Genomic DNA, 140,060 nt, shown 5'->3' on the forward strand with positions numbered 1-140,060 from the left:
CTGAAGGGCCAGAAGAGTTAGGGGTGCAGAAGAGCAGTCCGGGAAGGGACCACCTGGGAAACAGGAAGAGCAACACCAGAAGTAAGGGAAAAGGGAGATGGGAGAGGGAATTCACAAGTCCAGTTCATACCTCCTCCCCAGTGGCTGTTTGTAGAGGCTGTGGGAAGGAGGAGAAAAGGCTGCCTTGGACTGAGTCATAGGCATCAATGACCAACCAAGACACTCTCAAACCAAAAAGTCTCTTTATTGATCGATACCATACATGACTCAAATGGCCCAAAAAAAAAAAAAAAAAAAAAAAAAAAGGCATTACAGTTGGGGTGGGACATCCATCTTCCCTACCCCTTCCCTCAGCTCCTGACACAACACCCTTCCAATAGTGGCAGCTGGAGTGGAGGAAACAGGATGTGCGGGGCCCCAAATCCAGAAGGAAGAGTGGGGAGAGGTGGTGCTAACTCTTCTGGAACTGGCCACAGGAGAAGGCAGCGAAGCCAGAGCTGGGCCCAGATGCGTGGGACCCTGCTCTTGGCCTCACCCTGGGCCTGGAGCCTCCACACATCCATCCAATTGTGAGACAGAGCTGAGGATCCTGGCTGCCTCCCCTGTCCTTCTGTGAAGAAGGGGAGGGAGGAGATATTGGGAGATGAAGAGCCTTTACTTCAGCTGGAGGACAAAAGCCTATTGCTCCCTGGTGGGCTTAGAGCTGGGGACACCCTCAGTGGTTCCTACCCCTCTGAAGGGCAGGGGAGGACTAGATATGCAGTTTGAGGAGGTGGGAAAGGAGAGTACTGGAGAGTAGATGAACCCCCTCCTCTACCCTGATGCCTGCCCAACTGAGACAAAACAAAAAACACAGTAACAAACAAGGCTGTTCCCTTCCCTCCACACTCCCAAGGGAGGGAGCCTCCCCCTCCCCCCATGCAGACAGCTGCTCTAGTGGAGGGCTTCTGAAGAATATACACACCGTGGAGGGAGGGGGTGGGGGCTGGGAGAGAGGGTCACAAGCACTAGGAGGGCAGGCCAGAGTCCTAGAGGAGGGAGACAGAGACAACAGCAGGGGCTTGTCACACAGGTGAGGCCATCAATGGCCCCCTGCCCCATGGCATGCCTTCCCCACTCGTCACCCCAGAGGAGAAGGGAAGAGAGATGGCAAAGTGTCTCCTTGGTCTGAAGCTCTCAAACTGTTATCAAATGGTAATGCATAGCCCCCTTCCTCCACATGGGCTCTAAGCTCCCCATCTGCCAGGCGAAGGGAGGTAGCTGGACCTTTAATAAGGGGAAGAGGGGGGACAGGAGTGATTTTTTTTTTTAAACTTAACATTTTTAATAATATTATTTTTTAAAAAACTTGGAGCTGGGATAGGTGGCAGAAGGGAAGAGTCCAGAGCTTTACCCCTCTACTACCAGCCACCTAAAGGGAAGGTTTGGGGAAGGGGCATTCAACCAAGCCCCACGACTTTAAGTCCCTAAGGGCTGTGGGTGTAGACAACCCTGGGCTTGAAGGGGGTGGAGTCAGGAGGACGGGGGTACCCAGAACCTGGGGTGAGGATAGAGGCAAATGCCCTGGGCAGGGGGTTGGGGGGGTGGTCAGGACATTTCTCAGAGGCCCAGGGTCCACGGAGGCATCCACATGAGGGCCCCCTTCCCCCAAAAGGCTCTGCAGAGGCCAGCCCCAGCCCAGGGCCACTGGGGGACAAATCTTGGCACCTGCCCCCAGTGAGTCCAGTTCCTCCCTGAAGCGGGTGGATGAGGCTGCCCATTTCAGATGCTCAGTCTCTTCATTCTGTCTTCTGCTCCCTGGGGCTGCGAGGGGTGGGGCAGGCAGGCAGAGCGCTGGGTGGCTGTGGTGGGGCCTTTACTGGGAGGCCTGTGATGTGGGGTTCTCCGATTTGCTCTCTTGGCTGGATGGAGGCTTGCTGTTCCAGGGGCTGTTGGCGCCCAGGGCAGGGGAGTTGTTAAAGCTGTCCTCGTCGTCAATGCCGTTGGCCGCGTCAAACTGGGTGTTCTCCAGCCGGGTGATGAGCCTCTCGTCCTCGTCCCCGAACTCCCCGCCCATCAGGGTGGGCTCCCCCACCACCATCACATCCTGAGAGTGGCGGAGGTCCCCAAACATAATCGGGGCAGGGGCTCGCCCAGCCCAGGGCAGCAGATTCCCCCAGAGCCCCAATACCCACCCAGGAAACTCAACCCCCATCCACCCACTCATATCCCAGTTTACAACCCCATCTCCTCTGACACTCTCAGCCCCTGGAATACTTCCAATACTTCCCACTGAAAGACTGCAAAGCATCACAGCCTTTAACCCACATCCACTGGATTCTGGGAGAAGTCAATCTACTCCACCAGCTCCCTAATCCATCTCTCCAACATTTTAGGGGGCTCCTAAACTTCTGTCCACATGTGAGAGGGAGCAGATCAAAAACACCAGTGGAGGGGACTGTGTGCACGTGCATGTGTGTATGCTGGATTCACACGCATTTAAGTCTGTGTGTCCTTCTGTCAGCATGTGTCTCTCTGGTGGTCTGTGTGCCCCTAAACTGTTTATCCTTTATGTCCAGACGTCCCCATGGCTGTGTCCATCCCTTTGTGTTCTATGTTGCTATGTCTGAGTCTATGTGATCACAGCCATGCATAAGACTGACAAGGACTCTTAGACAGGAGTTTGTCCCCCTTGGGAAAAACTGTCTTGTCTTTGCTTCTACGTGTGCTAGTGAGCTCAGGGTGGGACAAGGTCAAGAGTCAGGGGTCAGCAGTGGGGCAGCCCAGAAGAGAGAAGAAAGCCGAGATGCTTACAGGTACCTGGCTGGAGAGGGCGAAGGTGCTGGCTGGGCTTTTCTTCTTGCTGTTGCTGTTGTTGGTGTTGCCGCCCCCTGAGCTCATGGTGCTGCCCCCGGACATCTTCCGTTTCCGCCGTTTGCTGGGCTGCTGCCGTGCAGGCTCCGCTGTGCCGGGGAAAGGAGACTCAGGTAGGGTAGGGCCTGGGGCTCCCTGTTCCCCAATCTGGCTCCTAAGGAGCCTGAGCCTACCCTGATCCCAATCTTCCAGACCCAGGAGCAAGGAAAGGGCTGCGTGAGGAGTTAAGAGATACAGCCTTGGGGAGCAGCATCACATCCTGGAAAGAGCAGGTACAGGTGCAAGGCACTCACCGGGGGGCGCTACCATGCGCTGCCACTTCTGGAAGAGGCAGGTCTTGAGGCAATCGCGGGGGCTGAGGCTGTAGGTCTTGTGGCGGGACATAAGCTCCTGCATGGGCTCGAGTATCACACAGAGCTGGGGGGAGACCAGTTGGTGGCTTGTCAGGGGACAGGCGTGAAGCAGAGACCAAATGGGATGGGGCAGAAACCAGGTGATCAGAGACTCACTCGGAGGTAGTTGAGAGTGGAATTGGACAGCCCACACCGGGTGATGTTTTTGGAGAGCTGATCTAACATCTGGGGGTCCTGGGCCTGGGAAAAGAAAGGTAAGAATACTAGCACCTGCTTACCTGCCCAGTCACCTGAGCCTTGTGACACCCCGGACAGAGAAGGAGCTACTATATAAAAATTCACTTCTCAGATGGATAAATTTCAACCCTGTCTAGGGCCACGGCAGGAAACACAGCAGACCGGGTTCCACCCTTTCTGCTGCCCACCCGCCCCCTGGTGTCTTAGGTCCTGCCTATAACTCACATGCATGGCAAGGATGCTCCGAGGGATAAGCTCTCGGTGCTGCCGGATGCTGAAGTGCCACGTCTTTATCCGCATCATGTCGTCAAACATAAACTCCAGGTACAACCGGCCCTCCACACATACCTGGAAACAAGCTTGTCACAAGTCTGCCCACCTCCCCACTCACCCAAAAGTATACTTGTTCCCATTTCCTCATGAGTCTCCCATTGCACACACTCCTGCCACCTGAACATAAATTTGGGTGTGCACAGCTGACACAGACCATCTCCTCACATACCTGCCAATCCAGTCCATACACACACATGCACAGCAGAAATGCTTAATAGATCCTTGTCCTCTCCTCATGTAGCCAGTAAAACACTCGTCTACTATATGCCCCATGAGGACAGGCTTGTGTTCACTTGTGTCCCGCTGTGACCCAAAAATACTGTCACCTACAAACTCAATACATGTCTGCAGAAAACTGCAGCATGCCTGCTTGCCCTGCGTATCTTGCCACTTCCCTGAGGAATAGCCAAGTACATTTTGGGGAGCCAGTAGAGGAATCAAACTTAGGTCCTTCAGTGTTTCACATCCAACTGGGTGCTGACCTGGGTGAACATGGGTTTGCCGTGCTGGGTCACCATGCTGCCCTGGTCGCAGTCAAGGGAAACGAAGTTGCTGTGGAATGCCTCCTTGGGATGCTTAAGCACGTAGTAGAGCTCTGTAGCACCCCCCTCAAAGATGCTGCGGAAGTAGCGCGGGATCAGGGTCCGGCCAATGGCTGTAGAGATGGGACAAACTCTTCAGAATAGAAGGCTCTCAGAGGTGGTCAGGCAGATAACATCCCTGTCAGGACAGATCCCCTGGGACAAACACCCAGCCCCACATCTTTGGACACAGGAGGTGTATACTTTTATAGCAGAGCTGGCAGGACCCCCAGAGGCCACTCACTGTATCTCTTTGGTCCATCCTCCAGGCAGAAAGTGATGGTTAACATGGCATCATCCTCAAAGAACTCAGTTGTGAAAGCATCCCACCAGAGATTGTCACACTCCTAAGGAACACAGGGAGGGGTGCGTGGATCAGCAGACATGGCACAGGGATGCCCAGATGGCCTTCTCCCTTCCAGCTCCTTCCCCCTGGCTATACTATACCTCTGTCCAGTTTTGAAGCCGTTTGTTAAGCTCGAATATTCTGTAGTCAGTTTGGTTGCCATATGGTGTGTGCCTCCTGGGGGAAGTGAAGAAGGGAGGTCAGTAGGAGCAGACCCTCCCCCCCCCAACCTCTGCCTTCACCTCTGTAAAGTACAGAACCAACCTCCCCACTGGACTCCACTTACCCGATCCCAGGCTCCAAGTATGTAGGCGGGTACATGGGAGTTGGGCTGTAAAAGGGAAAAGGCTATGAGAATGGGTAGAAGACAGGAATTATTTGGGGGTGTCACTCCATCCCCCTTTCAGACAGGATGCCATATGGGGAAGTGACAGGAGGTAGAAAAGAAACTCACCCCACATCCCGATCTAGCATGGTGCCGGGATGGAACGGGGGGAAGGCGTTGCCGTTCGGGGGCTCCTTCGGTGAGTACAGCTTGAATGACTTTGAGGAACAACCTAGAAGGGAAACAAAGATGGGGTTCCCCGAGTCCCTCTTGGGAGTGCTCCTGGAAGGCTGTTAAGACTGTATGCACAGGAACTGGTCTTCTAGAGCACCCGAGTACACTGTGAAAGGGAGATTACCCCAGAGAGCACCTATCCCACCTTCTAAATCTGGCTCCAATTTTGTTTTACAAACTAGAAGTTCTCAGTCCTAATACTCAAGAGCCTATTTCTTCATGTGGCTGAGCCCTGGACGACAGAATTGAAAATGGGAAGAAATGTCAATAACCATAGGATGAATATACAAACATCAGAGTCTAAAATTTTGATAAACTCCCTTTTCATCTACATTATTTTGTGTAATCATTACCACAACCTTGTGCAGCAGCAGAAGTGCCTCTAACATTCCCATTTTACAAATGAGCCTAATAAAAGCTCAAAGGAACTTGCCGAGTTGCTAACTGGCAGAACCAGGACTTGAGCCTATTCTTCTGAGTCCCATATCCTATGGTAGTTCTACCCCACTACTGGACTCTGGAGACCAAGCTGGGAGAGGGTGAAGGGGGATTTTGCCAACTCCCTGCTCCTTCTCCAACCCCCAGGGTCTCAGGAGGGCAGGGGATAAAACGATAAGGCGGGGGGTGCCTGCTGGGTGCCGCCCACTAGATAACCAGTTGGGCCTTCTGCCTCTCCCACCAACGGCCACTCCCTTATCAGCCCAGCCCCTCCCCCACACCTACCATGGTCCAGTATTGTCTACAAACCTGAAACCCAAAGCCTCAACCCCTTTTCTTTCCTTAGACTTGCAGTGGAGGTAGATGGGCCTCCAATGGATCCCACTCTCCTCACAAACAGAGAAGAAGCCACCCCTGGGAAGGAACCCAGGTTTCAGGAGCTCAGTTTGGAGGCAAGTGGTAACTGGACAGGGTCTCTGCTGGTGTTTAGCTATGCCTGTGCACAGGTGTCCCCACTCCACCTCACCTGCAGCACAGAGTTTCCTGCTCTACCACTACCTGACTGGAAGAAGTGTTATATTCATAGTTGGGTGCCAGCCAGGGCCCCCTGAAATGCCATTTTCCCCCTCCCCACCAGACAGGAGGAGAAAGTGAAGCGAAGTCCTAGCCACTGCTGCTTCCTCATGTCCCACAAACTTGACTGCATTTGGAAGGGTGGCTGAATTGGCTGTATCTGAGCCCCCTCTCTAATTCTGATACAAAAATCTATTCTGTTTCTTGGGAGAGACAAAGGAAGACCCTGTGCCAACATGTGCCATGTAATTCTCTCCCCTGGGTCCCCTCCTCACAACATGGGCCAAAGGAGGGTCCCAGAGGGGCCTACCCTACACGGTCCCCAAAGGTGCCAAAACTCAGAGCCTGTGTGTACCTGCACACGCATGTGTCTCATCCTGCCTAGCAGGCTTCCACCCTCAGCTCGCCCCAACATGCCTACCAAGGGCTGGAACCCAGCAGCCCCAGGCAGGATCAGGGTGCCTGCAACAGGCCCTCGCCCCACACTTGAGCTCTCAGGTGTTACACGCACAACACACAGCCTTCACAAGCCAGTCAGAACTGAGTGAGCAGCATATGTCCTCGGGAAAGAGACAGTCCCACCCAGTCCCAAGTCCCCGCCACTCCACAGACAGATAAGGCCACGTAAGAAGTCAAAGCTCACGTTGCCCACCAGAAGCCATGCCTGGGCAACACACCCAACAGTCTAGATTAGGAGACCTGGCCCTCATCCTCTACCTAGGCCCTCCTTTTCCCAAAACCATTACTGCCCTGCTCCTTGGTTTCAGGCCCACTCTGAGTGTCACTTCAAGATCCTGGAGAGATGAGAGGCAAGACACCAGGGCTCCTCTCTAACTCTGGGAAAAGTTTCAGAGATTCAGTTTCTCACTAGAGAAATGACAGGCACATTGCCTGGGGCTGGGTAACAGTTCTGCAGAGCTAAAGCCCAAAGCTCAGGGGCCTCTATTTACACGTCCAGTGAATGGACACAAATAAAACTCAGCATCTCTCTAGAGCCACAGCAACTCCCAGTAGCCCCAGCACAGGGCTTGGGAGTGAGAAGAGGAGGGGAGGGAACATCACCCAGACCATCTGTTCCTGTTGCTGCCTGTCGCCGGAGCAGGGGTAGAGGTAGCCACGTGGGGGTGGGGGTGAGGGGATGGAGTCAGGCAGAACCCTGGCTCCCATCTCTTGCAACCTGGGAGCCTTTAGGGAGGGGGAGAGAGAGAAAGAGCCCAGAACTAGTAAAGTTTTCTCTGAATGGAAGCGGCATCCTGTGGCCTTAGGGGGGCATCTCCAGCTGGGCATTTCCATGGTAACCGGGCAGGCCTCCTCCCTTTGGGGGCTGACCATAGGTCAGCAGGATCGAGAGCTCTGGCCTGTGAGCTGGGGCACCTCTCTCCCAGGCCTGGACCAGACCCAGGACTTCCACCCACCCCCAACAGGCTTGCAGAGTGCCCAGACTTACCTGGGAGAACTGAGGGGACCAGGAGAGGTGCAGGGGGCAGCTGGGAGCCCAAGAGGGGCCCTGGCTGGGGTGAGGCCTGAGGGGGGCCAACTTCAGCCACTCATGTCCCGAGTGGGACGGGCAGGCCTGGCTGGGAGCTCCACTCCGCGGGCTGCACAAAGACTCTCACGCACGGCCTCAGCCCGCCCCGCGGCGGCCACAGCCCCGGGGGAAAGTTACAATGGCCACTGGGCCAGGGACCCGGGGCCAGGGGGCCGGCCTGGGGGGCGGGGGGCCGCGGGGAGTCCGGAGCCTTCTTTGTTTGCAAGGTTTCCCTCAACAATGGCTGCTCCGCTCTTTCCTCCTCCTCCTCCTCGGCTCTCCCCGCCTATGCCTCTGCCTCTGCCTCCAAGCAGCCCGCCCGCCCTCCCCAGGCCAGCAGGCCCCTCCGGCGGGGCACCAGCAGAGGCAGGGCCCGGCACTCACACTCACTCACACTCGCACCGCACACGCACAGACACACGCAGCACCCGCCGGCTCCCTTCCTTCTCTCCCTTTCTCTCCCTCCCTCCCCGCTCGCTCTCCCCGAGCCGCTCTCAGAATGAGGCCCCAGGGCGGGCGGAGGGTGGAGCTGCCCCCACCGGCCCCGCCCCCCTCCCTGCGAGGCAGGAGGAAGAGGGAGGGAGCGAGCGAGCGAGGCAGGCAGGGAGGACCGCTGAGAAAAACAAAAGAGAGACAGACTGGGAGAGACAGGGAACGGGACGGAGAGACGGAGATGGAGCAGACTGGGTCCCGAGAGGCCTGGATGGAGGGGAGGCCTGCTGGGACCGGGAACAGGAATGCCGCCCTCCAGCCCCAAGCAGGGGTGCTCAGGGGCGAGCTGGGGAGCCAAAGCCACAGGCAAGGATGGAGGAGGGCACTCTCCTCTCTGGAGATTCCCAGTATCTTCTAACAGCCTCCTCCCAAACATCCCCCATATCTCTCTTCCACTCCTCAGTGATCTTTCAGGTTGGAGGCTGGCCTGGGCAGCCACTCTTGGCTGGTGAAATCCCACAGCACCTGGGGGGAGGCTGCAGGGGGTTATTTTTGACAGAGACACACTCAGACTTCAGCCTGTAAACACTGATTGGAGAGAGGGGAACACTCCAGGTTCCTTGCCCCCACCCCAACCCAGCCAAGTTCCAAATAGATCTGCCTTCGCAGAGGGAGGCCCCTTTCCCCTACCCAACATCATCACCACCACCATACCAGAGACATGTGGGTGCAGTGGAAAGGGGCTCTGTTAAGAGCCAAGGAAGGCAAACTTGCCCATTTAAGGGTCCCCAGAAGGGGTCCAGTCTGCTGCTGAATCCTCTCCCTACGCCCCAGGGACAAAAAAGTTATATGGTTGCCAGGGTAGGACCTGTTCTCCAAAGCAAGGGGGGAATCCCAAGAGACAGACAGACAGACAGACAGACACACACACACACCCAGTATGTGTGTGTGTGTGGGGGGGCAGTAAGGACCTCTTACTACTTTGCAATTTGATTCTCAGCTTTCTATTTCCTAACCCACAAGCATATTAACACACAGTCCCACAACAGGATTTCTCATGGCGTACACACCAGTTGACTGTGCAGTAACAATATTATTGCACCTGGCTCTGTGAACATCCTCCATACATAAACAACCCATCTCACTTTCACATAAATCAGTACCTGATATACACTTCAACCATGATATACTTCAAACTCCAAATAAACCCAAACCTAAGAGACACACACACACATAATCTATGTCAGACACTGACTTCCAAACACACTGGGGCTTGTGACACGCATGCCCCCACCCCCAAGACACACCCCAAAATTGCATCATACCTCCTGAACCTTTGACAGACTGCTACACACACCCTGACCATTTGCTACCCAGGGACTAACCCTACCCTCTTTGAAATTTGCACACCATGCTCCCTCATGGCCTGGCCATATGATACACTCTGGCTTTCATAAACATACTGAAAACTATACAATTCAGCCAGAATGCCTACCATCATAGTGCCTACCACCAGGACTTGAGATACTTGCCCTGATTCCCAAATTTACAGCCCAACTCTAGGATAACTACATTCCTCCCCCTCTGACAGGACAATTGTCATTTGTTTCATGCCTTTAAATTTTCCGAAATGCATTCACAAGGGAGTACCTTAAGAGAGTCTAATAGCACCCAGGGTCAAATATTATCCTAATGTGGACAGATTACAGTGAGACAGGAGGGCCGAGGCTGGAACCCTGGTTCTAATCCCACTCACACAAGCCCAGCTATGGGGCACTGCAGCCATCCCTACTGCCTGCCCCCTCCAAGTGGTCACTCCAGGCCCCAAATGACTGTCTCCTCAGGGACAGGACATGCTGTGTGCTCTGGTTTCTGCCTCCAGTTCAGAGCTCAGAATCCCCACCCAGTCTGCCTCTTCAAATTTCAGGGAGAAGGGCCCCTAGACTCTGGCATATCATTCAAAACAGGCCCTCTCCTAGTTCCCCTTCTCTAGCAAGTCTGTTCCTCTCTGGGTTCTGACTTAATTCTCCCATTTGCACAGGGGCAGAAGAGGTCCAACGGAAGAGAGCAACTCAGAGTTAGAAGCCTCTAAAATTGGTGGGGGGTAGGGTGGGGAGAAAGCTGGGAGCAGCAAAGACTGACAAAGGTGAGGAGGGAGGGAAGGGCCAGAGCACCCCTTCTGGAGGGGGTAATTCTGAAGGACAGCAGCCTGCCCCAGCCCACAGGATAAGGTACCAGCACTGCCCCCTGCCCGGGCCCCTGGGGCTCCCTGACCCAGGCCTCCAGTGTGCCTGCCCCCCTTCCTTTGTCTGTGCCCGGCCTCCCGTTGGCCTGGCGCTCTGCCATCCTCCTCTCCTGGCTCCCAGCCGCCACCACTGCTGCCTCCTCCCCTCCCCCAGCTCCTCCCAGCCTTAACCCTTCTGAGCCACATGCTGCCCCAGACAGGCCCTGGCCCCCTCAGCAACCTGCCCTGCCCAGGGAGATGCCCCTTAGCAGAGGCTCTCCCTGCTCCTGACCAAAGCCCCAGAAGCTACTCCGCACCCCAGGAGCACTGTAGGAGCTAGATGTGTGTCTGTGTGTGTATCTTGTAGTGTTTCCTTCCGCGTGTGCATGTGTGTGGGTCTGCGTGTGCTCTGGCTTCCCTCAGTCACATGTGTGGGGCATGTGCTGTCTCTGCTGGGCTGGGGGAGGAGGAGCTGGGAGACAGCAGAGCACAAAGGAGAGACTCAGACAAGCAGGCAGGCAGCGGGCAGGCCGCCTGCCAGGGCGCCTGGGCCCCCACCCCAGGGCTGCTCAGGTTGGGGGCGATGGTCTTTGGGCCTGGGACTGTACATGCTGCCACAATGTCCCTGAGTTCAACCATGTGCTCACACACACCCATGCAAGCCTGGTGCCCTCCCTTACCCCAACTCCTACCATTTCTCACCCCCAGGACACTCATGCCCCTCCCCAAGTGGTTCTCCTTGAAGACTAACCTCCAACCATGGTTTATGTCATTAATCATAAGACTTCCTTACATTCAAGAAAAAGATTTCCCACTCTTGGCCATCTTAGGCCCCCTCTCCTCCAACCGATCACTAGACACACAAAACGAACATACCATTTAGGGCACTGACTGAAGTTGTCCCCCCTCACACACACAGATCCTCATCTGTCCCCATGCTGCTCCCAGAGAGGCTGAGAGGGAAACTTTCTTCCTTCTCCTACTGGACCACACACCCAACTTCAAAACCATCTACCTCTAGTTTGACAACTTCTAGACTCACCTCCTGCCCACTATTTGTAGGAACTAACGATCAACATTTAAGACTCAGCCCTTTAGCTGTGCATCCCTTTAGGATGATGATGGACAATCAAGGCCATGGGATGGACTCCAGAGAATGGATGGGTCTGAACAGGGTACTCAGCATGGGACAACTGAAATACACACAGGAACATGTGTGATAGGAGAAGTTGATAGGAGGAGCAGTGATGGGGCCAGACAGGATTCCAGCTTGGCAGGCTCTTCCCCCTACCTCCTCTCCCCTACCCTCTGCAGCAGGAGCCAGGGGTTCCCACACTCGGATATTCCAGGATCCTCCGGCTCTACCAGCCCTCCCTCTGGGCCCCATGCCCCTTAAACGTCAGCCTCAGCAGGCACTTTAAGTGTGTGCCCAGCCCAGCCCAGCTTTGGCCTGGGTCACATGATTTTCAAGGAAGCTTCCGCACAGGCAGCTTCCCTTGGGGATTGTGTTGGAGGGGGAGGGGGGCTTCAGTTGTAGGGTATGGGCCTCCCAGAGAACAGGGCATGTGAATGGGCAAAGGATCCAAACCAGGCTAGATTCAGGAATATCTGACTTTCAAAAGAAAGCTAATTCCTGCCTGGGACAAGATGGGCTTCTGCAGATAATTCAAGAACCCAGAGTCCTGGGGACGGGTAGAAACGATGTTCTGAGGCCCTCTGAAGACTCCCTCTCCATTCACATGGCCCCTCTCCTTCCTCCTGGCAGTAGATAAGTCTTCCTCTTCCCCAGGAAAGAACTCAGACCCCAGCTGTCACTGGCAAGAGTTGATGTGTCTGGGGGGAGGCAGGAATCTGAACCTAAGTCCTCTCTTTGGGGTCAAGCATCGCTTCCCTCAACTCAACCCTCACAAGTCACTCTATTTCCTAGCTTGCCTGGGGCTGCCACATTCCCCCTCCCACTAGGGCAGAGATGCCAGGCCCAAGGGCCCAATTATCTGCGCCGCCCCCCCCTCCGGACCTCCGGTCTCTCAGGAGGGCCAACCGCCCCTGGCAACAGGCAGGATAATTTGGAGAGGGGCAAAATGGTCCCCACTCAATCCCTCCCTGCAAACAAGAGGCCTCAGAAACAGTCTGGAGGGAGGTGTCACAAAATGTTAGAGGGAATAGGCAGCAGGAAAGGTGGGGGGGCAACCCAAACCAGCCAATCACAACTCTATGATGACCTGAGGGGGGGGTCAAAAGTCCAGGCTCACTTCTGATTGGCTGACACCCTGGAATTCTGGGAATTTCAGCCCCCCCCAACCCTCCCTAATTAACCTCCCCCCCAAAAAAAAAAAAAAAAAAAACCACACACAACCTACCCCCAGCACCCTTTACCCGTGCCTCTGGGCTGCTGCGCATTTACACAGTTGGTGAAAACCCTCCCCCAACTGAGGCCTCACAGCCCCCGACCACAGCCATGCCTTCGACGTCCCCCACACAAGTTCTCACCAAACAAGGATTGAGGGATCTGCAGGGAGGGTTCGGGAGGGAGGGGCCGGGAGGCCGCGCGCCTCACTCACCAGGACAGGCACAGCCCACTGACATCTTCACATCGCCCGCCGCTGGGGGCCCAGCCGAGTCACGGTGCCCGCCCCGCGCGGGGACAGGCCGGGCATGAGCCGCCGCCGCCGCCCGCGGTCCCCGCTGCCCTCGCCGCCGGCCCGGCCCGGCCTCGGCCCGGTGCGGGCGGCCCCTGGCTGCAGCGAGGAGCCTGTCAGGCGCGGAGCAGACAGGAAGGAAGCCAGGCAGGAAGGCGAGCTGCTTCTGCGTGTGTGCGCACGGGTGTGCGTCCCCGGAGTGTGTGTCCGTGTGTGCGCGTGTGCGTGTGCGTGTGCGTGTCTGTGCGCTCCCGCCGCCCTCCCTGCCGCCAACGCCGCCGCCGCCGCTCGGCCCCTCTCGCTCTCGCGCTCCTTCTCGTTCTCGCTCTCGCTCTCCCTCTCGTAGGTGCCCGCTCTCCAGTCCTAACCGGGCTGGGCCGGGCTTTATTAATATGCTAATTGCCTGCTAGTGGGAGGGGAGAGCCGTGTCAAAGTGACCCGGGCGAGGGCGCAGCGAGCTGCGACGAGCGTGCGCCGCGCGGCGGGCTGGCGGCGAGGGGCCGGTGGCGCACCGGGCTCGGCGTGCATGTGACGCAGCTTTTAAAAAAGGAGACCGAGGCAGAGACCCCGGAGAGGGCAGGCGAGGGGGAGGGAGAGGAGGAGAAGCCTCAAGCAGGGTGTTCGTCCTCCGGGCGCCGCCGAGTTGGGAGCGTAGAGGAGCTGGAGCGGGAGCCAGGACTGGGGGAGGCGGAGCCAGGGTGGGCTGTGAGGTGTAGCTCTCTCCACCCCCGGCCGAGCTCAGGGAGGGAAACCGGAGTGCCAATCCCCCAGTCCAGGCTCTCTGCTGAAACCCCAGTCTTAATCTGGACGGCCCTGGTTATGCGCCCCCATCACAACGTGGGTGGGGAAAGCAGTATTATCTTAATTCGAGTAGCAACCCCTGAATTTATCTACCCCCCCCCCACCTAAATTAACTACCCCTACCTTGCCTGCTAAACCAGTTGGGACTGGAGCTAAAGGGTTAATTAGGTGAGGTCCCGGCCCCCTCCCTCGCCTAATTGCCTGATATCTGTGTTTTGCTGGTAAGAGGAGGGCAGCGGAATGAGCGTCAGGTTGGACTGGGGAAGGGGAGTCCGCAGGCCGTCCTCTACCCTTGCAGACTCTGACTCATCAGTCAAGATGCTCTCCTCCCTTCCCCCCTTTCTCCATCCAGTCTCAGCTTCCCTCCCGCCCCAACTTCTCCTGGAAGCCGCTTTCCTTTTGAGGGCCTCGGAGACTGGGGAGGACAGGAAGCAGACCCTCCATTGCCCCCTGCCCACAGGAGCTGGGGCCTCTGCTGGAGGGGGTGGGATGATGTGGATGGTCACCGTGAGGAACACTCCTTCCCCAGGGAGGAGCCTCCCAACCTTCAGGCACTCCTCAAGGATTCCCCAACACAGCCTGGAGTGGGGGTGGGGGGGCCTCCATCTCCACCCCTTCCCAAAAGCCCAGCCTTAGCTGCCTCATAAACAGGAAATACCTATTAGCTGGGAGGAGGGAGGGGAGGGGAGCCGTCTGGAAGAGAGAGTTGGCCCCCTCCCTTCTGGGAGGGGGTCCCCAGCTGCTAGCTTCTTTTTCCTTAAGCTTCATAGTGAGTTCCAGCAGTAGATGCTGGGGACCTGGGCGGTGTCCCCTTCCTAGGCTTCTGGCTCGGACTGGGCGGTGGGTCCTCCTTCCTTTTGTTACTTAGATGGGGATTGATAGTGAGGGTTCCCTCACCCCTGCCCAGAGTCCGCACAGCTGGTTTGACTGGCTGGGGGAGGGTTACAGATGTGGAGGCTTAAGTGTTTATGAGACCCCTTAGCTTTTGCTGAGGGAGCAGGAAGTGAAGCTAAGGGCAGATGCAGAGTCTTAGGGATGAAAAGAGAACCAACCAGGAGATGGGTATCCCCTGCCCTGTGCTTAGGAGAGGGTGGGGGAAGGGAGCTGTTAGTGCAGCCTCTCACTAACTCCAGCATTCCATCCACATTGGATTCCCCCACCCCTAGCTTTCCCTATCTCCACCCTCTGGAGGGCAAAGTGTGTGGGGGGTGGGGGGACGGGGGGAGGGTTGCAGATAGAAGCCTGCAAAGGGATGTGACTGAAGCTATCCACACTTACACAATTATTCCCTTGGCAGCATCCCTTGTCTGTGTCCACCTCCTCCCCACATTCCCCAGGGCAGAGAGTCAGCACTACAGGCAGTAAAGGGAACCTAAAGCAATATAACCTTAGCCTGGAATTTTGGATACGTCACTTGGAATTCCAGCTTTACCCCTCACTAGAAAATTACTTGGTTTCCGTGGCTTGGTGAGAATCAAATGAGACAGTGTATGCCCAGTCATCTAGCCCAATACCAGTCATGTAGTCAGTACTCGATATACATTAGCTCCTTTCTGCTTTCTTTGAGGTTATCTGTTATTTGAAAAGTTTCAGAAGTGGGCTGGATTGTGTTGACCCCTTTCACTTCCTCTGTGTTAGTCAATCAGTCGTGTCCAACTCTTTGCAACCCAATGGACTGTAGCATACCAGGCTCCTCTGTCCCTGGGATTTTCCAGGCAAGAATACTGGAGTGGGTAGCCATTCCCTTCTCCAGGGATCTTCCTGACCGAGCGATTGAACCTAGGTCTCCTGCTTTGCAGATTCTTTATCCTCTGAGCCACCAGGGATGGATGCACACAATCCTGTAACCACTCACCCCTAAGGCTACTCATTCCAAACAACTAGCTTGGCCAGATTCCATGGTTATCACCAATCACCTGAGTGGACAAAGGGGCTTATATCCCGCCCTATAGGGGACTTTGCCTCCTCTGAACCTAAAGTTCCCTTCTAGACTACACAGGTGGAAGGCAGAAGGCAGAGAAGAAGAAAAACAGCATTTGTTGAGCTTACACTATGTGCCAGGTACTGTGCTAGGTGTTTCACACCTGAAATCTCATTTACCTTTCATGATGACCTTTGGAAGAAAGTGGTGTTCCATTAAACAAGCAAGAAAACAGATTCAGAAAGGTTAATAAATTCAAACTTTCTGTAAAACATTCTTCTCCCTCTTCTTTGCCTACTAACTAGTTAATGTCTCCTTTGAACCTCAGTTATATTTTCACCTCCTCTGGGAAGTTACCACTCTCAACTCCCATTCCAGCTGATCTATTGGTCCTGTTTCTTTTAAGAAAATATCTCAATACTGTTGAATGGATGATTAAGTAGTTTCATCTCCTTGAGGAACCATGCTGAGGGAGGTTAAGTAACTTGCCTCAGGTCATACACCTAACAAGTACTTGACCCAGTGCTCTTTTCTGCTTTACTTCTAGTTTGGACCAGACCTGGGGAAGAAGAGGGAAACATCATTGGAGCATCTCTGGAAATTGTGTTGCAAAGATGAGAGGAGAACCCACAGATGCCTGGCAGATAGCCCTGGTAGGAAGGCAGTGAGTCTATGTGGAAGGCCCTTAATGACAAGGTCCTTGAGGGTGGCAGGCTTAGCTGATTTGGATGGATGGATTTGAGCACCCAGTATTTTCTTTTTTTGAGGTGAAATCACATGACATAAATTAACCATTTTAAAGTGAATTATTCAGGGACTTCCCTGGTAGTCCCGTGGTTAAGACTCTGTGCTTCCACTGCAGGGGGCACAAGTTCCATCTTTGGTCCAGGAATTGAGATTCCACATATGGCATGGCAAAAAAAAAAATATAATAATAATAATAATAATAAATAATTCAGTGGCATGCCAGTATTTTTATTTTTCCATCTTTATATTTAAAAAATTCTATTTATTTATTGGTTGTGCTGGGCATTTGTTGCTGTGAGGGCTTTTCTTTAGATGTAGTGAGTGGGGCTACTCTCTAGTTGAGGTGCACGGTCTTATTGTGGTAACTTCTCTTGTTGTAGAGCGGGAGCTCTAGGACACAAAATGGGTAGTTGCGACTTCCGGGCTCTAGAGCACAGGCTCACTGGTTGTGGCACATGGCTTAGTTGCTCTGGGGCATGTGGGATACTCCTGGATCAAGGATCAAACCCTTGTTTCCTGCATTGGCAGGGGAATTCTTTACCATTGTGCCACCAGGGAGGCCCACCAGTATTTTTTAATACCAGTCATTAGTGCAAGATGGACTCGACATGGGGATGAAGCAAAGTGGGAGGTGCTCAGAAGAGGTGAGGTGGTAAGAAATGAAGGGATGAGTCCCACAGACAGGCAAATAGCAGAAGCAGTGGGCTAGACTGGCCTTAGGACAAGTGAGTTCCTGGCTTCTTGCAGTTTCTAGAACCAGTCCCATCCATCTCCTTTTCCTGACCTTATCTTAGCCTTGTCTGTTTTCTCCCATATTTCTTTTACCCCTGAAACTCCCTCAAATACTCATTTGCATTGCTCTTTTTTGGGGTTGTGCTGGGCAGGCTTTTTTCTAATTGCTGTGAGCCGGGTCTACTCTCTAGTTGCAATATGTGGACTTCTCACTGGGTTGACTTCTCTTGTTGTAGAGCGTGGGCCTTAGGGTGCCCAGACTTCAGTAGTTGTGTTCCCAGGCTGTAGAGCATAGGCTTGATAGTTGTGGCGCATGGGCTTAGTTGCTCTGCAGCGTGTGGAATCTTCCCAGATCAGGGATTGAACCCGTGTGTCTCCTGCATTGACGGGCAGATTCTTTACCACTGAGACACCAGGGAAGCCCCAACATTCCTCTTTCTTTCAAGGGTGAATCTGCTTTTTCCATCAAGATGGTAATGATACATCTTATTGATGTCTCTGTCCCCAGCACCTAACAAGGTGCCTATAGCCTGATATGTGTCATATAATATTTATCAAATGATTATAAGAATTCTGATAGGATTTGTCTTTCCCAGCTCCAACACTTGACTCCTTCCCTTCTTGTCCATTTACCATCACCGTGACCATTTACCACTACCATCTCTTTCTCTGCTAAAGCAGTTACTTAAAGTATATGAAAGTCTTAGGAAATCTGTTAAATATGTAGAAGGCCCCATCCTCCTTAGCAGGAAACCTTACCCCTGGAGGAAAGGGATCTATGAATCTGAATTTTAAAGAGGTGCCTCAAGTGGTTCTTATGCATGCCAATATTTGGGAATACTTCCTTCAGAAAGGGCTCCTACCCCTTCAGAGGATTCTCACCAAAAGGGTTGAAACCTATTCATTCATCTCTCCTTCCATAAGCAACTGCTTAGTACAGTGGAGGATAGGCTGTTAGGAACAGAGGAACCAAAGAAAACATGATGTGCAACTACTCACTGTGCCCCTGGGCATATTGTTTAACCCTCTCTTAGCCTCAACTTCTTCCTCAGCAGAATGGGGACAATAATATCCCTACTTTAAAAAAATTCTCCTAGGGATATTCCAAGGAGACAGCAAGCTGAGGACTGTAAACCATTCCTCACAGGTGGGTTGTTTGGGTCTAAAAATAAAGCACTAAAAGGGATATTGCCTGAAAGTTTGCATCTCCCTGGAAGAGTAACTATAAACCAGGCATATTAATTATCTACTACTATGCAACAAGATACCCTGAACTTTAGCATCTTAGAATAACGGTATTTGTTGTCTACAACTTCAGTATTCTTGGGCTTCCCTTGTGGCTCAGCTGATAAAGAATCCACCTGCAATGTGGGAGACCTGGATTCAATCCCTGGGTTGGGAGGATCCTCTGGAGAAGGAAATGGCTACCCACTCTCTAGTATTGAATTCATGGACAGAGGAGCCTTGTGGGCTACAGTCCATGGGTTTGCAAAGAGTTGGACGTAACTGACACTTCTACTGGAAGTAATATATCATCACTTCTTCCTTATATTATTGGTCACACAGACCAATTCTGGTACAGTTATGGGAGAGAACTACATAAAAGTATGAATAAGGATTTCACCCTCTGGTTCAGTGGCTAAGACTCGGTGCTCCCAGTGCAGAAGGCCTGGGTTCAGTCCCCAGTCAGGGATCTAGATCCCTCATGCAGCAAAAAAAAAAAAAAAAAAAAACCAAAAAAAAACCGGCATCCCACAAGATCCAGTGCAGCCAAATAAATTAAAAAAAAAAAAAAAAAAGTGTGAAAGACAGGAGACAAGATTATTGGAAATCATCCTGGGGGTTTTCAATGAGACCAGGTCTGGTGCTCAGTGTTATAGGTCTGGAGGTTCAATTTAGGAAGTAAATCAGAATTCATCAGGTTCAGGAGACTGACTCACACAAATTAAATACACATGAAGCATTATCTTGGTATTACTCTGTCTCTTTTCTAGAACTCCTTAGTTAAACTAGTTTTCCTTTTGAACACAAAAAAATGTGTTCTCACTTGAGAGCCCATGCACTGACTTTTCTTCTTATCACGGAATGCTCTTTGAATGGCTAGGTCTTTCTTGTGGTTCATGTCTTACTTCAAATATGTTCTCTTCCTTACCTGATCATACCATGTTAAAAAAAAAATGCCCCCTCTTATCTTTCACACTCTCCATCCCATTTATTTAATTCTCTCTCTCTCTTTTTGGCTGCATGCTCGACCTACAGGATCTTAGTTCACAATTAGGGATCGAACCTGTGCCCCCTGCATGGGGAGCATGGAGTCTAAATCACTGGACCACCAGGGAAGTCCCATCCAATTTATTTTCTGACAGAACTTATGGCGCTCTGAGACTATTTTGACTCTTCATTTACTTGGAGATTGTCTCCCCACTAGAATGTGAGCTTTGTTAGGGAGGCTGCTTTTCATGTGTGTTGGTCTGTTTTGTCATTCCTGTATCTCCAGTGCCTAAAACAGTGCCTGGCACATAGTAGGCATTCAGTAAAACCAGAATGCTGACTTGTTAATTCACATTGAGAAATAGATGTTATGTGAACGCGGCATTTTGTCTCACTTGATCAACACACTTTATCTCCATAGAAAATGATACAGGAAGTCAATTATTATACTCAGATGAGTCTTTATTGAACATAGAGTCAGGCAAAGATGGAATTGGGCACCCAGTGTTTGATCGCCAGTGTCTCTGAGGTCTTCCTTCCTGGCCCTTAGGCCAGGAGACTAGTAGCCTGCCAAGGAGACTAGTAGCCACAACACCCCTGTCTAGGTGGTACTGGAGAGATACATTCTTATCTTTTTTAGTATATTCCATGTATACACCCTATGTAGGTAAATATTGTTTTATCAGATGCTAAATAAAGCAAAAAGGGCACAACTTTCTGCTTTTTAAAAAAACATTAATCTTCCCAAAGCCTAATCATCATAATATTGATCATAATTAGTGCCCAAATCACCAGCATTTACAGAGCATCTATTAGAGGATGTTTCTTCCAAAGAGGAAGAATTGTGCACCCTTTATTAGTTCTTATTAATTTCTTATTGGCAAATTATTTCCAAGTTTATTGGAAATAAACTTTATTGTTGCCAGAACAGATTCACTTCACTCAAAAGAGTAATAAGAAACTAACTGAAAGGAAGTTGTATGAGTCTTTCCAGGCTTCCATAACAGGACACCACAGACTAAGTGGCTTAAAGAATAGAAATTTATTTTCTCATAGCTCTAGAAGTTGGAAGTTCAAGATCAGTCAGCTGGCAAGGTTGGTTTCTAGTGAGACCTCTTTCCCTGGCTTTCAGGTGTCTCTTTCTCTTCTGACACTGGACCTAGTGGATTAGACCCCCCACCTTTATGACATCATTTACCCTTAATTACCTTCTTAAAGGCTCTGTCCGCAAATATATTGGGTGTGAAGCCCTTCAACATAAATTTTGCCCATGGTGGTGGAGGGAACAATGCATATAATTCAGGCCATAATGAGAGACCCTCTCCTCTCATGAGTTTTTTTCTGGGAATGTATATTATTTTTTAGTTTTAAAATATTTTGGCTGAACCATGTGGCATGTGGGATCTGTTTCCCAGCCAACCAGGGATAGAACCGGTGTCCCCAGCAGTGGAAGCGTGGAGTCCCAACCACTGGACTGCCAGAGAACTACCTGGGAATGTGTATTAATACAACCTTCCTAAAGGGCAATTTGACAATGTCCAAACTATACCCAGTTGTAGATGTGACTGGTGATAGAAGCAAGGTCCGATGCTGTAAAGAGCAATATTGCATAGGAACGTGGAATGTTAGGTCCATGAATCAGGGCAAATTGAAAGTGGTCAAACAGGAGATGGCAAGAGTGAACGTCAACATTCTAGGAATCAACAAACTAAAATGGACTGGAATGGGTGAATTTAACTCAGATGACCATTATATCTACTACTGTGGGCAGGAATCCCTTAGAAGAAATGGAGTAGCCGTCATGGTCAACAAAAGGGTCCGAAATGTACTACTTGGATGCAATCCCCAAAACGACAGAATGATCTCTGTTCATTTCCAAGGCAAACCATTCAATATCACGGTAATCCAAGCCTATGCCCCAACCAGTAACGCTGAAGAAGCTGAAGTTGAACGATTCTATGAAGACCTACAAGACCTTTTAGAACTAACACCCAAAAAAGATGTCCTTTTCATTACAGGGGACTGGAATGCAAAAGTAGGAAGTCAAGAAACACCTGGAGTAACAGGCACATTTGGCCTTGGAGTACAGAATGAAGCAGGGCAAAGACTAATAGAGTTTTGCCAAGAAAATGCACTGGTCATAGCAAACACCCTCTTCCAACAACACAAGAGAAGACTCTACACATGGACATCACCAGATGGTCAACCCTGAAATCAGATTGATTATATTCTTTGCAGCCAAAGATGGAGAAGCTCTAATACAGTCAGTTAAAACAAGACCGGGAGCTGACTGTGGCTCAGATAATGAACTCCTTATTGACAAATTCAGACTTAAATTGAAGAAAGTAGGGAAAACCACTAGACCATTCAGGTATGACCTAAATCAAATCCCTTATGATTATACAGTGGAAGTGAGAAATAGATTTAAGGGCCTAGATCTGATAGACAGAGTGCCTGATGAACTATGGATGGAGGTTTGTGACATTGTACAGAAGACAGGGATCAATACCATCCCCAAGAAAAAGAAATGCAAAACAAGCAAAATGGCTGTCTGAGGAGGCCTTACAAATAGCTGTGAAAAGAAGAGAAGTGAAAAGCAAAGGAGAAAAGGAAAGATATAAGCATCTGACTGCAGAGTTGCAAAGAATAGCAAGAAGAGATAAGAAAGCCTTCCTCAGCGATCAATGCAAAGAAATAGAGGAAAACAACAGAAAGGGAAAGACTAGAGATCTCTTCAAGAAAATTAGAGATACCAAGAGAATATTTCATGCAAAGATGGGCTCGATAAAGGATCGAAATGGTATGGTTCTAACAGAAGCAGAAGATATTAAGAAGAGGTGGCAAGAATACACAGAAGAACTGTACAAAAGAGATCTCCATGATCCAGATAATCATGATGGTGTGATCACTCACCTAGAGCCAGATTCCTGGAATGTGAAGTCAAGTGGGCCTTAGCAAGCATCACTACGAACAAAGCTAGTGGAGGTGATGGAATTCCAGTGGAGCTATTTCAAATCCTGAAAGATGATGCTGTGAAAGTGCTGCACTCAATATGCCAGCAAATTTGGAAAACTCAGCAGTGGCCACAGGACTGGAAAAGGTCAGTTTTCATTCCAATCCCAAAGAAAGGCAATGCCAAAGAATGCTCAAACTACCGCACAATTGCACTCATCTCACACGCTAGTAAAGTAATGCTCAAAATTCTCCAAGCCAGGCTTCAGCAATACATGAACCGCGAACTTCCTGATGTTCAAGCTGGTTTTAGAAAAGGCAGAGGAACCAGAGATCAAATTGCCAACATCCGCTGGATCATAGAAAAAGCAAGAGGGTTCCAGAATAACATCTATTTCTGCTTTATTGACTATGCCAAAGCCTTTGACTGTGTCGATCACAATAAACTGTGGAAAATTCTGAAAGAGAATACCAGACCACCTGACCTGCCTCTTGAGAAACCTATATGCAGGTCAGGAAGCAACAGTTAGAACTGGACATGGAACAACAGACTGGTTCCAAATAGGAAAGGGAGAACATCAAGGCTGTATACTGTCACCCTGCTTATTTAACTTCTATGCAGAGTATATCATGAGAAACGCTGGGCTGGAAGAAACACAAGCTGGAATCAAGATTGCCGGGAGAAATATCAATAACCTCAGATATGCAGATGACATCGCCCTTATGGTAGAAGGTGAGAGGAACTAAAAAGCCTCTTGATGAAAGTGAAAGAGGAGAGTGAAAAAGTTGGCTTAAAGCTCAACATTCAGAAAACTAAGATCATGGCATCCAGTCCCATCACTTCATGGTAAATAGATGGGGAAACAGTGGAAACAGTGTCAGACTTTATTTTTGGGGGCTCCAAAATCACTGCAGATGGTGACTGCAGCCATGAAATTAAAAGACACTTACTCCTTGGAAGGAAAGTTATGACCAACCTAGATTGCATATTCGAAAGCAGAGATATTACTTTGCCAACAAAGGTCCGTCTAGTCAAGGCTATGGTTTTTCCATTGGTCATGTATGGCTGTGAAAGTTGGACTGTGAAGAAAGCTGAGTGCCGAAGAATTGATGCTTTTGAACTGTGGTGTTGGAGAAGGCTCTTGAGAGTCCCTTGGACTGCAAGGAGATCCAACCAGTCCATCCTAAAGGAGATCAGTCCTGGGTGTTCATTGGAAGGACTGATGCTGAAGCTGAAACTCCAATACTATGGCCACCTCATGCGAAGAGTTGACTCATTGGAAAAGACCCTGATGCTGGGAGGGATTGGGGGGCGGGAGGAGAAGGGGACGACCGAGGATGAGATGGCTGGATGGCATCACTGACTCGACGGACGTGAGTTTTTGGTGGACTCCGGGAGTTGGTGATGGACAGGGAGGCCTGGCATGCTGCGATTCATGGGGTGCAAAGAGTTGGACATGACTGAGCGACTGAACTGATGTTAACTGACTTTTCAAATGTATATACATATATACGGGGCTTCCTTGGTGGCTCAGATGGTAAAGAATCTGCCTGTAATGCAGGAGACCTGGATTCCATCCCTGGGTCAGGAAGATCCCCTGTAGAAGGGAATGGCTACCCACTCCAGTTTTCTTGCCTGAAGAATTCCATGGACAGAGGAGCCTGGCAGCTATAGTCTATGGGATCACAAAGAGTCAGACACCACTGAGCAACTAACACTTTTACACACATATATAGCCTTTAACTTAGCAAACTTCTTTCAAGGAAACTATTTCACAGAAAGAGTGTGCAAAAAATAAAAAAGGTGGGGGGAGAATTCCCCAGCAGTCCAGTGGTTAGGACTTGCAGCTTTTACTGCTAGGCTGGGTTCCATCCCTGGTCAGTGAACTAAGATACCATGGCAGAAAAGAAGGAAAGATATATGTATAAGAATATCCACTGTAACTTAATTTGTAATAGTGAAAAACTAGGAATCACAAATAAAATTTAAATAATGGTAATTATATTAAATTATATATTCATTGCAGGTGGATTCTTTACCAGCTGAGCCACAAAGGAAGCCCATATATTCATTTAAATAATGATATATTCATTTAATGGAACTGGTACTCAGATCTCAGTAAATATTGGTTAATGAATTGATTAAAAATTGGAAAAAATATACAACTGATTTTTGAAAATAATTTATTCCTCCATTTCCCATGTTTAGAAGTCCTTAAGATCCCTCAGTTTGTTCTGGAACAAACTATGGACTAAAATATTATCCCTAACACTTCTTTTTAGGGAAAACCCTTAGGGGAGTTTCCTGGTGGTCAGGTGGTTCCAGTGATTAGGACTCTTAAGTTCTCACTGTGGGAGGGCCCAGCTTCAGTCCCTGGTTGGAGAACTAAAATCCCCCAAGCCACTCAGCATGGCCAAAACCAAACCAAACTAGAACAAACCCCTTTTATTTAGAGAGGCTGAAATGATTATATGCTAATTAGAACAGCTAGGTTGTATAAAAAATAACTTGAAAATTCCTTTTTGGTGTTCTCCAAGAGTTAGATTTCATTATACAGGTTTTGTTTTTTCTTCAGGCCTGGAAAAAAATATACAACTAATTTTTAACAAATAATTTATTCCTCCCTTTCCCACGTTTAGAAGTCCTTATGATCCATCCCTCAGTTCCTTCTGGAACAAACTTTTCTCTTCTCCAGCCAGCCCCAGTGGGTTCACCTTTACAAACTCTGGGACTAGGACAGAAAGTAATGCTTGAATGTTTCTTCACTATGACCTATACATTTTTATATTTACAGAAAGTTTGGCTGAATATATCCCAAAGGTGACAAGGTTTAAATCTGGGGATTGGAATTTGTAGGCCAAGTATCTTACTTAAACAGTTTTGTACTCTGAAATGAATTTTAAACTTCTGTAATACAAAACTTAAAAAAGAAAAATAGGAAAACAATATGAAGGAGATTCTAAATGCCAAATGAGTAAATAATAGAGATAATTATGGACTGTAGAAATTCAGGGAGGGCTCGAGTTTGGCTGGGATGACCAAAAAGGCTTTCCAGGATAAAACAGAGCATCAAAGATGTTTTGAGGCTCAAGTTTTCCACAGAGAAAAACAAAAGCAGGAGAATGATTGTTGTGTTTGGACGACAACAAGATAATCTGCAATAGCAGGCATTAAATTTGGCAATGAGGCGCCAGCGTGGGTCTCTGAGTATCTCAGAACCGACGATAATGTGTTTTAAGATTAAATTTGTGCCTGGCGTGCTGCAGTCCATGGGGTCGCAAAGAGTCGGATAAGACTGGGCAACTGAACAAAATTAAACTTAAATTACTCTGCCGCAGTGTAGCAGGTGAGATTTAGCTCTTGGAGTGCGGGTGCCCACGAGGGGGTGCTATTTCAAAACACAGGCCCACTTGGACTAAGGCAAAAGCAACGAGCAGCAGGTAAAACGTCAAAGAGGGCGCTTCGACAGTTGGGCAGATTAAAAAAATAAAAAGATGAGCAAAAGGTAAATATCTCCTTCGCGCTCCGAAACTAGGTCCTCAAGCGCAACACAAAATCATGCATTACCGAATGCCTGTACCACGTGCCCCTCAGGCTGTGTTGAATGCGACTACTACTCCCAGGCTCCCTCGCGAGGCCAGTGCCGTCTTCCCGGGTGCAAATCGATATCACCGCTCAGTCTTCTGGGATTCGTAGTCTTGCATGGTCTCCCGGGAGTTGTAGTTCCCTTCCGACAATCGGCTGGGCGAGGCGGCGCCGGCGATTAGAGCTGCGCTGGGTGTTCAGGGGCCAAGATGGCGGCGCGCCGGGGACGGAGAGACGGAATCGCGCCGCCTGCGAGTGGGGGCCCTGGCCCCGACCCTGGCGGTGGAGTGCGCAGCAGCGGTTGGGGGAGTCGGAGCCAAGCACCATATGGCACCATGGGCGCTGTGAGTGGCGGGGAGCAGGTGAGAGACTAGCGGGCGGCCCGCGGCTGGCTGCAAAGCGGCGTGTGCCGGGCGGTGACACGTGGACGCCACAGGAAAGGGAAGAAGCGTTCGGGAGTCGATGCCGGGTGGCTGCGCGAGACAGGTTGGACCGAGCGGGTCTGGGTCGTTTGCTGGGGATATGCTGGCAGAAGCAGGGTCCTTATGGCCATTGCTCCGGAACGCTGGAGGGGCAGAGCCGGCTGTCGGAAACCTGGCGCATGTGTGTGGGGGTGATCAGGCATTCAGACTTGAGTAATAGAGTAAGACCTTCCTCTTAAGGATGCTGAGTGGGGGGTGCTTCTAGCCCCGCGCCGCAGTGCCTTTTCGGAGCCACGTGGGGTGGGGGGAGTGATTTTCCCGGGAGAACTTGTCTGCTTCCCCTCCCCCTCTAGGCGGCCCCGGCACCCACGTGGGTTGGGCCGGGGGCGGGGGGGCCGCGGGTCCACGTGGGGGCGGGGAGGGAATGTCCACGTGGCTCCCGCTCCAGGCTACCCGGCACCTGGTTTCGGCGCTGGAGCCGCACTGCCGGGAACTGGGTGTGTCTCAGCCGGTCCCGCCATCTCCGATCGGCGCAGGGGGCCCCTGACTGGGAAGGAAGGTTGGGGCTGCTGGAATCAACTTTGCTCAGAACCTTGAAGGAGTTTTTTCCTTCTGCTTTGGCCCGCTTCGCCTCTCTACGACGGATGGTGAAGGACTTTCCAAATGTGCGTGCAGTCCTGCTGATGGCGGAGCGTGTTGGGAAGGGTAGAGGGCTGAGGTTGAAGGGCTGTGGAGTGAGCTAGTGGCCGCTTCTGTCCGACCGGCTTGGGGTGACTTATGAGTCACAGGCGCTGGCGTTTTGTTTGCTTGTAGTCCTGCCTCCTAATTCAAGGGGTATGGGAGGTATCAAAATTTACATGGGGCAGGCTTAGGTAAAGAAAGGGAATCCTCTCTTCCTCGCTTTTCTCCTCCAACATCTCTGGAGAAGGCAGCTAAGGCCTGTTCCTGTGAATTGATATATAAATTGAGATGGTTTTTGTTTTAAGCTTTTCTGGGATTTTTTCTGGGGATGACAAAAGTTGGAGGCGATTTGAAAACTATTCAACACTAGTTGAACGTTTATTGAGTGGGGGGAAATTCTGTCATAATCTCTTTTTCTTGCTCTTCAGTTATTCTTACTTTAAAGTGTTATCGTCCTACTCCTCAACAGGGCTTCTTAAAAGTTCCCACCCAGAGTGGAGGTGGGCAAGACTTAGTTTGGACTGTTATCTCTCTTAAGCAATTAAGCTGAGTCCTTGAAATCCTTTTTTTTTTTTTCGGTTTCTAGGTGGGAGTTGGGCTGCAGGCTGTCGGGTAATATCAGTTTTAGCAGAGCAATTCAGGCCTTGGAGGGGGAAGATGGCTTCTGGGGCTCTAACTTGGAAGCTGCCCACCTCCTCTTCTCTTATTTTCTCAGAGGCCACATGCTGTGGGGCTGGTGCTGACCACCCCAACCCTTTGGGGGAGAGGCAGGAAGGATCCATGATCCAACTGTAATCCAAGTTAGGTTGTTGTTTGGAATTGGAGAAGGTCTCACAGAGAGATTGTTCACCACAAATACACACACAGATGAGTATGTGGAAGCTAGTCCAGTTAGCCAGGTATTGAGATTCCATTATGTTCAAACATGGGATATTGTGGTAAATCACACATGGCCCCTGTCCTCCAGGATCCTATGTCTTTATCATGTTAGACAATAAATGATGATGAGTGAGACAAAAGGAAAGTGCAGCATATTATATAATCAGCAGTAGTAATTTACCTTGCAGGGTCTGGGAAGAGACATTTTAAAGTGAGACTATGGGGGAAGGGGAAGGAGGAGCTTTTCTCAGAGGGAATAGTGGGTTAAGGCCTTGAGGGGGAAGAGAACATGGCTTATTGGAGAAACCTGTATGGCTGGTGTGGCCAGAGAGAGTGGTTAAGAGAAGACACCCCGGAGGAGTCTGGGGGGGATACCAGGGCCACGGTAATCCATTTAAGGGCTTAACCCTAATGCTGAGAGCAGGGAAATACCCTTGGAGGGGACTAGGGAGGGTCTCAAGAGGTGATCACGTGTATTTTCAAGTTTGTAGCTGATTTTGAACCCTGCAAGAACAGGCTGACTGTGGGAAAACCAGTTGGGGGGGTTATTAAAGTTAGAGATGCTGGTGGCTAACACTCTTAGCCTGGGCTTAGCCCCTCCATGATCCTTGGTACTCTGGGAGCTGTGCTGTTTGGGGGTTGGGGGGAGGGATGAGTGAGGTCAGATGAAGAGGGGGTTCTCTGACTGGGTTTCCAGTACCTGTCAGATGGAAGTGGTGATGAGTGGTTCATAAAGCTGGGGCATCATCTTGGGATTCCAGCCTAATGGCTGGGTCAGGTAGGTGGCAAGGCAAGTTGAGGTGCAGCCTTTTTGCGCACCTAGAAGTGTTTGCTGAGGCAGGTGCTCTTCAGGTGCTATTTGTAATTATAGGGTTGTGAAGGCCTGGGAGGAGCGAGTGCCTAAAACCTGCCACCTTTCTCTTCATCTTTAGGAGGCCTGGCCTCCTAAAGTGTCCCAGGTATCCTCTCCTCTCATTGGGCATTGTGACTCTTTGGCTTGATTGGGAAGGTGCATCACACCTGTTGCTTTTTTTTCTTTTGGAAGAGTTTCCCTTTGTTGCAAGAGGAGAGGGGAGACTGGCTTGTCCATGTTTGTTCCTCTTCTCCGGCCTTTGCATCATCTGTAGTTTCTTCTAGGGGAGATACCTCTACCTCTGGCCTCCCCAGCCCTTCCAGGCACTTCTAGCCCTGCCCACACCCACACTCTTTGACAGGCCTGGGCGGGCGGCTCCCTGCCTGACAAGGCTGAAGATGTTGCTCCTTCTCAAGGAAGAGATGGGGTGGGGCTTGCCCGTCCACAGAATCAAGTTTTCTCTTCTTTTGCTCTGACTGGGCAGAGAAGAGACTTTTCCCTTGCAACTACCTTTGAGAGGTTGGGTGGCACACTATAGTGCCTTCAGCACAGAAATTGGAAATAAATGTGACTATCACTCATGGTGGTTGAGACTGGGATTTGAGCTAAGCAGAGAACAGAGGTGTAAGTGGGATTTGAGGGAGGTAAGCTGGTTGTCGCTGGAATCGCCAGCTCCCTGACCTCCTGCCCTTTGGTGTGTTCCTCAAAATGTCTGTCTTCATCATTGCCGGCAGATGACTCTTCTGAACAATCTTGGTCTTTTTTATCTTTTTACTCCCCAATTTATCAATTTCATGGGCTCCGAGTATATCTAGATGGAGTCTAAACTTTTTTTTGCCCAGCAAGTCCAGAGGCGTGGCTGTAGTGGGGTTCCTGCTGAGTCCAAGGCCACTGGCGGAGGGCTGGGCACCTGGTTTACAGAGTGTGTCAATAGCTGCTCAGGGGGCCTTTCTAACCTTATCCTTTTTTGCCCCAGGCGCTGCTGCACGAGGAGGGTGATGATTCTGGCTTTGTCAGTCTGTCTCGGCTGGGCCCCTGTTTGAGGGACAAGGACCTGGAGATGGAGGAGTTGATACTGCAGGATGGGGCGCTGCTGGGGACCATGCACAGCTATATGGATGCCTCCCTCATCTCCCTCATTGAAGATTTTGGTAGCCTTGGAGAGGTGAGCTGGGGCTGTGACTTCCAGAACCTTGGTTCCCAGGTACTCAACTTGAGTCCTTGAAGTGTTTTTTTATTTCTAGGTGAGACTTGGGCTGTGTCCCATGTAAAAGTATGCCCTGGCAGACTTGATATAGTCCACAGCCTTTCTCCCTGCCTGGGCCCCTGACTTACATGTCCAGAGGGTTCTAATCTTTGTCTTGAATCCAGTTCCAGCTTATTCAAGGGCTGTCTACTGAGCATCCCACATCTTAACTGAGGGTGGAGAGGGTATGAAACAAACTCAAGACTCAATTTTGACAGGTCTCTGTTGATACTAGAGAGGTAGTAGATGGTAGTAAATGAGAGTGGAACCCATGCCCCCTGGTACTCTTGTCTCTTTCTGGCAAATTGAGCTGAATTGAGCCCAGGAGAGGGATTCTCCTGGCATCTAGTCCTTCTCAGTGGCTTGGTTAGGATGGTGGTGGTACCTTCCTATTATCTTTCCTGAACAGAGCAGATTATCTCTGGAGGACCAGAATGAAGTGTCACTACTCACAGCTCTGACGGAGATCTTGGACAATGCAGATTCTGAGAACCTATCTCCATTTGACAGCATTCCTGACTCGGAGCTGCTCGTGTCACCTCGGGAGGGCTCCTCTGTAAGTGTGGGACATGGGGAAGAGGTGTGTTGGTGTTGCAAAGGTTAGAACCACATCCGTGGGCCTACTCATAAAGTTCTGAAACACAGACTCATCTCAGGTCTTCTTCTCCCTTTTAGCTGCACAGGTTGCTCAGCCTCTCTCGGACACCCCCAGAACGTGACCTCATCACCGCAACTGACCCACTGGGGCCCAGCACAGGCAGTAGTAGAGTAAGTGGGGTAAGCCTGCCCTAGGGAGCCTCATAGACTCCGGCGGGGAGGAATATGTGGGGACAGGCCTGGAAGAATATATTCCTGGAGAAAATGCCTATGTCTTGTTTTCTGTCCTGTAGGTTGAGATGGCGCTCGCAGATCCCCCTTGGGACTTCTCTCCACCTTCCTTCTTGGAGACCTCCTCCCCTAAGCTTCCTAGTTGGAGACCCCCAAGGTCAAGAACCCGCTGGGGCCAGTCCCCTCCTCCCCAGCAGCGTAGTGATGGGGAGGAAGAGGAGGAGCTGGCTGGCTTCAGCAGCGAGATGCTTGCTGGGGAGCTTAACAACTCTGTGAGCAGCATCCCAGACTTCCCCATGCACTTAGCCTGTCCTGAGGAGGAAGAGAAAACAGCAGCAGCAGCAGAGATGGCAGTACAGGCAGCTGGAGACGAGAGCATCTCCTCCTTGAGTGAGCTGGTGCGGGCCATGCACCCGTACTGCCTGCCCAACCTCACCCACCTGACGGCGCTCGAGGATGAGCTTCAGGAGCAGCCAGATGACTTGACACTGCCTGAGGATTGTGTGGTGTTGGAGATTGTGGGTCAGGCGGCCACAGCTGGCAATGACCTGGAGATCCCAGTTGTGGTGCGACAGATCCCTGCTGGCCCCCAGCCTGTGCTCCTGGATGACACACTAGAGGTCAGTCCAGCCTTGCAGCTGCTCATGCCACCACTAGAGGTGGAGACAGAGGTTGCTGTTCCCAAGGAAACCCTCTGCCCTAAGGATGAGGGTTTGTCACTGGACTCAAAGGAAAAGTTGGAGTCAGCCTCCATGTTGGAGCCCAGGGAGGTCATGGAGGCAGTGGCGCCCAATGGGCCTCAGAACCCACCAGCCAACACAATGCTAAGTTCCCAGAGGGCTCGAAAGGGCAGGAGGAAGAAGAGCAAGGAGCAGCCAGCTGCCTGTGCAGAGGGCTACACCAGGAGGCTGAGGTCGGCCTCTCGTGGGCAGTCTACAGCTGTTCCAGAGGTGACCTCTCAAGGAGGCAGCCTGCCTCAGGAGGACCTTCAAAGAGAGGTTGGGCCTCTCCATGGTAGAGGGAAGCCCCGGGCTTGGGCTCGGGCCTGGGCAGCTGCCTTGGAGAAGCCCAGCTCTGCGAACTTGGAGAGCAGTACTGAGCAAGCTAGTCCTGCTAAAGAAGATCCTGTAGACCTCTGCCCCAGCCTGGTTGACCCTATCCAAGCCAACCCTGTTTCAACGCATCTCTCACTGGTTGACTCTGCTCAAGCTGACCCCATGCCACTTGACTCTGTTGAAGCTGATTCCACTGTAGTTGACCCTGGTCCCACTGTGACTGACACTGAACCTGCTGACCCTGTGCTAACTAACCTTGCTTCAGTGAACTCAGAGCTGGTTGACCCTCTCCCAGCTGATGCAGTCCTGGCTGACTCAGCAGCAGCTGACCCTGCAGTGGTTGTTCCCATCTCAGACGACTTGTCTCCAGTTGACCCTGTCCTGGTCAAGTCAGTACAAGTTGACTCTGTTCCCAGTGACCTGTCTCCAGTTGACCCTGTACTAGTTAAGTCTAGGCCAACTGATCCCAGACGTGGTGCAGTATCATCAGCCCAGAGGAATCCAGGTGGCCAGCTCCTCCTGGAATCAGAGTCCTCAGAGCCCCCAAAGGCCAACAGTCCTGAAGTCAGGGAGGTTGTAGGTCCTCTGAAGGGAGAAACTGGTACCAGTACCACAACCCAGGAAGTCAGGCCTCGGCCTCTTAGCCTATCTGAGTACCGGCGACGAAGGCAGCAGCGCCAGCCAGAGGCCGAAGAGAGGACCCCTCAGCCTCCTGCTGGGAAGTGGCCCAGCCTCCCAGAAACTCCCACAGGGCTGGCAGACATCCCTTGTCTTGTCATCCCTCCAGCCCCAGCCAAGAAGACAGCTCCGCAGAGAAGTCCTGAGGCTCCTCCTGAGGCTTGCTTTGGGTCTGTGGGCCCCAGCCCTGCCTCTCCTAGTCCTGAGCCACCTGTGAGCAAACCTGTGGCCTCAGCTCCTACTGAGCAGGTGCCGTCCCAAGAGAAACTGCTGCCAGCAAGACTGCCACCTCCTGCTGTGCAGCCCGTGCCCCCCACAATGCCCACTGCTCTGCCTTTTCCAACGGGTGGGCTGGGCATGACTCCTGTGCTGCCCCTTCCCACAAATGGGCAAGCTGTGCCCAATCTGCCTCCACCACCCTTGCAGCCTCCTAATGTTCCGATGTCTCTGGGGCCAGTGCCACCTGATCCCTATACTCACTATGCCCCTGTGCCACCCTGGCCTTGTTATCCTCCTGTGTCCCCTTCTGGCTATCCTTGCCTGCCCCCCCCACCAACGGTGCCCCTAGTGTCTGGTACTCCAGGTGCCTATGCTGTGCCCCCCACTTGCAATGTGCCTTGGGTACCTCCTCCTGCCCCAGTCCCACCGTATAATTCCAACTGTACCTACGGGCCCTTGGGATGGGGCCCAGGGCTGCAACACCCTCCATTCTGGCCTGCTGTTCCCCCACCTCCTTTGCCACTAACCTCAGTTGGAAGAGTTGTTCCCCCACCCAAGGTGGAGCCTGGTGGCATCCCAGCTGGCTCTCCTGAAAGTGTGCCAGCTGTGCCGATGGCTCCTCCCCTCAGTCTTGGGGCAGCTGGCCAGGGAGCTACACGGACAGAGCCCACCAAGGTGGAGGTCAAGCCAGTGCCTGCATCTCCCCATCTGAAACACAAGGCGTCCTCCCCAGTGCACAGCCCTCGGATCAAGGCTCCACCGTGTGTGTCTGCTGAGAATGTGGCTATTGAGGAGCCTGCATCAGAGAGGCTAAAGCCTGAGCCACAGGAGACAAGGCCCAAGGAGAAACCACCCTCTCCTGTTGCCAAGGCTGTTCCCACACCGGCACCAAGGCAGGGTGCTACCACCAAACTGCCTGCTGTCCACCCAGCCCGTCTAAGGAAACTGTCCTTTCTACCTACCCCTCGTACCCAGGGTCCTGAGGCTGTGGTGCAGGCTTTCATCAGTGAGATTGGTGAGTGCCACACAGTTCAGTTGGTGTGAAGAATGGCGTGAGAATTTTGTGAGGAGTGTCCTCCATAAAACAGGATAAGCCTCGATGGGGCTGACCTTTGTTAGAATCCTTGAGAGAGAGAAGTCTGGTTGGTTTGATTCTCTTTCTCAGGGAGTGTTGCTCCCCTGGTTTACTTACCACAGTGGGCAGGGGGCGCATAAGGAGAAAAGCGAGGTGTTTTGGAACTTTTGGGACCTGTGTGCTCGGTGGATAGGGGCAGGTTTCCAATCCTGTGTTGTGTGCTTCCACAGGAATTGAGGCGTCGGACCTGTCCAGTCTGCTGGAGCAATTTGAGAAATCAGAAGGTGAGGAAACCCTTTCTGTTGATGTTTCTTTTGGGCCCAGCCCTGTAGTTGCTTAAACTGGGAGGAGGGAAAAGGGGAGTCTCTGCCACTAGAGTGGCCCCCTAATTGGAATGGGAAGACAATTCCATTGATGCAATCCAAGCCAGAGAGAGGGTACAGCATGACAAGAACTATAAAGAGTGGATGGATGGGGAGATCCAAGTGAATTTGGGACATTTTTCTAGAGGGAAGTAGTTCTCCAGCTGAGCCTTGGAAGACAGGAATTCAGAAAGCCTGCATGTGGTGAATAAAGGCAGAGGTGCAGGGAAGGTCACATATGGTGTATTTGAAAGGCAGTGGCTAGTTTAGCTTCTCAGTATAAGTGTAGATCTAGGTGCTGCGGAGGATACTGTGTCGTGTTCTCAAGGAGCTTATCATCTAACTGGGGAGAGGAATCTGCAGAAATGACTCCTGAATTGACAATAGGTATCTGTAGTACAAGGCAAAGTACAAGTGAAGATCAAGAGTAGCTTATAAGACTAGCAAGTTAATCGGGTGGATTATATAGAACCTGGAATGCTAGATTAGGAGTTGGGACTCGGTCTCTGATTCGGTGGAGTGTGTGCTTGTTCTTAAGCAGAAGAGACATAATTAAAAATAGTTGTTGGGTACCCACTGGAGGAGAATGGATTTCTTTGGGGAGACCCCAGTGGAGTACGTAGACAAAATGGATTTTCCTCCTTTGCGTCTTAAAGCCAGCGGTTCTGTGCCTCCTCAGTATGGAACGTCTGGTTGGGCTTTTAACTAGTATGGTTTCTTTGCAGCCAAAAAGGAGTGCCCTCCCCCGGCTCCTGCTGACAGCCTGGCTGTAGGAAACTCAGGGTAAGTATGGGGATGTGAGTAAGTTACCCTACAGCTGTTGGTCAGCAGCCGGCCGGCGCTCCAGGACTGTCAACTGGATGCCTCTGTTAAGGGACATTTAGTCAGCTCTAAAGTCTTTCCCTGCTCCCCACCCCCGGCTCAGCCCATCACTACTGAGCATTGTCTTGGGTGATACATAGGAGGATATATATGAACCATCCTCTGGCTGATTCCAGTCTGGGGTTTCAAATGGTGATGCCTTTTATGTTCTGAGTTGTGTTTTGGGGGGTTTCTTTCCTTTATTTAACAGGCTTTAAGGTTGCTCAAAACACTGCTGATGGTGTAAGAAAAAAATGGGGGAGGATGTTCATGGCTAGGGCTCCCTGACTCCTTGGAGGACACAGGTATCCTGGACCTCCTTGTTCCCCATTCTTCCAGTACCAAGAGGCCTTTTTTTTTCCTTCATGTTTATGATACCCCATCCTCTTCTGCCAAGCATATTTTCCTCCATACTGATTTTGGGTTGGTTTGAGCCGGGCACAAGAGGCTCCTGGCTTGGAAGAGGTGGGGGGTATCAAGGTCATAGCCAGCCTGCCTCCAGAAATTGGACAGAGCTGAGATCCAACTTACATAAAGTTCAGTCACTAAAACCCTTTTTGTGCTGGAGGAGAATGATTGGGACAGTTTGTGCCCCCTGTTCCTCTCTGCACGTCCCCCTTTCCTGTTGCTTCATGAGGAAAGCAGCTGTTGAGGAGGCAATGAACCAGGCTTTCCCTTTTCCCCCCGCCAGCAGCGTTGACACTCCCCAGGAGAAGAGGCCCCTAGACCGGTTACAAGCCCCAGAACTGGCCAACGTGGCAGGTGGGTTCAGGGTGGGGAACTCTGCCTTTGATTAGTTTATGCAGCAAATGTTTGTAGAGCCCTCTCTGCAGCAAGTGTGTGTAGGTGTTGGGGATATGGAAATCTGATCGTCGTCCTTGAGGTTCTCACAGTCCAGGGGGCAGATGTGTAAACAGATGAGCACGTCGAGTATCAGAGGTTGTGTGTCAAAGAAACCCGTTTGGTTTATAGTGGGGTCTGAAGAGGGACTATCAGAACAGGGTTATACAGAAGGTAATCCTCAAATCAGAGGCTTGAGAAAATCACTGACATCAGGGGCATTTGAGGTTGTTGGAACAGCTTGAGTGAACTGAAGAAACAGAGCCAGCCTGGTATCGGTATGTTTTGGGAAATGATGAGTGGTTCGTTTTGGCTGGAGTGTAGTGGCTGATCAGGGTGGTGGGCAGAGCTCAGAAGAGAAAGCTGGAGTGTTAAGTAGGAGGCCAGGTTATGGGAACTTGGCCATGTTAAGCTGGTTGGACTTTATATTGTACGTTGAAGAAGAAATTGAAAAAGTCTTACCAGTTTGGTTTAGAGTGCTTCCTCCAGCGGGAATGTAGAAGACAGGTGGACAGGTGTGATGCCCAAGGTAGAAGTTTATTAGATGATCACATGAGTTCAGGGAAAATGCAGCCTGGAAGTCAGTCAGTGCCAGGGGCAAGGGGTGAGTCTAAGAATGAAGAGGTGGAACAGACACCTGGCCACCAGCTGGGTTTGGGCAATGAGAGGTTCAGGAGGACTGTAGCCAGTTGGGTTTCTGTTGCTGGTCTCCAAGATGGGGAGCAGCAGTTGTAACAGTGGGAGAAGTTGGGCTGCTGATCAGTGTTGGTACACTTTGTGAAATGAAGTGGGGTTCTCTGGAGCCTGTATACACAGTGTGTAGAAGTGTAGAATCAGATCTCATCCTGCTATCTCCATCCTCCCTCCCCTCACAGGGCTCACCCCTCCAGCTACCCCTCCCCATCAGTTATGGAAGCCCCTGGCTGCTGTCTCTCTGCTGGCCAAAGCCAAATCTCCTAAGTCCACCGCCCAGGAGGGAACCCTGAAGCCTGAAGGAGTTACAGAGGCCAAACATCCAGCTGCAGCCTGCCTCCACGAAGGGGTCCGTGGCCCTAGTCCAGTCCACGTGGGCTCTGGGGACCATGACTATTGTGTTCGGAGCAGGACCCCCCCAAAAAAGACGCCTGCCCTAGGCATTCCAGAGGTGGGCTCCCGATGGAACGTCAAACGCCATCAGGATATCACCATCAAGCCTGTCTTGTCCCTGGGCTCAGTCACCTCTGTGCCTGCAGGCACAGCTGCCTCCCAGAAGCCACTTGATCACAGGACTAGCAGAGAGCAGGCAGATCCCCAAACTCCTTGCCTTGCCCCGTCTGCCTTGCTGTCCCCTGAGGCCTCACCCTGCCGGAATGACACGAACACTAGGACTCTCCCTGATCCCTCAGCCAAGCAGCAGTCAGTGCGCTGTTATCGAAAAGCCTGCAGGTCAGCCAGCCCCCCAAGCCGGGGCTGGCAAGGCCGCCGTGGCCGCAGCAGCCGTTCTGTCAGCTCTGGGTCCACCCGGACCAGCGAAGCATCTTCCTCCTCATCCTCATCGTCGTCTTCCTCATCCCGATCCCGGTCCCGGTCCCTCTCCCCCCCACACAAGAGGTGGCGAAGGTGAGCTCTGATGGCCTGTTAGGTTCTCTCCGCTTTGGAAGTTCTCTCCTCTGGCTTACTCTGAAAGCTTTTGCACATTGAGTTTGATGAACTTTCAGGCACAAAGGCTTTTCTATTTCTGTCTTTGGCTTTTGTCTTCTTCCCTTTTCCTGGATTTGAAGGAGGCAAGCTGTGAAAAGATAGCTTCTGTCCCCTGTTGGAGATTGGGATATCTCTGAGATCTCCTGCTTCCTAGAGACCTGCCTTGAGAGAGACCGTTAGGGTTTGGTCTTGACCACGTTGATTCCTTTGCACTGTATCAGTCCTTATTTCTTGTATTTTTCCGGTAGATGTGGGATGGTGGGCCTAGTGGGTTGTTAATGGCAAATAATCCTTCCTTTAATCATCTGTTGAGGAAAGAGTCTGGTGTCCTTTGGGTGTCACTGTGGCCTCATCTACTTTTGGGGAATACCTTTTTCTCTATAATAGACCCAAATTTTTCCACTTCATCAGTGAAGAATTCTTGGTTTTTGGTGGTGAAGCTTATCTTCAGGTATGTCGTCTATTACAAATCTAGCACAGTCACCTCCCCTTAATGCTATAATCATAGTACTCCTGTGAGACATGAGGGGAACAGGATTCCAGAGACATGGGCCTGCCTGCCCTCCCACCTCTCCCTTACACCCGCCACCCCTCGGCTTGTTGTAGTACCTAGGGCCCAGCACTTTATCTCTGAGTATTATTTTTATTCTTTCTGACTTGTTAGATATGCTTCTATTTTTAATTGCATAATTGACAATAAATAAGATCAATGCCCAGATGCTCTAGAACATGTAAAGTTCACGAGGTTCTCAGTTTGCTTTTCTTCTGCACCTCCTCTGCTTTTCTCTGCCTTTGGTCCTGAGCTTCCTGACAGGGAGGCAGGGCTGGGGCCAAGGTGAGGTAAACGGATGATGCCTCCACTCCTCCCATCATTTCTGTGTGATCTTTTGTTCTCTAGGTCCAGTTGCAGTTCTTCTGGACGTTCCCGAAGATGCTCTTCCTCTTCCTCCTCCTCATCTTCCTCCTCATCTTCCTCATCCTCATCATCTAGTTCCCGAAGCCGTTCCCGCTCTCCATCTCCTCGCCGGAGAAGTGACAGGAGGCGGCGGTGAGCATGTTTTCAGGGAGTTGGTGCATCTGGGGTGCAAGAGCCTAAGAGTTGAGACTTGAGCTGTCTAATGTCTAGGGGGCTGATAGCACCTTTTTCTCTTGGCAGGTACAGTTCTTATCGTTCACATGACCATTACCAAAGGCAGAGAGTTCTGCAGAAGGAGCGTGCAATAGTGAGTAGAGGAACAGGTCCCAGGAGGAGAGGGCTTGTGCCTGAGCCATGACATGAGCTCACAGAGCCATCTGCAGCTATGGCTTCGGCTCATGGTGTGTCAATTTTCCTTGACCCAACATAGGAAGAGAGAAGAGTGGTCTTCATTGGGAAGATACCTGGCCGCATGACTCGGTCAGAGCTGAAACAGAGGTTCTCTGTTTTTGGGGAGATTGAGGAGTGCACCATCCACTTCCGTGTCCAAGGGTGAGGTTGGGCCCTGTGGTCAGGATGTCCTTCCTGTCCCATTATCTGTCTCAGTGCTTTGTCTTTCCTGAATGCTCCGGTGTGCTGGGCAGTGTAGGACACCTTCATCTCTACAATCAGAGGGTTGGCCATGTGGGGAATGAGAAGAACCTCCCCAGTCCCTGTACCCTGGGGAGCTGTCTCTTCTCCACAGCATGTGCCCAAATAGCCATCTCAGCTTCTGTCTCACCCTCCCCTCCAGTGACAACTATGGCTTCGTCACTTATCGCTATGCCGAGGAGGCATTTGCAGCCATCGAGAGCGGCCACAAGCTGAGGCAGGCGGATGAACAGCCCTTTGATCTCTGCTTTGGGGGCCGCAGGCAGTTCTGCAAGAGAAGCTATTCTGATCTTGGTGAGTGGAGGGAGGCCCTGAGCCTTTGGTATACTCCATCTCCTCCCTGGAAGAATCCCCAGCCTTTTGAGACGGGGGTTAGTAAGGCAGACTTGTCTTCCTCTGACACATGAAGGGCTTAAAGGGTGGGATAAGAGGAGAAATGGGGGCTCTTCTGTCTTTTGAATTAAAATTCAGGAGATTTTACCTCCATCCATTATAGATATGAGAAGTAGCTGGCCATTTGAGACCCTGTGGTTGGGAGGTGTACTCAAAGAGACCTTGATGTTTGTCTCTCTCTACCTTTGTAGACTCCAACCGGGAAGACTTTGACCCTGCTCCTGTAAAGAGCAAATTTGATTCTCTTGACTTTGACACATTGTTGAAACAGGCCCAGAAGAACCTCAGGAGGTAACCCTGGGCCCTTCTCCCCCATCCCCTTTTCTTTGGAGGTGCCCAACCTCCTCCATTCCCCTCCCCCAGTCTAGGGGAGAGAGCTGCTAGCGAGGAGATGACTGTTTTCTAAAGAAATGGAAAAAAAGTGAAATAAAAATGTAATACATCAGATTTTAAGTGGTATTTGTTTTTTATAGTAGGCTTTGAAACACATTAACTTGCATTCCTATGTAAGATGGATGGGGTTGAGGCAGACTAATAAACATGAACTAGAGAGACCTGCCAAGTGCTGTTGTGCTTTTTTCTATGGTGCTGGTGCCAGAGAAGTCGCGTTTCCTCTCTGACCCCAACAGAGACATTCCTACTTTCATTTGATTCCTAGGACCCCTCTTCGGTTAGGTGCAGAATCCTATTGGACTTGAAACTGCTCTTCAAGAGTCTTGTAGGTGAAATCAGTCATCTAGGGCAGTGCTTCTCAGACTTTGAAAGGGTAGCTAAATCTGGAGATCTTTTAAAAATGTGGATTCTGAGTTATGGGATGGGCCTTGAGATTCTGCATTTCCAACAAGCGTGGTGCTATTGGTCTGGGAAGGAATTTGAATATCAGGGACCCAGAGCAAGTTCACACCTGTTGTAAATAAAGGTTTTTGAAACTGAGGCTTGTGTGTACCATAGCTTGAGCACAATGCTTGGCATTCAGCAGGTGCTCAGATGTTTAAAGAATGCATGCAGGTGAATAGACCTTTAGGAAAGAGTGACATATAGGAATTATATCAAGGACAGGGGAATGCCTATTTTGAGAAAGGCAAAGAAGTGTATCCTTTGAGAAAGTGAACCCTTACCTCCCTGAGGGGCATGAAGAAGTAGTCTAGGGCTAGTAGACAGGATTGTAGGGATTGCTATCTGCTAATGTGAACTTAAATACGGAGAACTTGAAATTAACTTGACAGCCCTGGGCATTGATAAATTTGAGTACTCATGACAAAGAGGCAGTTGGGTTTTCTAGTTCTTCCACGGGGAGGATTCATAGTGTGGACTGTGACCCAGGAAGTAGAAGGGTTATTTTCAGGATTATCCGTTTGAAGAGATTGCTGCTGTCGCTCAGGTTTATTGCACATCCCCTTTTTCTCTTCATGAAGCTGTGTAAATAAGGGAGGGTAGAGTTGTCTCATGGGCAAGTCAAGACTGAGGTGGACAGTTTTGAAGATCAATACCTCACCACTACCGCAGATAATCTGAAGGGCCCTCGGTAATGGAGTTGGGAGTGCAGAGGTTGGGGTGGTATTTTGAGAAAGGGCCTTCCAGGGTGTTGAAGTGAAGATGGAGAAGAGTGGGAATCCACTGGCAGCGCGAATAGTGGACGGTGGGATATGTGACCAAGTTTAGAAAATTCAAGGTCAGCTGAGGCCCGCCGACCCACGCCTTACTCTGATATCTGAATGCTAGGGGCGCGGGTAACCGCTGCACTGAGAAAGGTGGTTCCAGCAGGAAGGCAAGGCGCGGGAAGTCCGAAGCTTTCCCGCCACCACCAAGGGCGTGACCTCTGACGTCAGGGCTCCGCCTTCACAAAGCAGAACGGCGGGCTCCGCCCTTCCAAGATGGCGACACTCGTGGGACCGGAAAGCGTCCATGGATTTCGCCTTTACCCTGTCTCCGAGAGTGCCCCCGCCCCTTCCGGCGTGTCCCGCGCAGCGCGAGGACGTTGCGCGGGTCCTCCCCTAGCCCGCCTCTTCCGGTTTCTTGAGTCGTGTGCGTCCGCGACGGTAGTGACGCGTATTACCCGGAGGATGGCGGACGCCGACTTACGCCGCGTGGTTCCCAGCGACCTGTATCCCCTCGTGCTCGGCTTTCTGCGAGATAACCAGCTCTCGAGCGTGGCCAATAAATTCGTCAAGGCAACAGGCGCTGTGAGTCCGGGGCTTGGATCATGGGCTGGGGTGGGATCACCACAGGGCTGCGGGCCCTGGCATGCTTAGGTCTGCAGGTAGGGAGGTGTGCGGGGTCCGCCAGACTAATGACTGCCAGGTCTTTGTGCCGAGCTCTCGGCGGTTGGCGGAAAGCCTGGAGTCTTGGCATCACTTCCACGAGGTCTGACTACTTAGCGTTGAGTCTTGCTTTTTTCTGGTGAGAGGTGAGGCGGTGGCAGCGTGGGACCCTCGTGGCCTAGGTCACTTAGCTAGCAGAGTGCGACCGGGCGGGAGCGCCTTGTCCCACCGGAGGCATTAGAGGCTCCTGGTAGTGCCAAGCGTGACTTGAGTTTAACTCTCAAACGAATTTACCCAGGACTCAAATAGAACTACTTTAGAAATAATGAAAACTGAAAAAAAGTGAAAGTGTTAGTCGCTGAGTCGTGTCCGACTCTGCAGTCCCATGGAGAAGCCCACCAGGGTCCTCTGTCCATGGAATTCTCCAGGAGAGAATCCTGGAGTGGGTAGCCTTTCCTTACTCCGGGACATCTTCCAGACCCAGAGCTCTAATCGGGTCTCCCTCATGCGGGCAGATTCTTTACTGTCTGAGCCACGGGGAAGCCGTTAATGAAAGCTGGGATTTTTGTTACTAAAGAAAAAAATGAACGAGAGTAGAAGCAGGGTTGAGCATCAAGCAGTTGTGGAATCTCTGACTTCCTGCATCAGACAAGTGTAGGTTTGGGAACAGTCTCTGCCACTTTAAAAGTGTATGATCCAGGCAGCTTGCTTAATCTCTTTGAATCTGTTTCTACTTCTATGAGCATGTCGTCATTCACTTTATAGGATTTTTGTGAGTTTTAATAACATGATATATGCCAAGTGGCAATACCAGTGCCTGGTGCTCAGAAAGCATCAATGAGTGGAAGTTGTTATCTTGGTTATGGTACCTTAGGATGTTCTAAAAACAAGTAAAAGGAAGATGACCAGGAATATGAAATGTTTGGAATCTCTATCTCAAAGAGAGCAGACAAGACTGCACAAGAAAACACCTTGAAGATAGAGTGGAGTGGTGAGGTAGTCCTTAAAAGTGAAAGTGTTAGTCGCTCAGTGGTATATGACTCTTTGTGAGTCCATGGACTCTAGCCCGCCAGGCTCCTCTGTCCGTGGGATTCTCCAGGCAAGAATACCGGAGTGGGTTGCCATTCCCTTCTCCAGGGGATCTTTCCAACCCAGGGATCAAACCTGAGTCTCCTGCATTGCAGGCATATTCTTCACCATCTGAGCCACCAGGGAAGCTCATATGGTAGTCCTTAGTGGTCTTAGTCTTGATTAAGAAGATAAGCTTGTTTTTTGTGGTAGAATCAGGTTACACAAGTTATAAGTCAGATCAGCCTCAAAGGGCTTCCTTAAGCTGAGACAGCCTGCCACATGTGATCTGATAGAGCTGCTTTCATATTGGAACTGTTTTGCATTAACTGTTAGAGGCTGCAGAGAGTGTTTCCACATCCGGCTAGATGGAATTGGGCCTTTCAAAAGAATCAGAAATCTTTTTTATGTGACAAAAGCTAATCTTTGTGGAGGGCATACTAAGGGCCAGATGCTAAGCCCCTTATGTGCATTATCTCATTCTCTCAACAACTTAGTGCTTTATAGTGTTATCTGTCTTACAGGGAAGAAAAACAGTATTAGATCAAGTGATTTACTCAGGGTCACACATTACTAACCGGCAGAAGTAAGTTTCACACTTCATCTAACTTTGAGCCTGTACTCTTGTATATACTGTAATGCCTTGCCATTTTTTTTGAACACCAACTCATAATTCATAAGCGGTGTAATTAACAGCTGAATGCAGTTCTGCACTGAATAATTAGCATGCTGCTGCTGCTAAGTCGCTTCAGTCCTGTCCGACTCTGTGCGACCCCAGAGACGGCAGCCCACCAGGCTCCCCTGTCCCTGGGATTCTCCAGGCAAGAACACTGGAGTGGGTTGCCATTTCCTTCTCCAGTGCATGAAAGTGAAAAGTGAAAGTGAAGCTGCTCAGTTGTGTCCTGCTTACTCTTCGAGACCCCACGGACTACAGCCCACCAGGTTCCTCTGTCCATGGGACTTTCCAGGCAAGAGTACTGGAGTGGGGTGCCATTGCCTTTTCCTGAATAATTAGCATAGATTTTTACTAATTTTCTCTTGATGGTTGATTTCCAGTGGTTTGGAATTATAAACCAGGTTGCAGCAAACATCTTCTCGTGTAGGTGTTTGTTTCATGGGTAAGGATAAATTCCTGGATAGTACACTGCTGGAATAAAGCAGTGTTTTTAAGGGAATGCATGTTTTTAAAGGCTTTGATAAATAGGATTGACAGGCAGGGGAATAGATGATGCCAGAAACTACAGGAATAACCCAACTTTTTGCTACCAAAAATTTGGAAATACATAAATAGAATATTTTTCTCCTAATTTATGCAAGTAGGAGAAACCTTCAGAGATGTAACATTTGTATCAGATAGAGCAGACAAAATAAGTGACTTTTAATGAGAGAGTAACACAAAATTTGAACTCCCATAGAATAACCAGGATAAAACTTTCTTACCCTGCTTTCTCTCTCTTTTCTCTTATAGACCCAGCAGGATGCCAACGCCTCTTCCCTCTTGGATATCTATAGTTTCTGGCTCAAGTAAGTCTTCTCTTTGCCAATGTGGCAGTTTTCTCCCCGTGAGTAGGCTGGGTTGTATTCTTTGGTTTGAGAAGGTCCTGTTCCCCAGAAGTTAGCTTAATCTGCCTCAGCAGGTCCACCAAGGCTCCAAAGCGGAAATTACAGGCAAATGGACCAGTGGCTAAGAAGACTTCATCCAGTGACAGCAGTGACGACAGCAGTGAGGAGGAAAACCAGGAGCCTCCAGCTAAGAAAGCTGGTAAGGCCCAGCAGGGAGTTGTGGTTCCAGGAAGAGGATTTGTAGTCTCCCCGTACTAAATGGCTGATTCTTACCGAGACCCATATTTTTGTTCAGCTGTACCTGCCAAGCAGGCCAGTCTGCTTCAGCATCCTGGAAAGGCTGCAGTCAAAGCATCCGAGAGCAGCAGCAGCAGCAGTGAAGAATCCAGTGATGAGGAGGAGGAAGAAGACAGAAAGAAAAAGCCTGTTGAGGTGCAGCTTTGGGGAGGAAAGGAATTGCTTAAGGGATTGGAAAGAAGAAACCTAAAATCTTGGCTTTTAGCCTGGTGGTGCTGGTTATAAACAGCAGATTATGACGAGGTCTTCCAGAGAGGTTGTAGAAATATGAGGTTTGGAAAGGATTTTGTAAGGTAAAAGTTGAACCCTGAATCTGTAGGAAATTCAGTCCATTCTGCATCCCTGACAGTATTGGGTTTCTCTGGGACACTGTCACAGGACTCCAAGAGTAAAAGATGTTTTGTGGACAGGTGCAGGGAGCTCTAAACAGGGAATGTCAGGGACAAGGCCTAAAAAAGGGAGCACCTAGGGAGCTTGCTTTTGTACCTTAAGATGTCCTTTGGGTGCCCTAAAACTCTTGCTGATTCCCCTGGCTTTTCTTACAGAAGGGAGTTAAGCCGCAGGCCAAGACAGTCAAAGCTCCTCCTAAGAAGGCCGAGAGCTCTGATTCCGATTCTGACTCAAGCTCAGAGGACGAGTCACCAAAGAACCAGAAGCCAAAGACAACACCTGTGGCAGTGAAAACTCAGGCTAAAGCCCCAGCCAAACCAGGTATTTTTGTTCCCAAGAGGCTAGGCTGGGGACCAGGTTGCTCTGGGGACTGGTGTGAAAATTCCTTATTCACCACAGGGATGAAATGGCACTGGTTGTTGAACTAGAGGTATGGACTGGTGTCATTTTTTTTTAAATTAGGGACTAGTAACTACAGAAATGGCTTCCCTGGTGGCCCAGACAGTAAAGAATCTGCCTGCAATACAGGAGACCCAGGTTCGATACCTGGGTCATAAAGATCCACTGGAGAAGGGAATAGCTACTCACTCCAGTAGACTTGCCTGAAGAATCCCCATGGATAGAGGAGCCTGGTGGGCTACAGTCCATGGGGTTGCAAAGAGTCAGACATGTCTGAGCAGCAACTAACACTTTCACTTTTTTCAACTATAGAAATAGTGGGCAATGAGGGAAAACATGTTTAAAAGACTTCAGAGGGCATATTCAAATGATTTGCATCATAAAGTTTTTTGGAAGACAAGTTTATTTCTGAACTTGGGCAGGAAATTTATCCTTTGATAATACCACAGTAAACCACAGCCTTCTCCTTTATGCTTGCTGCAAAGGCAAGGCAAGAGAATTGACAGTGAAGAGCCTAAGCTACTCCTTCTTGTAAAAGAGCTCCATTTTGCAAAGGTACCGGGCAAACAGACTTAGACTTTGGATATTGCCTAAACTTGCCCCACTGTGCGTGAGCCAATCAGCCCTTAAGTTAAACCTCCTGACTTTAAGTTCAAGAATTTGTGATTTACCTTGAAAGTAATGAGTTACATTTGTGATTTACCTTGGAAGTAATGATTTACCGTGGAAATGGGAACCAGTCAGAACCCAACACCTAACCCTTCCACAGAAGGTAACCAATTAGGCGTCTCCCAACCCGGAAACTTCCGTTTTTCGAATTTTTCGCGCGAGAATACCCTATATAAGCAATATAACCCAGAGTTCGGGGCTCCTCTCCTTAGCCGCTGCGTTGGTAATGGTGGGAGCCCCAGCTCAAGCTTGGTAATAAAAACTCTCTTGCTTTTGCATCGGATATCGGCTCCCTGGTGGTCATTGGGAGATTTCGCGACTTGGGCATAACAACAGACTCCTAAGTTCCAAGCTAATAGGAGGAGGCTTTTATAGCCTTTTAATATCTTGATACTCCTTTCTTTTGATGTTCATTAGTTCATGTCTTTTTTTTTTTTTTTTTTTTTAAGAAATACTTATTTTATTTATTTGGCTGCACCATATCTTAGTTGGTGCATGTGGGATCTAGTTCCCTGACCTGGGATCAAACCCCCAGCTCCTTACATTGGGAGCATGGAATCTTAGCCACTGGACCACCAGGGAAGTCCCAGTTCATGTCTGTTTAAAAAATATTTTTCTTTCTTTATTTCCGGGTGTACTAGATCTTTGCTGTGTATGGGCTTTCTGTAGTTGAGGTGAATGGAGGCTGCTCCCTCGTGGTGGTGTACAGGCTTCTTACTCTGGTGGCTTCTCTTGTTGCAGAGCACAGGCTGTAGAGTATTGGGGCTTCAGTTGTGTGGGCTCAGTAGTTGTGGCACCCAGGATTAGTTGTCCCAGGGGATATGAGATCTTCCCAGAACAGGGATTGAACCTGTGTCTCCTGCATTGGTAGGTGGGTTTTTTGTTTGTTTGTTTGTTTACCACAGAGCCATGAGGGAAGGCTGGCAGGTGTATTCTTAGCCACTGGACCACCAGGGAAGTCCAGCTCATGTCTGTTTTCAACGAGAATACAATTAACCTGTCTTACAGTTTGTTGAAACAATACATATGTATGTCAGAGTGGTTGGCTGTAAAAACTTGAGCCCAGAATACCCATCTGAAGGGTATTCACACCTTCAGAATACCCATCTGAAGGGTATTCACACCCACCTTATGGTATTTCAGACAGCCAGCTAGCTTAGTCTTCTTTCTCTTACACTTGTTCTTGGGACTTATGTAAGAATTCTTCCTTTCTTAGTACCTTCATGAAGTCCCAACAGTAAGGTGAAATGTATACTCCTTTTGAATTTTATAGTCAAAGTATATCCATCTTCTAGTGGCTTGCCAGCAAAGATCAATCCTTACTAGTCACGAAGAATTCTTTTTTATCCTGGATTTTGGCTCTTCATTTTCTGTTGTAGCTGAGGGTTTGACCTCAAGAGTGATGGTCATTCTCAGGATCTTCATGAAAATCTGCATTTTGGCGGCAGTGCCGCTGAAGGTGGCGGGTCCGGAAATTGTCTTTATACTCATGTTATTTCTATTTTCTTAGGTACATCACCTCGGCCAGCACCTAAAGTCGCCAATGGCAAAGCAGCTAGTAGCAGCAGTGGCAGCAGCAGCAGCAGTGATGATGACTCAGAGGAGGAAAAGGCAGTAGCCATCTCTAAGAAGGTATAGGCCTTAATTTCTACCAGGGAAGAGGGGACAAGGGGGTGGAAGTCCTCCATTTCCTGGCAGGATTGGTTGGGTCAGCATTTTCCTGTAGTAATTGATTTTCTCTGTGTGATGCAGACCATACCTAAAAAGCAAGTTGTGGCTAAGGCCCCAGTGAAAATGGCTGCCACACCTGCCCAAAAGAGTTCCAGCAGTGAGGACTCCTCCAGTGAGGAGGAGGAAGAGGAGCAGAAGAAAAAGCCCATGAAGAAAAAACCAGGTGACTGGACACGGGGAGTCAAGCTACCACTGACGAGGGCCCAAAGGCAGGAGGACCTCTGCAGTCACCACGTGGACCTTGGCCTGACAGCTGGCCTGTCCCAGAGAAAGGAGAAAGCCAAAAGTTGCCTTTTGTAACTCAGAAATGGCATGTCATCGTCCCTGCCCTAGTCTGTTAGGAGTGAGTCACTAATCTGAGCCCACCCTCAAGGGAAAGGGAATTAAGCTCCATTTCTAGAAGGAAGCGGTATCAAAAGATTTGTGTACATATTTTCTCACACTGTCCCTTTTAAACAGGTCCCTATAGCTCAGTCCCCCCGCCTTCTGTTCCCCCACCCAAGAAGTCCCTGGGAACTCAGGCCCCCAAGAAAGCTGCAGAGAAGCAGCAGACTGTGGAGAGCAGCGACGAGTCTGGTGAGTCATCTCCTGTGTTGGGTCTGGGAGTGTGTGAGGAGTAGGGAAGGAAATGCCTCTGTTCCCTTCTGCTTTTCTCTGAAGCACCTCAGGGCTAATGCTCTGTGCCGGTCTTTGCATCCTTGTTTTTGGCTGTGTCACATATCTTGTGGGGCTCTCAGTTCCCTGACCAGAGATTGAACCCCAGCCATGGAAGTGAGAGCCCAGAGTCCTAACCATTGGGCCACCAGGGAACTCCCTACACTTTTTTTCCCTGCCTCTGGTGGGACTCGACCCAGCCTAATGCCATTGCTTCTCTCAAGATTCAAGTTCTGAGGAAGAAAAGAAACCTCCAGCTAAGGCAGTCATCGCCAAGGCAGCTACTAAAGCAGCTCCAGCAAGGAAGGCAGCAGAGAGCTCTTCAGACAGCTCAGGTAAGGACGGTATAGCATAGGAGGCCCTCGGGGCGATGGTAGCTCCGAGGACCCCCTTTAGCCTGATTCGGGGACCTGTTCACTCTAACCTCCCTGTCTAGACTCCGACAGTTCTGAGGATGAAGCTCCTGTCAAGCCAGCTGGTACCACCAAGAATCCCTCAAGTAAGCCAGCCGCCACTCCCAAGCAGCCTGCGGCTAAGTTAGCTGCCACTCCCAAGCAGGCCGCGGGCAGTGGCCAGAAGCCTCCAACCAGAAAGGCTGACAGCAGCTCCAGTGAGGAGGAGAGCAGTTCTAGTGACGAGGAGACGAAGAAGACTGTAGCCACCCCTAAGTCCAAGGCGACAGTCAAAGCAGCCCTGTCGTTGCCTGCCAAGCAGGCCTCTCAGGGTGCTGGGGGCAGCAGCTCGGATTCAGACAGCTCCAGCAGCGAGGAAGAGGAAGAAGAGAAGACACCTAAACCTCCAACTAAAAAGCCACGGAAGGAGGTGGCAGCCGTAGCCCCTTCCAAACCAGCCTCCGGGAAGAAAGCAAAGGCCGAGAGCAGCAGCAGTTCTTCCTCTGATGACTCCAGTGAGGAGGAGGAGGAGAAACCCAAGGGCAAGGGCACGCCAAGACCGCAGGCCACCAAGGCCAATGGCACCTCTGCACTGACTGCCCAGAATGGAAGAGCAGACAGGGGCAGCAACGAGGAGGAGGAGGAGAAGAAAAAGGCAGCAGTGGCGGTTGCTAAGCCAGGTCTGTATCCAAAAAACCTGCCTCCTGGGTTTGTCCCCTAAACAAGAATGGGCGGTACTCTAGAGGAGTGGATTAGGGAGCCAAAGCCCCTGACCAGCTTCCAGTTGGTTGGAAGCCCTCGGTGTGGGAGCCTGGGAGGAGGGGACAGGAAACTGGTTTCCTGAGTGTGGCTTTCTGTTCTGTAGGTTCAGAAAAGAAGAAGAAGAAGAAGAATGAGGCTGCTAAGGAGGCAGAGACTCCTCCAGCAAAGAAGATAAAGCCTCAGACCCCCAACACATTTCCTAAAAGGAAGAAGGTAGGCTGTCTTGTTTTCCTCTCAGGAGCCAGCTTTTAGAGTAGACGAAAACTGCAGATCATCTGGACGCCTCTTTGCCTGGCCTGGCACATATGCGCAAGTGTGTAGCTCAAGAGGGCCTTTTGCTCCATGACTGCTCCATCCTGAACTTCTACTCCATTCTTCCCCAGGGAGAACGAAGGGCATCCTCCCCATTCCGAAGGATCAGGGAAGAGGAGATCGAGGTGGATGCTCGAGTGGCAGACAATTCCTTTGACGCCAAGGTGAGGAGAACGAGGGGTCTTCACCATCCTTGAGGGGGTGGGGTGGGAGAGAGTACAGCGTTTGGTCCTGGTTGATAGGTTCTCTGGGTTTGAGTTGCCTGGAGCAAGAAGAAATGACAGGGCCCTGGGGTTGCTCTTCTGTGTGCTAACCACTTCTTTCTGCTTACCAGCGGGGTGCAGCTGGAGACTGGGGGGAGCGAGCCAATCAGGTTCTGAAGTTCACCAAAGGCAAATCCTTCCGGCACGAGAAAACCAAGAAGAAGCGGGGCAGCTACCGGGGAGGCTCCATCTCTGTCCAAGTCAACTCTGTTAAGTTTGATAGTGAGTGACCGTGGGCTGTCTATGGCACAGCAAGGGTGATGATCTGAGCCCGCTCACCGTCCTCAGTGGACCTGGGAATGCTGGGCTCTCTCAGGGGAGGGTCTTGGTGAAGAGAGCAGTTTAGAATAGGTCTGAAGATTCTGCACTGTAACACCCTCTAAGGTCCTTTTTTGTGTTTGTGGTTTTGTACAGATTTGTTTTTTGAGTGTTGGGTAGCAAGGACAAAGTGTTCATTTTTAAGAAAAATTTAGTTGTCATTCCCTCCATGTTCTGTGAAAGTCTTCATACTGAGAAATTTGTATATTTCCTATTAAATCATTTCTTACTGGTTTTTGTTGTGGTTTTCAGAGATGGGTTCCCCCAGATTAAAATCTTAGCTATCTCCCAAGACTTGGTAAAGGTCACGTGTAAGAATTTTTATAATTGGAGAACTCGGCCTATGTGAGTGCTTGTGTCCACTTTTCATGCTTCCTACCCCTCAGAGCCCTGATGAAGGGCAGTTAATATTAAGCATTGTTAATGTATATATCTGTTAAGCATGAACTATGTACCTCATTCATGGGGGCTAGGACTGAAATCTTCAGCCAGCATGGACTTACCTACTTTGGAGGATAAAAGTCATTGTTTTATTTCAGACAGAATTCTAATGTGTGAATACCCTGGGGTCAGCCTGGATATTTTTTGTATTTTTATTATCACATAATGTTTGCAGTATATGTTTATTAATTTAAAAGCATAAACTTTTTTACTGTTCAAAGATAATTTTTGATTGGCTTCTGAGGACTATATCTTCTCAATTTTTTTACATTTTAAAGCACAAAATTTAATCTGAAAAGCGCATATCACTTGGTATTTCTGTCTTGGTAGCATGGTGACACAAAATAGTTTGATTAACTTCTTACATGTTTGGGAGTCACTGATCAAGAAAGTGAAGGAAGAAATCTATCATGAAAAACCTCAGTAGGAATTAGGTTCCATTAGTCAGGTGAATTTATAGGTAACCTACGTATACGCTAATGGAGAGGAGAAGAACCTTTACAGAGCATTTTATCTAGTATTACTTGAGTTAGAGTGGTGTTGGGAGAGCATTCTAACAGGGTTATTGTGTCTTGTAGTTGATACATGAGAGCAACTCATATGCTCCCTTTAGAACCTGACTGTCAGTATCAGTGGAGGTAACAAAAAAAACCTGTGAGCAGAGATACGGCTCTTGGGCCATGCAGGCTTTTTGTAGAACTGTAGGAGATTAATGTTGGCAGTGCTCAGCCAGAGCAAGTGAGGAGGAAAGTTGAGTTCTCCAGTCTCTCCCAAGCTCTCTGGTGCTGGGCTGTCCCTGTGTTGGGAAAGTGTGCCGTAACTTTATAGATGAGGTGTAAGTTAAGATTAGCCTCCCTTTGTTTGGGTTCCAAGTAACCTGATAACCTGGTTTTCTGTGTAACTGCCGCTAGGAAGAAGGTATGCTGACATACGTATAAAGTCTGCATGGTGAAAGTTCTACATCTTAACTACAAAATAATAAACTGACTGGTTTATATGTGTTTTGGGAGTTTTACTAATGTGAATCCAAAGCCCTCCTACCTCCTACTCAGAATAACTTGGGTGCCAGAGGGCTAGAGTTCAGACCTGTGGAGGCTCACTGTGGACTGTACCTTCCTGACTATACCTTGTGTCATGGTGTCTTGTTCAGGCTATAAGTCCAGTGTTCGGGTGGTCTAAAACTGCTGCTGCTGCTAAGTCACTTCAGTCGTGTCCGACTCTGTGTGACCCCAGAGACGGCAGCCCACCAGGCTCCCCTGTCTCTGGGATTCTCCAGGCAAGAACACTGTGAGTGGGTTGCCATTCCTTCTCCGATGCATAAAAGTGAAAAGTGAAAGTGAAGTCGCTCAGTCATGTCTGACTCTTCACAACCCCATGGACTGCAGCCTACCAGGCTCCTCTGTCCATGGGATTTTCCAGGCAAGAGTACTGGAGTGGGGTGCCATCGCCTTCTCTGGGTCTAAAACTGGTGGTTGGCAAAATGGGCCATGGACTGGATCCAGTTGACCAGGAGCTAAGAATGGCTTTTACATTTTTTAAAGGGCTCAAAAAAAGTGACAAGACTATGTGATCACAAAGGATATAATATTTCCTGTCATGTTTTACAGTTTGCTTAAGCCCTGGGTAAATCAGTAATTTCACAACACTGGCTGAAAGTTACGACTATCTGGGGATCTTTTGAAAACACCGATTCCCTGGGACCCATCTACTGACCATTTGAGTCAGATCCTAGTGCTTTCTGGTGGATTCTGGGAGTTAGGATTTTTTTTAAGCTCCCAGGCAGGTGATGCTGAAGAGACCTGAAAACCACTGATCTAAACACCATTTGGAAATAAATGAGTGGGTAATTTTTCTTTTATGCTTTCATTTTCAAATATACTTACTAGATCTAATAGTATAAGGTAAAAATTTAAGTTTCCAATTTATCCATGTTTTCTAGGACTTGTTTCTTTTCTCTTTCCAGAATTTCTCTGTGCATCATTTCTCGTTTCTCCTCACACATGGAGAAGCTCACTATATGCAGTGTCTCATAATTTTGGAGCTCATTTTTAACAGCTGCATGGTACCCTGTTGTATGGAAATAGCTCAAATTATTTTAACTGGTACCTTATTGGTAGCTGTTTGGGTTGTTTTTGTATTTTGTTATTCTAAATAGTGCTGCAGTGGATATTTTATACATGAGACAATTGTATGTATTTGTGTGGGTATTTTTATAGGAAGTATTCCTAAGAGTGTTGGGTCAAAGGCTATGTACTTTTAATTTATTCATCACTACCCTCCAAAACCACTGTAACAACTTGTAGTTCCAACAACACTTGAAATACCTTTTAGCTTGCCCTCTTGCCAACACTTAACCAAATTGACTTTTGCCACTTGGATAAATGACAGTGCTCAGTTTTTTTAAATTGTGGTAAAAAAAACATTTAAATTGTCATCTTAATCAGTTTTAAGTGTATGGTTCAGTAGTGTTAAGTATATTGACGTTGTAGTACAACAGATTGCTATGATTTTGACTAGATAGTTCATATGAGTGCAGTCAGACTTTATTTGTCCTTTTGCACTTAGCGTGATGTCATCAGGTTTACTCATGTTGTAGCATGTGGCAGTATATTGACATTGTAGTGCAACAGATGATTGATCTTGACTAGATCTTACGAGTGACATTAGAGTTTATATGTCCTTTTGCACTTAGCGTGATGTCATCAGGTTTACTCATGTTGTAGCATGTAGCAGGATCTTTTCCAAGGCTGCACTCCATCGTATGGACCACATATGATATAATTTGTCCATTCCATTGTTTAGTTTCAGGGACCTGAATTCCCACCTGTTGCTGATGGGTTCTGGCAGTGTGGCTGAAATCCACGTGTTCAGTGAGGTGCACACATGATAGCTCATGGTCCTCTGCAGTGTACTTCACATGGACACAAGGCAGAAGACTTTCCAACATCTTTCTGTGCCTTTATGTTTCACAGGTTATATCCTCACTGTCACCCAACCCTGTTAGTTGAAAGTGAAAGTCACTCAGTCATTGCCAACTCTTTGTGACCCCATGGACTATATAGTCCATGGAATTCTCTAGGCCAGAATACTGGAGTGGGTAGCCTTTCCCTTCTCCAGGGGATCTTCCCAAGCCAGGGATCGAACCCAGGTCTCCCATATTGCAGGCAGATTCTTTACCAGCTGAGCCACAAGGGAAGCTCAAGAATACTGGAGTGGGTAGCCTATCCCTTCTCCAGGGGATCTTCCCGACCCAGGAATCGAACTGGGTCTCCTGCGTTGCAGGCGGATTCTTTTCCAGCTGAGCCCTCAGGGAAGCCCCAAAGCCTGTTAAGTGAATATTGACTAGGTCATGGTGTCTCAGCCTTCCTATTTGAGGCCGGGTAACTCTATGGAGAGCTGTACTGTTGGGCATGTGCAGCAGCATCCCTGGCCTCTGCCCTCTAGATGCCAGTAGCATCCCTTAGTTTGGACAACCAAAAATGGCTCCAGATATTGCCAGATACCTCTCGAGGCAAAATTTTGAGAACTGCTGGGGTTTATTAATTTGCTTAGGGTTGATAAAAACTGCAGCTTAGTGGCACATATGAGACAAGAGCTCAGATCTCTCTCAAAATGTATCTGTATTCAACACTGAGTACCTATTATGTACAGCCATAGAACTCCCTGAGAGCTCAGTGTCTAATAAGGGAAGTCAGGGATGGGAACAGTTCTGTACACCATGCTGAGTCCTTTCTCCAAGGGCCAGCACAGTACCCCCAGGGGACAAGCAAGAAAAGACTTGACCAGTGTTGCTCCAGAATTCTGAGGAGAGTAGCAGCAGCCAGGTGTGAAGAAAGCACATGCCATGCAAGGAAGAGGAAGTGTTTGCATCGTCAAGGCTCTCTTCTCCCACTGGAGGAGAGTTGGAGGGTTGGAGGAGAGTTGAAGGGTGTGTGGTAAGTAGGGCAAGATAATAATCTGACTGAGGAGTCAATGACCTTTTATACCCAAGTCGGGGATTAGTACTTTATTTTGTTCACATGATTATGTTAGGGGCGTGCCAGTCCAGTGCAGTGCACCAGGCACTCACACAGCTACGTGCTGTCACTTCAGTCATTTCCGACTCTACAACCCCATGGACAGTAGCCTGCCAGGCTCCTGTCCGTAGAATTTTCCAGGCAAGGATACTGGAGTGGGTTGCTATTTCTTACCATGGGGGATCTGACCAACCCAAGGATTGAGCTTTGTCTCCTACTTGACAGTCAGATTCTTTACCACTAGCATCACCTGGGAAGCCCAACACAGCTGCAGTGAAAGCGAAGCCCCTACCAACAACTGGGTTCCCACCCCCTGCACGAAGCAGAGCTGGCTTACGCAGTCTGCAGTTAACTGAAGAGGCCAGTAGGTGGGGTGCTTGCGCACTATAGGAATCTGGACTCTAGTTGAAGCTTCAGTTCAGTCCCTCAGTCGTGTCCAACTCTGTGACCCCATGGACTGCAGCACGCCAGGCTTCTCTGTCCTTCACCATCTCCTGGAGCTTGCTCAACCTCATGTCCATTAAGTCAGTGATGCCATCCAACCATCTCATCCTCTATCATCCCCTTCTCCTCCTGCCTTCAATCTTTCCTAACATCAGGGTCTCTTCCAGTGAGTCAGTTCTTCACATCAGGTGGCCAAAATATTATTGGAGCTTCAGCTTCAGCATCAGTTCCTTCTGATGAGTGGTCAAGACTGATTTCTTTTAGGATTGACTGGTTCGATCTCCTTGTAGTCCAAGGGACTCTCAAGAGTCTTCAACACGACAATTCTGTGGCTTACAGCCAATCAACTCATTACTACAGGGCTTTTTAAAGGGTCCTAGGATGTTGGTACTGAAACATGAGCTATGCAGAGGACTAGGAGTCCTGCAGCCATAAAATTAAAGGAGCTATGATCAGCCTAGACAGCATATTAAAAAGCACGGACAAAGGTCCATCTAGTCAAAGCTATGGTTTTTCCAATAGTCGTGTATGGATGTGAAAGTTGGACCATAAAGAAGGCTGAGCACTGAAGAATTGATGCTTTTGAACTGTGATGTTGGAGAAGACTTGAGAGTCCCTTGGACTACAAGGAGATCCAGCCAGTCAATCCTAAAGGGAATCAGTCCTGAATATTCATTGGAAGGACTGATGCTGAAACTGAAGCTCCCATACTTTGGCCACCTGATGTGAAGAGCTGAGTCATTGGAAAAGACCCTGATACTGGGAAAGATTGAAGGCAGGAGGAGAAGGGGACAACAGAGGAAGAGATGGTTGGATGGCATCACCAACTTGATGAACATGAGTTTAAGTGAGCTCCGGGAGTTGGTGACGGAAAGAGAAGTCTGGCGTGCTACAGTCCATGGGGTCACAAACAGTCAGACACAACTGAGCAACTAAACTGAGGAGTCTGACTGAACTGAGGAGTCCTGGAAGGTAAGAACTGGAACCTGGCCCATATTTAGAATTCAAATGTGAGCTGTCAGATGGCCTGAGTGTTTCTGAAAAAAGGGAATGACTGGAAACCTTGAAAGATACATTGTCTTCTGGAATCTGCTGGAGTGGACTGGACGGGAGAGCAGAACTGGATTTCATTCAGGGCAGTGGTTCCAGTCTGTATATAGGATGTCCACAAAGTCTGGAAACAAATGATAATATTATCTTCCTATGGAAGAATTCCTAATTATATAATGTCTCTTTGCTGGAGTTTCTAGACTGCATGGACTATAGGGATCTGTAGTGGTCAGGAAGCCTGACACTCTGATAGCCTCTCAGAGAGCCTGTATGTTCAGTGAAGAGGGATCTGTAGTGTCAAGGAGCATCCTGGGTCTTTTTTTTTTTTTTTTTAATTGAGATACAGTTGATATCCTGAGTCTTTAGGATCTCAAACCCTTGCTTTGGGAATCCCATCTGGTTGTAATAGAAAAATTATCTCTTTGTCCAGAGGGTTTTGAGAACTAAAGGTTGGCAGTTCAGAGGAGGTTGGCAGCAACTGCAGATGCTGAGGTAGTGGCCCGTCAGGCAGCCATGACACTGAAGAAAAGACGAGGTCAGCAGGAGCTGAGCCCCATGATGATTAATTGGCCGCAGTGTGGGCATTGGCCTGTGGGCAACAGGGTGACAGCCAAGCAGTAGCCAGCAGGCCAGCGGCAGCAGTTGACACAAAAGCTGATGGTGTGCAGAGCTGTCGGCAGCTGTTCTGACTTCAAATAACAACTCCACTCCTATCTCAGTTTAGAGATCAGGGTGTGATTATAAGTGTGACCTATTACAGGATGGTGGGTGAAGTCTATGAAAATATCATTCTGATGAGGGGAATCTGCCAATCCCCTAATTGAAGAAACTCCTAAGTCATATTTTCATTATACTGAACACTTAGAATATAACGCTAAGGCTTCCTTTCTTTCTTGTTTTTTTTTTTTTGGCGGGGGGTGGGGAGTTGTGCTGCACTGGGCAACATGCAGGATCTTAATTTCTGGCCAGGGATCAAACCTGTGCCCCCTTCATTGCGAATGTAAAGTCTTAACCACTGGACCACCAGGGAAGTCTCTGGACTTCCTTTCTTTTCAAAGAAATATTCACTAAAAGTACTCCTTTCAGATGTGTCAGTTCAGTTCAGTTGCTCAGTCACGTCCAATTGTTTGCAACCCCATGGACTGTAGCACGCCAGACTTCTCTGTCCGTCACCAACTCCCGGAGCTCACTCAAACTCATGTTCATCAAGTTGGTGATGCCATCCAACCATCTCTTCCTCTGTTGTCCCCTTCTCCTCCTGCCTTCAATCTTTCTCAGTATCAGGGTCTTTTCCAATGAGTCAGCTCTTCGCATCAGGTGGCCAAAGCACGGGAGCTTCAGTTTCAGCATCAGTCCTTCCAATGAATATTCAGGACTGATTTCCTTTAGGATGGACTGACTGGATCTCCTTGTAGTCCAAGGGACTCTCAAGAGTCTTCTCCAACATCACAGTTCAAAAGCATCAATTCTTCAGTGCTCAGCCTTCTTTATGGTCCAACTCTCACATCCATACATGACTATTGGAAAAACCATAGCTTTGACTAGATGGACCTTTGTCCGTGCTTTTTAATATGTTGTCTAGGTTGGGCATAGCTTTTCTTCCAAGAAACAAAAGAGTTTTTTAATTTCATGGCTGCAGTCACCATCTGCAGTGGTTTTGGAGCCCAAGAAAATAAAGTCTGTCACTGTTGCCATTGTTTCCCCATCTATTTGTCATGAAGTGATGGGACCAGGTGCCATGATCTTCATTTTTTTAATGTTGCGTTTTAAGCAGGCTTTTTCACTCTCCTCTTTTGCTTTCATCAAGAGGCTTTCTGGTTCCTCTTCACTTTCTGCCACAAGGGTGTTGTCATTTGGGTATCCGAGGTTATTGATATTTCTCCTGGCAATCTTGATTCCAGCTTGTGCTTCATCCAGCCCGGCATTTCACATGATGTACTCTGCATTATAAGTTAAATAAGCAGGGTGACAATATACAGCCTTGATGTACTCCTTTCCCAATTTGGAACCAGTCCAGTGTTCAATGTCAGGTTCTAACTGTATATAGACTTCTCAGGAGGCAGGTAAGGTGGTCTGTCTTGTATTCCCATCTCTTTAAGAATTTTTCACAGTTTGTTGTGATCCACATAGTCAAAGGCTTTGGCATAGTCAATAAAGCTGAAGTAGATGTTTTTCTGGAATTCTCTTGCTTTATCTTCATCCCAACAGATGTTGGCAATTTGATCTCTGGTTCCTCTGCCTTTTCTAAATCCAGTTTGACCATCTTGAGTTCTCAGTTCATGTACTATTGAAGCCTTGCTTGGAGAATTTTCAGTATTTGCCAGCATGTGGGATGAGTGCAATTGTGCGGTAGTTTGAGCATTCTTTGGCATTGCCTTCCTTTGGGATTGGAGTGAAAACTGACCTTTTCCAGTCCTGTGACCACTGCTGAGTTTTCCAAATTTGCTGGCATATTGAATGCAGCACTTTCACAGCATCATGTTTTAGGATTTGAAATAGCTCAACTGGAATTCCATCACCTCCACTAGCTTTGTTCGTAGTGATGCTTCCTAAGGCTCACTTGACTTCGTATTCCAGGATGTCTCGCTCTAGGTGAGTGATCACACCATCATGATTATCTGGGTCCTGAAGATCTTTTTTGTATAGTTCTTCTGTGTATTCTTTATACCTCTTCTAAATATCTTTTGCTTCTGTTAGATCTATACTGTTTTTGTCCTTTTTGGTGCCATCTTTGCATGAAATGTTCCCTGGTAGCTCTAATTTTTTTGAAGAGATCTCTAGTCTCCCATTCTGTTGTTTTCCTCTATTTCTTTGCATTGATCACTAAGGAAGGCTTTCTTATCTCTCCTTGCTATTCTTTGGATGCATACTTTACCTCATTTACTATGACTCCATTGTGTTTTCAAAATATATTTTTAATGCATATTTTATCTTAATTACTCTTAAAATCTCTTGCAACTTTCAAAATATATACCTCTATTTCTTTCCAAAAAAATTGTTTTTGCCACACCATGCAGTTTGCGGGCTACAGCAACTATATTCCAATTTAAGAAACAATTCAAATCTAAGAATGCCAATAAAGAAAATGTCAGGACTTTCCTGGTGGTACAGTGGGTAAGAATCCACCAGCCGTTGCAGGAGACATAGGTTTGATTCCTGGTCTAGAAAGACTCCACATGTCATAGAGTAACTGAAGGCCATGCACCACAATTACTGAGCCCACAAGTTGCAACTTCTGAAGCCTGAGCGCCTAGAGCCTGTGCTCTGCAACAAGAGATGCCATCTTAAGTTATTCATACAGAGTAGCTTAATTGCCCTAAAAATTCTGTGTTCTTTCCATTCTTCCCTCTTTCCTACCTACCCCTGGCAACACTGATTTTTGTACTGTTTCTCTGGTTTTACCTTTTCTGAATTGTCAAATAGTTTGAATCATACAAGTATGTAGACTTTTGAGCTGGCTTCTTTCACTTAGTAAAATACATTCAAGTTTACTCCATATCTTGTCATGGCTTGATAGCTCATTTCTTTTATTGTTGAATAATAGTCATTATATGGATGTACCACTGTTTGCTTTTTTCTATTTACGTGTTGAAGGACATCTTGGTTGTTTCAAAGTTTGGGTAATTATGAATAAAGCTGCTATAAATACTTATGTGCAGTTGCTTCTTGGCCTTTTGGCTAAGTTCAAGTGTGTAAACATTTATGTGCAAGTTTTTGTGTGGACATAAGTTTTCAACTCATTTGGATAAATACCAAGGAGCATGAGTGCCAAATTGTATGATTAAGAGAAAGTTTAGTTTTGTAACACACTGCCAAAATGTATTTATTCAGATTTGTCTTATGGCCTAGACTATAGTCTACCTTGGGGCTTCCCAGCTGGTGCTAGTAGTAAAGAACCTGCCTGCCAATGCAGGAGACTTAACCAATGTGTGTTGTATCCCTGGGTTGGGAAGATCCCCTGGAAGAGGGCATGGCAACCCACTCCAGTATTCTTGCCTGGAGAATCCCGTGGACAGAAGAGCCTGGCTGGTTTCGGTCCATGAGGTCACAAAGAGTCAGTTACAACTAAAGCAATTTAGCACAAATACGCACATAGTCTTTCTTGGTAAGTGATCCATGTGCACTTGACAATAATGTGTTTGGAGTTGGTGGTGTTCCATAAATGTCACTAAAATCAAATTGACGGGGCTTCCCTGGTGGCTCAGTAGTAAAAAATCTGCCTGCCAACGCAGAAGACACAGGTTCCATCGCTGATCTGGAAAGATCCCACATACTGCAGAACAGTATGTTCTATGGTAAGCCCTTGTGCCACAACTTTTGAGACTGTGCTCTAGAGCCCAGGAGTGGAAACTACTGAAGCGTGTGCTCTGCAACAAGGGAAGCCCACACGCTGCAGCTGGAGAGTAGCCCCTGCTTGCCACAACTAGAGGAAAGCCTGTGCAGCAGTGAAGACCCAGCACAGCTGAAGAGAAGTAAAGAATTTTAAAAATCAGATTGGTTGATAGTGTTCTTCAAATTTTTATTATTGCTGATTTTCTGTCTAGCTTTACTATCAGCTACTTAGGGAAAAGTGCTATAATCTCCAACTATAATTGCAGATTTGTCTATTTCTTAGTTTTAATATAGCCATTCTGACTTTCATTTGGTTCTTATTTGTATAATATACATTCTCCCATCTTTTTACTTTTAACCATATGTTTCTTTATATTTGAGTATCTTATAGACAAGAAACTCTATAGTTTTAGTTTTGGTTTTGGTTTTTTAATCCAATCTGACCTTCCTTGCCTTTTGATTGGGGTGTTTACTACATTTACAGTTAATGTAATTATCAATATGATTGAGTTTGAAGCTACCATCTTTCAGTTACTTCCTATTTGCCCAATCTTCTCTTTGTTCCTTTTTTTCTTGTCTCCCTGATTTCTTTCAGATTGAATTTTTTTTGTGATTCTATTTTGTCTTCATTATTGGCTTATTAGTTGTATCTTTATTTCTTTAGTTTTATAAAATAGATTTTTTTTTTTTAATCATCCTGTATGGCTTAGAGGGGAACTTAGATCTTAGTTTCCTGACCAGGGATTGAAGCTTGGCCAGGACAGTGAAAGTGCGCAGTCCTAACCACCTGGTCACCAGGGAATTCCCTATAAAATGCAATCTTTAAATATCAGTCTACCTTCAAATAATGTATCACTTCATGTGTACTATAAAACAGTACAGTAATAATTTTTTTCCTCTTATCTTTTGTGCTACTGTGATCATACATTTTTCTTTTACATGTACTATAAATCCTATTGTAATTTTTGCTTTAAAGAACCAATTATCTTTGGAAGAGATTAAATATTAAGTGTATTTTACATTTACTCATATTTACTATTTCTGACACTTTTCATTATGTTGTGTAGATCCACATTTCCACATGGTATCATTTGGAAGCAGTGAAAGCACTTTTGCTTGGAGAACTTCCTTTCATATTTCTTTTAGACCAGTAATTTTGTCATTCATCAAAATTCTAGTGATGAATTTTCTCATTTTTTGTCTTAAAAAAATAGTTCTTTTTCCTTTAATTTTCTTATTGGGGTAAAACATATTGGGTTGGCCAAAAAATTCATTTGGATTTTTGTGTAGGATCTGGTTTGTATAATTTCTGATAAGAATTCTATGTCATTCTTATATTGATTCTTTTGTAAGAAATATGTCTTTTTTCTCTGGCTGCTTTTAACGTTTTCTCTTTATCAGTGGTTTCAGAAATTTTATTGTAACATGATATGATGTGGTTTTCCCCAGGCTTATTCTGCTTGGGATTCATTAAGCTTCTTGGATCCATGAGTTTTATAGTTTTCAGCAAATTTGGAAAATGTTTGGCCATTTTGTCTTTAAATATTTTTTTTCTAAGCCTCTTTTCCTGCATCTTCTTTCTTTATGGGATCCTCTTGAGATATTACATTATGTCAGTCTGCTTAATCTCATTCCATATACAAATGGTGTTCTGTTCATTTTTTTTGGTCTCTGTACTTCACCTTGCTTAGTTTCTATTTCTGTTTCTCCTAATCACCAATCTTCAGCATCTGCTTTTATTCCATCCAGTGTATTTTCCATCTCAGATACTGTGTTTTTCATATCTAGAGGTTTCATTTGGATCTTTCCGTTATCTTCTGCTTCTCTAATTATCTTGGTCAGGTTTTTCTCTACCTTTTTGAAAATATAAAGCATATTTATAGTAGCAGCTTTTATGTTCTTGTTTGTTCCATCACCATTAAAATTTCTGGATCTGTTTTATTTTTCTATTTTTTTTTAAGCAAAATTGTTCAGATTTTTTTTTTTTTTTTTTTGGCCCCGTTTGTGCTGTATGGCTTGTGGGATCTTAGTTCTCAGATGACAAGGGGAAAAACCTGGACCTCAGCAGTGAAAACACTGGGTTCTAACCACTGGACAGTCAGGTAATTCCTGGTTCAGGTTTTATTCACCAGTCAATAGCTGCTCTCTTTTTCCTCATCCTGCTGTGCTCCCTTCCACATTCCTAGATTCAGGAGAGGAATTCTCTGGCCTCCTGAGCTGTAATCTGAGAGGGGAGGTCAGTGAAGAGAGCTGGAAGACAGTAGTTTGCTGTTGAGGCTGGCTAGGCAGGCCAGCCCTTCCATCAGCATGTGTTCCAGCCCTTGTAATAATCACTCTGTCTCCCATTTAAGACTGGCTTTTATCTCACTGGTGGTCCTGTAGCCTTTCTTTCCTGCCAGCTCTGGCACCTCACTGTTTGTAATTCATATTGAGCTCAGCTGGAACAGAGTGAGTATGGTAAGTGCCACCCACAGGGATAATGCTGAAGCCAATGCCATGTGCCTTTATTTACTTGATGACCCTTATAGGTTGTCTTGGCTGACATCTGGATTGAATTTTTCCCTTCCCTATAAAACCTGTTGATGTAGCAGTTCCTCCAAAGTTCTCAAACTTCCATTCTGGTGCTTCAGGGCTAGGCACACTTTGATAATCTGTATGCCCAGCATCTCAGACCAAAATCCTTTTCTATAAATCAGGGGATCCATCCCAATGGTGGCACACATGTCCTGGAACTGCATCTGGAAGTTGAGACTCCTTTGGGTGTCCGACTTGTGCTTGCTGGCAAATTGCCCCAGATTAGTTTTGAAGCTTCTTTGGGGTAGTAATGCTGCCTCCCACATGATGTGGCTCATACTGGTGACTTAGGTGCTGTTGTTTTGATTTGTATTTCCCTGATGGCTAATGATACTGACCATCTCTTCTTGTGCTTATTGGCCACTTGTACACCTTCTTTGGAGAACTGTCTGTTCATTTTCTTCCAGCCTACCTGGAAATGGAGATATGAAAACCATGGTGTAAAACATATTGGTGAGCCATTTCTGGAATTCTGGGTTCTACAATAGTAAGAAAAGTAGCTGCTCACTGTATTGTTATAATGTCTTCTGGAATATTCTCTACTCCCACTATCAGGTAATGAGAAAACTTCTATGTCCAGATGTCTAGCTTGAATAATATAGGTTTGTTGTGACTCGGCCAAGACAAATTAGTTGCAGAATGTACACATGTGTGATTACATGAAAAATCCTTGATCACAGCCTGTTCAGCTGCTGCCTCTCCTATCTTATTAATCTTTTTACACATTATAACAATGGCAGTGTTAGTTTTTAATCTGTTAATCATGAGGGATTAAAAAATTTTATACAGGGTGTACCTCAAAGATTGTGAGCTCAGTTCCAGATTACTGCAATAAAGCAAATATTGCAATAAAGTGAGTTATGAATTTTTGGTTTTCCGGTGCATATAAAAGTTGTATTTACCCCATACTTAAACCATTTTTCAAATATTTATTTATTTATTTATTTATTTTGGCTGCACTAGGTCTTCACTTCTGTGCACGAGCTTTTTCTAGTTGCAGTGAGCAGGGACTATTGTGTAGTTGCAGTATGCAGGCTTCTCACTGCAGTGGGTTCTCTTGTTGCAGAGCGCAGGCTCTAGGGCGTGAGGGCTTCAATAGTTGCAGCAAAGCGGACCTTTGCTGCAAAGTGATGTCTCTGCTTTTTAATACTCTGTCTAGGTTTGTCATAGCTATTCTTCCAAGAAGCAAACATCTTTTAATTTCATGGCTGCAGTCACCATCCACAATGGTTTTGGAGCCCAACAATGTACCTTAATTAAAATGTTTAGTTCGGTTCAGTTCAATCTCTCAGTCATGTCCGACTCTGCGACCACATGAATTGCAGCACGCCAGGCCTCCCTGTCCATCACCAACTCCCAGAGTTCACTCAAACTCAACGTCCATCGAGTCGGTGATGCCATCCAGCCATCTCATCCTCTGTCGTCCCCTTTTCCTCCTGCCCCCAATCCCTCCCAGCATCAGAGTCTTTTCCAATGAGTTAATTAAAATGTTAGGTAGGTAGAATAGGGAAAAGGAGTCCAGAATGGTGGTGGATAAAAGATAAGGAAGAGAAAAGCCTGTGAAAATGGAACAAAGGAAGGTCCGAGGACAGGAGTGAGGACCTCAGGTAAAACAAACAACACTCCTGGCTGGCCCAATTTACATAGGACAGGCCCAGGGAGAGAAAAACATATAAAAAGAGGAGCTAAAGGGCTGGGGCTCTCTCTCCTGAGCGCTGGGGTGCTCTTCTCTTCGCATCTTTGGGTTGACATGCCCTCACACCTTGAAGATGGATTTTCCTGTTATTATCTAAATAAAATAGAGCTGTAACACGGAACTGTAACACTGATTTGTCTAAGAGCTGTAACACTGTCTGCTCGAGACCTGAGAGCTATAACACGGTCTGTCCAAGACCCAAGAGCTGTGACACGCCAAAGGCTTTAATGTCTGTCACTCCAAATCTTTGTTGTGACAAGACAGAACCGAGGAGCACACACTCGCCTGACAAAAACATGCTAACTATCATCTGAAAATGTAGAGTTCTCATGAGTCTTCAATTTGTAGAAAACACAAGATCTGTGAAGTGCAATAAACGGAAGCCCAACAAAATGAGAAATACTTTTAAGATCTGTCCCAGGAACTTATAATTTAATAGAAGAGGAAACAATTAAATAACTTTTTGTTAAATCCAAAATCACTGCAGATGGTGACTGCAGCCATGAAATTAAAAGACACTCCTTGGAAGGAAAGTTATGACCAACCTAGATAGCATATTCAAAAGCAGAGATATTACTTTGCCAACAGAGGTCCATCTAGTTAAGGCTATGGTTTTTCCAGTGGTCATGTATGGCTGTGAAAGTTGGACTGTGAAGAAAGCTGAGCGCCGAAGAATTGAAGCTTTTAAACTGTGGTTTTGGAGAAGACTTGAGAGTCCCTTGGACTGAAAGGAGATCCAACCAGTCCATTCTAAAGGAGATCAGTCCTGGGTGTTCACTGGAAGGACTGATGCTGAGGCTGAAACTCCAGTACTTTGACCACCTCATGTGAAGAGTTGACTCACTGGAAAAGACCCTGATGCTGGGAGGGATTGGGGGCAGGAGGAGAAGGGGATGACAGACGATGAGATGGCTGGATGGCATCACCGACTCAATGGACCTGAGTTGGGGTGAGCTCCGGGAGTTGGTGATGGACAGGGAGGCCTGGCATGCTGCGATTCATGGGGTCTCAAAGAGTCGGACACGACTGAGCAACTGAACTGAACTGATGGCTAATTATGCTGACCATCTCTTCACATGCTTATTGGCTACTTGTATGCCTTCTTTGGAGAACTGTCTATTCACATTCTTTGCACATTTTTTACTTTGTTGTCTTTTTACTGTTGAGTGGTGAAAGAGTTTTTGTATATACTTGTATGTTGCTGTTCATTGCAGCGTTATTCACAATAGCCAAAAGGTAGAAACAACCAAAGTGCATCAGCAGATGAATGGACAAACAAAATGTGCATACAATGAAATATTAATCAGCCAAACAAAGGAATGAAGTCCTGATACATGCTACTACATGGATGAACCTTGTAAAGGTAATGTTAGGGGCCTCCCTGGTGGCTCAGTGGTAAAGAATCCACCTGCCAGTGAAGGAGACACGGGTTGATTCCTGATCCTGGAAGATCCCAAATGCAACTGAGTAACTAAGCCTGTCCACCACAACTACTGAGTCTGTGCTCTAGAGCCCAGGAGCCACAACTACTGAAGTCTGCATGCCCTAGAACCTGTGCTCCACAACAAGAGAAGCCACCGCAATGACAAGCCTGTGCACTGAAACTAGAGGATAACCCCAGTTTGTATTCAATATGCAGGGTAGGCAAATTCATTGAGTTGGAAAGTAGATTACAGGGTATCAGGAGCTTGAAGTGCAAGTAATAGAAAATTCTTGCTTAATGGATACAAAGTTTCTGTTTAGGTTTATGAAAAAGTTTTAGAAATAGTGGTAATGGTTGCAGAATATTGTAAATGTAACTAATGCCACTGAATTGTGTACTTAAAAAAAATGGCTGAAATGGTAAATTTTGTGATGTATATATATTTATCACAATTTTTTTTTTTAAAGGTGGCTTTGGCAGCTGTGAAGAAATCAGACTAAAGTTTAAGATTACAGCAGGAATCCAGGTTAAAGATGATCTGCTTTTCTTTCCAGAGCCACTCTGATCATTCTCTTCCCTGTTCTGTGCTCCAGAAAGCTGATCTGCGGTGACCAGTTAACCAGCTGGTAGACCCTCTAATTTCTGGTTAAATTTGGTCAGTGTGGAGCATTGCCAAGATGGAGGACTGATGAAGAGATCAGAGGGTGAGGGGAAAATGAGATAAGGGTATTCTCCTGGCTCCCATCCTGCAGGATGCTGTGGGCATCTATCCCCTGATGAAAGGTATCAGTTCCTACCAGGTAGCCCTCTCCACAAAGCTCTCTCTGTCTTTGTATTCTAGTAATGGCTCCCCTCTGTCATTTCTACTAGGGATATAGTGGCCACCCCTAGTGCACTTGTATTTCCCAATATATTAGTTATCAGTTAACTCACTCAGTATTGTCCGACTATTTGTGACCCCATGAACCACAGCACGCCAGGCCTCCCAGTCCATCACCAATTCCCGGAGTTTACCCAAACTCATGTCCATTGAGTTGGTGATGCCATCTAACCGTCTCATCCTCTGTTGTCCCCTTCTCCTCCTGCCTTCAATCTTTCCTAACATCAGGGTCTTTGCAAATGAATCAGCTCTTTGTATCAGGTGGCCAAAATATTCTAGTTTCAGCTTCAACATCAGTCCTTCCAATGAACACCCAGGACTGATTTCCTTTAAGATGGACTGGTTGGATCTCCTTGCAGTCCAAGGGACTTTCAAGGGTCTTCTCCAACACCACAGTTCAAAAGCATCAATTCTTTGGTTCTCAGCTGTCTTTATAGTCCAACTCTCACATCCATACATGACTACTGGAAAAACCATAGCCTTGACTAGATGGACCTTTGTGGACAAAGTAATATCTCTGCTTTATAGTTCATTTATTAAACTTTCTTAGAATTCCCTGGTGGTCCAGTAGTTAGGACATGGTGCTTCCACTGCAAGGGGCCCTGGGTTTGATTCCCTGGTTAGGGAACTAAGATACCACAAGTTACACAATGTGGCCAAAAGAAAAAAAGCGGCGGGGGGTGGGGGGGGGGCGGCGGAATGGGATTACTATAAAGAGTTCATGGAAGTTAGAGCAGATTAACCTTTAAAAAAGGTTAATTTTAGCAATTTGAGTTGCCATCAGTTCCTGACTTCTTGATCAGAGTGGGTGCAGTAGACAGAGCAATGGATATATTAATACTTGGAAGTAGAGCCTTGTGGTTTTGATAGGTTGGATGGTGTGATAGACATGGATCCTGGCTTTTAGAAAAGTTCTCATAAATTAGAGGACACAGGACTAGAGTCTAAGAAAAAAAAACAGACTCACACTAATTAATTATAGTCCAGCTATAGACTCAAGTTCCAAAGTGGCTGAAACTGACTACTCAACGCACTAATCCATCTGTCTCCTTGCCTTGGGGACAAAACTGACTCTTCTCCAAGTTCTCTGATATGCAGGAGAGAAATTGGAGGGGACTGGTTGGTTTCTACAGAGGAATCAGAAAACTAGGGGTCTCCCAAGAAAGCAGCAGAAATAAAGGTTCTTGGAAATGATCTCAGGAAAGTGTTTAGTCAATTGGGTCAAAATCCAGACACCAGGTTGCAATAGCTCAGGTTCCCAACCAAATGGTCTGGAGATAAAAAAGGGACAACAGACTGTGGAGACACTCAGGGAAATATCAGAGTTAATGAAAAAAAATCCTGTTACACCCAGTTGTTGGCCTCCTGTGCCTATTCCATCCTGTAGCCATACTCGGGGCAAAATGGGGATGATTACTCCCTCACAGACCCTACATCATTTATACCCTCCAATTTCCCCCCTACTTTCTCTCTTTTCCCTGAATGCTAGTCTCCTATCCTGGCCCTTCCAGCTGCTGAAAGGCACACATCACTGCTAGATGGCAGAGTATCTGAGACCAAGGTGTTATCCACACACTTTGGGTTCTTCTGAGTCAGACTGGAAACTTGTGCCTGGCTTATTTCCCTTTGATTTGATAAAGAGAACTCTGATTGGGGTGTAACTTCTATAATATGATCCTTAGGTCTTGGCTCCTGGACATGTCCTCTGGGGCTTGCTTTCAAACCAGGGCTTCTTGAGTAGCTGGTATTATAAGCTTTCTTTTTTTGTCACATTTACTTTACTCTCCAAAGAAGCACTTATCTACTACTCCATCTTACTCCCTTCCATGCTGTCAGGATCCAGGCACCTTTAGATATTTACAGCTTCTAGCTAGCAACCCACTCCAGTGTTCTTGCTTGGAGAATCCCAGGGACGGGGGAGCCTGGTGGGCTGCCGTCTATGGGGTCGCACAGAGTCGGACACGACTGAAGCAACTTAGCAGCAGCAGCTAGCTGTATGAACTCAGAGACATTATGTAACTTCTGTATGTCTCAAGCTGTTTTAAAATTCTTAACCAAATACTAGTATGTGACAACACTCAATTAGTGTTAGTTGTTGTTATTATTATGTTGTTATTAACATAGCAATATGTTCTTACAACTGGTAAAAATGTTCACATTTCTCTCTTTTTAAAAATCTGAGTCTAAATTCAGTTTATTTTTATAACTGTTTTATTTTACTTTAATTGTTTATTTCTTGTTGTGCTTAGTTGTTTAGTCCTGTCTGACTCTTTGTGACCCCATGGACTGTAGCCTGCCAGGCTCCTCTGTCCATGGGGATTCTCCAGGAAAGAATACTGGAGTGGGTTGTCATGCCCTTCCCAACTCAGGGATCAAACCCAGGTCTCCACAGTGAGGCGGATTCTTTCCCATCTGAGCCACCAGGGAAGCCCTATTTATTTCTTACCTAGATATTATGTGCACTCAGAAAAAATTCCAAAATAGTAAAAAGGCCCACCACTTCTCCCAACCACCCATTTCACCTCCCCACCAACTGCCCTCTTACCAATTCCTTCCTTAAACAACTTCAGGGATATTCTATGCAATTACATTCACAAACTTGACCATTTTTCTCTTATATATCTCATATAAATATTAATACTAGCCATAATAATGTATCTCGGAGAACTTTTCAAATCAGTTCTTACTGAATTGCCTAATTATCCCTTTTTTTTCCTTTTAAAGATTTTCCTCTAGTTTTTAGATTAGGGAATTTAGTCATTAGATTCCACCCAATTTAGAAATATGGTATAATTTTCATAAAGTAAGATTCATCCATTTTCACTGTACAGTTTAATAAGTCTTGGCAATTGTATACTGTCGTGTACCATCTCAACAATTAAGATACAAAATGTTTCCATCATTCTAAAACGTCCCCTCGTTCTCCATTGTAATCAATCCCCTCACCTAAAATCTAACTCTGTGAAACCACTGACGTGCTTTTCACTACAAAATAGTCTTCATTTCTAGAGTTTCATTTATATGGCATTGTACAATATACAGTGTTTTGTGTTTGACTTTGTACACTTCAATTTTTTTTTTTGAGATACCATGGCCTTGTTGTATACATCACCATCTCATTTCTTTCTAGCACAGAGTATTACATAATAAAGGAGTTATTTACTCAATTATCAGTTGATAGACATTTGGTTTGTTCCAGTTTGGGCTTCATATGAATAATGCTGCTATGAAAATTTGCATAACACTTTTGTGTGGAAATATGTTCACATTTGCTCTTGGGTAAATCCCTAAGAGTGGAATTTCTAGGTCATAAGGTATGTTTAACTTTATAAGACACTACCAAGCTGTTTCCCAAGTGTATCTACCATTTTGTAATCTTACCTATGATATAATTTGCCTTAATTCTTTTTAACAGCTGGCATGCAGCTGCTGGTCAAAAAGAGCAATAAAGCAAATGTTAAATTGGTGAATCTGGATATAAGAGTACACAGGTGTTCATTTTACTATTCTTTCCTTTTTTCTTTAAAGTTTTTTCAAAATAAAAAAGTGAAGGGGGTACTAGATTGCATGTTATATGGTACTGGACTAATTCTGAAGTTTATCTGGCAGGGTATTTGTAAGGAGAGAGTAAATTTTCAAAAAGAACAATGAAGGGGAATGGTTCCAACTGGATATCTAAATAAACTCTAAAGCTATGATAATTTAAACATTTTTATTGTCACATACCAGAGAAGGTGATGGCACCCCACTCCTGGAAAATCCCATGGACAGAGAGCCTGGTAGGCTGCGGTCCATGGGGTCATGAAGAGTCAGACACGACTCAGTGACTTCCCTTTTACTTTTCACTTTCATCCATTGGAAAAGGAAATGGCAACCCACTCCAGTGTTCTTGCCTGGAGAATCCCAGGGACGGGGGAGCCTGGTGGGCTGCCATCTATGGGGTCACACAGAGTCGGACACGACTGAAGTGACTTAGCAGCAGCAGCATTGTCATATACAAAAACCTGGATAGTCATACGGAGAGTCTAGAAAAAAGCTAATGTGGCTATGGATTTTTAATATACAGTGAAGATGGCATTTTAAAATCAGAATGGGTTAATACATGATTATGGGACTTAACTACTAATTTATAAAAATGTTAGATCTCTATTCCATTCCCTTTACATACACCTTATATATGAATTCCTTAAATATGAATTCAGGAAATAACAGAAGTATATTAGAAGAACTATACATGATTTTTATAAATTTGGAATAGCCATGACATTCTTAAGCAAGAAGTGAAATCCAAAAGCAGTAAAGCAAAGTACTGATATATTTTGCTACATAGACATTTAAAAATTCTATTGGATTAAAAACAACGTAAAGAGTATATCCGTGCATGTTTTTGTTTGTGTGTGCTCAGTCATTTGTCAGGTTTCTCGCAGTATAAATTTTGTATTTTATTTGTTTTTGGATGTGCTTCCTTGCTGCACCGCCTTTTCTCTAGTGGCAGCAAGCAGGGGCTACTCTCTAGTTGCAGTGTGAGGGCTTCTCATTGTGGTGGCTTCCCTTGTTGCAGAGCATAGGCTCTAGGGCGCCTGGCCTCAGAATTGTTGCACGTGGGCTCAGTAGTTGTGGCTCCCCGGCTCGAGAGCACGGGCTCAGGAGCTGTGGCCCATGGGCTTAGTTGGTCTATGGCATGTGGGATCTCCCATCAACCTGTGTCTCCTGCATTGGCAGGTGCCCCTCACCATATAGTTTGCTGATTGCATCCCCATAGTATCATGTTTCTTTCCCTCTTGAATTTGGTTTAAATTGATAGTTACATGTAAAGGCTTGATCAGATTAGATTTCTTTTTCAAAGTAAGACTAATTTCAGGACCTCCTTGGTGGTCCAGTGGTTAAGAATCTGTGCTTCCATTGCAGGGGCCTCGGGTTGGAGAACCAACATTTCTCATGAGCATGGCATGGCCAAAAAAAAATTTTTTTTCTTGCCTCTTTTTATCAATGTTATCAGCTATTGATTATCTTTTGCTAGATCCATTCATTTATTAGGGTTTGGCAACTGGTGATATTTTAATCCTCTTTTCTACCGAGTTTATTAGAATACTTCTATAAGGAGAAACTTCCCCTTATCACCTATTCAGTTACCCTGAGATATTCAACTTGTATAGGAAAACCATAACAAATGTTGATTCTTTTTTTCTTTACCAGTTGTTAAAGTAATGAGTTGATTCCCTACCATCCTTCAAAAGTGACCAATAAAGTGGGCTTTTGTAGTATCATTATGAATAAATAGATTTAATCCTATTTGAAGCTATAATTCATTGAGGCTGTAACTCTTTCTGATGCTTAAATAGTAGTTTTGGCTGGTGTGAATTTACTTAGGTTATGTCCAGAGTCCTTTGACACATCATTTGTCTTTATTAATTTCTTTGCTTCCTGATAATGACAGGTTATTTTAGGCCCATCTTCTGTATACAGATCTGTCCCAGTCCTGGAATCAGCCATCTTAAGGAATCCAGGTTACTTTAACAAAATGACATTTAAAAACAACAAACTGAGTGCCAGGAATGCCCATTGGTACTGGGTTGGTCATGGACCCTAGATCTTTTCAGTTAACAGAGCTAGAAAATACAATTTAAAAAGAAAACATTATTCTTCACAGTCCAACTCTCACATCCATACGTGAAAAAAAAAAAATGAAAAAAAAAAAGAGAAAAAAAAAATGAAAAAAAAAATGAAAAAAAATAAATAAATAAAAAGAAAAAGAAAACATTAAATATATCATGAGTTCATGTTGACACTTCCAATTCAAAATAAGCTATGGAGTTTTTACTTAACATCATCAGTCTTACCTCATTATCTCTTCTTAACAGTATAAAAAATTTCAGTTGTCAATAACAGCAACATTATTTTTTATTATTTTTATTCTATTTCTCCCACAATACACAGTTTCAGAGCAACAATAATGCTAAATTGAAAGAGACACATGTACCCTCAATGTTCATCGCAGCACTGTTTACAATAGCCAGAACATGGAAGCAATTAAGATGTCCATCAGTAGACGAATGGATAAGAAAGTTGTACATATTCACAATGGAGTATTACTCAGCTATTAAAAAGAATGCATTTGAATCAGTTCTAATGAGGTGGATGAAACTGGAGCCTATTATACAGAGTGAAGTAAGTCAGAAAGAAAAACACCAATATAGTATATTAATGCATATATATGGAATTTAGAAATATGGTAATGATGACCTTATATGTGAGACAGTAAGAGACACAGATGTAAAGAACACACTGTTGGACTCTGTGGGAGAGGGCGAGGGTGGGATGATTTGAGAGAATAGCATTGAAACATGTATATTATCATATGTGAAATAGATCGCCAGTCCAGGTTCATGCATGAGGCAGGGTGCTCAGGGCTGGTGCACTGGGATGAACCTGAGGGATGGGATGGGGAGGGAGGTGGGAGGGAGGGTCAGGATGGGGAACACAGGAACACTCATGGCTGATTCATGTGAATGTATGGCAAAAACCACCACAATATTGTAATTAGCCTCCAATTAAAAAAAATAAAAACAAAAAACAATGTCGCCAGTAACCACCACCAATATAATTACCAAAAACAATTTGAGGGTTTAGTTTCTTTTTGTCCTTAGAGTACTTTTGACTATGGCTGTACAGTCAAATTAATGTATCTCAGTCATCTGAGATAGTTCTTTGTATACTTACACTACCAACTCAATACATATTTAGAGTATTTATTTTATTTATTTTCTCCCCAGTTTTATTGAGAACATTTCATTCCATTTTACTTTCTGCTTAGGGGGGTTTTTACATTTTTATGTTTTGTCAGACTTTATGAGATATTCAAATATAATAAAGCTCACCAGTTTTAAGTATACCATGAAATGAGTCTGAAAAAGATACGGAGATGTACAAGCATCACCACAATCATTATATAGAATATTTTCACCACCCCCAAAATTTCTCTCATGATTCTTTGTAGTCAGTCCCCTCCCCACATCTCTTGGCTCTTGTGTACAATTTGATGGACTTTGGTATAATACATTATTAACTGTTAAAAATTGTGGCAAAATATACCTCATAAAATTGCATTTTAATAATTTTTTAAGTGTGCAATTCAGTGGCATTAGCTACATTCACAATGTTGTGCAACTGTCATCAGTAATTCAAAAATGTTTTTATCACACCAAACAGAAACTCTATACCCATTAATTAGGAATTCTCCATTATCCACTCTGCCCAACATGTCCATGACTATAAGCATCTTTGCCATAGACATCACTGCTGCAGACGTTTATGGCACAAATATTTTTGCTCGTAACTGATTGGCCATAAGACCATTCTGCTGTAAAAGATAAAATAACAAAAAACCAAAGAGGGACGTTAAAAGGACATAATGAAACATATGAACAACAAAACTAGAAAGACTTTATTGCAAAATATAAAATCCTTAAATAAACTAAAATGTGTGTGGGTTCACTGCAATACTGTGCAAATAACTGATTTTACTTTGTGGGCTACATGTAAGCACTTATTTCCCAAGTCTTTCATTCACGGTTATATAATATATATATAATATAATACATATTTTTATCTTATATTTTTGTAATATAATACATATTATAAATATATATTACATATATTTTTGTTGTCAGTGATGATTTATCTCCTTGTTCAGCATTGTACTTTTTCTTTTATGTTAAAATTTCCTTTGTGAAGAGAATTATAAGTTTCCAAATACTAAGATGTATATTTTGTAACTGAGCTTTGTATTGTGTTGTGAAAACCTTTCCACTGTTGTTCTTGGCATCTTGTCCATCAATAGATGTTCCAAAGTTCTGTGGGTCCTATGCCTTCAAATCACTGAAGGATTTGCAAACTGACATGTAACCATTTTCCAGTACAGTGTGCAGTCTGGTTTACACACTTCTTGTAAGTTTTATCAACCTATTTTGTATCAAGTTGACATACATTGTTGTTATCATCCACTATTTTAAGACTCTTCACTGTGTAGACCATAATGAGATCCAAGATTTATGTATTATAAAAATGGGAGTTCTGCATCAAGAGGAAATGAAACCAGACTGTCAAGAAACTAATTTATCTTTTATGGCAAAATTGCGTTATAGACAATTAGCTATGGAGCAAATATGCTTGCAACTTAAGATGTCTATAGCAAAGATGCTTGCAATGAAAGTACCTAGAACCCTCCCCAGCCCCTTGTGACCTCTAGTCTACTTTCTGTCTCCTTGAATTTGCCTAGCCTAGATATTTCATATAAGTGGACTCATACAACATTGTCCTTTGTGTCTAACTTCTTTTGCTAAGCATGTTTTCAAGATTCATCCATGTTATAGCATGTGTCAGAATTTCACTCCTTTTCATAGTTGAATAATGTTCCATTGTATGGACATGTCACTTTGTAAAATTTTTATTTATTTTTAATTGGAGGATAAATGCTTTACAATATTGTGTTAGTTTCTGCCCTATATCAACATGAATCAGTCAGTTATTTGTATGTCCCCTCACTCTTGAACCTTCCTCCCACCTCCGACCCCATTCTGCCCCTCTAGGTTGTCAAAGAACACCAGATTTGAGCTCCCTGAATCACACAACAAATTTCCACTGGTTATCTAATTTTACATATGGTCATGTATATGTTCAATGCTACTCTCTCAATTCATTCCACGCTCTCTTTATCCTGCTCTGTACACAAGTTTGTTCTGTATGTCTTCGTCTCCATTGTGCCCTGCAGATGGATTCATCAGTACCATCTTTCTAGATTCTGTATATGTGTGTTAGTATGTGATATTTGCCTTTCCCTTTCTGACTTGCTTCCGGCTTCCCTGGTCACTCAGACTGTAAAGAATCTGCCTGCAATGCAGGAGACCTGGGTTTAATCCCTGGATCGGGAAGATCCCCTGGAGAAGGGAATGGACCCACTCCAGTATTCTTGCCTGGAGAATTCCATGGACAGAGGAGCCTGGTGAGCTACAGTCCATGGGATCACAAAGAGTCGCACACAACCGAGTGACTAACACACATATTCTGATTTACTTCACTTTGTATAATAGGCTCTAGGTTCATCCATCTCTTTAGAACTGAGTCAAATCTATTCCTTTTAATGGCTGAGTAATATTTGATCGTGTGTATGTACAACAACTTCTTTATCCATTCGTCTGTCGATGGACATCTAGGTTGCTTCCACGTCCTAATTATTGTAAACAGTGCTGTGATGAACATTGGGGTACATGTGCCTTTTAGGGTTATGGTTTTCTCAGAGCATATGCCCAGTAGTGGGATTGCTGAGTTATGTGGTAGTTTTATTCCTAGTTTTTATAGGAATCTCCCTATATGTCACATTTTGCTTATCCATTTATCTCTTGATGGACACTTGTTTCCATCTTTTGACTATGGTGAACAAAACTGCTATGAAAATGCATGTCCAAATATCTCTTGAGCCTCTGCTTTAACTCTTTTGGGCATGTACTTAGGAGTAGAATTGCTGGGTCACAAGGTAATTAAATGTTCAGCTCTTTGAGGAACTCCCAAATTGTTTTCTGTAGTGACTGTACCATTTATTTTCCTAACAGCAATGTGTGTGTCAATTTTTCCACATTCTCAACAATACCTGCTGCTGCTAAGTCACTTCAGTCGTGTCCAACTCTGTGCGACCCCACAGACAGCCCACCAGGCTCCCCTGTCCCTGGGATTCTCCAGGCAAGAGTACTGGAGTGGGTTGCTATTGCCTTCTCTGCAACAATACCTAGTAGGTGTGAAAGCCCAAGGGAAATGCAAATCAAAACCTCAGTGAGATGCCATCTCACACCAACAATACTAGTAGATGTGAAATGGCATCTCACGGAGGTTTTGATTTGCATTTCCCTTGGGCTTCCCTGGTGGCTCAGGCAGTAAAGTGTCTGCCTGCAATGCAGGAGACCCAGGTTTGATCCCTGGGTTGGGAAGATCCCCTGGAGAAGGAAATGGCAACCCACTCCAGGACTCTTGCCTGGAAAATCCCACGGATGGAGGAACCTGGTAGGTTGCAGTCCATGGGGTCGCAAAGAGTCAGACAAGACCAAACAACTTCACTTAATGACTGATATGGGTTTCCCAGGTGGCTCTAGCAGTAAAGAACCTGCCTGCGAATGCAGGAGACTTAAGGGACTGTGATTGCTATCCCTGGGTCAGAAAGAGGCCCTGGAGGAGGGCATGGCAACCCACTCCAGTATTCTTGCCTGGAGAATCCCACGGACAGAGGAGCCTGGCAGGCTACAGTCCATAGAGTTGCAAAAAGTTGGACATGACTGAAGCAACTTAGCACACAATGACTAATGATGTTGAGCATCTTTTCATAAGCTTATTGGCTATTTGTATATTTTCTTTGGAGAGATGTCTATTCAGGTCATTTATGCATTTAAAACTGGATTGTTTGTCCATCTTTTTATATTTATCCCTCATTATATATTTAAAGTAGGTTTCTTATAGGCAACAATTGGGTCTTGTCTGTTTTATCTGGTCTGTCTTTTAATTGGTGTATTTAGACTACTCACATTTTAAATGTTTTTTGATAAAGTTGGATTAATATCTACCATATTTGTGACTATTTTCTATTCTTTGCAATTCTTTGTTTCTTTATTTGAATATTCTCCTTTTTTCTTCTCTAGTTTTTTCTCTTCTCTAGTTTTAATCCAGCATTTTATATGATTTCATTTTCTCTCCTCTCTTAGCATGTTAATTATACTTTAAAAAAGCTTTAGTGATTTCCCTAAAGTTTGAAATATGCATCTACAACTAATCTGAGTCCAATTCCAAATACACTATACCAGTTCATGAATAGTGCAGGTATCTTATAAAAGAATTATAAATCCCTCCTTCCTGTCCCTTATAATGTTGTCATTCGTTTCAGTTATCTATAAGCTGTCATCTCCCAACACATTGTTGCTATTTTTATTATTTATTTATTTTTGATTGTGCTGGGTCTTCTTTGCTGTTTACAGGCTTTCTCTAGCTGCCTCAAGGAGGGGCTACTTTTCCTCGCGGTGCGTGGGCTTCTCGTTGTGATGGCTTTCTTGACATGGAGCACAGGCTTTAGGTGCATGGGTTTCAGTAGTTGCAGCTCGTGGACTCCAGAGCACCGGCTCAGTAGTTGTGGTGTATGGGTTTAGTTGCTCTGCGGCAGGTGGAATCTTCCCGAACCAGGGATCGAACTTGTATTCCTATATTGGAAGGCAGATTCTTACCACTGTACCATTAGTGAAGTCCTGTTGCTGTTATTTGAATAGTTGTATATTAGATCAATAAAATGAAAGATTTTATATTCATTTGTTCCTTCTCTAATGCTCTTTTTTTTGTTATATAGATGCAAGTTTCTGACCTATACCATTTTACTTCTCTCTAAATAATATCTTTTAATGTTTCTTGCAAGACAGGTCCACTGGCAACACATTCCCTTGTTTTTTGTCTGGAACATTCTTTAATTTTTTCTTCACTTTTAAACATAATTTTGCAGCAATGAAGACCCAGCACAGCCACAAGTAAATAAATAAAAATAAGCAACAACAACAATAATAATAAAAGGACCTGGTAGAGATTCTGAAAGAAAAATTTATGAAAGTTTGTGGGCCTCTTATGATTAGGCCCTCAGGAGTTTTTAATTCTCAAGCTAGTCCACACAACCTCCAGAAATTTGTCAATTACTGTTAACATGTTCTTACCAGTTGCTTGCTCCAGTGGCTTCCATTACCTATAAACTGTGATTGCCTGTAATTGCCTGTCTATCCAGTTTCAGAGGCAGTAGCTTGCCCTGAAAATTTTTTGTTTTAAGAATAATTACATAGAAATCTAGAAGGAAATATGTCAAAGTGTAATGGTAAACCCACAAACATGTTTTTTGCTTTTGTTGAGTAATAGAAACATGGTACATTCATGTAGGGAAATAATACGCTTGCTGCTTGACTGCTTACTTCGCTTCAGTAAGTGTCCGACTCTTTGTGACCCCATGGACTGTAGCCCTCAAGGCTCCTCTGTCCATGGGATTCTCCAGGCAAGAATACTGGAGTGGGTTGCCATTTCCTACTCTAGGGGATTTTCCCAACCCAGGGATAGAACCTAGGCTTACTGTACTGCAGGCAGATTCTTTACCGCTGAGCCACCCAGGAAGCCTAGAACTGAAGATTAACTTTACTTAAAACAATTAAGGTGATGCTGATCAGACCACTGTGTGACCCCAGAGACAGCAGCCCACCAGGCTCCCCCGTCCCTGGGATTCTCCAGGCAAGAACACTGGAGTGGGTTGCCATTTCATTCTCCAATGCATGAAAGTGAAAAGTGAAAGTGAGGTTGCTCAGTCGTGTCTGACTCCTAGCGACCCTCTGGACTGCAGCCTACCAGGCTCCTCTGTCCACGGGATTTGCCAGGCAAGAATACTGGAGTGGGTTGCCATTGCCTTCTCCGAAAGTAAACATAAAATTCACCAAATGATAAAGTGCACATGCTAATATGGGCAAGTTAAGGGCTTCAGTCATATCCGACTCTTTGTGACCCCACGGACTGTAACCTGTCAGACTCCTCTATCCATGGGATTTTCCAGGCAAGGATACTCCAGTGGGATGCCATGCCCTCCTCCAGGGGATCTTCTCCACCCAGGGGTTGAACCTGCATCTCTTGCATCTCCTGCATTGGCAGGTGGGTTCTTTCCCATTAACTGCCACCTGAGAAACCCCACACAAGGTGGTGCAGATTAGCAGTTTGGTCTTGCAATGTGATTCCTTTAGCCATCAGTCAGGTATGTAACCCACCTTGGAGTGGGAATTTTCATACGAGATTGTTCAGCATTCCGAAGGAAGACTCACACAGGTTAAACACAGCTTCTTGGTGGACTCAGGAAGACTCTTCATGGTTCAGCCTGTGGCGGGCAGGCGGTCAGCTGCACAGCAGAATTCCAGTTTCCAAGCAACACTGTCAGGCGTGTCCTGGCTTCGAGCAGCGCAGCGATATCTGTATGGTGCCTGCAGGATAACCTTTCTTCATCCGGTCTTTCCCCAAAGGAGGGCCTTTTGGATTAATCATTCCTTCAACAAAATGGTGAACAGTCCACACCAGTCTGAAGTCCACTCCTAGGCGTCCCTACTATATTGATATAAACCATAACCATTATGAGGAAAGGCGTTAGCAGACGCAGTCTCTGTGGTCTCTGGTGTTGGTCATGGGAAACTCGCCCTGTCAAAAGTTGGTACAATGTTGGCCTTTTGGCTACAGTTTCTTGCCCCAGGGGAAATATCTAGTTTGCAGACCTCCTTGACAGCAGTATTCCCACTCAACTTTCATGGGTCACCACTTCCCTGCTCAGGTGCAGTAGACAACGGTGTGGTTTCAGGAGCCCGGGTGATCTGGCCTGGGTCAAACAGTAGAGTCGGGCCCTTCTGGGTGTCTCCAGGTAGTGCCTTTAACAGGTAACCACCAGGGACCATCTGTAACTGCCTGTTGCCTATTAGACCTCCTGTGCTCACTCAACATCTCTTCAAAGCCAAGGAGTCAGCAAACTTGTCATGTTCTGTCAAACAGCTGGTTGAGTTTACAGCTTCTCAAATTTAGCCTTACTGACTTCATAGGCATCCTTGTAAAAAGCGTCAATAGCAACTCTCTTCACAGATGCTTCTCCATCCTACTTTATCTGAGGATCATCAGTGCCCATTGTAAATACTCTGGCAGGGATGGGGCCATTTTGGTGGGTAGAAACAGCTGCTCTCCAGGCCTCTTGTGAGTATAGGTATGCAACCCCCATCTGCTACAGACCCCGGGGCACTGGGGAATGCCCAAGCTGCCCGAGCCTGTGAGGAACACCACACCCAGGCCTCTTCGCCTCCCACCAGCCAGCCTGGGCCCGTCATCAAGAGCAGAGGCAACAAGAGGGTGAGCTAGATACAGTTTTTGGTTTTTTGTTTTGTTTTAAGGTTTTAAAAAACCTTTGATTTCATTGGTCCATTTTTACAACAAATACATCCAAAACACTACATAATAACATTATTTACATTTCCAAATGAGAAGATTCTTTCTGCCCTACTACTGCTATTCACACACAGTACTTACACAGCACATCATGAGATTACCCTGTACTCTAAACTGCTTAAGAAATGTGAAAACTAATAATGTAATTGCATTAGCTCTGCTCAATATGTGGCAACATTTTAGAAACCTTGAACTTCATCTTGCAACATCAAAAGAGTTCAATAACCGCTTTCCCCATTGTACTTTACAAAATAAGTTGCAGGGACTAGGAGAAGGACCACATTGTCAAAATAACTAACTGTACAGAAATGGATTTAAAAAGTCACAGCTCAAAATCACTTTTTGTAAATTTCACACATATTTACAAATATCACATTGTCATCCAGCTTGTTTACTTGGATTTTCTTTGCTTGGATTGCACCACATTGGTTATGTCTTTAGCAGAGCTAGAGGCTGAAGCAGAGAGGATGGCTCACCATGTCCATTGTCCATATTCTCAGAAGCCACAAGCTGGCTCTTCAGTTTGGGCATTTCTTTGGCTTGGAGTTTCGGACTTTTCAATTACCTCTTTGGGCTCACTGTTCTGTCCAGAGACTATGGCAGCATTTGCCTTGAGTTCTAACCTGGGAACAGACCCCTGTAGTGCTGTGGCTGGAGTTTCCTTTGGGACCAAACTCTGTGAAGGGCCTGGTGGTCAGCTTGAAAATTCTGGCGGTTTAGGGCCTGAGTTTTCCAAGCTAGTTCCTTGTTTTCCAGGTAATGGCTGCTTATCAGCCTCCTCCAGACCAGCTGGGTGAGTATCTGGAGTGTTTGGATTCTGCTAACTATTTTTCTGCTACCAAGGGGGTTTCTTTTTCAGTTTATTTGCATTGATGTTATTTTGCTTATTGTTTACCCCCAAATTGCCTGCAGAGATATCACTCTGCAATAAGTTGACCAACAATTGGTTTGTTAGTGTGACATCCTTATTGACTGGGAACCCTAGATTCTAACCACAGAACATCTGATTTCCATTGGGTGCACCAATGAAAGGTGCATTGAAAGGCATCCCATGGCCGGAGAAGTAGTTTCAGGAGGCACTGTTTCCCTGCATGGCCTGCACATGGGGGTGGGGGCATCGTACTTTGTTGCATGCTAACATCAGGCATCATCTGAGACAAACTATCATTATTTGCTATAGTAGCAGGATCACCATGCTGCTGGGCCATACAGGTATATATATATGTGTGTGTGTATATGTATATATATGATTTATTTATTGGCTGTGCTGTGTTTTCATTGCTTCACGGGCTTTTCTCTAGTTGTGGTGAGTGGGGGCTACTTTCCAGTTGCAGTGCATAGGCTTCTCGTTGCAGAGACTTCTCTTGTTTTGAAGCACAGGCTCAAGGCTGCACGGGCTTCAGTGCTTGTGGCACATGTGCTCAGCAGTTGTAGCTCCTGGGCTCTAGAGCACAGGCTCAATAGTTGTTGGGCCATATAGTTTTAAATATTGTTTTTCTTTCACATTACTTTGTAAACATGGTTTTGTGTTTCTCCATGTTCTGGCCGCAGCAAGCTGTTTTATAATATTAGTATTTAATCATTTAAGCTTTCACTAGGGGGTTGTTTGCAGCTTTTTTGAGTCCCAATGATGTAAGTGTTTTAGTACATAGAAATTTTTTTTCTTTTATTCTATTTCACTGGCTTTTAAATGACTAGATGAGAGATTGGGTCAAAAGAAAGCCAGTTGGCTCTTGCCAAGTGTTACCTAAGTGTGCCTCTAGAAGGATTATTACCTGGCCCCTAGACAGGTGTGAATATATCTGTTTCCCAAAGCTTGGACCAGCGTTGGGTATCTAATTTTTACTTGGTTTAATGGTTGTTATTTGGAACCATACTATACTTACAGTCTTTAATTTGTATTTCCCTAATTACTAAGGAAGTTGAGTCTTTTTAAAAATAAATATATTGTTTATTACTTGTTTATCCTGTTAGGTGCCTACTCGATTCCAAGCAACAGACATTCTGAGTGCCCACTCTGTGCTAGGAGCTGTGTACATCTCTCAAAGGGGCAGAGACCTAATAAAAATGATCCTTTGGAATAGGCTGGGGGAACCAGGATAGTATAGGAAATATAAGAGTAGCTGTACTCTCTCAGTAGAAGCACAGTCCTGGCAAACTGCTTGGGGAAAGGCCTGTGGGTGGAAGACAAAGAAGGGAAGAGTTGATTCTGCCTGAAAAAGATTAGGCTTTTGCAGGGTAGGTGACTTCAGAGCTAGGGCTGAATAAGATTTGTCCAGCTGAGAAAATGATGTATGGGGAGAGGGGACAATATGAAGAGAGGTCAACAGGTTGAAAAGTCTGATAATATGGTGCTTGTGTTATGGGGCTATGATTCTTCCATTATAGCTAAGACATGGGATGCTGGAGCTGAGGAATGATGGGACATTGGCTGGAAAGTAAGAGTCAGGACTAACCTCAGGAATCTGACCTTGCTCCTGAAGAATTTTTTTTTTAAGTATTTATTTATTTGGCTGCATTGGGTCTTGGTTGTGATACAGGCAGTCTTTGTTGTGGCACAGGAGCTTAGTTGCTTCACAGAATGTGGGATCTTAGTTCCTAAACCAGGGATGGAACTCCTGTCCCCCTACATTGGAAGGTGGAATCTTAACCACTGGACCACCAGGAAAGTCTCAAATATTTTGTTCTTAAAGAGGAATGACAGGAGCTAATGTATGTTTTAGAAAGAAGTTTCTGGTAGGTAAAGAATCTGCCTGCCAATGTAGGAGATGCGGATTCGATCCCTGGGTCAGGAAGATTCCCTGGAGAAGGAAATGGCAACCCACTCCAGTATTTTTGCCTGGGAAATCCCATGGACGGAGGAGTCCAGCGGGCTATAATCCATGGGGTCACAAAGAGTTGGACATGAATTTGCGACTAAACAGCAATTTTGGTAGTTAATAAGAGGTAGACATGTTCCTTGCCTTTATGCAGCTCAAGGACTAGTGGGGGAAACAAGTGTTAAACAAGAAATCATAATTATAAGCTCTCATTGAATGAAATGAGTCCCTGTATGGGCCACTCTCTTCTTTGCTTTCCTGGTGGCTCAGATGGTAAAGCATCTGCCTACAATGCATGAAACCTGGGATCAATCCCTAGGTTGCGAAGATCCGCTGGAGAAGGAATTGGCAACCCACCCCAGTACCCTTGCCTGGAAAATCCAATGGACAGAGGAGCTCGGTAGGCTATAGTCCATGGGGTCTCAAAAGAGTTGGACATGACTGAGTGACTTCAATTGAAAGAAAGAAATGTCATGCTATGAGAGCAATTTATATGTAACAGGGGTAGCAGACCAACTCCAAAGGTCAGGGAGAGTTTCCCCTAGGAAATAATTTCTGGAGGGTTTTCTTCTGCTGCTCTTACACACACCTCTCACTCAAGTCTTACCATTAAACTTCACAGATAAAAGCAATGTAAAATATTTGAGAGAAACCCAGAACTGAATATACATATTCTACATGCATTTGTAAACCTCCCCAAATGATTCACCCTGACATTTCCTTGTATCTAGTCCCCAGTATCCCTTCTTTGTAAAAAATGTTAAATTTCATTTTATTTATTTACTCATTTATTTTATTTTGGCTGCACTGAGTCTTCATTGTGGTGCACTAGGTTTCTCATTGCAACACTTGGGCTTAGTTGCCATAAGGTATGTGAGATCTTAGTTCTCTGACTAGGGATCAAACCTCATCCCCTGTGTGGGAAGGCAGATTCTTAACCACTGGACTATGAGGGAAGTCCCCAAAGTATCCTTCCATTGACGTTATCTGACTTGTAGACTGACCTCAACCTTGTGAGGCAGGCAGGCAAGTATGACTCTCAACATTTTATTGATGAAGAATGTGAGTCTCAGGTTAGGTAACTTGCCTAAAACCATGGGACTAGTTAATATGTACAGGCATTTGAATCCAGGTCTTGTAATACATACGTGGAATTCTTTTCTTTTTCAAGAAGAAAATTTTTTAATGATCTCAACAGGTGGTCACACCTATGGTTCTTTTTATTTTTTTAATTTAATTTTTTTTGGCTGCATGTGTGGCATGTGGAATCTTAGTTCCTAACCAGCTTGCTCTCCCTGCATTGGGAGTGCAGAGTATTAACCACTGGACTGTCAGGGAAGTCCCTAGATGGAATTATTCTTGCATTGCTCATTCTTTTGTTTGTTCATTAATCCATCAGATATGCACTGATCACCTTCTGAGTGTCAGGCTATGTGTGAAGCAGTCCATAACCACAAAAGGTTTTAAGCAGGAAAGTAACATGATCCATTTTAGGTTTTAGAACCTTCTTTTGGATGAGAGGATGGAAGGAAGTGGTTTTCAAAGTATGGTTTGAGGCCACACTGGGTCAGAGGGGTCTTCCAGATGACGCTAGTGGTAGATAACTCACCTACCAATGCAGGAGATCTAAGAGATTCGGGTTTGATCCCTGGGTTGTGAAAATCCCCTGGAGGAGGGCATGGCAACCTACTCCAGTATTCTTGCCTGGAGAATCCCATGGACAGAGGAGCCTGGCGGGCTACAGTCCATGGGGTTGGACAGAGTCAGACACGACTAAAGTGACTTAGCATACATGCACGCACTGGGTCAGTGGCTCTGGGGTTGGTGATATGCCAGGTTTGGGTACTGTTTTTTTTCCCTAATGCAATAGAAGGTGCCATATTAGAGAAGGAAGTGTCAACTAATTATGAAGAGGTGCTGGCTGTAGTAATCAGGTAAGAGATGACACAAAACAGAGACAAAGGGATGTACTTGGGAGTCATTGAGCTAGCATGGCAGGACTTCCCACTCACCCTTAGCTCAGACAGTAGCTGAGAAGTGAAACTGGAATTCCTACCTAGGTCCTCTGGCTACAGAGCCTGTGGTCTTATTGCACATAACCATTTATAGCCGCTTCATGATTTTAAATATTTTGTATTTATTTCTCTTAGCATTTGTTTTGCATATCTCCATCGTGTCTCAAACTGCCTTCAAGCCTTGTATTTCCCCCTCATTTTCATAAAGTCTAGGACAGAAATAAGGGACAGATGAGTAAGACCTTAAAATTTTTTAAATGTTTATTTATTTGGGGCTGGGTACACAGGCAAGGAAAAAGTAGATTTGATTAGATAAACATGGACTAGGGAAGAACCGCAGGATACTGGGAGATGAGCAGCACCTCCTCTTCTATAAACCCCTGGCAGTCTCCAGGAAGCCTGAAGACAATAATCCCAGAAGCCCAGAGGGTGACCCCACTTCCTTCCCAGGGTTATTACTGAGTATCAGGCTGGAGCCGGCAGGAATTCAGGAAGCTGTAAAGAAACAACAGCCTCAACAACCAACTCTCCAAACATCAACACCAACTACCTCGACGATAAAACTCATTACAATTCATCTCCCTCCCACTTACAACTGCAGACCAGAAGGAAGCAGAGGGGACTACAGTAAGGGCTTTTTGCTGCCCCTTCCCCTCATCCCCAGCCTGGTTTTCCCAGGGTCTAGGGGAGGCGGGAAACTGACACCCTATCTCCGAATGGGGGCACCAGAGAAACGGAGGACACCTTCATTCTCTCTTCATTGCCAGATAGGTCAGAACTGAAACCAACTGAGGCAAAGGTTATAGTTGGCAGTGCCAGGAGAAGCCTGTCACACCCCAGTAACTCCAAAGCCACAGCGGCTAAACTAAGCACATCAGAGTTGAGGTGTGCGAGAAGATGGGAAGGTGGGCGTGGCGAAGGTCTAAGGTAGTGGGAGGCTTCTGGGGTGCTGTCCTTAAGAATGACCAATCAGAGAGCGGCTTGCAGCCCAGGGGCGGGACTGGGGGGTATCTTTGTTGCGATTAGATGAAGGCCGGGAGCAGGGAGGGGGCCGCGGCCTGCCTAGGACAGCTGCTTTGCAATTTCGCGTTATATACTGCGGTGGCTGCGGCTGTGGAAGCCGGCTGGACTGCAGCGCACGTGCCTGCATCTGAGGCTCTGGCTTGCCGCGGAGTTCCTTGGGTTCTGGGTCTAGTCAGTCCTGCCCCCAAGGTTCTCTCCATCCTCCGTCCCTTAGCTTTCGTCCAGCTCCCGACCTCAGCGTCTGCAAAACGAAATGGTCACAACCGTGAATACCTCAGATGAAATAGAGCAGATGTTCCAGCCCTACAACTTTGAGCTGTTCCGGAACATGAGGCCCTTTTTGGAGGAGTACTGGTGAGACTTGTAGAAGGGGAAGGGCCATGTTAGGGGCCCAACTCTGATGACCGCTATTTGAGGGGATTGGTAGAATGGGGGAGGGCGAGACAGAATGCCCACAGAGATTTTGCTAAGGAGCAAAGGTATTGGCTTCCCCAGTACTGGCTTCACGTCCCTGCTGTCCAAGGTACAGGTAGTGTGGCACCTCAAAGAGGTTAGATCTGGAAGAAAGAAAGGCAGAAATAAGAAGATGGGATGAAGAATTTGGGAGGAGAAAGAAACCAAGCGGGGAAAAGTGTAGTGAGAACTGGTCTCTGAAGAATGGGGTTGATCTGAACTCCTACTCCCACCCACCTTATAGAAGACTCTCCATCCTTTGTGGCTGCATGTGTGCGCATGTGTGCATGTGCTGATGCCTGAGGACTGCTCTTCACAGTTATCATCTTATTCTTCAAATATTCCATCATCCCTGCTGTGGAGAAGGAGGCAAAATCTGGATACTCTTCCAAAATTTCCTCAGACTTAGCCCTAGAGCCCCTCAGAGCTCCAGCCAATTTGCTATGACCAAACAGGCAGAAGCGGTTGCCACATTCTTTGTACATCACAGCCTTGGATTGCTTCTAGAAATGGACCAGCAGCTGTCACCCACTCCCAACCCCAGGAACCTTGGTTATAGCTGCTGCCCTGTGTAAAGTACTTTACATATATTAACACTGTCAGGAGAGGAGTGTTATTCCCCCCTTACAAATAAGGAAACTGACCCTCAGAGAAGGAAGTAGGTTTTCCAGTGTCACACAGCTAGTAAGTGGCAGAAGTAGGATTCCAATCCAGAGCACTGACCTGGGGATACGAGTGGGCATTCCTCTAACCAGCTCCCACCCATAAGCTCATCCGCTCTGCCTTCTGCCTGCCAGGGCAACCTCATTTGCCATAGCTCTGATCTACCTGTTGCTCATCTTCATGGGGCAAAACTACATGAGGTCACGGAAGGGCTTCAACCTGCAGGGACCTCTCATCCTTTGGTCCTTCTGCCTTGCAGTCTTCAGGTAAGACTTTCCCCACTCCAACCTATCTTATAGACCCTAGACCCTCATTCTATCCCTAAAAGCTCTCTAAATACCTCAATTTCATCAACTGCCCAAGTTGCCCCCTAACTCTCTCCTTATTCTGTTCTCTCAGCTCTGACTTCTCTCCCCAGGTTCCACTCTCCTGTTTCCCTTCTTCTCCAGTTCCTAGACTAGTAGTCTCTGCTCTCTCTCATGAGACCTCTTGTGCTCATTGAGTCTGGATAATTCCAACAATTTCCCCAGCCTCTAATACTCTCTGCATCTAACACTCTCTCTCAAGACCTTTCAATAACTTCCCCAGCCCCTTCTTCCCATATTCCCCCCAAACTCCTTTGATCACCCCTATCCTGCCACCTGTCTCCTTCCAGGCCCCTCCCCATCCTATGAACTCCTACTCCTTAGTTCAGTTTTCAGCCTCAGCCTCTAGCACTCCCTGGTCCCTCCCCAGCCCTCATGTCTTCTATCTTCTAGATTACTGGTTGGCTTTACCAAGTTGGCCTTGGGATCTCAGAAGCTGTGACCCCTTTGGAAGGGTGAGGAGGTGGTGGAACTTGGATCAGTGACTTGACCAGGCCAAGGGTTAAGGTGCCTGGGAATGACCCCTACACCCTTTTCCTCTGTTCCATTTCAGTATCTTCGGGACACTGAGGATATGGGGCTACATGGGGACCCTGCTACTTAGGGGGAGCCCAAAGCAAACTATATGCTTCTCCCCCTTCATCAACAGTCCCATAATCCAATTCTGGTCCTTCCTGTTTGTTCTCAGCAAGGTCGTTGAACTTGGTGAGTGGCAAGGCTTTGTCTCTCTGGTGTCCAATCAATTGCATCCCTCCTCAAGCCATCCCCTTTACCCATCACATGGAGAGTTCCTTCCCCACCCCTGGGTCCTAAAAACACCTCTCACCCAAGCCTCTCTTCAGATTCTCTGCCGTAAAGACCCCTCTCCCTGTCCTGAAAATTCCCCCTGTGCCCCCACATCAAGTTCAGAGGGTGGTGCCAACACTGGGTGATATGTCAGCTATGACTCCTCATCTCCCAGGAGACACAGCCTTCATCATCCTGCGTAAGCGGCCACTCATCTTTGTGCACTGGTACCACCACAGCACAGTGCTGGTGTACTCAAGCTTCGGATACAAGAACAAGGTGGCTGCAGGCGGCTGGTTCATGACCATGAACTTTGGTGTACATGCCGTGATGTACACCTACTACACTCTGAAGGCTGCCAAAGTGAAGTCCCCCAGCTGGTTTCCCATGCTCGTCACCAGCCTGCAGATCCTGCAGATGTTTATAGGAGCCACTGTTGGTATCCTGGCTTATATCTGGAGACAGGAAAAGGGGTGCCACACCACAGAGGAACACTTCTTCTGGTCCTTTATCTTGTATGCAACCTATTTTTTTCTCTTTGCCAAGTTCTTCCACCAAAACTACATAATTCCCAAGATCAAAGCCAAGACCAAGAGCCAGTGAATGGTTGGAGAAAGAGAAGCCCCAAGCCCTCTCTCCTGCCCAGGGGACTGAGGGGCTGGGCTTAGGTTTGAGGGAATGATTAGGAAGCCTGTCCTGTATGGTTTCCCCATGGGATGTATACTCCAAGGTGGCAGATGATGACAGTCAAGAAGTATCACCCCTGGGGTGGGGATGTGATCTGGTACTTTGATATTTCTGTTGTTAATGTGAAGGCCAAGAAGGCTGTGGGATGGGGGTGGGACTAAGGAGGCTCCCCAAACTGAGTTATTTATGTTTCCAGAAATCTTTCTCCTTCTTGCTCTGTTTTTTAATTAAAGATTCCAACAAGGTTTTCAGGGCTTGGGGATTTACAGGAAGGAGGGGACTGCTGTGATGGAGGAGGGCTGCTGGCAGTCGGATGATGAGTGGGTGAGAAGCTTACAACAGTATGTGGAAGGCTGAAAGTCACATACAGAGACAATAAGAATCCTAGTTCTGGTAGGCACTTAATAAATGTCTGTTACAGACCAGAATTTTATTGCTGTTAGAGGCAAAAGCCCCTCATAGGAACAGTGAGAAACACATGCGCAAAGGTGGAGTAAGTTTCTAAAGTCGTAGGCTTCCTAAGTTGCACTTGACTCCAAAGCTGACCTTCCAGTTATCCTCCTTGAGACCAAGAGGTGGCGCTGCAGTACCAGCTTTGTCCAAGCCATACACACCTACACAGACACGCACGCTACGTGCGCCGCTTGGCTCCGGGAATCCCCAGGCTTCTCCATCCTGGGGTTGAGGGGTTGAGGACTGAAGCTCTAGAAGCCTGGACCCGCACATCTTTCCTGTAAACCCAGCTCTCCTTTAAAAATGGGGAAGGATAAGGGGAGGGAGCTCAACCGCAACTCTGAATCACCAGGCCTCTGATAGTCCGCGCACGTTTATTTCATTTATCTTTGAAAACCAGGGAGAAGGAGTCTGGAGAAGGCGAGGTGGGCCAAAGGTGAATTGGCCCCCGGGGAACTGGTCCCTGTTCCTGGCCTTAGTCCCAGGGTCTCGGACTAAGGGCCCAGTCAAACCCTCAGGCCTGGGGGTGGGGGAAGGCTCTCTCCTGAACCTGCCGCCTCCCCAACCCCGACTGCCCAGCTCTCCTCTCAGACCCCGAGGGCGGGGGCAAGCCAGTCAAAACGACCCCAGTCCGTCGAGGCCGTGAATTACCGCCCCACCCTCAGGGATGATCGGCGGGCAGCGCCCTTCAGACGGGCCGTTCCACGGCGTACTGGCACGGACTGAGGTTGGCGGCCGGCGGCGGCCCCGGCACGGTGGGATAGCTGAAAGAGGCGTGCTGTTTGGCCTTGAGCCTCAGGCTGGCCAAACTCGAGTTACACGGGTCCCGATATACGTAGGGGGAGGAGGCGGCGGCGGCGGCTGCGGCTGCGGCCGAGGCGTAAGGGCAGGACACGGCCCCCGAAGACACCGCGGCCGGAGCCAGCCCGGGGGGCCCCCCGCCTAGGCCTTGCAAGGCCCCGGGCCCAGGCACGGTGCCTGGGGCGGTCGCGCCCGAGGGCACAATGGAGGCGGAAATGGAGCTGGGTGGCGAGAAGACGGGCTGCGAAGCCAGAGGCCCCACGTTGACCGAGTTGAAGGCGAACGGGAAGGTCTTGGCGGCGAGCGGCGGGCCGAGGGCCTTGGGTGGCCAGTTGCCGTACGAGTAGCCGGGGTACACCTCCTCGTAGGGCGGCACCAGCCCCCCGAGCGGCGCCGCGAAGCCGCCCTTGCACAACTCCGCCTGCTGGCTGCGCTCGCGCTTTCTCCACTTGGCGCGCCGGTTCTTGAACCACACCTGCGGGCGTGGGGGGAAGGTCGTCAGGGCCCGGACCCCCAAGGCGGCTGGTGGACCGGTCGCCCAGGTGGGGGGTCCAAGCGGGGTCCGGGGCCGGGCGGAGTATAAAGATAAGGTGGCTGGAGGAGAATGGGGTGGTGGAGCAACGGCCCGGGGTGGGGGAGGAGCGCATGCGGGACGGAGTCGGGGGTGACAGTATTGGGGGGTGGCGAGGACAGCAGGAGGGGGTCTTAAGCGCTCCGTCTAGGGTGAGAGGGTGGGGGAAGAGAAGAAATTGGAGGTTAGTGGAAAGAAGGCCGTGGGGGCAGCAGGCCTGGGCGAGGGACGTCGGGTTTTGGGTCGGAGGAAGGGGCAGGCAGGGCAGAACTACAGGCTGCCGTTTCCGAAGCTGCTTGCTGAGCGGCCCGCGAGAGGGAGGCCCGAGGTGGAGGGGAGGGTGGTGGTGGAGGGGGACCGCCGGGGTTGCGTACCCGCACGCGGGCCTCGGTGAGGTTGGTCCACACGGCGATCTCTTCGCGCGTACTCATGTCGGGGTAGCGGTTCCTCTGAAAGGTCGCCTCCAGCTCCTGCAACTGCTGGCTGGTGAAGTGCGTGCGCTGCCGCCGCTGCTTTTTCTTCAGCGAGCCGTCTTCGGGGGAGCCGCCGGGTAGCGAAACCGAGGCCTTCTCCGAATCTGGGAGCCGGGGTGGGGGCTGTCACAGCACATCCTTGCCTGCGCGGATTCCCTGGCTCGGGGACTTCCTCCTTGGGCGCCCCTCTCCCCCACTCGCACCCGGGCTCCCACTCCTGGGTCCCACCCGGTTAGGGATGGAGCTTTTATTTCCCCCACCCCCAGAAGGGGGCGCGCTCACCGCTGTGCTCTTGGCCCTTGCAGCCGTGTTCAGGGAGTGGGGGATGGGGAGTGCCCGCATCTGACAGCGAGAGGGCCGGGCTCCGGGCCTCTGCCTCGCTCAGCAGGCCGAACTCCATTGGGGGCTCGAGAACTCTGAAGGTAAGAGAAGACACAGACCAAGTTAATGGAAATAAAATCTCCAGGTTATCTGGTTCCTAGTACAGAAGTGTTTCCCCATCTTCCCCTTTCTCAGCCACCAACATAAAGCTACCCTTCTAATCTGACGTGCCCTATGTTAGAATGGGGAAACAGCAGCCTAAGTGGGGAAAGGTGCATACTCAGAGGTTTCATACACAGTTATACACACTAGACTTTGATTTGTTCCATGCTGGGCACCTAGAACCCTGCCTGGTACAGTTGGTGTTCAATAGATAATTGAATTAATGAAAACCTCACTATAGCACACTGCATACCACATACCACATCCTTAAAAAATCAAATTCCCTCTCACACGAATGCCCAATATCCCCATAAACTCAAACGTGCCTCTCAGCCAGTCTGAACCTGTGTTATTCACTCTCCCATGGGACAGATTTGATTTTTGAACCATACTTTCCCTGTAAGGAGAATTGCTGCTATCATTTATGAGTACTGTCTATGTGCCTTCACCTCATTATTTCTCCTCACAAGAATGATTCAATGTTAGGTATGATCACCCTTTTTTAGGCGTGGAAACTGAGACATGAAGTAATGATGAAGATCACAAAGTTTGTAAGTAGTAAAGTTATGATCTGAATCAGGTCCGTGAGAGTCCTAAGGTATGCTTTTGTTTGATTTTTCAAACTGTGTTCTTTGGGGTCCCCCCTGCCCCGCAAACTCCCTCAGGGACTGGAACTCAGGGCTAACCTCAGGGATAGAAATCTAGCCTGATCTTACTCAGGTCAGCTTCAACTAGAGCAGCCCTGCTTTTGCCGGTTTTATTTATGCTTTCTGGAGAGACTTCATTTGAAGAAAGGGCTCTGGGATCAAAAACAAGTTTAAGAATCTTGTCTGCTTCTGTACATTGCACCCCACAAGTCACCACTCTCTCCCACATCCTCCTGCAGTCCCACCTCAGGCTGTGGGTGTAGGTTTCTTAAAAACCACTTCTGACCATTACTCCCCATGCCAAATCTCACCTGACATTGCCCAGGAGCCTGCCTGGGTCTTCCTCCAAGTCGCCCCCTGCAGGGTCCCCTTTTCTGCTAGCTCTCCCAGGCCCCCTCTGGTGGGAGGAAGGGAAAGAGGCACTAGTGGAACTCAAGACTCCAGATGCCTCTTGGTCAGAGGAGAACCAATGGAGGCTAAGGACCAAGGAGCAGGGGTGAAGAGCTATGTAGGAGGGGTCCATCTGCCTCCCCATTAAGAGGGACTTAATGCAGGCTGTGCAAGGTGGCATTAATGTGGCGGATTAGCCTAGATAGAGACGTGTGTCACTTGGCTGCTCTGAATTGATTAGGAGCCTTTCTAAGAGAGGCGCAGATGGGCAGTGGCCTGTATTTGCACATGGTAATGCCCCCTCCAACCAGCTCAGACATGACAGCTGCCCCCCCACTCCACCCCAAGCTAGTTTGAGTGGGACAGAGGTCAAGGCAGGAGGCTGAGAAACAGTCCCTGTTCTTTCCACAGGCAGAGAAGACTAGACCTTGGACCCTTTCCTAGGGTTGGAGAAGCAGGGCTGAAGGGAACCCCAAAGGAAGGAGAGAAGTCAGGCCAGGGATGGGAGTGCTCAGCTTCCCTCGCCTTCCAGGTCTGAGGGCAGAGTCAGAGGCTTAGGACTGGGCTGATGACGCTCCTATAGAAGGGAGAGGCCCTTGGGAGGGACCGGGAGCAGCCTAGACTAGTAGCTCTTCCCAAGTAGCTGTGGAGGCTTAGAACTAACAGGTGGAAAAAGGGGTGCTCTGAAATCTCTTCATACCCTAAGATGCCCTCAAAATTGCAAAGCACACTCCTGACTTCTCCAGAGGCCCACAGGAGCAATGCAGAGCTGGGAAGAGAAGGACAGTTGGGTTTGCCTGTAGGAAAAGCTAAATTCCACCATTGCCATTCATCCTTCCAGTCTGCTTTGGCTCCAGACTTCCCATTTTCCAAACTCTCCCTTCCCCCAGCATTCCATACCTGTGTCTTGGTTTCACCCTTTATTTCAGCAGAGGGAGGCAGAGTGAGGAAAGATAAGGGCCAGAATAAAAGACGAGACTGAGAAAGCAGAGTTCAGGCTGTGTGTTCCCAAAGACAGACAGACACACATGCAGACAAATACAGGCCCCCTCTCAGACAAAATAAGCACTTGGACTTGGAGCTAGAGGCATACAAACACACACTCTCTCCCACACATGTGCCCCCACATTCAGGCAGACAGACACACACCGTCACACAGACTCCTCTCTCTGTGACAGGGACAGCTGCCTCAGCTGTTTTGGAGCTAGCCATTATCCCCCCCTCCTCCTTCCTGGCCCCTTTGAACCTCAGCTCTCAGTCCCAGGAACTAAGGACTCTGTGGGGGAGGAGGAAGCCTGGGAGCCAGCGAAGTGGTCTATGCTCAGTGGCTGCTGGGGATAGCCTGTTTGGCTGAAGGGGGGAAGGTATGAGAATGCTGGAAGAATAGGATGGAGTCGTGGTGGGGGCAGAAAGTGATAAGCCCCCCCATCCCGCCCCGACTCGGGAAAGTAATCCAGTATACCCCAAAGAAAGTAGGTTTAGATTCAAAAGATCTGAGTTCATGTCCTGGATCCTCAATTTACTAGCTGTGTGTCATACCTCTCTGGGCATGTTTTTTTCATCTGTAAAAGTAAGATTATAATTCCTTCTCTACCTCTCTTCAGTATTGTGAAGAGGTTAAAATAAAACATAACATTTAAAAATAAGTTGGGGTCAAACTCTATCCAAGTTTTTTTTTTTTTCTCATTTATTGAAATAATGTTGCGCATTGAGTAAGGTGCTCAGGATAGACTCAGAAATAAGGTATCATTTTGTCTCTGCCTTTGCTTGACTGGTTCACCTCCCTAGATTCTGTCTCCCAGTGAAAAATTGCTCCGTGAATAAAGGTGAGTATGCTGCATTTTAGAGAGGGATGCATATGTGTGTTGTGAGCACTGTGTTCAAAACATAAAAGAAGACCCAGTCAATAAGGAAATAGTCACATGGGTGGAGTAGCCCAAACTGGGAGCTAATCTGGGGACCCGGGATGGGTAGGAGAGGAAAGAATGAAGGCTTCAGACTCTTGACTGCGTTAGTAATAGCAGCAAGAGGAGAGGCGGCTGAGAAGGGCCCTGCCTGTGAAGCTGAAAAAGCAGGAACACTAATGCCAGGCAGGCAACAGAGAGAGAGAGGGTGGGGGCAGAGGCCTCTAGCAGATTGTGTCCGGTGGGCTGGTCAGGCAGAGGCTGGGGGCGCCAAGCTGTTGTCTGAGCTGGAGACAGGCTGGCTGAGGATTAAGCACCCCCAAACTGCTGGAGGTCGGGAAGCTGGGGAGTTGGGACTGCAGCCAGGGACTTCGCCTCACTCAATGGACAGGGATAAGCAGTAGGTCTAGAAGCCACAGGTTTGGTTGATGCTGGTAGGATATACCAGGAAAGACCAGAGAGAGTCAAGAGATAACAGTGGCGCTGAGTCCAGGTCTTGGGGTGGGGGGCCTCCTGCCCCACCCCAGCCTTTCTGACATGCCCTGCAGGGGATAGATTCATGGCCCAGTACCACTGGTTTCAAGGTGACAATCCCAGCCCTAGGGAATAGAGGGCTTGCAGGTGACCTTTGACTCTGAGATACAGCATGGAATTATAGGAAGCTGTCATGGACCACAGTAAGAACAAAATATCCAAGATAATTAAAGTGGAGAGCAGAGACTGCCCCAGAGTAGAGAGGCTATAGTGGGGAGGCCATGATTTCTAAGGGACACAACTTATGGCAAGAAGGTAACTCCCATATGCACCCACTTTTGTCCTGAAGACAAAGGGTAGACCAGGGCCACAGCCAGAGAGTCCCCAAGTAGTTGTAAGTGCAATGTCCAAGGCACAAGGTACACCCTGGAACTGAAATGGGAGAAAACCTTTTTCTTGCAGAGACTGAATGAAAAGGAAGATAAGAGGGGATGGAGTTGTAATGCTGTTGCTCAGTTCAGCCAGCAATAAGTTAGTGAATAGGTATAAACTAGAGCCCTAAACAGGATGGAACCTGAAATTAAAAGTGAGGCCCTTAACTGGACACAGCCTCATGTACATTAGGGATGCTGAGCGTCCACACTGTCTGGTCTCCTGAGTTGCTGTGAGCAAATGAAAGCAAAGGAAGACAGCTGTGGACAAGGTTCACAGCCCCAAGAGGAAACCCTAAGACTCAGGTGGAGACATCAGTGATTTGATGCACTTACTTTATCAAGGGGTAAATCAGGGATCGGGCTTCCCAGGTGGCTCAGTGGTAAAGAATCTGCCTGCCAAGCAGGAGATGCAGGTTTGATCCCTGGGTCAGGAAGATCCCCTGCAGAAGGAAATGGCGACCCACCCCAGTATTCTTGCCTGGGAAATCCCATGGACAGAGGAGATACCCAAGAACAGTACAAGGGTACAAGACCCTAACTTCTAAGAGCTTACAGTCTGGGGAGGCAAACAGAGGATAGGATAAAATGATGGACTGCATGGGCCTGAGTCTCAGATGGTGGAAGCTCAGAGACACAGAAGCCCATGTAAGGTGGCATCAAGTTTTGGGGCTCAGAGAATGTAGCTGCTCTGGAAATTAGAGAGGCAGAGAAGGTGGCAGAAGCTTCTAAATAAAAGAGCCAGGGTCTCAGTGGGGGCAATGGGATATCATCAGGAAAAAATGGTGAGGCTGAGGAGGCATCCAATGAGGGGCAAAGGGTGGGGGTTCATATTTGATACCATGTAGGCTAGAGAATTCACAGCTTTTCTATGAAAAATCCCCTAAGACTAGTAAGAGAGAATATAGTATGGGAAACTAGGGGCACAACCTGAAACAGCTGCCGCCAGTATGAAATTTCTTTGAGATCTTCAGCCTTATGTTAAAATTGGAAGTAAATTTTGCATTCTATCCCACATTCATGTTTTTTTTAAAAATTAATCTATTTATTTTAATTGGAGGTTAATTACAATATTTTAGTGATTTTTTTTCCATACGTTGACATGAATCAGCCATGGGTGTACATGTGTCCCCCATCCTGAACCCCCTTCTCACCTCCTTCCTCATCCCATTCCTCAGGGTCATCCCAGTGCACCAGCCCTGAGCACCCTGTCTCATGCATCGAACCTGGACTGTCGATCTATTTCACATATGATAATATACATGTTTCAATGCTATTCTCTCAAATCATCCCACCCTCGCCTTCTCCCACAGAGCCCCAAAGTCTGTTCTTTACATCTGTGTCTCTTTTGCTGTCTTGCATATAGGGTCATCATTACCATCTTTCTAAATTCCATATATATGCGTTTATATACTGCATTGGTATTTTTCTTTCTGACTTCACTGTATAATTTAATACAAAAATAATATTTTCTCTTCAAATTTCCCAGAGACATCTTCAAGTGACATCACCACACCAGGAAGATGGGCCCAGTGTAGCCTGCAGAGTCATGCCACTCCCACTCCTATATCCCCCCCCCGAAACCCCGAATTGCTACTGAGAAGCAGTGCTCCAAGCGGTGGGAGTCACTGGAGGCAGGTAGGCCAGAGAGTGACATAAAAGCAGATCTCTGGGATCTTTTTTGGGCAATGATGAGCAGAATGAATTGGGCAGGGGAGAAATAGGAAAGGGGAAACTATTAACTGACAGATGAAAAGTAAAGAAGGCCTCAGGGGAGGAAAAGTAGTGGAGAGAGTTCTAAGAGTGGCTTTCTCAGCCCACGTCTTTTCTTCTGTTTCCCTATCACTCATCATGGGTCCCTGTCAGTGACCAGAGACTAGACACTCAAGATATTCCCAAAGCTCAGGACCTAGTTGCCATCTTCAGGCTAGTTGCCTCCCCTACATGCTAGGAAGCATCACTTAGATTGAATGGAGAAGAAAAGATTTGGGTAGTGTTTCTCTTATGCTCACGCCCAACTTAGCTCCAGCATGCCTCCCTTGCCCTCCATTCCTGGACCTGGGTTCTGGGCCCATATTCACATCCTTGAGCTGGAGGCAGGGAGGGGTCAGATCAGGATATTTGGTCTGAGAGAGTAGGCATTTGGGGAATTCCCTAGAACTCTTCTCAGGGAGGGATGGGGATAGTGGCTGGCATCTGAAGTCTAGGATAGGGTGTCCCATCTGTCACCGGGAATCTTCCTGTGGCTGGACCACGGATGCTAGCAGGCTGATCTAAGGTTTGAGACGCACCCTTCCAAACGAAGATTCTGTGCTTACAGTGGACCTACAGTTTGAGCATAATAATACCAGTAATGTTTCTTATTTCTGTGTTTCTTCTCCATTTGCAAGGGGGCTTCCAAATACATGATTTCATTGAACTCTTACAACCACCTTAAATGCCAGGAATGACCATTCCATTTCACCTCTAAAAAGACAAATCTGTCCATGGTTATAGAGACTGAAGAGGTTCTAATCCAGTTCTCCTAAGACCAGGGACTGAGCTCTTGCCACTCCTCGCCCCCTCCACCCCAGCAACCGTTTGTGGCTCTGACATGCATTGATCCTTCCAAGCCCTTAAGGGATTCCATTTCTACTTCCTGCCTTTACCACCTCCCTGGAAATGAGCTCGGGAAGTTTGCTGCCCACTGTGCGCCAAGGAACATTTTCCCCTTCATCCTGTGCTTGCATCATTCCAGTTCTAAGAGGTCCCCTCATATCTGGTTTCAGGTTCTGGGGAGCAAACAAATCTGCTTATCTAGGTCTTTCCTTATTTTGTGGATTTCCATCCTATCTCACTTTCCAGAGGCCTAACCTTTCAAGTTTGCTCTCTCCAGCAGCCCCTAGCTCCTCCTCCTGCCACCATTCTCTGACCCTTCGATAGGTCCATGACATTCTTCCTAACAGCCAGTGACCAGGCATGCAATCAGCTAAACAGTTTTATGCAGGGACAAGAGAAGGTTCTGTCCTTTGTTTCCAGGCATCTTTATTATAATGCCATTGCCTTTTTGGCAAAAGCAGAATCTAGGGCTATGGTCTTCAGAGAACCATCTGTAATGCCTTCCCTATTCCGTTCCTGACTCAGATCCCTTCATTTCACCCATAATTTCAGTATTTTCCAAAGACAATAGGAGCACAAGTCCCTTGAAAAGGGTATTAAAATGTGATGGGGAGTAACTGGGATGTGACCCTATATTTATCAAAAAGGGATGAGGGACAAAAGAATTTGGAAAACAATGTCCTAGCCAGTGATAAATGAACTTTAAAATTAAGGAGTGGAGGTGGGAGTGTGGGGAAGACGTATGGGGAGTGTGGTAAGGGTGAGAAAGGTTGGAACCCACTTTGTTTAGATTACTCATTGCTGAATATATTACCCTGCACTTGTCCCCATGAAACTCAGTCACCAAACGAGCTGTTTGCTTACTTACATAGATCAGGAGAGTTCCCTCTACTTTGTTCCCTTCAGCTTAACTGGGTTCTGGTTAAAGAGCTGGAGTCAGAGTGGGCGGTCATTGTATGGATCCAAAGAAATCAGGGCCCTCTCCTAGCTGTAGGAAAAGCAAATAAGGTAGTTGAGTAGGGCTGAGATATCCTTCCCAACCAGAGATGGAGGGTAATATGGGTCCTGTGTTGGATCCCAGTGTCTGGATCCCATGTGTCTCCCTCCCACCTCCTCTCAGCCACCAGGGTGGTGGGGAGATTGGTGGGACTGAGGAAGCAAAAAGGGAAACAAGACCCCAGAGTTTGCTTTGCTAAAGGGCTGCAGTTTTCTCTTTAGGCCTGGGCTCCTGCCCACTGTGGGAAAGGAGACTCTAGCCTGCTGAAATCCAGGCAGAGTCTAGGGTGGGGTATCTGGTCAGCTGTACTGGAATTAGGGGTGACTGAGTTTGTGAGGGAACTGAAGCTGTCAGGGGCTTGTGCTAGGCTCCTCCTTGCTCCCCTCATTGCCCGGTTGTGAGTCATTCCTTCCTTTCCTACTTTTGGTTCCCACTAGCAGTCCCACCATTGCTCCCTCTCCACAAATCTGGATTCTAGAAGTCCGGGGTGATGCTCAGAACATGTCTAATCTAGTTTGGAGAGGGAATGTCTCCGGGTGCCACTCCAACCCAAGGCCAAGTATCAGCCTTCACTCTCGGTCCCTGCTCCCTGCCCCACAGCCCCTAGCAGAGAGACAAGTTTGCAAAGTGTGAACTGGGATTCTAGGCAACCCACCACAGCGAACCCCACCGTACACGCAGCAGCTGGGCAGGCGCTGCGTGGTAAATGAACATGCCACTCGGCCAGGGACATTCTGTCCACCGCTGCCCGACACAGCGCCTGCTCTAGAGAGACCAACCTAGCTTCCCCGGACATTCTGTCCGCTTTGAGAACCGCGCGCGGCGGACATTCCGTCCGATTCCCTGGCTTTCCCAGGTCGGCACCCATCAGGGCCCTGACACACCAAGCGGACCTGCCAGACCCGCCGTCTGGTCACTTGGACTACCCAACCTCGGCCCTGCAGCCCGCACAGCGGCCATCTGACACGGTCGCTGTCGGGTTCTCACAACACGGCTCCTATCCCAACTGCAAAGCAGCTAGGAAGAAAAGCGTGTGCGACTAACGCACCCCTGCTCCCAGGCCCTGGCGTTTGAGACCCAGCCCGGGGGCGTCTGGCATTGCCAACTGCCCCCTTGCTGGGCGGCCGCCGCCAGCTCCCCCCGCTGGCCACAACCCCTTTAGGACCCGGGCTGTCGGCCCCGCGCCCCGGGATCCCAGGGCGCTTCCTGATAATTGGTTTCCCAACGCTGCGCCGCTTCGCAGAACTCCTATCCTGACCTCATGTCTCCGACTTCTCTTCGGATCCCTCCAGTCTTCCCCTACTAGGTCCCCCGAGTCCCGGCTCTAAGTTTCCCCTCTTTAAAGTCCTGGCCCCCGGTCTACAGTCCTTTCTCCCAGTCTCGACCTGCTCCCCAGGCACCGTTCTACAGTTCAGCCGCCCTAAGTCCTGTTTTAGGGATCCCGAAGTCCGGACATGGCCCCTCTGCCCGGTGAGCCCCTGTCCCCGCATGGTCAAGCACTCACAGTGAGTCCCGCAGCAGGCAGACTCCCGGCAGCGGCGGCGGCGGCCGCAGTCTGGAGGGCAAGCAGGGGCCAGAGGCCGGGCACCCGGCCGGGGTGGGGGCCGCCCCCCTGAGCCCGGGGCCGCCGCTCCGCTCCGGCGCTCCCGGACTCGCTGGGAGAGAGAAAGCCTCGCCGCGGACTGCCACCCCCCGCCAGCGCCCATTCACTTTATGGCAGCCCAGGGCGCCCCCAGCCAGCAGCGGCTAGCCTGGCGCATCGGGCCCCGCCCCCTTCCAGCTGCACTGCCGGGGCTCCACCCTTTCCAGCTGTGAATTTTCTGGCCCCGCCTTCGGGGGAGGGGTCCGTCCGGCGCGGCGCCAACAGCCCCGCCCCCTGACCAATTGGAGGCGCGCCTCAGCAACTGGGCCACGCCCCTCCCCACGTGGCTGAAACCGCGCTCGCCGAGAACTGTGTGAACTGGGTATCCCCACCGAGCTCGGGCGGGTAGGCTTCGAGATGGGGCCAGGCAACCACCCTGAGCGAAGTGGAACGGTGCGGGGGGATAGAGCCAGGTGGGGGGGGCGGCGCACAGCCCGGGAGAGACCGCGGGGTTTCAGCACTCAGACTTCGTTGCCGCTCAAGTTTCGGTGATTTTCTCCACTTGTCGCTGTCTGTCTCTCTGCCCTTTTGTCTCAGCTACAATCCTCCCACTTCTCGCCTTTCTTTCTTTTTTTTTCCTTCGCCACCACGTTGCTTCTTCTGTTTGTCTCACTCCTCCGTCCCCTGCCACTTCGAAACACTAACTTAGGTTTCTGATCCTCTTTTTCTTTTTTCCCTTGCATTTTTCTCTCTTCCTCCTCTCGGCTGCCACTCCTCCCCAAGCCCTTTTTTCCTCTCTTCCAAGAAAGTAGCTTCGTGGAGAGTTTGGAGTGAGATAAATTAAAACAGCATTCTATCCCTGCCATCAGTTGTAACATTGCCAAGTGCCCTTGCACAAGTAACTTAACTATGATTCCCTTATTCCTCACCCACCCTGTAAAATTAAAGGAGATTCTAGCTGAATCTCAGGGTTTGGCCTGGGCACCCAGAGACCTGGGCAAGTTCCCTGTCAGTCTGCTCTCTTATCTTACATAGGCTATATTCTCCCAGACTTATCAAGGCTACCTTCTTCTTGGTGATACCAAGTTCAGTTCTGTGGGTAAGGTGTGGCCTGGTGCTTGCAGGTTAGGGAGTTGCAAGGGATAGGACAGATTTCCTGAGGAATATGTGGAGTCAGGCTGAGTTGCTATGATGTCCCTGAGGGCCCTAAGCTCTATTACATAATACTCCTAAGGTGAATCTGACTAGTCATGTCTTTGCCTAAAACCCTTCAATGGCTCATGTTTGCTATCAGGGTAAAGGCTAAGCTCCCTTGCATGGCATAGAAGAGTTTCAGGACCTGATTCTGTCTTAATCTTCAATCACCTTGTGGTTTCCTGTATATCTCCAACAGTAACATATTTCTAAGCATTCTTCATTTTGCCAACCCCTACTCACCCTGCTAACTTCCACTGAGGCCTCATTCTCTCCAGGAAGCCTTTCCTGAATTCTTAGGTTAGCCATAAGTCCAGCCTTTTGCTCCCACAACCCTCCTGTGTGTAGATCTATTACCTTACCCATCATATTGAAGAGATCGGTTTATGTGTTGTTCCCTATAATGCTAAGATTTAGGGTGCAAGGACCATATCTTCCTCATCTTTCTATTCCTAGGCATTATGTAGACACTCAGTACTAATATCTAAGAGGAAGATGCTTTGCTTAGTAAAATGATGGAGGTTAGAAGGGCTGGGGCATTGTCATTTCTCTTCGCCTCATCTCTAACACACAATTCCATTCATGCTTTTAGGTTGATTAATTTCTGGAGGTTTATAGGAGTGGAGATAGGATAGTAGGGAGTTTTGGCCTACTTAGAGGATTTTTCAGTTTGTTATCTAGGACCTCAATCTGAGATAGGGTCAGAAGACCAAATCCAAGTTTTCAAATGAAGGTGGAAAATGGCTCAGAGGTAAGCTGGAAGAGATGCTACAGTGGTTGTGTTATCAGCCTCTGACTCTCTTTGGGTGAAAGAGGCAAGATATTTAGCTGGACCCAGAGATCAGGAGCCCCATATGTAGGTACACGGACCTACTAAGGAGTTCTTCGGGTCTGATGGGTTTCTCCGTGTTAGAGGATTCTAGCACAAGGCTGTGGATGTCTGGTTTTGAGACCACATTCCTATGGGGTTAGGAATGTAGCTTCCTTAGACTTGCTGCTGCTGCTAAGTCGCTTCAGTCATGTCCAACTCTGTGCGACCCCATAGACGGCAGCCTACCAGGCTCCACCGTCCCTTGGATTCTCCAGGCAAGAACACTGGAGTGGGTTGCCATTTCCTTCTCCAATGCATGAAAGTGAAAAGTGAAAGTGAAGTCGCTCAGTCTTGTCCGACTCTTATTGACCCCATGGACTGCAGCCTACCAGGCTCCTCTGTCCATGGGATTTTCCAGGGAAGAGTACTGGAGTGGGGTGCCATTGCCTTCTCCGTCCTTAGACTTGAGTCATCCATAAATAAGAGGAAATAGGGGAGAGAGCTGGATCTTTTTTTCATCGTTTTCTAGCAGAGTCTCTTCAGGTCTGTAGGGACACTTAGGCTTTATTCAAGCAGACAGGCTAGGAACTCCAACATTCAATCTGCAAGGAGAAAACTCATCCTTCTGTCCCCTTTCTACACACACTAACACTAAATATCCTAGCAACTTCTATCATCTCTTGCCAGAGGAGAGGCAACTAGGGACAGGAGAGTGAAGACTACAGTGAGCTTCTTGCTCTCAGATGTTTTATCATTTCTAAGGCTTCAGGAAAGCCTTTAGTTTCCTGTCACTGGTGATGTGGACTAACCCGTGTGATTAGCTTTTTTTCCAGATAGGTAAAGGGTATCCAGGGGCTTCCCAGGTGGTGCAATGGAAAGGATCCGTCTGCCAATGGAGGGGATGCAGGAAAGGCAGGCTCGATCCCTGGGTTGGGAAGATCCCCTGGGGAAGGAAATGGGAACCCAGTATTCTTGCCTGTGAAATCCCACGGATAGGGGAGCCTGACGGGCTGCAGTCCATGGGGTCACAAAGAGTCGATACGACCTAGAGACTGAGCAAAAGAAATCAAGGCTTAGGATAAGGGTCAGAGCTGAGTCACAGTCTAATAAACTAAAGTGTAAGAGGTATCGAGGGGCAGTGAAAAAAAAGAACTGGACTAGAGGTGAGGACACTTAGGTTTGTCTCTGCTCTGTCATTAACTAGGTATACAAACATGGGGGCCATCTTTCCAATCTGGGACTCGGTTTCCTGATCCATAAAATGAAAGGACTTGAATTAGATATCCAAGCCTTCTGTCACTTCCCATTGTCTATTTCAGGATGATAGGCATGAGGCACAAGACACAGAAACAAAGTTGAGATGGGACAGGTTCATTTATGAGAAGTCAAGCAAGCAGAAGGCACGGTGGGGGACGGGAGGTTGGAATAGATTGCTCCCTTGAGCTGCCTTGAAAGAAAACGATTCCTCAAGTTTATGATATTGACCCAGGTGACTTTAATAGGGAGAAGCGGCCGGTTTCGGCGTAGAGAGAATAGTGTCGGCCACTCAAGGCTCTCAAAACGGACTCCGCCCCCTTTCCAGCAAATCACAGCTTTCTTCCGCATTAATGCCCAGCAGCCACTGCCAAACTGTGCACTGCAACCTAACTCTACCTAACTCCACCTCTCCAACTGCAAGCATAATTTCTGCTTTTTTACTGGTTCTAGGAGCTGTCACTCAGAGAGTCCTCGTATCTGTTGGTTGTTCCCTGCCTATCTTTTTCTTTCCCTTGTAATCTCGCCTCTTTAGGCATTACCCGCCTCCCGACGCCAATTTCGTTTCTTCGATTGGGTAACCGAAATGCCATTTTTCACTATTCGAAGCTATGATTGGCTATGAGCGGCAGGGCTCGTGCAGTTACCAGGCAGCGGGCTAGACTGAGGCTAGTTACCACGTCAGTGAGCTGACAGGGAAGGTAGCCGGCTCCACCGCCCGTTCTGGCCGACTCTTCCTGGCTAACTGGGTGGGCTTTGATTTCGGCCTCAACTCCCGGAAAGGGCTCCTTTCCTCCTCTTATCTGCCGCCAGAGTCGGGAGAGCCGCTCGGAGACGCCTTCGAGGCCCGGGCTGGACATGAGCAGCGGCCGCCGGTCCTGGGACTAGGCCCCGCCATTTTGGATCCGCTGACAGGTCAGCGAAGTCTCTTATTAGAGTTCCAGTGTCGTGAAGGCCTCCCTGACATGACGAGAGGGATTAAAGAGAGGCGAGCCCTTAAACCGAATGAGCCGGGTTGGGTTAGGGGCGCAGGGGCAAGAACGAGATGAGGGAGAGATTGTTGTGGGAGCGCACTGGGAGAGGTGCAGGGGGCAAAGGTCAGGCCCCTGCCGCCGGAGGGGCGACTTCAACTCTGCCTTTTGATCTCTTGCAAGTACCCGAATCCTTCTCCCTGTGTTCCCAGGCTTAGCCTGTTTCCTCTCTATTGGAGCTCTCTGTGTCCTAAAGAGCCCAGTTTTCAGAAGCTGAAAGCAAACCTGAAGAGAATCATATCTACTTTTCAGGGTTGATTTTTAGAGCTTGGATGAGAGTCTCTCTGGATTTTGTGCAGCGCCCACTTCTGTGTGACTGCCTCTTTAACACAGCTGAACTGCTTTATTAATGATGATGATCTGATCATCACTACTACTAGACCAGGTAGTGAGAAAGCTTGTGGAAGGACTGAGGTCAGCTTCCCGAGGGCCTGGGTTAAGAGAAGGCTTTCCTTTTATGGGGCTGCTCACCTGCCAGTCTGGGTCTGTGTGTAAACACTGGACTTAATCTTCTGAGCCTCTTTCATCTTTTACAAATATTTTCTTCAGGTGTATATTTTTGGTTGCCATCTCTTCTCCAGGTCTTCTCTTCACTTGGCCTAAGGAGATGAAGTTTAATCTCAAGGAAGTCATTCTATTACAACATACTTGGAGGAGAGCAGAGAGGGATTTGAAACCTGTGAAGTTGGTACTGTTGGCCTATTATTTTTAGTGGTAGGAAGAGTCATGAGAGATATTCAGTCAGTTTAAAAGTGGTAGGGTCAGGACAGCAGAATGAATGATGGAACATAACCCCAAAGAGTATAGTTTGTGGTGCTGTGATGACTTTGACAAACTGCTGTATTGTAAAGCTATAAGAGTCCCTCAGTGATAAAGAATGCCTTTAAAAATAAGGAATAGGTATAGTGTCTTTTAATGCACGACATACAACTTGGTATGCTTTTAAATCTGGTACACAAGGCACGCCTCTGGACCCTGTGGAGGGTACAAATGGAAAGGTCCGATTGGAGGTTGCTTTGCTGTGCTCAGTTTATGTGCTCTAAAAAGCAGTAGCAGTATATGTGTACTGGCCTATACTGTGCATGTCAGCCTAAGTGCCTTTTAGCATGTACACTCAGTAAGTGTTATTTGTACCTAGGATTAGATTTAGTGTGTGATCCTGTGGCCTGGTTCTAACCCTGGCAGTCAGGCCTTTTGCATGGTGAGGTAGTAACAAGGAGAATCTAAACCTCATTGTGTTAGAAGGGAAAACAATCTAGATTCTAGAGTGACTAAACTCTGCCCTCCTGAAATTGTGTGTGTATGTATTTGTTGATTTAAAATAAATGGGGTGGAAATTATAGGACACTATTTGCATTTTAACTTGAACTTACCTAACCTGAAGTATCCAGGGTCTGCTTTTCTCATCTGGGTTGATAGGCCCTGTTGATCCCTGTTGAGTTGATAATGCTTTGCATAATAGGCAGTCTAGTCTTTGGATAGATAGTATAACCAATTCAGCATCTTTTCAGTTGGGCTTGGAGGTAAGTCAGGCATCAAAGATTTTACCTTTTCTTATTTGAAAAGTCATTTTCTGGATAGAAATAGTTCTTTACTTCCAGCCCCCATCCCAAATCAGAAAGTTTGTTCTTCCTTCAAGATTTGTATTTGAGCTTCTTTTTATAAGTGCCTGTAGACAGTACGTTTTAATCTTGACAGTGACGCTCACTGGCACAGTGGAAACTCAGGTTGTAGATGCATCTCCTCATAAGTAGCTGGGCACCAATCCCAGTTGAACTCAAGTTCTCAGTAGTTACACTACTACTTCGTTCTCTGTGTTCCAGAAGGCAGGATGACTGCCACTTTTAGATAATAACTTCATTGTTTGGGTACTTAAACTGGCTAGCAGTTAGAGAGGAAAAAGACACAGCTCCTGCTTTTGAGGAGACCCATTGTCTTTATACAGTACTCACTGGAAGGATCAGCCTTGTCTTTGTACAGCACTTCTGTTGATTGATCAGTCTGTCCTTGAGATTCAAGGTGACTAATTTGTTGTGGGGTAATTGTGGAATTGAGTTGAAGGGAGTCAGGGAGGTCAATTTTACCTCTGGCTAGAAGAGCTGTCTAAGTGTAATTGTTAGTTCTTTAGCTTTTATTCTTCCTCTTTTTCTGTATTTCATTACGTTCAATGGCAGTTGTTTATTTAAATGAAAATGTACTGGACTTTGTGGTGATTTGGAGCCCACTTGTAGTGGATGTGATCATGAAATAATGATTTATTGCCATCATATAAATAAACTATGGATTGCAAGCTCAAATGCCTGAGTATCAGGCAGATAATGTAATTGAGTGAAGTGAGCCAGGAGGGAATGTGTTAGGATATAGTAGTGACTATAGTATACTGAAATGTGGGCACAGTATGACCATTCTTCCTATTTTTCAGGAGAAACTGGGAATTCAGATCATTGTGTTTTAAACTGTTGGCAGCTAGTTAAATTATTTAAAAGCCTTTTACAGGTGGAAAATACTGGATTCTGTGCCATGACAGTGGAGGAAGACTCCTGATATTCAAGATGAGCAGACCTTATGAGACTTAATCACTGCAGTTCACTGTGTATAATCATACAGACTCACTTTTTAATATTTGTCCTACTCTGCCAACTTTTATGCTGAGTTGTCATGTTGGATGCTCTGAGTGAGAGAAAGAAGCCTTGTTTCATTTTGCATCTCCAAGGTGACAGAAAGGACATAATTGGACAACTTTGGGCTTATCTCAGTAACTCACTGCATATAGTTCTTGGGATAACCTCAGAATGTCTATAGAGGGAGGAGGTGGAATGGCAGAGCTGAGGTACACTAGTCACCTGCTTATTGGGTTGGGAGGATTTTCCAGTTGTATCCTCTCAGGGAATCAGCTTATTTCTTGGTTTGATTTTCTCTTACCTCCACACTTTAAGTAAATTTCTTGAGCCCAGTGAGTTGCTTACTAGTTCAGTAATTTTTGTTCACTTTCAACAAAGCACAGAATTATGGCATCTTCTTTGGCTAGCTATAGAAACCTTAAAAGCTCTGCATCTTTGGTGGTTCTCTGGGATGTTAGAGAGATGAGTGAAGATAAACCTTGGAAGGGCCAGTTGATGGTTGTTCAGCTCCCTGGTACCTTCTACCCTCTCAGTATGCCCATCAGAGTTTTCTTGGTTTACATAGCTCTGTATTAGACATCAGAGCACTATGAAAAAGAAAAAACCCTGAGTTTTTGCCTTTGGAGAATCTAATTTCTAGCTGGATAAGAACAACTTTTAAGCAATGACGAAAAAAAATAATGGTCTACTAATAATTGCCAACATCTGCTGGATCATGGAAAAAGCAAGAGAGTTCCAGAAAAACATCTATTTCTGCTTTATTGACTATGCCAAAGCCTTTGACTGTGTGGATCACAATAAACTGTGGAAAATTCTGAAAGAGATGGGAATACCAGACCACCTGACCTGCCTCTTGAGAAACCTGTATGCAGGTCAGGAAGCAACAGTTAGAACTGGACATGGAACAACAGACTGGTTCCAAGCAGGAAAAGGAGTACGTCAAGGCTGTATATTGTCACCCTGCTTATTTAACTTCTATGCAGAGTACATCACGAGAAACCCTGGGCTGGAAGAAGCACAAGCTGGAATCAAGATTGCCGGGAGAAATATCAATAATCTCAGATATGCAGATGACACCACCCTTATGGCAGAAAGTGAAAAGGAACTAAATAGCCTCTTGATGAAAGTGAAAGAGGAGAGTGAAAAAGTTGGCTTAAAGCTCAACATTCAGAAAACGAAGATCATGGCATCCAGTCCCATCACTTCATAGGAAATAGATGGGGAAACAGTGGAAACAGTGTCAGACTTTATTTTTGTGGGCTCCAAAATCACTGCAGATGGTGATTGCAGCCATGAAATTAAAAGACGCTTAGTCCTTGGAAAAAAAGTTATGACCAACATAGATAGCATATTTAAAAGCAGAGACATTACTTTGCCGACTAAGGTCCGTCTAGTCAAGGCTGTGGTTTTTTCTGTGGTCATGTGTGGATGTGAGAGTTGGACTGTGAAGAAAGCTGAGCGCCGAAGAATTGATGCTTTTGAACTGTGGTGTTGGAGAAGACTCTTGAGAGTCCCTTGGACTGCAAGGAGATCCAACCAGTCCATTCTGAAGGAGATCAGCCCTGGGATTTCTTTGGAAGGAATGATGCTAAAGCTGAAACTCCAGTACTTGGGCCACCTCATGCGAAGAGTTGACTCACTGGAAAAGACTCTGATACTGGGAGGGATTGAGGGCAGGAGGAGAAGGGGACGACAGAGGATGAGATGGCGGGATGGCATCACTGACTCGATGGACGTGAGTCTGAGTGAACTCCGGGAGTTGGTGATGGACAGGGAGGCCTGGTGTGCTGCGATTCATGGGGTCGCAAGGAGTTGGACACGACTGAGTGACTGAACTGAACTGAATAATCTGTGTGTGTGTGTTCAGTCGCTTAGTCGTGTCCGACTCTTTGAGATCCCATAGACTATAGCCCGCCAGGCTCCTTTGTCCATGGAATTCTCCAGGCAAGAATACTGGAGTGGGTTACCATGCCCTTCTCCAGGGAATCTTCTGAACCAAGGGATTGAACCCTGGTTTCCTGTATTGCAGGCTATTCCTTACTGTCTGAGCTACTAGGGAAGCCCCAGCTAATCTAGTACCAAAGAAAATAAGACACATATACATGAATATGAAGAACTGACAATTACATAAAGAATTATAATTATTTACAATGTTTCATAGCAGAAATGTGAACATGCACATAGCATATGAGGAGACTTCAGGAAGATAGATGTAAATCAGAAGCATTATTCTTTGACTGGTGGATAAATGTGGGTTCTTTCTGTCCATAGAGTGGCTAACATGGAAGGTTTGTAACTTCTTTTAATAGTAGAGGAACAAACATGGGTTACAGAAAGTTTTGCCTGCCTGGCTTAGAGTCCTTGTCTTCTGTGAAGCAGTTGTTCTCACAAGAGGTGGATGTGAACTGCATCAATGTTGAAGAGTCAGTCTTGATATTCTTTCATTTATTCATTCAGTATTTATCACTTTTCTTACTAGGTATTTATCATTTTTCTATGTAAAAGATGATAAATTATGGTCTCTTCCTGAAATGCTCATAGACTCATGGGAGAGACAGACTAAATAAATTATTATAAATTAGCATAAGATATGCTTAAATAGAGGTAGGTGCAGTGCTATGGGGTGACAGAAAAAAAAAAACACTCTTGGAAAGTGGGTTAGCTAGGGAAGACTTAAACCTTAGGTATTATCATAATAACAGCCAAGCTTTGAGGGGTTTTAATATTCCTAATAGCATGCTTGGCCTTAACAACAAGTGGATGAGGAGGTACTAGCTCAGTTTTGCAATGAGAACTGTAAACTGGGGCTCAGAGAGCCTAAGAAACTTGTTTAATTAAGATCATATAGGTGATAATAGTCAAGAATACCACTGTGGTATTCTAAGTCTCTCATTGACTTTTGAATGTAGTGAGTAAGGATTTACCAGGTGGAAAGGGGTGGGGAAAAATGTTCAAAACAGAAAAGGAACAGCATGCACAAAGGCAGACAGCAAAGATGGTGACTTGAACAAGAAAGAACTTTTGATGGTCTATTTAAGAAATATTTTTTGGCCACACTGCAAGGCATGGATCCTAGTTCCCCAATCAGGGATCAAACCCACTCCCCCAGCATTGGGAGGGCAGAGTCTTAACCACTGGACCACCAGGGAAGTCCCTTGATGGTCTCTTATATAAAGAGTATATACAGCATACATGGGGCATCAGTGTCCCCGGCCAAGCTTAAAAAACAGAGCATCACCAAAGCTAGGGCAATGCGTATGCCCTTCCCTGCTAGTCACATCTTCCTCCCCTTAGCTCCTGTTGTAAATTTTTTGTGCTTCCCTGCGGTGTAGTCTAGAGGGAGTTGCTAGTTGATACAGTGACGACTCCTCTTTGGATCCTCTTGGGATCCATACTGGGATGCTGCAAAATACTAGAGGAATCCTATTAGACCCAGGTTTAAAGAGATAGTGGTTTCAAATAATATATGTTGCTCAAGAGTCTCTGGGCAGATAAGACAGTGGCCTATTTGCCTGGAGGATGTTAGTTGCTGTGTTGTGTATTTAGTTGTTTGTTCTTATATTATTTCTGATAAAAGGTAAACCTTAAGTTCTTTTCTGCCATACTCATGAGGTGTCTGCTGGCCTTTGTGACCTTGTGACAAGGAGGTTCTAGGTCGTTGGCTACCAGGCAGCAAGTGGTTCGTCAGAGCTTCCCTTTTGAACCCAAAGGACAAATTTCCCTTGGGAGATTCTTGGGTGAGGAGACGTGCTTCAAGGCTTGGAGGGAGATTAGGCAACTCTACACAGTCCTTGAAAATAATTCCTCTTTATTTCATACATGTTTCTTTTTCTTTTTCTTTTTTTTTCGCTAAGAAACTTGTGACAATGATTTTTTTGTTAGACCTTTGCTATCTTAGAAATTTGTTAGCTTTTGATGCCTAATGAATTTTGATTTAGTGTAGGTCGATTACTTCAGGTGGTATCCCAATTAAAAATTTATTTCTTGTTCGAAAGCCTACCAAATAGCATGTAGATCTCAGTTAAGTCTTGACACTTTTGTTTGCAATTTGTAGTATAGTGTTGTTTCTTGTTTCTGTATTGTTTTCAGTATGGGTGTTTTCTCTCTTGCTCTTAGTTCTTTATTGAAAAAATTTTTTTATTTACTTTTGGTTGTACTGGGTCTTTGTTGCTTCACGGGCTTTTCTCTAGTTGTGGCACTTGGGCTGCTCTTTGCTGTGGCTTCTCTTGTTGCCGAGCACGGGTTCTAGGGTGGCTGGACTTCAGTAGGTGCAGTTCCTGGGCTCTAGAGCACAGGCTCAATAGTTGTGGCCCAGGGGCTTAGTTGTTCCGTGGCACGTGGGATCTTCCTGGATCAGGGATCCAACCCATGTCTCCTGCATTGGCAACTGATTCTCACCACTGAACCATCAGGGAAGTCCTCTTAGTTCTTCAAAAGAGAAATTAAAGGTACTTCCCTGGCAGTCCAGTGGTTAAGACCCCGAGCTTCCGCTACAGGGGAATCACGGGCAGGGGACCTATGTTCGACCCTGGATCAGGGAACTAAGATCCCACATGCCCTGGAGCACAACCAAAAAAAGAGAAATTAAATATTCTTATTTTACAGTGGTCCTCTCCAGCCCCCCCCCCAAATATTTTTTACAACGATTGTAGTCAGTATATATACTACATATATTGAAAGCCCTCCAGGCCCCCACTTGCTTTTGTAGCTTTACCTGCTATTATTCTCCTAGGAATAATGTTCCAACACGTCTGGAATAATCCTGATCCTCTAAATACATACTGAATTTTCCTACCAGTAAGCTTTTACTCTTGCCATTCTCTTGTATTTTTGGCTGTTTGAATCCTCTTTTTTGTTTGCTTTTCCAGTGTTCTCTAACAGGAATATTTCCTCTACTTCACCGCTGTGACACTGCATACCACTCATGTATTGGGATATGTATGGGTTGTGTGTAGATGTATGTGTTTAATCTATTAGATTATAAATTCCTTGTGGGTGGATAGGGATAATTCAGTATGACTCTGTCTAGCATTTTGCTTAGCATGTGCTAAATAATATCTGGTTGACTGAGGTGAATGTTTGTTAGTTAACTTTGATTGCTGTTCTTAATCATTTACACATGAAATAATACAACTATTTTTCTAAAGAGCCTACTCATTTAAAAAAATCTGTTAAAGTTTAAAAATAGGTAATATATGTATGTGACACAAAATTCAAAAAGTATAAAAGAATATACAAAGAAAAGTAAGTCTTCCCCTCTCCACTGTTGAGAGGAAGGAACTGGGAGTTCTGTTCTCCAGTGGCAACCTCTGTTTTGTGCTATGTCAAGTCGCCTCAGTCATGTTTGATTCTCTGTGATCCTTTGAACTATGGCCCGCCAGGCTCCTCTGTTCATGAGATTCTCCAGGCAAGATTACTAGAGTGGGTTGCTATGCCCTCTTCCAGGGGCTCGTCCCAATCCAGGAATTGAACCTGTGTCTCTTACGTCTCTTGCTTTGGCAGGTGGGTTCTTTACTTCTAGTGCCACCTGGGAAACCCAATGTTTAACACTCCTCCACACTGGGGAAACAAACCCTGGTCTCCCGAATGACAGGTGGGGATACTTATCACTATGGTAAGAGTGTCTTAAATATCTTTCCAGAGATCTAGAACATATTCATTTTGCCTAAACAATTTAAGGAAGAAGAGATACTAGAGATTTTATCTTTTCTGATACTTTAAGTTATTTTTGAATTTATTTTTCTTCTACTTCTTGATTCTCTTCCTCTTCATCATTATGTGTTCTCATCATTGAATCCTCGCCATTCATTGAAGAGAATGTTGTGTGCCTAGAGCATTTAGTCTTCTGAGACTAACCTAGTTGTTTGTTTAAATTGTTATTAAAATAAATGTTGGGACTTCCCTGATGGTCCAGTGGTTAAAATTCTGTGTTCCCAGTGCAGGGGGCATCATTTCGATCCCTGGTTGGGGAAGATCCCACATGCTGCATGGTGAGGCCAAAAAATAAAAATCTTTAAACAGTAGATACTATTTTTTGTTGGAATTCCCTGTGGATTGAGAGAGGTGTTATGGGCCTGAACAAAATTTGTACTCTTTTCCTTTGTCATAGTTTTCATGCTTCTCACTTTCTTTATGCAAAATATGCAAACAGAGCTACTGGCAGCGTGCTCCACCCCCCCACCCCCCACCCCCACCCCACGCCGTGTCTCTGGCTCAGTTTTCTTTTAGATCCTGCTGAACTCTATAAATGCCTCAAGGGCAGAAATTATATCTCATTTCTTTCATAATTATTAATTTTAAATTATATTGATAGTATAGTAATATGTTCTTGTAAAAAATTAGAATATAGATAAGGCTATAAGTATCCTCTGATTACAACCTAATTTCATAATACCTTCTCTAGAGATAACTGTGGTTATTGAGTTTTGGTGTATCTACTCAAACCTTTTATTCATTGTTTACATATCTCTTTATATACCTGTAAGTATATCTCTCTATATACCTGTAACAACATTAGATGACTCACAAACACAGTATTTCAAGGGAAAAAGACAAACTGCAGAAGAATACATACAATCTGATATTATACAAAATATAAAAATAGGCAGAATGATAGATACTGTCTAAAGATACATATCAATGAAGTAAAAGTATAAAGTAACATAGAATTTTAATAAACATCAGATTTAGAATAGTGGGGACTATGGATGAAAGAGAGAAGGATGTAATTAGGAAGGACACACAGAGACTTCAGTTGTACTGTTCTTAATCTGGATACTGGCTTGTTATATCACTCTTTATATCTTGAAAGTGAAAGAAAGTGTTAGTCACTCAGTCCTGTCCGGCTGTTTGCAACCCCGTTAACTGTGGCCTGTCAGACTCCCATGTCCATGGAATTCTCCAGGCAAGATTACTGGAGTGGGTTGCCATTCCCTTCTCCAGGGGGATCTTCTCATCCCAGGGATCTAACCTAGGTCTCCTGAAATGAAGGCAGATTCTTTACCAACTAAGCCACCAGGGAGGCCCCTTTATATCTTTGTTGCTTTTGTTCAGTTGCTCAATCATGCCCGCCTCTTTGTGACCCGATGGACTGCAGCTTGCCAGGCTTTCCAGTCCTTCACCATCTCCCAGAGCTTGCTCAAACTCATATCTGTTGAATTTGTGGTACCATCCAACCATCTCATCCTCTGTCATCCCCTTCTCCTGCCTTCAGTCTTTCCCAGCAGGAGTCTTTTCTAAGAGGCCTGAAAAGGAGTCATTTCAGGGTCTTTTCTAATAAGTAAGCTTGTCGCATTAGGTGGCCAAAATATTGGAGCTTCAGCTTCAGTATCAGTCCTTCCAGTGAATAGTCAGGGTTGATTTCCTTTAGGATTGACTGGTTTGATCTCCTTGCAGTCCAAGGGCTTTATATCTTACTTTATGTTAAATACTGCATCTTTTTAAAAATGAAAATCTAGTATTTTATGTAGGATTGGTTGGTTTGTTTTTACATAACTAGTAACATATAATCATATACTACAGTTTTTGGTTTTTTTTTTCATTTCACAGTATGTGTGAGGCTCTTTCCATGTCTTTTGCTCTGTATCCTTAGCACTCTGAAAGCTTTATGCATAGTAGGTGCTCATTAAGTAAATATGTCTGAAATTGCTTCACTTACTCTGTTAACCTCACTGTTTTTTATTTTATTTTTAATTGGAGGATAATTACTTTACAGTATTGTGATGGTTTCTGCCATACATCAACGTGAATCAGCCACAGACATATACATGTCCCCTGCCTCTTAAACTTCCCTCCCTATCCCATGCCTCTAGGTTGTCACAGAGCACCAGCTTTGTATTTCTTGTGTCATGCAGCAAATTCCCACTGGCTATCTATTTTACATATGGTAATGTATATGTTTCAATACTACTCTTTCAAGTCATCCCACCCTCTCCCTCCCCCACAATGATCTTATGTCTGCATCTTCTTTGCTGCACTGTGAGTAGGATCATCAGTACCATCTTTCTAGATTCCATATATATTGCTAGTATACAATATTTGTCTTTCTTTTTCTGACTTACTTCACTCTGTATAATAGACTCTAGGTTTATCCACCTCATTAGAATTGACTCAAATGCATCCTTTTTTTTATTGCTGACTAATATTCCATTGTATATATGTACCACAACTTCTTTACCCATTCGTCTGTTGAGGGACATACAGGTTGCTTCCATGTCCTAGCTATTGTAAAAAGTGCTGCAATGAATAGTGCTGCATTGGAGTACATGTGTAGCCTTGGTGTTTTAATTTTCCTTGAGCCTGGTCTAAATGTCTATGTAACTGTGTGTCTCCCCTTCCCTTCTTTTTATCCCTTTTGCTTTTTAAAATTTTATCTATTTTGAGGAGGATTTCTTTCTAAATAATGGGAAGTGATTAGGTTGGTTTTAATAAGTTCCTATTAAGGTTTTCTCTATGCCAAGAAGAGTCTACCTTTCAGTTTGCTTATTAGAGATTTCCTGCTATAAGCAAGTGAACTTGACTTTTCAGAACTTTTCAAAGCTTGTATCACTGCCACTGTCCAATTTTCTGGAGCTGACTTGGCAGAATAAATGCAGTCTAAAAACTGATACTGTAACTGTGGTTCCAAACTAAGGCTATTTTTCTAACAGCCTTCATTCTTTTTTTTTTTTTTTTTTAACTTAGACCTTCATTATTGATTGGGTTGATAAAGTAAAAGAACAACAGGAAGATCTGAAATATTTCTTTAACAAGCTAGGCACACAAAGGTATCTGCTAGATTTGGGGGACAGTTGACTTTGAAGAATTTGAATGCTTGTTAGAGATTGTTGAGGTACCTTTGAGAAAATTTCTGGTGTGATGTTTTTTGAGTTGTATCTTGAACTTTCAGAGACCTCTAGAAGAGCCAGGTAATTGGATTCATAACATAAGAAGGACCTTATCACATTTTACTATTATAAGTGGGGAATCTTGGTACTAAAAAGCTAAATCATAGTTCTAACCTTATCAGGTACTGATTCAAGCATGGGGATGCTCTTGGGTAACCAAATATTAACTAACTTTTCTCTTAACTGTTTCAGTAGGTTTGCCAGGATGGTGGATAAAAATATTTACATCATTCAAGGGGAAATTAACATTGTGGTTGGGGCCATCAAACGAAATGCCCGATGGAGCACCCATACACCACTGGTAAGTGGGGGATGGGCAGAACACTTGGTTACTGAGTTGTTGTAGGGGATCTGATACATGGTCAGTTTCCTGGTAATAATGATAATAGGAGCAATTCAGAGTTTTTCAGAAGGGTATCAAGGACCCTTCTTTTTATTTTAATAAGAGTCAAATTTATAAGCTGCTTTTTTTTCTCTAGAACCCAAAAGATGATACCATTTTTCTTCTAGCTGTTTTTATAAGCAGCTTAAGCTAGTACTTGGGACCTCTTTAATATGCCTAAATATGTCAAAAAGATTTCTTATCTTCTTTTTTGTTTGATTACTTTTTGAATCAGAAATTTTACTTCTAAGAATTTATTCTAATATTCAATATTGGGAAAAAATTGTGATATAGATTCCTTGCCTTCTGATTCCTGAGAACTATAATTAGCTATCAAATTCATTTCAATTAGTATAGTTATTGGCAAATGGAATATGGCTTTGTAATGGTACTCCTTGGAAATTCAGCAAGCTTTCAAATATAGAGGAGACCATATCTTGCTAATCAGATGAGTAAGCTTAACTGTTGTAAAGCTGACTTTCTTTGTTGCATATGTATGTTCAGTGATGTTTTTGTTACAGTTGTATAAAACAGTTTTGAGTTCAATTGTAAAATTAAAGTTTAGACATTTCTAGCTTGGTGAATATGTATATGTTTGTTTAGAAATTTCTCACTTTCATTAATAAAAATGAACTGTTTTATAAGTAAGAGTGGAGTTAGGGATGAATGTATATAACTATGATAACTATGAAGAAAGAGAAGAGATAGAGTAATACATGTCTCAGTCTGTTTGAGATGCTCTAACCCAATACCATGGACTGGGTAGCCTATAAACAGATTTTTTTTTTTTTAACTATTTATTTCTAGGGGCTGAAAGTTCAATATCAGAACATTAGCATGCTTGGATGAGGTACTTCTGGGTCTCACACTTCTCATTGTATCCTCACATGGTAGAAGAGGCAAGGGAACACTCTTGGCATGTGGGATCTTAGTTCTCCGATGAGGGATCAAACCTGTGCCCCCTGCAGTGGAAGCCTGGAATTTTAACCACTGGACCACCAGGAAAGTCCCAGCACAGAAGTTTTGAGGGGTCGTGATCATTCAGACCATAGAACATATAGAAGACCTAGCAGTCTGTGGTAGCTTGAATGCCATGGTCTTGGTGTAGATTAATTTACTTCAGGATGTACTGTTTTAGGTAAGCCCAGAGTACTTCTGTGAGATAAGAGATTAGGGAACTGGAAAAATGAACCATGGCTAACTTCCTTTTCGTCAGAAGGAAAACTGACTGAATTTTCTGGTTGGATTCAGAGAAAGAGCTCTTGATCTATCTTTTATTTCCTTTTTACTCTTGGTCTGATAATGAATTCTTTTTTTTTTTTTTAATTTGTGTGTTATAGGATGAAGAACGGGATCCTCTGCTGCATAGTTTCAGTCATCTAAAGGAGGTTTTAAATAAGGTAACAGGTAAGTGTGTTTGATTTATTGCAAGGGTGGACAAACTTTTTCTTTATAGTATAAGACTATATGATATTTTAGGCTTTGCAGACTGTAGCAACTGCAACTACTCAACTCTGTCATTGTAACTCAAATGCAGACTCAGATAATACTTAAATGAATAATAAATAAAATTTTCTTTTAAAAAAACAGGCTGCAAGCCAGTTTTGGCCCACAGGTGTAGTTTGCTCTGGTTTATTTTACTGCTGATCCTTCCTGGAGCTCTTAGTGTCCCACTTTAGTGGGGAATCAGCGTTCATACAATTATAAGCTTCATTCTTTGCTTGAGTTATAAGTGTTATTTTTGGCTAGTGTTCTGTTTTGTTTTAGCTATTTTTCTTTCTCTAACTCACGTATGCCATCAGATAGGAAGTTGATGACACAAGTGAAGTGTTTAATACTTGCAGTGTAACCTTTCTCTTACAGAAAATCCTTACTGGTTTTAGGACCTGAGCTTTCTCTAATGCAGCTCTTTCAGTCTTCACTTGTTCCCAGAATCTCTTGTGTCACACACTCCACCTTTGTTTTCCTAATCATGATTATCTTATGTAATATTTATATGTTTAGAATTTTCAAAGCCACTTTCACATTTACTACCTTATTGAATTTTTTTCACTTTTGTTTTATTTATATTTCAGATCAGGAACTTCATTCTTCTTTTAGTTTAATTGAGATGTAATTGACATATAGCACTATATAACTTTAAGATGTACATAGTGCTTTGAATTACATACATTATGAAATGATTACCACAATAAGCTTAGTGAACATCTGTCATCTCACAGATACAAAATTAAAGAAATAGAAAAAAAATTTTTTTTTCCTGGTGAGAACTCTTAGGATTTAGTCTCTTAACAACTTTCATGTGTAACATACAGCAGTGTTAATTACATTTATCACGCTGTATGTGCCTACATGCATGCTCAGTTGCTCAGTTACGTCTGACTCTTTCTGACCCCATAGACTGTGGCTTGCCAGGCTCCTCTGTCCATGGGATTTTTCAAGCAAGAATACTGGAGTGAAGAATGCTGGTTGCCATTTCCTTCTCGAGGGGATCTCCTTGACCCGGGGGTTAGACCCATGTCTCCTGTGCCTCCTGCCCTGGCAGGTGGATTCTTTACCACTGGGTCACCGGAGAAGCCCACTGTGCTGTACATTACAACCCTAACACTTATTTATCTTATAGCTAGAAGACTGTGTCTTTTGGCTGCTTTTATCCAGTTCCTCCTTCCCCCACCCCCTGCCTCTGGTAACCACAAATCTGATCTTTCTGTTTGTGAGTTAATTTGTTTACTTTTGAAATAGAATTGACCTGTAATACTATGTCTTGTTATACAATATTGTGATTTGATGTTTCTGTACATTTCAAAATGTTCATGATGTTTCTGTACATTTCAAAATGTTCACCATGATAAGCCTAGTTACCATACCTTTTTGAAACTTTTACACAACCTGTGAGGGAGGCATGGCAGATTTGTCCCCCTTTTATGAATGAAGTTGAAACCCAGAGATATTTTAAGTGATTTAGCTGAGATCACACTGATCCTAAGAAGCAGCGTCAGAACTCAAAACTAGAATTCAGGCCCCTAACACCAGATTTAGTGCCCTGTTCTGTGTTGTTTCTGTTGATACAATTAGAGGAGAATGTACAGAGGAAATGCTTTATATTATGTTTAAAAATATGTCAAAAGAGGAGGTAAAGGCTCAACACTTCATATTTTTCAAGCTGGTCGGGGGAAGATATAGACATAAAGGGAAAGCCTCAGAGCAGTGCTCCTCTGTTGACTATAAAGGGCTTTTGCAGTGTATATCCCTGGAATGTTTTTAGCTAGTAACATCTAACACCATGATTGAAATAGCTTTTAGGCTTCTGCAGATTAAATAAATAAAAAATTAAGTAAATGTTCTCCTTTCATGAGAAATGTAGGAGAATATCTGGAGAAAAATTCCTTTTACTTTCCTAACCGTAATCCTAGGGAATCTAAGGATTTTTCTACATGTTTCTTTAAAGGAGCAAATTTGACTCAATATGAAAAAGTGTTGGCAATGTTAGCCAATGATCAAATATAGAGGAAGAGGTGTCTGATAGCTGTTAGCAGGGCTAATGCTGCAACTAGGCATGTTCTCACTTTATGGCCTGTGCTGAAAGTGATTTGGCTGCTTTAGAAAGTTGGTGGCTTGTGCAGATTTTTTTTTTCAATTGAAGTATAGTTGATTTACAGTATTGTGTTAATTTCTGCTGTACAGCAAAGTGATTTAGTTATACAGATATACATTCTTTTCCATTATGGTTTATCCTGGGATACTGAATATAGTTTCCTGTGCTGTATAGTAGGACCTTGTTGTCCGTCCATTCTATACATAATAGTTTGCATCTTCCCAGGTGGCACTAGTGGTAAAGAACCCACCTGCCAATGCAGCAGATGCAAGAGATGATGGTTCAGTCCCTGGGTGGGAAAGATCCCTTGGTGGAGGGCATGGCAACCCACTCTAGTGTTCTTGCCTGGAGAGTCCCATGGGCAGAGGAGCCTGGTGGGCTACGGTCCATAGAGTTGCAAAGAGTTGGACACGACTGAAGTTACTTAGCACGCACGCAGCACGCACTAACCCCAAACTCCCAGTCCATCCTCCCCTCCCCCATAGCACAAGTCTGTTCTCTCTGTTTCTGCTTCGTAGGTAGGTTCATTTGTGTCATGTTTTATATTCTGTGTACAAGTGATATCATATGGTATTTGTCTTTCTGACTTAACTTCACTTAGTATGATAATCTCTAGTTGCATCCATATTGCTGCCAGATTTTTTTTTTAACTTTTCATGTAAAGCTTACATATCCCAATTACAAAGAAAAATAGTCAGTAGATATTTACAGTTCTTTTTCATGGGTCAGAGTTCGGAGTATTATCTTTCTCAGAGAATACATTTGGAAAATGTTTGGCAAGCATTTTATATACAGCTAAGAATTGTTGTCATAAGTGGCTGAAAGTGAAAGAAAGTGAAGTTGCTCAGTCGTGTTCAACTCTTTGCGACCCCATGGACCGTATCCTACAATGCTCCTCTGTCCATGGGATTTTCCAGGCAAGAGTCCTGAAGTGGGTTGCCATTTCCTTCTCCAGAGGATCTTCCCAACCCAGGAATTGAACCTGGGTCTCCTGCATTGTAGGCCAATGCTTTACCATCTGAGCCACCAGGGAAGTCCCATAAGTGGCTGGGTACACCCTAAAATGGCTGAGGTGAGACTGGAGTTGCCTTGTAGGCCTTTTGGGCACTTTGTAGACCCTCAGGAGCCGAGGTGGTGCTGCTCTCCTGATAAAGCCACGTTTCCTACTTGCCATCCAATCCATATCCTATACTTGTTTTCTCCATTCTGACATATCCCAAGAATTCAGTTCAAAGATTGTAACTGTGGTGAGTAGTGCAGTCCAGGATTTGGTTTCTAGTTCATCTGAGAGTTACCAAACTTGAGTCTGCTGTCTAATGTTCTTACATCTTTGGGTTAGGAATCCAGATTATCTTCTGCTTGAAACTATTAAAACCAGAATGTGCTGAGGAACCAGTTCTGTCAGTGGTACTAGGAGCATAGCTGGGTGTTGGCCAAGCTTTCCCTCAGAGTGAGGAAGAAGGTGATGATATTTTCCAGGGTCCAGTAGCTGTAGCAGGTATTGAAACAGTGCCTGTCTGAGTTGCCCCATTGTTCTTGGGTTTTAGCATATTACCTACCTGATAAAATGACAGAGTGGATCTGAAATAGAGCATTTCATGGTCTTCTGATTGGTTCTGACCCCCCACATAGTGCTGGCTTCCAGGAGCAGGTTTATGGGTCAGCTGCTCCTGTGGTCCTGGACTTTGTAATCCATGACCAATTTCTTGTTTCTTTTACTGAAACAAACAGATTTTTTCTGATTGGCAGTGTCAGGAGGATTGCTTTCTTGGAAGCCTGTTAATGGTCGGAGGCTGGGAAAGCGTTTTGAACTTGGAGAGAGAAACTGAAGGGACTGCCCGTGCTATGTGACTGGGAATGGTGTACCACTTAGATTGGAAGAACTATGGTAGGAATTCCAAGACTCCTTTCAGTTTAACTCATGAAACTGATTTGGGCTTGGTCTCTTTTTACAAAGGCTTTTTATTTGCACTTTTTTAGACTATCTACCGGAGAGGGCAATGGCAACCCACTCCAGTACTCTTGCCTGGAAAATCCCATGGATGGAGGGGCCTGGTGGGCTGCAGTCCATGGGGTTGCTAGGAATCGAACACGACTGAGTGATTTCACTTTCACTTTTCACTTTCATGCATTGGAGAAGGAAATGGTAACCCACTCCAGTGTTCTTGCCTGGAGAATCCCAGGGACGGGGAGCCTGGTGGGCTGCCGTCTATGGGGTCACACGGAGTCGGACACGACTGAAGCGACTTAGCAGCAGACTATCTGCTGGCTGGGTTGGTTAAGAATATTATTAATGGAAATAGGTGATTCATTGGACATTGTCAGTCAACCAAAGCAATTTTTCCTCTTGTAAGCAGTCAGAAGATCTTTTAAGGGCATAAGTGCTACCTACTCCTCAGCAACACTGAGCATTGTAAAGGATGTAAGTCTACTGTCTCTAGTAAGGGTTGGCTAAGTCCGTGTCAGTTATTCTCACAGGTGTGTCTCTGGACAACATTTGCAGTCAGTGTTTGCCCAAAATGCATATTAACTGAATGCTCTGTAATATCTAGAGTAATAGAATGTTCTAATACCAAATCTAAAGACAGGGTTGCACTTGGAAAGTGCCTGAGAGCAAAGTTTGCATATTGGTGCTTTGGATAAAGCCATAGCTCACCACCACTGAGACTTGACTGCTGCCCCTCATTTAGTCTTTCAGTTCTCTTAAGAATCTTGTAAGAGGTTATTCTAAAGGAGTTAAAACAGATGTGTGGTTTCTAGGAGCAGGAAGTGGGCATGGGAAGTAACTGCTAATGGTAATAGGGTTTCTTTTAGGGGTGATGAAAATGTTCTGGAATTAGATCGTGATAATGGTTGTACAACTTTGTGAATATACTAAAAACTGTAGAAGTGTATACTTTAGAAGGATGAATTTTATGGCATATGAAATCTATCTTAATTTTTCAAAATAGCAATTGTAGACTGGAAAAGCAGTGGGACTCACCAGCTCTTTCTCAGCACTCAGAGCCATAAAGGGATGCCTCTGACTATACTTGCTGCTGTGCTTTGAACCCATTGCCCAGCAAAGGCAGCGTAAGGCTCTGTTCAGCTTCCTGGCCCAGTTTGTCCTTTTATGTCTCTCTCATTAACTCAAGAAGCACATGGCTTTTATATTTAAATTTATTCAAGCTGTAATCTTTGACATTTGAGTTAGCTTTTAGTACAGTTTTGCATTTATAGTAATATATATTATGTATTTTCTCTATCCCCAAAGAATCCATTTTAATCTTTTCCGGATGCAAATTTCAGGCTGTCTTGCCCCATCTCCTCTTTCTTTCTGTCTTTCCCCTCCCCCAACGGAGTGTGTTTGATCAGGTGTGGCAGGAATATCCACTGTCAAGCTGCGCCCTTTATATTAGTCAATATTATCCTTCTCCCCCCTCCCTGTCTGTCTGCCCCTTTGGGCTTTCCCAGTTGATTTATAATTTTGGAATTCTCATCGGAGTCTGTAATACAGTTTGTTCATTATTTAACCAAAACCTGTTTAATGAGCAGAGAGAGGCAATGTAAATGTTAGGCATGTTGCAGTGATGTACCTTTGTGCTTCTCAAAGCGGGTGGGTAGTTAACTCTGTGCTGCCTGCAGGGCTGGGGCTTCCTGGCCATAGGGGCAGAAGGACCATGCCTCTTGCATCTGCTCAAGCCATACGGTGGGCTTAGATTCCAAAGACACATTTCCTTTTATCCTTTTAGAGATCTTGTTGGGGCTCTTGCGTATTGGAGTTACCTATAATCTCCCAGACTGGGCGGTAAGGTTTGTGGCATGGGACAAGGGGATGAAAGGGAAAGTGAAATATTAAAATACTTGATACCGCTCTTGGTTTTAGAGAGTTGTTGTTCAGTCACTCAGTTGTGTCTGACTCTTTGTGACCCCATGGACTACAGCACGCCAGGCTTCCTTGTCCTTCACCATCTCCCGGAGCTTGCTCAAACTCATGTCTGTTGAATCAGTGATGCCATCCAACCATCTCATCTTCTGTCACCCCCTTCTCCTCCTGCCTCAATCTTTCCCAGCATCAGGGTTTTTTTCTAATGAGTCACATCTTCGCATCAGGTGGCCAAAGTATTGGAGCTTCAGCATCAGTCCTTCCAATGAATATTCAAGATTGATTTCCTTTAAGATGATCGACTGGTTTGATCTCCTTGCGAGAGTAGACAGTTTACTTTTATTTTTTTAGTTGTACTATGCTGCATGTTGGATCTTATTTCCCTGACCAGGGATCAGACTCGTGCCCACTGCAGCTAAAGCACAAAGTCTTTACCACTGGACTGCCAGGGAAGTTCCCCAAGTGTAGACACTTTAGAGTAATCCTTCTAGCCAGCATGCTCTCTGGTCTTTGATCTTTTTGTTCCCAGATTAGACAAGTGCTTGGAAGCCTTAGTATCCTTCATTCAATGTAGCTTCCCAGACAGGGCTCCAGTCAATTGTGATTTGTGGTGTTTGGCTATGGTCATTTACCTCCAGATTTTAGGCTGCCTTTGTCCTTGGTGTATAAACTTAGATCATTACAAAGAGATTCTTTTCCAGAATTCAAAATTTTTAAACCAAAAATTTTGGTTTAAAGCACAGAGGGAAGAACAATCTAAAAGTATCACACCAGAATCTAAGGAATCACCTCTTAATGACTTCAAGGGCTTGAGGAAGACCTCTTAGTGATACGTGTGTGTGGTCAGGGCTGGTGGTAGGGTGGGTAGTAAGTTTGCCTATGGAGATAAAACTTGGTCTTTTTAATTTTGAGGACCTATGAGGCTTGGGGTATTTAGCAGAAGACTAAGGTGGTCTTGAAGCTCAGTATAAGCACCTGTATTAACTATGGAACTGTTGTAGCTGCTTGGACCTTTTCTTTCTGAGATTCACTAAGATTTGGATTTCTTCTAAGTCTAGCTTATTGAGTTGCTTCTGACCAATATTTACTGAATACCTGCTGTGTGCTAGGCATTTTGCTTAGGCACTTAGCCATTGGATCTATAATGGTAAACAAACTTCCTGCCCTCATAGCCACTGGTTTTTAAGACTAGTAACTCTGGCTGACCATTCTGAGACTAACTTATGTACTTATATACTATACTTTAGGCCATATGGTTCCCTATCAGATATGGAATAGATGATAGTGAATCAGAGCAGTCTGTTGCCATCTTTTCTTATTCCTCCTTTGCCCCTTGTTCACATAAACCATAGAAACGAAGAAAAATTTAGCTCATATATTTGCTTATTTGGTCTTCTCATGTAAAGCTGTTCTGGGCAGAGTTTAGGTATTCCCAAAGATATTGATGGGTTTGCACATTGTAACTCTGAGGGATAAGATATTTCTTCACTGTGCTTACCTGTACAGCAAGATATGATGTGCCTGAGTTTAAGAGGAAGAAACAGGTGTCTGGAGAGAGTGGATGTATCAGGAGTTTATTTAAATATAGTTTATCCTAGACAAACACACCTGTAGGGTACTGTCTCAAGCTTTGTGAATTCAGAGTTTGAGCTAGGAGGTTTGAATCTATGTAACCTCTAGAGCTTTACAGAGAACATTTAAACAGAGTCTGAAAGCCAACCTGGGAGGAACTATAACTTAACACCTGTCTGACTTAGGCCTCTTAGAAATAGCCTTCTAAGTTGAAGCAAAACTGTTCCAGGATGCCTCAGACCTCAAGTTTAATCTGTTTCAATTGGAACATAGGGACCTATAGGAAAGACATTTAGTAGTCGCTGTCAGGAAAAAGACTGAGTAAGGGTGCATATTTGAAAGAGAAATATCAATCACCTCAGATATGCAGATGACACCACCTTTATGGCAGAAAGTGAAGAGGAACTAAAGAACCTCTTGATGAAGGTGAAAGAGGAGAGTGAAAAAGCTGGCTTAACGCTCAACATTCAAAAAACTAAGATCATGGCATCTGGTCCCATCGCTTCACAGTAAATAGATGGGGAAACAATGGAAATAGTGACAGACTTTTATTTTCTTGGGCTTCAAAATCACTGCAGATGGTGATGAAATTAAAAGCCGCTTGCTCCTTAAAATTAAAAGCCGCTTGCTCCTTGGAAGAAAAGCTATGAGAAACCTAGACAGCATATTAAAAAGCAGAGACATTTCTTTGCTGCCAAAGGTCCATCTAGTCAAAGGTATGGTTTTTCCAGTAGTCATGTATGGATGTGAGAGTTGGACCATAAAGAAAGCTGACCACTGAAAAATTGATGCTTTTGAACTGTGGTGTTGGAGAAGGCTCTTTGAGAGTCCCTTGCACTGCAAGGAGATCAAACCTGTCAATCCTAAAGGAAATTAGTCTTGGATATTCATTGGAAGGACTCATGTGGAAGCTGAAGCTCCAATACTTTGGCCACTTGATGTGAAGAGCTGACTCATTAGAAAATACCCTGATGCTGGGAAAGATCAAAGGCAGGAGGAGAAGGGGATGACAGAGGATGAGATGGTTGGGTGGCATCACCGATTCAAAGAACATGAATTTGGTTAAGCTTCTTGAGATGGTGAAGGACAGGGAAGCCTGGCTTCCTGTGGTCTTGTGGTCTCTTAGTTCCTGACCAGAGATTGAACCCAGGGCACCCAGCAGTGGAAGCTCAGAGTCCTGGGACTGCCAGGGAATTTCAAGAGTTATTAGCTTTGATCCACTTGGAAATGAGCTGGTAAATTGTTCAAGGCCTAACTAGAGACTGAAAGGAAAAAATGATAAAATGATAAAATTTGGCTGACAAATTTATATAATGTGCTAAGTATTGGAACAGGCAAGATTGGGCATACTTATGTAAGTATCTCTTTCCTGTGCCTTTTTTTTTTCTTTTGGTTGTGCCACATGGCATGCAGGATCTTAGTTCCTTGACTAGAGATCAAACCTGTGTTCCCTATAGTAGAAATGTGGAGTCTTAACCAGTGGACCACCAGGGAACTTCCTCCTGTGTTCTTTTTTTCTTTCTTGTTCTGTAATAAAGTATATGACTATATTAGTTTGAAGATTATTGAGCAACACATTAGAGTGTGACTTGAATTTGAGTCAGGCTGACTTTGGCATCTTGGTAGCTTGAGTGTTCTCAGATTTATGGGCATTTGAGCACAGTTAGGGGAAATAAAGGTACTGTTTTTTTTTTCCTTTGAGAATATTTATATCAATAAGATGGCTCCCAGAGACCTATATTTTGATGACTTTACTTTGTCATTTCTTTTTACTGGTGTGTTACTCGCTCAGTTGTGTCCGACTCTTTGCAGCCCCATGGGCTGCAGCCCTCCAGGCTCCTCTTTTCATGGAATTCTCTAGGCAAAAATACTGGAGTAGGTTGCCATTCCTTCTCCAGGGTATCTTCCTGACCCAGGGATTGAACTTGAGACTCCCAAATTGCGGGCAGATTCATTACCAGCTGAGCCACCAGGGAAGCCCCATGATCTGAACCTTCATTTGACAATTCTAAACCAACAAGTTCTTCTAAACTTTTGTTTGTCCCCAGGATTAGAAAATGAAGACTTTCTTGAGAAGAAGCAGTTCTGCATAGTCTTTTTATTAATCAGACTTTCCCTTTTCTTTTCCTAGTGCTCAAACACACCATCAGAACCAGTCTTCTGGTACATTTTCCACTACTCATATCTGAAAGGAAGCTGTGAAGAAAAGGACTTTTTATGGCTGCACTACATGCCTTTCAGGACCTTAATTCTCCATCCAGGGATTGAACCTCCAATCTGGGCTGTGAAAGTGTAGAGTCCTAACCACTGGACCACCAGGGAATTCCCATAAAGGGCTTCCTTAATATATTGGCTCTCAACAGCAGAAGCAAAGAAACCTAATTTCTTTCAAGGAGAGTTTAGCGGACAAGGTGACAGTGTGGCCTGTGGTAGGTGTCACTGTTGCTAGTATTGCTCTCGTTGACATTGTCCTTTTTAACATAGCCACCTCTTGAGGCCTGAAATTTCTCTCTGGATATGTGTTCCAGTTTGCCATGACAGCAATCAGATGAGTAAAAAGAGGGAAAGCCAGATACAGCCTTGTTTTTAACAGGGAGGCAGGCAGAGTCCATTTCTTCTCTTCTACTCATTCAAACCTAGGGCAAGTGCCAAGAGGGTTTCAGAAGGAGCCAGGTGTTTGAAATTCACTGTGCAGTTTTTGTTAGGAAAGATAGTGAAGAGTTTTGTCCTAGCCTTACCTTCTTTAACCACCTTTCTGTGCTCACAGATGTTCAGTTGGTCACCCCAATTTCTAAAATGATATTGGGTATGTTTATGGAAGGGGTGAGTACATTTGTCTTTTCTCTTCTGCACCCATTAGAAGATAGAGTGGGATATAGAGCAAAATGAAGATCAGGTTATTTTATCTCAGAGATCATCGTAAACAAGAGTTGTAGATGGAGAGCAGTGACTACCTTACGCTATCAGTTTTGCTTCTGGAAACGAGGAGATAAGATGCTCCTTTCCAGTTTTGAGACCTTTGTTTCTTTACTTTGGTCTTTGGAAGTCTGAAGGACTTAGATGGACAAGCACTCCTGGCTGCCTGTTGGCTGGCTTCTCTTTGCATGCCTCTTCAGTAACACCAGCCTTTTGTTACCACTCTGTGTTGAGTTGTGAAGGGCTGCCACATGTGCATGTATCACAACTGACCTTTCCTTGTTCCACGCTTGTTGAGCGATTATTTGCCCGTTTGTAGAGCTCACATTATTGCTTTGGGTTTCTGGCCCATTGTGAAGTGGGGCCATCCAGGAAGTGGATTGATACACTGTACATCAGAGGGGAATAAATTGGCATTTGATTTGGTGGAAAGGCAGGGCCAGATGTAGTGTGGGAGCAAGGGTTTTTCTGCAGTCAACCATGTAGCTTGCTTCCAGGTGTCCTGGAAAGCAGCTTGGGAACTAGAGGCTAAGGGTAGTTGGGGACATTCATTTGTGAGCAAGAGGATCAAAAGGACTTCAATGTTATCTGTGATGGGCCCTTAACTGGAAAAAATCCTCTAAAAGTATAGGGACAAATGAAATTTTTCTGACCCTGGTAGGAATTTTTCAACTGATTATTTTTCCTTTTCAAGTAAAGTGAGTTATTAATTGGCAGAAAAATATAAAACTTGAATAAGAAAACTTCATTTCATGTGAGCTTTTCATGAAGGTTCATTCTTCTCTTTGGGCAACAACAGGTTTAAGAAAACTGCCTTAGTGTTGGTAATAAAGGGAGAGCTAAGATAATATTATGACTACCCTACTATGGGCTAGATTGGTATCTTCAGACTGTAGTTGCATTCTGTTAATGGATTGTTATATCATTTTAAAGGGTTACACAGCAATTTTTTCTCAAGTTTTTAGTATGAAAAATTTCAGACATACCAAAATTGAAATATAGTGAGCACCTGCATCCCATACTTAAGTTAAAATTATTAGCATTTAGCCATATTTGCTTTATCCATGTATATGTGTATTTTTTTTCATATACTATTTGAAAATAAGTTGCAGATGTGTTGACATTTCAGGCTGGATCCTAAATAAGGAAATTCTCCTACATAATCATAGTACCATTATCATACCTAAGAAACTGAGCAGTAATTTATCAATATTAGTGAATATCCAGTCCATTTATTAAAATTTCCTATTTGTTCCCAAACTACCTTTTATATCTATAGCTGGTTTTACCAACCAAAATCCATGTAGAATTCTCATCTCATTATGTAGTTATATCTCTTTAGACTTTAAAAATCTAACATAGTTTTCTCTACCCTACTTATTATTTTTTTCTTGGCATTGACTTTTTGAAGAGACTAGGACTTTTATCTTTAGAATGTTTTACATTCTGGGTTTGTCTGTGTCCTTGTGGTGTCATTTAACTTGTTACTGTACTTCAGATATTTCCATTCTAGAAGTTAGAGTTAAAAGCTTGACTCAATTCAGGATAAACATTTTGGGCATAGATGATACTGTGTACTTCATATTATATCACCACAGGAGGCACATACTGTCACATTGTCCTGCTGTTGATGGTGCTAAATTTGGTTATTGCTTCTGGTGGTGACTGCCATATCCCTTCATTGTAAAATAAATTTATTTTTCTCTTTGTGATTAGTAGATAATCTGTGAAGTAATAATTTGGCATCTTGCAGATATCCTGTTTCTAATATACCTAATGATCATCCACTGATGAATTTTTGCCAGAATCAGTTATTTTACTAGGGGTGGGGATTTGCAGAATGACGATTTTCTAATTCTGTCTTTCTACATTATTGGCGGTGTTCTCTAGAACAGTTCTCCTCTGTAAACTGGAATATAAAACACAGTTGCTCCTGAAAAGGCAAGGAAAATGCCTAATTCTTTCCCTTAAATTAACAGCTTTCAGATAAGGAGATTTTGTAGTAATGAGCACGAATGGGGGCAAGTGAGGAGTTTTCCACTTTGGAGGGGCTTGTGAATTTTTATTTATTCAGTGTTTACAGTTAATTATATTTATGATCATTTTTGGTGCATAAGTAATTCCAAATTTGGTCAATGAGAGCCCCTTCAAACTAACTCCTTTGTTCCTTTGATATGACCCCTTTGAGTACTTCCTTGTTTTCTGGTACAAGCTGTGGGCCTTAAAAAGAATAGAATAGAAAGCATTAGTGCATCACACATAGTAAAGAGAATATATGACTTATTCAATTAGCATAATGTCCCCAAGGTTCATCTATATTGTTACAAATGGAAGATTTCCTTTCTTTTTTGTTTATGGCTAAAGAAGTTCTATTTATATGCTCGTTTCTCTCTGGGTGAATCAGCTTTTGCAAGGCAGAAATTAATTTGAGACCATTTGAATCATAACAGTCCTGGAGAATGTTAGAATAAGTATTCTTCCCCAAGGAAATAAAGATTGTGGGTGTAATCATGATTAACTAGTCACTTTGTGCCTTTTATATTATCTGTTTTACATGATGTTAAACTGATTGTTCAGGAAAAGAGTGGATAGCACATCATGTTAGACATGGCCTGGCCATCGTTTTGAGTTCTTTTGGTAGATCAAGCAGGGAGTAAGTTGTGCTAGAAAGATCTGAAACAGCATCTTTTATAGGAACTTCGATCTTGGCAAAAATTCATTTATATATTAAGTCAACAGGTATTTCTCAAGCACTTCAATGTGTGCCAGACACTGAATTACGTATTAAGGACCTAGTTTTCAAAGAGGGCAACCCAGTTCCTGTCCTCATAAAGTTTATGGTCTAGTGGATGGGTGATATGAGAGACTCTGAAATTTGAGTGGACAGCTGGATGGTGGTTTGAAGTCTTCCCAGCTTCCACGTATGATCTTAGGAAATTGTTGTGTGCCCTGGTGTACTGAAAGAGGTTCTAGGGTCTTCAGAAGAACAGCCTTGGTGTTTGTCAGCTTTATCTCTCCCATTCTCTGCCCTCGCCCTAGCTTCCTGGCAGTAACCGCGTGCATGGCAGCTTCATTAGCTGCTTTAGGGCTTTGGATGTCTTAGGGCTCCATTAATCCATTTATATTCATCTTTGATTAATCAGTCTGTGCATTTCAGAGCTGAACTGACTAAAATTGTACTACAAGGAAAGGATATCAATGACTGATTGTCTTTTCTAATAAAAGTCAACTTCTAATAAAATTTTGCTTTCAGGCTTGGACTTCTAACATAATTGTTAGGATTCTGCAGTCTAGGGGCACAAAACAAAAATTTTAATAGCTACTTAGTTAAGGTGCTAAAAGAATGAGGGGAATTCTGTGGTGATCCATTGGTTAGAACTCTGACCTTCCACCGCTGAGGGCTGGGTTTGATCCCTGGTTGGGGAGCTGAGATCCCGCAAGCCATGAGCTGTGACCAAAAAAATAAAAATTCACAACTTAATCAGGCCAACAGTATAAAAAATAAAAGAGTGAGGAAAGTTCTTTTCTATAGCTCAAATTTAAAGTAACATGAGCAGCCCATTGTCTTTAGCCCAACAGCCTCACCTGAGGAAAAAAGTATCAAAACTCACAGTGACTTTGAATAGGATTTGACTTCAGATTAGCAGAACATCCCATTATATGTTTATCTTTTATATCCTGGAGAAAGCTCCCTTATTTAGAAGTAACCCTTGAGAAACTTGATTTCTCAGAAAGAATGCCATTTAAGAAATGTCCTTTACGGAAAAAGGAATATTCCTAGGATTTTCAAGGGTGGAGAGAGGTAGTAAGGCAGTGAAGCAATTGAACAGTGGTTAAGATCTTTCTAAAAGAAGAAGTTGGAGTGGATGTTGGAGTAAAAATGTTATTCAAACAAATGTCCACAAAAAGACCTCATCATTTGCTTGATAGCTTATTGTGTTTAAAGTGCAGTTTTATCTTGTTGGCCTTTTTTCTGGGATGAGTGTATATCCAGAGTACATCCCTAATACCTGTTATAGCCCAGTACTTTTGGTGACCAGAGCCCAGTGACTCTGGCAGAGGATCCTGTTCCCTCTGGCCCAGGAAGAGGAGTTCTCTTTCGGTTCAGCCCACCTGGAAAGAAGCATTTTGGGATAAATAGTCAAGGGAAACTGGATTTCTGTTGAAATCCAGAATCCAAATATGGCTCATTAATCCTCCCAAGTGAGCCCAAGATTAGCATCTTAATCAGTCTCATTTCAGGGGTTTTAAAGACTTACTCTGTTCTCTAGGTTCTTTATAAGGAAGGAAATGAGCAGTGGCTGCAGTTGATAGAGCTCTTTGGTATTTAGAGAATGGGAACTGTTGCTAGGGTCCTAAGTGGTCCTAGGTAGGCTGCAGCCTTAAGAATCAGCAAAACTGGGTTGTGTGTATCCAGTGACTGAAGGCAGAGAGTGGGAAATATTTGTGTTGCTGATAGTCTTCCTCTGAAAGCTCAGAAGGAAAAGAATTGGCTTGCTTCCCTACCATTTAGTGTTTTAGTGTTATCTAGAATGTAAGTCCATCTCTACTTCTTCTTTAATTTACTGGTGTCAGGATATTTAATCATCAACTGATAGTGGATTCTTTGCAATTTTCATTTTGAAATAATTTTAAACTTAAATGTTGCAAGAATAATACAGAGGTCTCCTATATACTTTTGTTTTTATTATTCTCTATCTTTCTGTACACACACATACATATGTATATACATTTTTTTCTAAATCATTTGAAAGTAGATTATATATATATTACAGCCTTATCACTTAATACTTCAATGTATATTTGCTAAGAACAAGGATAACCTTTTACATAATCTTTAATACAGTATCAATTCAAGAAATTTAGCATTGATACAATACTATTCATATTTCCAATTCTGTCAGTTGTCCCAGTAATAAATTTAAAAATTTTTTCCTTTTCAGTCAAGGATCACCTGTTGCATTTAGCTGTCATATTTCTTTAGTCTCCTTTAATCTGAAACAGTTCTACAGCCTTATTTGGTCTTTCATGACATTGAATTTTTTAAATGAATATCAGCCATTTTTTTCTTCTTCCTTTCAAGAATGTTCTTCATTTGGGTTAGTCTAGTATTTCCTCATGATGATTCAGGTAGTATGTATCTGGCATGAATCTACAAACCACTGGGGTTTCCTGGGGGCTCAGACCATAAAGAATCCACCTGCAGTGTGGGAGACCTGGGTTCAATCCCTGTTCTGGGAAGATCTCCTAGAGAAGGAAATGACAGCCCACTCCAGTATTGTTGCTTGGAGAATTCTATGGACAGAGGAGCCTGGTGGGCTATGGGGTCACAAGGAGTTGGACACAACTGAAGCAACTTATCATATACCCACCACTACTGATAATAGTGTCCTTCTTAGGACACCCCTTACCCCTCATTGGTGATATTAATTTTGATCACTTCATCAAGGTGTTAACTCTGTTTCTCCACTGAATAGATACTGTGATCCCCTTGGAACTCACAAGCAGTTTGTGGGGCAACATATTAAGATCTTGTTTTGCTCCTCATTAAACTTTTGGTGGCTCAGTGGTAAAGAACCAGCTTGCCAATGCCGGAGACATGGGTTCTATCCCTAGCTTGGGAAGATTCCCTTGGAGAAGGAAATGGCAACCCACTCCAATATTCTTCCCTGTGAAATCTCATGGACAGGACCCTGGAGGGCTACAGTCCATAGAGTTGCAAAAGAATAGCACATAACTGAGCGACTAAATAACAACAATGACAAACTTTTCTCCCCACGATTTATCAGATGTTGATGATTCTTGCCTGAACCATTTTCAGGTTGCAGTGATGGAAAATTTGAATGGTTGCCTAAAACATCTGTTCTTAAAGGACTTGTTCTTAGGTATGAGAAGAAAATGTGAATTTTCTTCCTAGCTTGCTTATGTTTGTTTCTTTCTAAGAAATACAATCACATGCTCTGAAGATCTGTATTTCTTTATGGCTCTGGTGATGCTGCTGTTCTTGTTGTGTGTGTTTTTTTTTAATTTATGTATTTTATTTTTTGGGTGTGCTAGGTTTTTGTTGCTGTACTGGCTTTTCTCTAGTTGTGGCGAGCAGAGGCTACACTCTAATTGTGGTGCCTGGGCTGCTTCTTGCGGTGATTTCTCTTGTAGAGCACTGATTTTAGGATACACAGGCTTCAGTAGTTGTGGCCCCTATGATGAGGGCACAGGTTCAGTAGTTGTGACACACAGGCTTAGTTCTCTGTGGCATGTGGCATCTTCCTGGATTGGGGGTCCAACCCGTGTCTTCTGCATTGGCAAGCAAATTCTTCACCACTGAGCCACCAGGGAAGCTTGTGATGCTGTTTTTAAAAAATATCCAGTAACTTGGGGAATTCCTTAGGAGTCCAGTGGTTAGGACTTGGAGCTCTCACTGCCAAAGGCCAGGGTTTGATCCCTAGTCGGGTAACTAAAATCTCATAAGTCACATGGCATGGCCGAAAGAATTTTAAAAAGCCAGTAACTTAAAAACTCTTCTAGTTGTTGTCGTTACTAATTGTATTTATTTTTGGTTTTGCTGGCTCTTCGTTGCTGCACAAGCTTTTTCTAGCTGTGGCGAGCGAGGCCTGCTCTTCATGGCAATGCGCAGGCTTCTCCTTTTGGTAGCTTCTCCTGTTGCGCAGCATGGGCTCTCAGGTGAGCAGGCTTCAGTAGTTGCAGCTCATGGGCTCTAGAGCACAGGCTCAGTAGTCGTGGTGCACAGGCTTAGTTGCTCCATGGCACATAGAATTTTCCTGGATCAGGAATCTAACTCATGTCTCCTGCATTGGCAGGTGAATTCTTGTCACTGAACCACCAACGCAGCCAAAACACTTATTAGTTTTGAAAATTGGGAAAAGGTTTATCTCAGTGAGGGTTGACCAAGGGTTTGGTAATTTCCTAGAATATGGCAACATCATCAATAGAATGAATTTGTTCTCTGCTCAACCAGCAGCATAAATGCTTTTCTCCTAAGCCAGATTGGAAACAGGCTTGTGAAGCTGATGCCCTTCTTTTTTTTCTTTTCTCCTTTTAATAAGTGGGATAGCAATATGAATGCATCATATATCAACATTTCTCAGATGTATTTTAGAAGCCTGGTTGATGTCATTAATAACTTTTACTTCAGCTTTTTAAAATATGTAAAGTTTTGAAATGCCCATCATTCAGGAACTTTAAGAGAAAAAATTGGTTTTAGAAAATCACTCCCCATTCTTACTTACTATCACCCTTTTCTCTCTGTCACTCTTTTTTCTCTACATTTTTTCTTTTGCTTCTTTCTTTTTATTCCTTTGAAGGATGTAATCAATATGCATGAATGAGCCTCCCTAAGAAAAGAAAAGGTAGAGAAAAAGGTATTACTCTTGAGTCTTATTCTTTGCTGTTACTATGGTGAAGAGTAGGCTGATGATATGACATTACTAATGAAAACCTTACTAGTTATCAGTTATGTTTTGTAGAGGAAACATTGCCTATGAAAAATTAAGAGAGAGAGAGAAAAATAGGGAAAGAAAATAAATGGAACTAGAGAGACAGAAAATAAAGAGGAAAGATCAGAAAGAAGCAGAAGAAAAGGACTTGGAGGGAAGGACCAAGATTACAGAACTGCTAAATAGGAAAGTGGGAATGAACTCTAACGTTTACCTTTACCCAGTCTACTGTTTCGGCTTTCCCCTTTCAGTAGAGTGTGCTGCAAGGTAGGATGAGGTCAAGATGAATAAAATGGTCCCAGCTTTGATTCCTTGGATCCATCCATTCAGAACTGAACGGTTTACCCTGTGATATGGTGACTTGATAGCCTGATCCTAGTAGGTTATGGTGAAAGAGTCTATTAAGATGCCTTTTGGGCAGCTAGCATTAACAGTTATTTTTAACTGTTAATGAAACTCCCGTTTCAATCCCTTCATTCTTTAGGCTCCTCCACTGGCTACTATGAGAAGCAGTCAAAATTAGCAGCTATACAAAATGAAGTACCTCTTGTCTCCCCAGTCACTTCCAAAATAAACAGGGAGTAATACTGTCCGTATTTTGTCTCACTTTACTCTGAAGGCTACCGATAGAGGAAGCATGGATTAGTGTGTAGTGATTTCTAGGCTCTGCCCTCTGGACAGATTCCCCTGAGTGTTGTGGCTGAGTGACAGGACCATGTGGCAGGAGTGCAGCTGGAAGTATATCATCGGCAGATTTGGGTTGGGTAAATATAGCAGGAGCAGGATGTCAGTGTGGGAGATGGATTGTTCTGGGAAAGGAAGTGTTGTCTTTCGTCTGAGAAACAATTTCCTGCACTTCTGGGACTCTTGCTTTCTTCTTCTTTTTTTTTCCAGGGCAGAACAGGAGTTGGCAGGAGTTGGGTACACTTGGTGTATTCTATCTCTGGGTGTCTGTCTGTTCCTACATTTGAAGATGGGAGTAGAAATCAGATCTGTTTTGGCAGTTAGCAATAAAAAGCCATACCCTTTTGCCTTATAGTTCACTTTTTGCAGTCTTAAAATTATAGCACATACCTGTATAGAGTTTCTTTTTTAAAAGTAACTTTTTTTTTTTTAGTAAAACAGACAAGTTGAAAGACAAATACAATTATACAAAGAAAATCAACTCTATTGAAAGTCAGACATGAGGCACCAGCTGGCAGGAAACAGCTGGGATGTTTCTGGGAGTTAGACTCTTCACACCAGAACTTAACTCTTTAAGCTGTTTCTGTTATCTGAACTACTTAAGGTGGCTGCCTACCTATCAACAATCTATATAAAAGACTAAATCTACTAAATTATGTGACCTTTTACAAATGACTAGAACTTTGCAATTTATAAAGTGTGCTTTTGCATAATTTAAAAACTTTTTAAAAAGTGTTTTTATTTTAGAATAGATGTAGATATATGGAGAAATTGTAAAGAAGTTCCCATATACCCTACACCAAGCTTCTCCTATTATTAACATCTCTCATTAGTATGGTACATTTGTCACAATTAACGAACCCATCTGATACATTGTATTAACTGAAGTCCATTCAGATTTCCTTGGTTTTCACCTGATGGTTCCAGGATCCCATCCAGGATGCCATATTACATTTAGTTGTCATGTTTCCTCAGGCTCCTCTTCACTGCGATAGTTTGCATATTTTTTTTCTTTAATGTTTCATAACAACCAAAATAGACTGAGCCTTTATTAGTATCCTCCTTTTACAAATAAAATTCACCTCTGGAAAGGCTAAGTAACATGTTCAAGGTTATATAGTTAGTAAAAGTTTCTATTAAAATGTGATTATGATTTGGAAAAACACAGTGAAGTAGCTATTTGTTTTTAATGTGGATGAGGGCAGAACTGTAGCCAACTTTCCAGTGGGCCGTTTGTAGAAGAGGAATAAGAAACCGATTTGAATAAATATTACTTGTTTTGGACCTTTCTGTCTTACCTGGATATAAATTAACATTATTATTTTAGTAACAGTCCCATGGGAAATGCCCGTTCTCTTTGTAATTCTGCTGTCTACCAAAGGAGCTGATTCCAGAGAATTCTGGACTGCCTGATAAGTTGACCTTGTTCTCTAGCAGCAGGCTTGCTGCTCGCTGGTGCTTGTTGTTAGACATCCAAGTTCAGTAGGAAGGTCCATTGAAAGCCTAGCATATGCATTAACACAACCAGACTGTTTC

The 140,060-nt window shown here is 45.7% G+C and overlaps 6 protein-coding genes, 1 non-coding gene and 2 pseudogenes across 24 annotated transcripts in view; 4 read left to right on the forward strand and 5 right to left on the reverse strand.

Moving 5' to 3' along the window:
• Window positions 1-225: 225 nt before the first annotated feature.
• Window positions 226-13,146, reverse strand: LDB1 (LIM domain binding 1). 3 transcript variants are annotated; one of them, XM_040254251.1, is made up of 11 exons: window positions 13,019-13,146; window positions 5,158-5,260; window positions 4,990-5,034; window positions 4,805-4,880; window positions 4,602-4,704; window positions 4,259-4,431; window positions 3,669-3,791; window positions 3,363-3,446; window positions 3,147-3,270; window positions 2,800-2,942; window positions 226-2,086 (listed from the first exon to the last, which is right to left on the reverse strand). In XM_040254251.1, exons 1-11 carry the CDS (start codon window positions 13,041-13,043, stop codon window positions 1,856-1,858), a joined length of 1,230 nt encoding a protein of 409 aa, XP_040110185.1. In that variant the 5' UTR covers window positions 13,044-13,146; the 3' UTR covers window positions 226-1,855. The 3 variants fall into 3 exon arrangements, with proteins under 3 accessions (XP_040110185.1, XP_040110184.1, XP_040110186.1); XM_040254250.1 differs by having other exon boundaries at window positions 616-2,086; window positions 2,794-2,942; XM_040254252.1 differs by lacking the exon at window positions 13,019-13,146 and adding an exon at window positions 7,721-7,816 and having other exon boundaries at window positions 616-2,086; window positions 2,794-2,942.
• Window positions 13,147-25,111: 11,965 nt separating this feature from the next.
• Window positions 25,112-25,232, reverse strand: LOC120874012. The gene has a single exon (XR_005723583.1). It is a non-coding gene; the product is annotated as a small nucleolar RNA SNORD22 (small nucleolar RNA).
• Window positions 25,233-25,749: 517 nt separating this feature from the next.
• PPRC1 (PPARG related coactivator 1) lies at window positions 25,750-40,239 on the forward strand. Of its 6 annotated transcripts, none has more exons than XM_040254253.1 (14): window positions 25,750-26,408; window positions 29,858-30,046; window positions 30,537-30,683; window positions 30,803-30,904; window positions 31,018-33,922; window positions 34,213-34,266; window positions 35,070-35,127; window positions 35,897-35,967; window positions 36,921-37,644; window positions 38,624-38,773; window positions 38,882-38,948; window positions 39,072-39,193; window positions 39,435-39,586; window positions 39,877-40,239. In XM_040254253.1, the coding sequence occupies exons 1-14, from the start codon at window positions 26,256-26,258 to the stop codon at window positions 39,978-39,980; spliced, it is 4,998 nt and encodes a 1,665-aa protein (XP_040110187.1). In that variant the 5' UTR covers window positions 25,750-26,255; the 3' UTR covers window positions 39,981-40,239. The 6 variants fall into 6 exon arrangements, with proteins under 6 accessions (XP_040110187.1, XP_040110188.1, XP_040110191.1 ...); XM_040254254.1 differs by having other exon boundaries at window positions 35,900-35,967; XM_040254255.1 differs by having other exon boundaries at window positions 25,751-26,408; window positions 30,803-30,895.
• A 1,418-nt stretch (window positions 40,240-41,657) lies between these two features.
• Window positions 41,658-52,204, forward strand: NOLC1 (nucleolar and coiled-body phosphoprotein 1). Of its 2 annotated transcripts, none has more exons than XM_040254261.1 (13): window positions 41,658-41,868; window positions 44,483-44,538; window positions 44,652-44,776; window positions 44,873-45,009; window positions 45,420-45,585; window positions 47,843-47,964; window positions 48,085-48,226; window positions 48,523-48,639; window positions 48,942-49,052; window positions 49,154-49,789; window positions 49,975-50,084; window positions 50,255-50,347; window positions 50,518-52,204. In XM_040254261.1, exons 1-13 carry the CDS (start codon window positions 41,749-41,751, stop codon window positions 50,674-50,676), a joined length of 2,094 nt encoding a protein of 697 aa, XP_040110195.1. In that variant the 5' UTR covers window positions 41,658-41,748; the 3' UTR covers window positions 50,677-52,204. The 2 variants fall into 2 exon arrangements, with proteins under 2 accessions (XP_040110195.1, XP_040110194.1); XM_040254260.1 differs by having other exon boundaries at window positions 41,704-41,868; window positions 44,649-44,776.
• An 11,009-nt stretch (window positions 52,205-63,213) lies between these two features.
• On the reverse strand, window positions 63,214-64,011 carry LOC120873561 (annotated as a pseudogene).
• Window positions 64,012-80,537: 16,526 nt separating this feature from the next.
• LOC120873499 lies at window positions 80,538-82,176 on the reverse strand (annotated as a pseudogene).
• A 5,344-nt stretch (window positions 82,177-87,520) lies between these two features.
• ELOVL3 (ELOVL fatty acid elongase 3) lies at window positions 87,521-90,978 on the forward strand. The gene is made up of 4 exons (XM_040254264.1): window positions 87,521-87,856; window positions 88,753-88,884; window positions 89,537-89,688; window positions 89,945-90,978. Exons 1-4 carry the CDS (start codon window positions 87,756-87,758, stop codon window positions 90,370-90,372), a joined length of 813 nt encoding a protein of 270 aa, XP_040110198.1. The 5' UTR covers window positions 87,521-87,755; the 3' UTR covers window positions 90,373-90,978.
• Window positions 90,979-91,266: 288 nt separating this feature from the next.
• On the reverse strand, window positions 91,267-102,446 carry PITX3 (paired like homeodomain 3). Of its 2 annotated transcripts, XM_040254262.1 has the most exons (5): window positions 102,183-102,446; window positions 100,550-100,669; window positions 93,037-93,170; window positions 92,656-92,858; window positions 91,267-92,185 (listed from the first exon to the last, which is right to left on the reverse strand). In XM_040254262.1, exons 3-5 carry the CDS (start codon window positions 93,152-93,154, stop codon window positions 91,598-91,600), a joined length of 909 nt encoding a protein of 302 aa, XP_040110196.1. In that variant the 5' UTR covers window positions 93,155-93,170; window positions 100,550-100,669; window positions 102,183-102,446; the 3' UTR covers window positions 91,267-91,597. The 2 variants fall into 2 exon arrangements, with proteins under 2 accessions (XP_040110196.1, XP_040110197.1); XM_040254263.1 differs by lacking the exon at window positions 100,550-100,669 and having other exon boundaries at window positions 102,183-102,402.
• Window positions 102,447-106,179: 3,733 nt separating this feature from the next.
• The window catches only part of GBF1 (golgi brefeldin A resistant guanine nucleotide exchange factor 1), a 123,956-nt gene continuing 90,075 nt past the window's right edge, over window positions 106,180-140,060 (forward strand). For 6 of the 9 annotated variants that reach the window (XR_005723494.1, XM_040254274.1, XM_040254265.1 and 3 more), the window contains exons 1-4: window positions 106,197-106,434; window positions 117,854-117,936; window positions 118,249-118,357; window positions 119,779-119,845. Coding sequence is in view for 8 of the 9 variants with exons in the window: in XM_040254274.1 (XP_040110208.1) it covers window positions 118,262-118,357; window positions 119,779-119,845 (163 nt within the window). In the remaining variant the exon portion in view is untranslated. Of the gene's footprint in view, window positions 106,435-117,853; window positions 117,937-118,248; window positions 118,358-119,778; window positions 119,846-140,060 lie in introns of all 9 variants that reach the window. The other 3 variants (XM_040254267.1, XM_040254266.1, XM_040254269.1) reach the window with 3 other exon arrangements.

Source organism: Oryx dammah, unplaced genomic scaffold (genome assembly GCF_014754425.2).
Source record: "Oryx dammah isolate SB20612 unplaced genomic scaffold, SCBI_Odam_1.1 HiC_scaffold_14, whole genome shotgun sequence".
In the NCBI taxonomy this organism is placed as follows: domain Eukaryota; kingdom Metazoa; phylum Chordata; class Mammalia; order Artiodactyla; family Bovidae; genus Oryx; species Oryx dammah.

Excerpts from the sequence above, each read along its gene's own strand:
- LDB1 (XM_040254250.1), bottom strand. The coding sequence starts at position 13,043 with ATGTCAGTGGGCTGTGCCTGTCCTG. Across the intron at positions 4,881-4,989 it reads TACTTGGAGCCTGGGATCGG|GAGGCACACACCATATGGCA; the intron begins GTAAGTGGAGTC and ends CACTTCCCCCAG. Across the intron at positions 2,943-3,146 it reads GCGCATGGTAGCGCCCCCCG|CGGAGCCTGCACGGCAGCAG; the intron begins GTGAGTGCCTTG and ends TCCCCGGCACAG.
- PPRC1 (XM_040254253.1), top strand. The coding sequence starts at position 26,256 with ATGGCGGCGCGCCGGGGACGGAGAGACGGAATCGCGCCGCCTGCGAGT. Across the intron at positions 33,923-34,212 it reads GGCTTTCATCAGTGAGATTG|GAATTGAGGCGTCGGACCTG; the intron begins GTGAGTGCCACA and ends GTGCTTCCACAG. Across the intron at positions 35,128-35,896 it reads CTGGCTGTAGGAAACTCAGG|CAGCGTTGACACTCCCCAGG; the intron begins GTAAGTATGGGG and ends TCCCCCCGCCAG.
- NOLC1 (XM_040254260.1), top strand. The coding sequence starts at position 41,749 with ATGGCGGACGCCGACTTACGCCGCGTGGTTCCCAGCGACCTGTATCCC. Across the intron at positions 45,010-45,419 it reads GAAAGAAAAAGCCTGTTGAG|AAGGGAGTTAAGCCGCAGGC; the intron begins GTGCAGCTTTGG and ends CTTTTCTTACAG. Across the intron at positions 48,640-48,941 it reads GGAGAGCAGCGACGAGTCTG|ATTCAAGTTCTGAGGAAGAA; the intron begins GTGAGTCATCTC and ends GCTTCTCTCAAG.
- ELOVL3 (XM_040254264.1), top strand. The coding sequence starts at position 87,756 with ATGGTCACAACCGTGAATACCTCAGATGAAATAGAGCAGATGTTCCAG. Across the intron at positions 88,885-89,536 it reads TTCTGCCTTGCAGTCTTCAG|TATCTTCGGGACACTGAGGA; the intron begins GTAAGACTTTCC and ends GTTCCATTTCAG. Across the intron at positions 89,689-89,944 it reads CAGCAAGGTCGTTGAACTTG|GAGACACAGCCTTCATCATC; the intron begins GTGAGTGGCAAG and ends CTCATCTCCCAG.
- PITX3 (XM_040254262.1), bottom strand. The coding sequence starts at position 93,154 with ATGGAGTTCGGCCTGCTGAGCGAGGCAGAGGCCCGGAGCCCGGCCCTC. Across the intron at positions 92,859-93,036 it reads CAAGGGCCAAGAGCACAGCG|ATTCGGAGAAGGCCTCGGTT; the intron begins GTGAGCGCGCCC and ends CCCGGCTCCCAG. Across the intron at positions 92,186-92,655 it reads TCACCGAGGCCCGCGTGCGG|GTGTGGTTCAAGAACCGGCG; the intron begins GTACGCAACCCC and ends CCACGCCCGCAG.